Genomic DNA, 144179 nt, shown 5'->3' with positions numbered 1-144179 from the left:
TGCTTATGCTCATCCATTTTAATTCTTTCCTTTCCCATTAAGGGTAGTATTTGGGTTTCTTTTTTGGCATTTCGGGAGGAAAGTCTGCATATCTCCATCAGAGGACAGTTGTATAAAGCTGAGTCTCTTGAGCCCTTATCAACTGTTACATGATTGCATCTAAGGATTTTTTTTCTTTTGAGTCTTTGAGTGGTACACAGCACTTTCAAAGCTGAAATCATGAAAAAAGCATTTGCTTTTATCCCAAGTGTTTGATTCTTAATTGTTACTATTGGGCTTATGCTCCAGAACAATACCAGGATAGAGAATGCATTTGGTTGTGTTTAGTGACAGGTATTCATATTCTCAACCTTTTCAGATGGAAAATCAATACATGCTGGTTGATGTGCTAAAATTATCTTGCTGCTAACAATGTTGCTATTGACTTTGTTTTTCTTTGTTTCATGACAGTCCAGTTTGTTATGTGATGATCAAGTTGTTTGTAGATACATTTCTTCGAGTTATTTTTATTTTATTTTATTTCATTTTATTTTTGCAGTTTTATTTTTTATATACAAGTGTTATTCTGAATATTCATTCTTCACACCTTATTTTTTCTACTTAGTCCCCAACTGAGTATGCTCTGAGTGAAGTTATCTCCCATATGCTGATGACCCAGGTTGGCTCATTTATCCTATTCGGGAAGCAAGAGATTGATTGTGCCCGTGCCATTGCTGTAATTATACTGTCATCACTTAATCAACCTTATTGGATTCCTCAAGCGGTCGCAGTCCCTGAGGCTGGAGCTGGGAGAAAGATTGACTTTTTTGGACAGGAAGAGAAAGAGAGAAAGAGTGTATAAGAAAAGGACTACGCGTGAGAGAGAAAGGAAGAGACCAAATTAAGCATGGAGTCAATTGAGAGGCAAAGAAATGGGGGAATAAGGATGGAGAGACATCAAATAAGTGGACAATGGTGGTAAAGGAGTGCTACAGGCACATGAAGATGTCAACGATTACCACATGGGGACAGCAAAGTGGATCAGAAAGGGCTGTACAGAGTTGATAGGGGATCAGGTGGGAGGATATGGGTGAGGACTCAGAGTGATTGTTTCCTGAAGTCTGTGTCTGCCCCGTCAGAGAAGGGGTAACAAATGGTTTGGGTGTCACCTGGAAAGGCATTTTAATAATTCATTTGTCTATGGGGCTGGGCAGAAAGGGCTGCTTTGAAGAGCAGGACACAGATGGTCATCAGAGTGAAAGAAGCGTGCACACAAAACACACACACACCCACACATGCGCACACACATATTACACCCATGAACCCACACATATGCGCACAAAAAAGGCCTGTACTTGAGACTGGCTCATCACCTGGGTGCACACCATATGCCACGGTGGCTGAAAACCTGCTCTCTATTCCCATGCTGAGAATTACACACAAACACATGTGCTCGTGCACAAACACAACTCATTCCTCTTTTATAACTGTTCCACATTGCCACCACAAAGATCCTTTCTTGCATACTGATGTGCAATTGTGTTTATGTGGGCTTCCAAGATAAGAATTTACCAGCTGATAGAAATGCCTGCCAGTGCCTTCACCTACGCTCTGAGCCACACCAGTGCACACATATCCATAGTCCAATACAGGAAACACAAACAAGCAAGCATATACACACTGTGTATATGTAGACTGAAGATGATGTGATGACTGTACTTTCTGTCAATCCATCATTGTGTCAAACTGCCTGTCATAATGACACCCTTCTCCTTTTTGCGATTTCACATCTGACTACGTCCAAACCAAATACTGAAACAGCCCTTAAAATCTAATGATGCAACACCTACTGTAACAACCATAAAAGCTCTGCATCCCACTATCTTGTTAGAACACATACCTGTGCCCTAGACACTAAAACAGCTGCCCACCTTTCATTCAATTACTGTACTGACTTTAATGGTTATGAGTTCTCCTTTTGTGCTTGGCATGCTTTATTCCTCTCCCCGTGTGGCTTGCAAGTGATTACTTCAAGGCACTAAAAGGTCTCATTGTGAGTTCTGCAGTTTGCAGACATACTGCAGATTCTTTGTTTAATGTGATACCTTAGGGGATTTTCATATTACCATTATAAAGAAAAGAGTACAAAAACATCCCTACAAAGGCTGTCACTGGTTTTTGTGGAACATTTGCAACCAAATTTTGCTGTGGTGCACAGCATTTGTGCCATATGAACAGTATTAAGATAAAAAAAATGTTAAGAGGCAAAGGTGACAGTGATGACTGAAACTCGATGAAATAGGAAAGGATGACAGAAATATTTGCCTGCAGACAAAATGGTGAGTTAGCAGAGATGGGAGAGGAACTTTTAATTACAGTTTGACTGGATGGAAGACCAGTGGCTGGGAATGTAAACGCAGGATGACCCATCCAGTTCAGACAGAGGAACCACGTATCGATGGAACAGACTCCAGACGACAAGCACCATTACCCTGTGAATCGCAGCAGCAAGGAGAGGGCAGAGGAGCAGAGGGGACAGAAGGGTTAGAGCAGAGATGTATGGTGAAGGAGGGGGAAAATGTAGTAAAATTATACCATACAGACAGAGTAAAGCCAAAAATATGACACACATCTTTACTTCGTGGTTACTTTCATACGGTCATTTTTAATTTGCAGTAAGTTAGTGGTGATGCAATTAATCAAGTGAAAAAACAATGTGATAATAATGAGATAATCATTGTAGTAATTCCACATAGTTTCTTTCAAAGGTGTCAAATACTGCTATGTTGTCAAAATGGCTGGCATCTTTTACTGGTGAGGAAGTGGTCTTCAGGGATCAGGGTCATGATTATAGTTTTTAACAAAACCCTTATGGCTGAGGTTCAGTTATGTTCAGAAATAAAAAAAAATAATACTCCAACTTGAGTCAGGATGAAAAACAAACAAACAAACAAACAAACTGACATGATTTAGACATGATTTCCCGTTAAATAGTGGGAAATGTTTGATTTCGGTTAAAGTCAGGGACGTAATTTCCAAAAAAAAATAATCAGACCCAACCAATATAATCCCCCCAATAAAATTATGACTTATCTTGCATAAATAGGCTGTTGATTTTCTGTACTCATTTCAGGTATTACCAGCAAAATAGTTGCATGTTTAATCATCTGGGAACTCACCCAGATTTATTTCTTTATTTAGACACCCCCCCCCCCCCCACCCCAGCCCCCCAATGTTCAGCACAAAGTTACACAGATGGTTAAAATACTTTAACTAAACTAATCACTTTAACCACACAAGCGCGCTGAATGGTAAAGGGTAAAATAAATAATATTTTCTAATAGAATACATAAACCATGTAAGACATAACAAACTAACTTTTTACTTAAATTTTCTCTGTCTGCAGGTAGGGTTTTTCATTTGAACATATTTAAACTGTAAATCATTATTAGTCATTTGCTAACACAATAGCACTGTTGTATTTGTAACTGATTTATTTTGGATTGGTTATTTTTACGTTTTCACCTTCAAAAACACCTAAATACAGAGGTTAGCAACTTATTCCCCAAAATAAGTCTTCTTTGGGGTAGAACTTGTAGCTGCGCTCCACAGGAGCATTTCATGGATTCAGCAAAGAGACTTTTTCTGATGCCTCCTTGGTTGTCCTTGATTCTTCTTTTCTTCTACTCACTTTCTTATGTGACAAGACTTGTCATGAAAAGGCTCCCTGCATCATACCTCTTTCACCTGCACCAAACCTGTGACATGACTTGCACAAGCAGACAGAATCTCCATGGCGACAAAGTAAAATTTTAGGTATGGGGTAGGTGACAAGACAGCAGGGGAGAGAAGTGTCAAAGTCATACAATCAGCAGTGACAAGCAATCACTTGGGAGTATAAAGAAAAGCAGATCCTCAGTATAGAGGAGACAAGGCAGAAGAGTGATAGATAACTTAGGTGACGTAAGAAGGATGGTTTAAAATGCACAGATGACATGATTACAGAGGGATGAGGCGATGAGCCTGATGAGCTGTAATGGGTTATGATACAAAGGCGGGAGACGATGATGTGTCTGAATTTGAGTGAAAACTCAGCTGAATACTTGAAGAACAAAAACAGAAGAAGGCAAGAGGTAGTTAGCAGCAGAAGAGAACAAGGTGAGTGTACAAGATTGATTGGTGATTGCTCTTGGATTTTGTGGCAAAGAGTGTGGCAGCAATAAAGAGTGAGAATGAGAGAGTTGTAACGAAGAGGGAATATAAACTCCCAGATGCCAGGTATTTTTCCAACCGGGAGGTGAGACGACAGGAGTCTAATGAGTTCCCTCATAGCCAGGCGGGTTTCATCTTATGAATCACACATCGCATTCTCACATATATACACACACACAGCTATGAACACTCACACAGCTGTAATGAATTACAGGGTTCTCAGCCTAAAACCTCAGCCCTGTACCTCATCACATGATGCGTGCATACATCATTTTGTGCAGCAGATCGATCTCTCCACGGCCATTTGACATGAATACACAAGAAATTGAAAGGTATGTGACATACTCCATCACCTATTTGAAATCCTTGACATCCTCCAGAGATGGCAAAATGGACATCAATATATTGATGTAGTCTAAGCAAAACCGGGAAGTCCTGCTTTGTCTTTTTAAAGCTGTTTGTGTCACGGTTTGCGGGGCAAGCCGTGTGGAGTTGAAATAGGACCCAAAATGCGGCAGCTCTGGTGCAGATGAGTGTTTATTTGACAACCGAAAATACAAACAGCAACGGTGTGGGTACCATGAAACAGGAAAACCTAAACTGGGTAGAACTAATAACACAAACCAGAAACGAGGATGCAGGGAGGTCCGGGGAAATACATACACTCAGAAAAATAAAGGTGCCAACTGGAATCCAAAGTGGTTCTTTAGACTGATGCCATAGAAGAACCTTTTTTGGTGCCACAAAGAACCTTTCAAACAATGGTTCTTTGAAGAACCATTTCTTTCAGGGGTTCATTGAAGAACCTTTAAAAGGTGCCCCAAAGAACCATCAAGAAATGGTTCTTTGGGGCACCTTTAATGGTTTTTCCAAAGAACCTTTTTAAAAATGGTTCTTTTAAAGAACCATTTTAAAGAACCTTTTTTGAGTGGTTCTTTAAAAAAAACCATTTTAAATCTTTCAAAATAAAATGCATCATAAATTGAATTTGAGTAGGGTAAAATAAATACGAGCACAGCATAGACATATATTAATGGTTTATTGTCATTTTGTAGTTACCAAAAGACAAAAAGGCATTTTAACCCTCAGCACAACATCACTACTAATACATGTCACATATTAGTGTTTTAAACAGTAATAATTAAATATATTGGCTATACTATAAATAAATATATATAAATACTATAGCTACAGATAACACAACAATACATGTATTGTTTAATTAATAAAACATCAGAAAGTGATAAAACACATTAGAAATAGCAATAGCTTCATAACAGACCAATAAATCAACACATTTTCATCAGCAGATGTTTGCATGTTCAGTAAAAACATTTCAACAACAAGTTTATGATTAAAATGATCAATGAACTTCAGCCTTACGCTATGTAATGTACGTTTCATGTTGTACTCATGGTCCTTTGTTAGTCCAGTTTAGGATAATGTCTCTGACGTATGTTTCATATCAAATATATGTCATATCAAAACAAGCCCACACCTGCAGTTGTTTCAGTTTTTCACTGGTGTTTCCTGTCAGCTGGTCAACCTCACTCAGGCGGACATCCATATCAGCCAACCAAACGACAAGTTCCTCCCTTTGTGCTTCAAACCCCTCCCACTCTGAAACAAGGAGCTGAAAGAGAGAGAAAAGAGTCAATTATAAAGAAGAGAGAAAAGTGAAACCCTCCTCAGAAGGTCTGACTCGCATACCTGCAGTTGACCTGTGATGGACTCCAGTTTGGCGTTCACGTCATCCCTCGTCGATGCCAACAGCAGAGTCTGCAGGGTGCCCTGGAAGAGCTGAGTTAATGTTCGACTCCTCCTGGTCAGGCTCTCCAGCTGGATGACCCGAGGTCTCCCCTCTCGCCGCTGCCTCTGAACACACAAACACAAATTGCATCTGAAGCAGGAGGTGCAGATTTTTTTTGCTATTCTTTTCTAAATCCAGGCTAGATCACGTGGAGGTATTTGGAAAACTGTTTTGGCCAGTGGACGACTGTTGTCTTGCAGAAAGTCAAATCAATCAAACATATGCGATACACAATCAATTCACAAGAACACATTGTAAAAAATAAGTCCAGTTCTTGCCTGATTTCAAGTGAAATCTGCATCAAAACAGGGTAAAATGAGTGTTTGCAGCAAATGTGAGCACAAAGCCTCACTTTGTACAAGCCTGCTATTACAGTTCTCCTCTATGCAGACGACTTTCCTGTTTTCAAGGCACAACTTGGATCTGCTGTACGAATCTTATGGATACACACTAAATGAAACAAAAGTGTGCATGACTCCAGATTCTGATCCCTCATCCTAATATGGTCCCAACATAGCAACAGCAATAATGCAAATGTTGAGGCTTCAAAATACAAAGTCCATAAACCAATGGCTGACATGGGTTTTATCATAAGGGTGATAAATATACAGATTTCAGTCTGTCTTAGAGATTTGATGTTCATTTACCTGCAGATGCACTATACGTACCTGCTCCATGGTTTTTCACAACATTTTGCACATCACTATTTAATACAGGAAGTACGTGAAATAAAACAAGTCATCTCTCTTTGTGAGAGGACCATATTAATGAAACCAACCTCAATGACATCATAGGGATCCCTAAAGATGCTCCTGCTGCTTCTCTTCCTCCTCATCCAAAGCTTCCTTCTCCTTGTCCTCAACTTCCATCCAATTGTAATTCAATCTAATTGTGTTTCTGCCCCTCCTCTTCCTCATTTTGTTGGAGCTGTGAACACAGTTAATGTGAATCTGGATTAATTTGTGCAAACAAGAAAAATCTACAGCTTTTTGGTCAGAGTGATGGAGAGTGGTCTTGTGATTTAAGCCGGGTAGAGTAGATTTATGTGTTGATGCTACCTGCTTCAGCTCTGGCTGCTGAGTGATATTTACACCCTGGCTGGATTACAAACTTTAACCATGTGCTGAACTTTGGCCCAGCGTTGATACCTCTTGTTAGTATAACGACCTCTTCTTAGCTTGTATGTATGATGTATGATGGTGGATAAATGAAATATACAAAAAAATTTAACTATATTACAAAAGAACATCTATCTTGGAAACATCAAATGACCGGAGCATAACTTGTCAACTAGTCCGAAACTAAGTTATGCAGGAACAGTCAAAGACACACCTTCTCATGTTTGAAAGGTTCTTTGTGGCACCAAAAAAGGTTCTTCTATGGCATCAGTCTAAAGAACCACTTTCTATATTATTTATTAGTTTCAGGTTGGCCATTCTTGTATTTTGCTCGTTTGTGTTGTTGTGTTTGCACATCTCTGTTGCTTGTGGGGCTCGCACACAAGAATTTCACTCGCATGTGCTGTGCCAGTGTGCCTGCACATGTGATGTGACAATAAAAAGTGATTTGATTTGATATATAATTCGATTAGACAATAAAGAGTCATCTAATCTAATTATTCATTCAAAACACTTATGCATAGCTGTATTTTATACAGCTCATACAGAATTCAAAGTACAGGTTCATGTGAGTATTTAATGTACAGCTCATATCTACAGAATTTCAGGGTTTCTAGAGCAGACACAGAGCTCACGTCATAACAGGCTTCAGGCGCCATTTTAGTGACTTTAACAATATATTAAATTTTAATTTAGGTCTAGCTGACATTAGGTTATGTACGCAGCACGCAATTGAACCACATATTTTAGAAGCCAAAGGTTCAAATTAGCTGGGAGCACCTTCACTTAATTATAACAGTGGTTTTGTTAGGAAAACTGTTTCTGTATACCGGATACTAAATTGCGCTGACCTCAACGGCTAACGTATCTAGCCAATCGCTACTGTTAGCACAACATTAACAGCAAGCTACAAGGACGAGTAACAAAAACAAAACAGTAATAAGGTTTTAATGAAAATGTTTTACCTTTTCTAACAGTCCCAGAATCCAGAGCTTCAAAGTCCAGCAGGTACTGAAGACTGCTATCCGTTTCGCTGTCACCGTCCGTGAGTTTTTTTCCCCGAAAGGTCAAGGCCCGCCGCTCGCACACTCTGTCTGCGCATGCGCATCCCAACGACTGACCCCCTCCGTCCGCTCCCGGAAGGTTATAGTATGACGTGTTCTGACGTCACTCTCTCTCCCTGTCATTTATTTGGCTCGAAACACATATTAACAAATTGCTCAGTGATGAACAACTACTCAGATCATTTACCTAAGCTGTGCTTTGTCAAAACGAAGTGTATGTTCATTACACTGACATTCTGTTCTGCAATTGTTATTTACTTGTATCTTATAATTTGACTTTACATACTGCTGGGTGGTTTGTAAAGTTTACAATAACTAATATTATCATTATGCTATATTTTCAAAAATATATAATAATCTCAAAAGTAATGCCTTGGAGTAGAAAATAGTAATGCTTTATTAAAATTTAAAACTAAAGTACAGTATTTTAATGTGTGTATTGTGTCTACTGTTTGTTAACTCACCATATTCATAATGTGTTTGTGGGGTTAGGGGTGTGTGTGTGTGTGTGTGGGGGGGGGGGGGGGGTTAGGGTCTTTAGGCTTTGGCCCCCACCCCTGCCACCAGTATATTTTTAAGCAAATATTTCTAACTTTTATTTGAATATTCAGTTTCCTACCATCTTCTCTTAAAGGGTAATTGCCAGGTAACCCGCCCTCCCCCTTCGCACATACATGCACACAAAGAAAACACAGTATAATTCACAGCCTCGTTATAGTGAATAAATATTTATGCCATTTACACCATCAAACTTAAATTGCTAAGGATGAAGAACCTTTTGTTCTTTAAAGAACCATTTGTAATAGCTGAAGAACCATCCACAAAATAAAAAGGTTCTTTGACGTATGATGGTTCTTTAAAGAACCATGAAGCCATCTGAAGAACCATTTAAGAACCATAATTTTTCTGAGTGTACGGGAAGACGCAGGGAGACCGAGGGGAAACAACACAGACGAACCAGCAACTACCATGACAGAAGACACAACTTAAATACACTCAGAGAACACAGGGAGATTACACACAGGTGGGGAACACAGGTGACACTGATAAACATAACGAGACAGGGCAGGAGTGAACACAACATGACGCATACTGATGAGAGACTGTCAAAGTAAAACAGGAAGTACACAGAGGTTCAGACAGGAGGAGAGAGAGCACGGGGAGAACACAGACATAACAGGCTGGGGGAAACATGGACTAAACACAAAGAGAGACGAGAGCTCATAAATACACAGAGGGGCACAAAGGGGGTAAGAGTCACAAAGGGAAAACACTTAGGGAACACCACAACAGGACACCTCAGAAAACATGGCCTAAATAAGGAGTGAAAATACAAGGAACCAAGAATACTGGGCCAACATGGCCCAGGACCATGACAGTTTGAGTGTGGAGCTCAGGTTCCTTTTGTCTGTAAATGTTGACATTACTGCAAAAATCTACATCAAGCTCACCTCAGAGGTGCACACACCCTTACCTTACACTGACAATTACCTTATCTTATAACTACAACTACAAGCAGGAAATTCAAAAACATGTACAGTGGGGCAAAAAAGTATTTAGTCAGCCACCGATTGTGCAAGTTCCCCCACCTAAAATGATGACAGAGGTCAGTAATTTGCACCAGAGGTACACTTCAACTGTGAGAGACAGAATGTGAAAAAAAAATCCATGAATCCACATGGTAGGATTTGTAAAGAATTTATTCGTAAATCAGGGTGGAAAATAAGTATTTGGTCAATAACAAAAATACAACTCAATACTTTGTAACATAACCTTTGTTGGCAATAACAGAGGTCAAACGTTTACTATAGGTCTTTACCAGGTTTGCACACACAGTAGCTGGTATTTTGGCCCATTCCTCCATGCAGATCTTCTCGAGAGCAGTGATGTTTTGGGGCTGTCGCCGAGCAACACGGACTTTCAACTCCCGCCACAGATTTTCTATGGGGTTGAGGTCTGGAGACTGGCTAGGCCACTCCAGGACTTTCAAATGCTTCTTACGGAGCCACTCCTTTGTTGCCCGGGCGGTGTGTTTTGGATCATTGTCATGTTGGAAGACCCAGCCTCGTTTCATCTTCAAAGTTCTCACTGATGGAAGGAGGTTTTGGCTCAAAATCTCACGATACATGGCCCCATTCATTCTGTCCTTAACACGGATCAGTCGTCCTGTCCCCTTGGCAGAAAAACAGCCCCATAGCATGATGTTTCCACCCCCATGCTTCACAGTAGGTATGGTGTTCTTGGGATGCAACTCAGTATTCTTCGTCCTCCAAACACGACAAGTTGAGTTTATACCAAAAAGTTCTACTTTGGTTTCATCTGACCACATGACATTCTCCCAATCCTCTGCTGTATCCTCCATGTGCTCTCTGGCAAACTTCAGACGGGCCTGGACATGCACTGGCTTCAGCAGCGGAACACGTCTGGCACTGCGGGATTTGATTCCCTGCCGTTGTAGTGTGTTACTGATGGTGACCTTTGTTACTTTGGTCCCAGCTCTCTGTAGGTCATTCACCAGGTCCCCCCGTGTGGTTCTGGGATCTTTGCTCACCGTTCTCATGATCATTTTGACCCCACGGGATGAGATCTTGCGTGGAGCCCCAGATCGAGGGAGATTATCAGTGGTCTTGTATGTCTTCCATTTTCTGATGATTGCTCCCACAGTTGATTTTTTCACACCAAGCTGCTTGCCTATTGTAGATTCACTCTTCCCAGTCTGGTGCAGGTCTACAATACTTTTCCTGGTGTCCTTCGAAAGCTCTTTGGTCTTGGCCATGGCGGAGTTTGGAGTCTGACTGTTTGAGGCTGTGGACAGGTGTCTTTTATACAGATGATGAGTTCAAACAGGTGCCATTCATACAGGTAACGAGTGGGGGACAGAAAAGCTTCTTACAGAAGACGTTACAGGTCTGTGAGAGCCAGAGATTTTCCTTGTTTGAGGTGACCAAATACTTATTTTCCACCCTAATTTACGAATAAATTCTTTACAAATCCTACCATGTGGATTCATGGATTTTTTTTTTCACATTCTGTCTCTCACAGTTGAAGTGTATCTCTGGTGCAAATTACTGACCTCTGTCATCATTTTAGGTGGGGGAACTTGCACAATCGGTGGCTGACTACATACTTTTTTGCCCCACTGTAAATCAATTAGATCAGCAGTGCCCTTCTACTCATGGATTCTCTCTGTTGTTTATTTATTTTAATTTATTTATTCAGCATTGCCTATCAGTACTGAATAAAATAAACATTACAGGAGTCAATTATCTCCTTTCTCTGTCAGGAAACCAAGAAAATAAGAGTGATTACAAGGGGATAATCTCTCAGTAAAACATGAGCAAGATTTTGTTTGTTACGTTTCCAAATACTGCATTTGCTGGTTTGGGATTAAATGTGTCAGCATTTCAATCCTATTGCTGTCAGCACATCAAGTTTGTACATATCACAAATACCCAAGTTAAGTACAGATACTTGTGTTAAAAAAAACTCCCAGGTAAAAGCTGAAGTACTGATTCAACTTCTTTAGCCCAGTAAAAGTGAAAAAGTAGAGGCTCTACAACTTACTCAAGTAAGAAATTAAAAAGTAGCTCCTTTGAGGACATTTCTACCAGCTATTTTTGTGCAAAGCTAACTGAACCTTGTGCTATGTTAATGTAATAAAATTACTTCTTTACTTTAAATCCATCACATTATGGTAAACTAATCTGTTTATCCTGCACTAAAGGGTATATTAGTATTTTCATTCAACCGCCGACACAAAGTTGTATACCTCAGTTTCAAAACATGAAAAAAACAACTTCATATCATATACAGATGAAATATCTAAAAAATTTTAAATTTCTAAATTTTCTAAAATAATTTAGTTTTCATTCTTTTCTCTTTCTGGGAAATACAGCAGATGGGCCTTTAGCTAGCAGACGCAGTGCGCAACAGGCTGCACAAAAACAGTTTGTGTGTTTGCTGATATTTATTAACTTGATTCAAATGTTACGTTTGAAATTGCATCCCACTTAAAAAACATTACCATGCTCACTCCTCTTCAGTAGGGCTAGCTACATGCTGAAGTACCACGACCACAGTGTTTAAATGGTCTTTTAAATTATGCATAAATATCTCTTTGAATGTGATACCTCATGGCTGACTGGATTACCTTTTAAGTGTTACTGTTTAGGTTCAAATCGGTTTGACATTTAAATGTGCGCAGTGCTAGGAAATAATAACCTTCCTCAGATATCTTAAACCAAAAGCAACGAGTCTGTTCTAAAATGTAAGAGAAAAAAAATGTCAGAAAAATAAATACTTAAAGTACAGATACATGAAAAATCTACTTAAGTGCACTAATGAAGTGTTTGGACTCCATTACTCCCCATCTCTGCAAACACCTCATAGATTATTTTACACTAAAATGAAAGAAATACACATCCCACCAATGCTCTAAGAGCACTGCTGTCAACTTTTAAGTAAACCTGACTGAGCTTCTTTAGAAAACTGACCAGTTTAGCTTAAAGTTATGCGGCACCTCTGCACTACAGCTTGCTGAACAAATGCTAGTGTAATTAAATGGCAGGATGAGCCATTCTTGAAATACCTTTGTGCCCAGTTGGCAGTCATAGAGCACCACAGTCATATAGAGAGAAGCTGAAATGCAATCACAGTCGAGTCATTGAGTAGTCCAAAAAGAATTCCAAGTATGATGGTTTTTGGAAATATAACATACTTCAGACAAAAACGGGAGCAACACACCCAACATTTGACACAAGGATTCCAATTGTCGCAACAAATTGCAGTGCACCCTCTCCTTGGGTTTGGCCTTCAGAACTCAGGATAAGATCTTTCTGAACCTGTGTATACAATCCATTGTAAAGCAGCTCTTCAGCATTTCATCTGTTCTGTTTTGTTTATCTGTTTCTCACATGCAAATACAGTAGCAGCAGATGTTCAACATTCACATCCTTGCTGCTGAGCAGAGAAGTGTATGAAAACGCTCTGTGCCACCAGCGTGGCCTCTGCTGCTCCCAGTTCCACACCTGCAGTGTTGTGTCTTCACAGTCACATACACGTAAACACATATATAACACATACACCTGTGAACATGTCTGCCACATGTCTGAACACAACCTCAAATATCACCCAACAGATGAAAACATTTATTTCAAAAGTAGCTGAAGGTAGGACTCGAGTCACGCACAAACCAACGTGGTACAGAAATAGAGTCTGACAACAAAATCTCTCTAACCTCATCACTAACCCCAATCATCATTTAGGCCCTGTTTGCAGCACTTTAACTGTTACCAAGCATATACACTTCACACAGCTTTGCACACATCAAATTCACTTATGTTGATTACTTCATAGACACTAGACAGCAAAGTAATTAGAAATGAGAAAAACTACAGCAAATGCAAATTATACCAGCATATTTCTTTTTCTTCCTCGGGAGTCTAAACTCAAAACTGCTGCTACTTCTGTTTCTGCCTTCCAGCTGTTTATTTGAGTTGTACTGCCCCACCTCCCTGTCACTGCATCAGCTTGTCCATAGCCTACTAATAAAATAAGGAGAGATGCTCCCTCTGTGATGCTAGCACTAAATCAGTGTGGGCTCTCTCGCCACACTGACAACCCAAGCCTTCTTCCTCTTTACTATGACACTACGAATATTAAATTATGTCACCGCAGGGGCCACAAGCACAGGGAGTGTATGAGAGAGTGAGAGACTGACAGGAAGAAAGGAGTGGGGACTGTGATGCAGAGGAGTTTGTATTAAAATGAAACTATTTCTTTGTTAAGTTAAAAAAATAGACAGTGAGTTGAAGATAACATGATAAAGGGAATAATCTTCAAGAGAGGAGTGAGCAACGGGGATCATCAGCTGTGTGTAGCCAGAGGGGATAGATCAAGCAAAATGGTGTTTATGGGATCAGGTGAACTGGTCTGAGTATATGGGAGGGAGGGACAGATTACCAGATAGGCAGAGCACTCCTGGGCCTGATTATCATAAAGGAGAAAGAAAGCGAAGGGATGAAGATTTTTAATGTGAATAGGGAGTGGACAGGAAGGAAATCACACAAGGGAGCTGTGAGGTAGAAATCAGAGAGTTACTGTTGCTCGGACAGATGACAGACAGCCAACCTTCAGCCAGAGATCATATACACTCACTCCTGCACTTGAATTACTGATATCTGTCTCTTCTGGTGAACATTTATGGGAATGTGTTTATTTCTCTATTCACAAAGGGATTCGCTGACTTTGGGGTGAGTTGTTATTCAAAGGGATAAACTGCAACACTGACATATTTCCATTAGGTTATTTGGAGTAAATACATAAATAAGCATGTAAGCTAGTTTGTTTGACTTGTCCGCCTAAATTCCATGTGCTAAAATGAGAAAGACCACAGTCCAATGCTCTATATTTCTTTTTAATTTACAAAAAAAAAACCTCTGTCATATAAGCATTGATTTTTTTTTTCTGTTTAAATAATTTGATAATTGTGTTGTTTAAAAGAAGAACTTGATAATTTAGTTTTAGTAAAAAATTAACTTTATTCATACACAAGCACTGTGATGACATTACTTGCTGTGCAGACATTTTTAACATTGTGCCACTTCCTGGTGTGGGAAAAAACATGGATGATAATGTTCAACACAATCTGCATGCATCTGTGTTTAGAACATCATACAAGCAAGGTCAAAGTTAATCAATTTTACAATGGATATGCTAAAAGCCATTTATTACTAGGTATTTCATTTAAATACAATACAATACAATACAATTTTATTTATATAGCACATTTAAAAACCCGAAGGCACACCAAAGTGCTTCACAGTAATATGGAGAGTCAACGTAAGTCAATAACAGGGTACAAATCGGGCACAAGCACAGACAGGATAGAGGCACTAACAGACCAGGAGAGTTAGATAAATACAAAATCTGCTATCAAGACAAAAACAGCAGTAAAAATTAATAAAAAATAATAAATTTAATAAAATCTAATAAAAGATTTAAAAGTTTCAAATTTAAAAGATTTAAAAGGGTATTAACTGGTCAGGAAAGCCAAGTCAAGGCATTTAAAAGTGATGTTTTAACAGTTACTTTATAACTATGAATACTGTAAAAAAAAAAAAGCACAACAGAAAAGATTTAATTTATGAGTTAAGACAACATATGCTGATTATTTTTGTATTGTTTATTTGCACAATACATAAGTTTGAGTAAATGGTCAGTCTTACTTCAACTCTGCGTCATCATTGGAGCTAGTTTAATTTGGTGTTTAGTCAGCGTTCCAACACACTGCACAAGAATAGAACCTCATTAAGAAGCTCCTTAATCTCACTAAGCTTTCCCTCTAAAATAATCCTATAAAAATTACAGCCTAGAGACACTCAAACAGCCTACTCTTATTTTGATGCAACCATATAATAGTAAGAAATACAGTTGGTTATCCAATAATTGAAACTTGTGGAATGTCTGCATTCAAATACAGCAACAGATTAGTAGAGGATATACAAATAGCAGCTTATAAATTTCACTTAAAGCCAAGATTAGGAAATATGAAGGAGGAAAACCCAAGACCTAAGCTCTGCTGACAATTAACAACCATATGTAGGCAGCAGCATTTTCTGAAAACACCAATGAATAACTAACTACACATAAATTAAAGTTTCTCAGTTCATGCTAGTTAGTATGCACTTTTAAATCATGCACTTGTCAGTTAGACAAACTCTGTACAGGCCACCAGCAAAATTTCAATCAATTAGCATAGCCAAGATGAGCCTGACAGACAGTTGCACTGCTCAACAAGACCAACAGTTTATATTAGCACAGAATAAAAAGCAGCTATTCTACCTTAAATGAGGTCTTCCTTTTCTAGCCTTCTTCTACATAGAACTGCTTGCTATATTATTAAATTACATTGCAATCCTGGCACATTTCCCTTTCCAGTTTATCATCAGTTTCAACATAGCATTAAAAAAACAAAACAAAACATGAATTATTTGTCACTTGGTTGTGCTGAGGTCTGAATCACAGGGCAGCTCCTGTAATCACAAAGAGAAAACAGTCATCACAAAATGTCAAATGGGAAGTTTATCCAGTCCTGATTCAGTCATGCTGCAGAAAATACAGCAAATATAAGGAGGTATTATTGGCAGTGTTGTAATTAGGACAATATATATCAGTGGTTCATGTTATTTTTTTCAAAGGATGTAAGCTGTACGGAGTAGTGCGCATGTACATTTTTGAACTGTAGCTCATTAAGAATAATTCACACTGTTTGGATATTAACCTGGATATTAAAAAAAAACAAAAAAAAACTCTTAGTAAAAAATAAATAAATGTAAAGAGTCTGTGCTGAACAACTCCTAAGTGGAAAAATGTAAGTATAAATTTTGAATTAACATACCAAATTTCCTCATTTGGTTTTAGCACATACTGTGGATCTGGAAAGATATTGCAATGCCTCAGAATTCTACCCTTCTATATCCTGTAATGACAAAGTGAAGAAAGTTGCTTGAAATTCTTAAATTTTAAAAAGAATAAATAAAAAGCAAAACTTTGTTGAAGCACTATGTATTTTTGTGCAGTTTCTCCCATTAATTGTAAAACATCCAAGCTCCATCAGGTTGGATGGTAAGTAACGCTACACAGCCATTTTTGGTTTAGGTTTAAGTCTGTCTTCATTTATGTCGGAAGTGATAGCAGACCTGTACGTTTTAATTTTTTAAAGAAATCCCTCAATAAGAACATGATATATTATTTAATCTTAAAAATTATTTTTGGAGACTTCCTGCATGCCACTAGAGGAAGGCCATGTACCAGCAGTGGTACGCGTACCACAGTTTGAGAACCACTGAGCTAGAAAATAGAAATTATATTACAGGCAGTTTGTGAGTGAAAAATACTGTGAGAACATTTTCGGTCCTCTCAGTAATTCATCTTTGGTTAATACTTTGTGAAATCCACCATTAATAAGGGATCGTTGAAGTGCATCATTTTTAAATATAGTGTTACTGTCCTTATACGTGTGGAGAGAACTGCTGTTTGAAGATGTTTAACATTTAAGCACAGTAGAGTGATTGCTTTATTCAGGGTAAATTCATCCATGTACACAAATTAGCTCCTGAACACTGGCTTTCCCCGATAGCTGACTGGTCATCTTTGCTAGCTAAGGATGTTAATTACTGAGTAGCTGTATGAGGACCGCAAGACAGTGGTGAGTCATGCAGTACCGGTGACGGGGAGCAGATAGAAAAGAGCCTGGCGAGGCAGAGGTATGCATAGAGAGAAGAGGATTGAAAGTCAGCAGAAACAAGCCAGAATAAGGGCAAGGGGCACGGGCAGTAAAGATGGATGACCTGGTGTCAACCATCCAAAGCACTGGACAGGGCACAAGACAGTTAAAGTAGAGAGTGCAGGGTGAAGTGGGTAGACAGCGTGCTTGGACTTCTACAGAGGAGGGATATTGGATATATTAGATGAAGAATTCTGAATATGGAGCTACCAGTAAGGGGGGAAAAAGGAGGCAGAGAAGATTCATGGACATGGAAGGAGGAACTGCAGAGTGTTGGTGCAACAGCAGAGCATAATGGGAATCGAGTGAAATGGAGGCAGATGATCTGCTGTGGCAAACCTTAAAGGAAACAGCTGAACGAAGAAGGTATTGCATTATGGGGGGAGTGTATTTACAGTTCTAAACATCTGGTTTGGTTTGATTACAGTGTATGTCACTTCCCACTGTGTGGCGACAATGATTAATTTTCAGTTAATTACACTTGTTACTGACAAATTTCTATGAAAATATCTACATTTGATGTTCTTGTCATTTCTACACCAAGGAATCTTGGAAATATTTACGACTTTTCACTCAGTGCGCACAATCTGTGTCATTTCCTTGTTACTGTCTGTGAGATGGCTAGGACAAAAAAAGCAGCACTAAGGGCTAAATCACACAAACTTTCACAGTAATCCAAACAAGAAGTTTTGAGAAGCAGCCTCTTGACTCAGAAGTGAGCAAAAGTGATATGATTTGTAGTTATTTTTCATTTTGGTATATTTGGTTCATTTTTCTTTTCAATTTGAAACTGATACTAATGTATTTCCTTTAAATATCTGTGCTTACCTTTGCTTTCTTAGTAAGGGATGGAGCCATGCTTTTATGTTGGTTATGCAAAATTCTGATTAAACATTTTTCCAGCCTTTTATTGTCATTTATAGTAACCTTCAGTACTGTAGCCTAATTTTCCTGTTCTTAGCTGGTGAGTAGCATCCAGTCTAGTCCTCTACTGCTCTTACTCATCTGCTTCAAGGTTCAGTATGCTGGTCATTCAGAGATTCTCTTCTTTATAACTTGTTTGGAACAAATGGTTATTCGAGTTACTGACTTTCTACCAGTTTAAAGCAAACTAGCTGTTTCCCTCCGACCACTAGTATCAGCAAGGAGAGAACTGCTCACTGGATATTTTCTCTTTTTAGGACCATTCTCTATAAATCCTTGAGATGGTTGTGTGGTAAAATTCCAGCACTTCAGCGGTTTCTGAAGTACTCTGAACAGCTCATATGCCACAAACAAACAGTCAAATAACTGACCTTCCTTCCTCCTTTTACTCAATTTGAACTTCAGAAGCTTGTCTTGATGATGTCTACATACCTAAATGCACTGAGCACATAGACAACCAACTGAACAGATATGACTTTTGAATTGTCTGGAGACTGCACATAGCCAGTATCACAGGTAAAAGATTAAAGGTTTTTATATAATGTCACAGAGCTTCAAAGACATAAAACATTAAACAGAAAACATAAAAATAGATTTTAAACTTATTTCTATGTTTTTTCTGTATTAAAATCATTAAAACGTACACATCCATATTTATACTAAATGCAAGGAAAGTCTGTACATCAGAAATAAATAGCTGTGTGCGTCGTCCATGTATTTATGAGAATAAAAAACATTTTTTTCTGATGTGTTGTCACATACTTTACCAGATGCTGTAGCTTGTAGACTACTTTGTTGGCTTAATTGAAACACCTCAGTATAAAAAACACACACATTTTGACATTTGTTGCTGTTATTGATAGGTAATCTTTACTATATAAATGGCTAAAGGTTTCCTTGTGTGCCAGTGGTAGCTTGAGGTTTCTACATGTGTGAATTTAGATGTTATTTCAACTGTTTGTGTGAGATGAAGACAGCTAGTATCAAAAATATATAATCCACTATGGTAACAGAAGCATCAACTAGCAAAAGCCAGTGAAATCTTTTTATCTCACAGCAGGTCTATAACGGAAAACCTGCCCTTGTGGCTAATCCTGCTTACATGGAGGTCTTTAATTTAAAGCCATGAAGCATTAAAGTAGTTATAGAATTATTTTCACCATTTGAACCCGTGTATCGACAGCAGGGTGTCTTGGCAGACATGATAGGTTTAAATGGCCAACTCAGTAATTTTATCTGTTTTAAGACAAATAAAGTAACCGCTTAACACAAGGACAAACAGCATCAGAGTTTGGCTGTGGATCGGAGAGGAGACAAGCAAGAGACCCTGGCATGTATTTTAATGAGAAGGCATAAACACTAACTAAATGGTTAATTTTATAGATTCCACATGTAGCTTACATGACAGTGCTTTCATTATTATTATTATTATTTTTACAGAAATCTTCTTCCCATAATAAATTTCTATTGTAAGAACAAACAAAACTTTTAATAATTTATTTTGTTGTTAAAGTGTGATGTACAGCTAGGTACTTTTTCTAGCCTGAAGGACAGTGCCTCACCGTCATCTCGGTATCTTTTAAATATAAAATAATTCAGCAAAGTACACAAGACCCACTGCAGCCATTAACCTTGCCCAAGAGGAAGGCCACATTATTATGCCCTGATTGATTTGTACCTACACACAATGTAACTATGACAAACAGGACTACTATGTATGTCTGCCATCACTGTACTGTAATCACCCTATCACCAGCTTCCGCAAAGGTCACAGTACTTAACAAATGTGGTACCTTGACAAAAATGAAAACTGCTATGAAATATATTTTGTTACTGAATGAGGATAAGGAATGAATGTGAGGTAGCCTTTCAGTTATTTCCATAAGAATACTGTACAGAGTTTCAAAAGAAAAGAATCTCATGTATTCTGGGTTATCCAATGTGTTGTAAAAGGGTGGTTTTCTGAATAGTAAGTCTTACTTGTAAGTGATATAGACTTCATTCAATACTGAAGTGATCTACCATATACACATGCAAGTGAAGAATTTTTCCAATGCATGTCCACATGTAACTGTGGCCTTAGCTTCGTTTAAAGCTGCAGTGGGTTAGAGACTACAGTAGTAGAAGCTTCTCTTTCCACAAAAGCATCAGCCCATGCTTGCCTGGTGCTAAAATGAATTCAGTGTTGCATTTTTGCTTCACAGAGGATTCAAAATCCTGTATTCCAGGTAAAAGTCTTGTACCAATCATGGCTTTTTTTCCCTATATGAACACATTTGCTCTCAATTCTACTACTCACCCGAAACTACCTGTGACCTCCTGTTACAGGCTTGATTTTCTAAAACCTGAAAACAGAGCCTAGAATACATGCAGGAATCTAGTTTTTGTCCAATCATCTGCATTCCAAAATGCTGAAAGGGTATTAAGTATTAACTTGTTGCCTACTCACTCTCTATCTCAAGTGTAGTTTTTGGTTTGAATTCATTTTTATGATGGAATTTCATGCAATCTGTTCATACATACCTCATGTTTTTATATTTTTTGTAAAAGGATAAAGTTGACCAGAGTTGTTTTCGTTGTCTGTGTTGGTAATGTTTTTTTGCAAAACACGTTAGTCTAGAATTCTTAAAACATGTTTATTGTATTTTAGAAAGTTTTAAAAGATCTATACAGCATAACAAGTGGGTGGCTGATTAATTGGTCTTGACAATTTGTTTGAATTACATTTTCATAGTTGCTATATCATCATTTGACTTTTTTCGCCTTCACAGCAGTCAAAATAGCTGTAACAATTTACAAAGTCGTCCTGAACTTGTTAGGAAAGCAGTGCATACTTGTAGCAGACCCATTTGTATAACTAGAAGACAACATTGTTAATTTGGAAATTTACCTGAGGAGTTTATTTACTGTTTAACTCCGTGTTGGTCGCTCTCCACAAGCTCCTGTGGGAAATATCAAGTTATTAGCCACTAAATGATTCACTATGAAGAAGTACTATTAAGATTTTTTCAGAGTTCTGTTGCTGACAACTTGAAATTTGGATGCTCTGTCTGGAAGGTTTAATATACAGTGACCATGAGACTGCAAGTAAAGAAAATACTAGCACACAAACACGCTAAAATGGAATAAAACCCAACAGAAATAGGAAACAAAACACAGCAGATGTTAAATAAAATGCAATACAACTAGAAAAAAACTAAATAAAGTGAAGGGTTTTTGAGGACACAACGTGACGAACCAACTGTGATACTTTGACCCATTTCGCCCAACTGGTCGGTGGCTGCAGATCGCGGCTCCTTCCTGAGTCTGGTTTCGCCCAAGGTTTCTTCCTGTTAAAAGGGAGTTTTTCCTTCTCATTGTCGCCAAAGTGCTTGCTCATAGGTGGTTGTCTGATTGTTGGTATTTCTCTGTATTATTGGAAGGTCTTTACCATACAGTATTAAGCGCCTTGAGTTGACTGTTGTTGCGATTTGGTCGTATATAAATAAATTAATTTAATTTAATTTAATTTAATAGAAGTGACAGAAACCAAAATGTGCGAAAGACTTGGCTGAATCAGACCTAAAAAAAGCCAATGGTTCATCAGTATTGTGAGGGAGAAAAAGATTCAACATAATGTGTTGATCACATAATTCATATAATACTGTAGACACATAGTTTGCTTTTAGCTACTTACTGATAGTCTGCCAAAGGTAGCTGTTCCATCACAAAAACCTGTCCTCTTACTTTGGTGATTCGTTTTATCTTTTCTGCTTTTTGCAGTGTTTTTTTTTTCTGTTTCCTTCTTGTTTTATTCACCTCTGATGTTTTGTGTCATTTTGAAGCGTTTTTCTGTTTCCTGGTGTGTTCTTGAGTAGCAGTCTGTTTGACCTCCCGAGACATGTTATTGAGAACTATCAGACTGAAGCAGTATTTTAAAGGGGCCACAATGACAAAATAATGAACTTAACAATCCTTCAGTTTGACCATAATATCAAAGTGAAGTCATGATTCTGTAGGTTATACACTTGCAATGCCTTCTAAATTGATATGTAATGAACTAGCTTACAAGCTCTTTACTGTAATCTTATCCTTTACAAAATATGAGTATGATATTGTCAGTTTAATAATTTCCAGTGTACTTCATAGTATCCGGTCATATTGCCAGCCTTCCCTCAGACACTTTAAATTGCCACAAGCAACTCTGTTGAATTCTCTGCAGTGTTTTATGCAGAAATACAGCAGTAAAACATACAGAATTCACACTTGTTAACCTTGTCTCATTCAGTTTTATTCCATTTGTGATCACTCATCTATAACCTGAAGCAGCCTCTAATATAAAAAGGCCACTGAGATGTTGGGAAATATGATGCACCGTAAAATCCCTTCTAATGGAACATAAACAGTGATGCTGCTGAGATACTTTCCTGGGACAAGCAGCTCTAAAACAATGGCCTCATAAGAAAGTTGATGTTCTGTATATCTGCAATTTTTATATGTGTGTGTGTGCATGTGTGTGTGTGTGTGTGTGTGTGTGTGTGTGTGTGTGTGTGTGTGTGCGTGTGTGTGTGTGTGTGTGTGCATCAAATCTTTTAGGCATCCCAAACATTGTGGAGGGATGTTCAGAAATTTGAACACATACAGTGATACAGAGGGAAATTAAGAGGTATGTCTGTGATTTGAATGCCTCTTTCTCCTCACATTTTCATTTCTAACATTTACATACGTTAATCTTCACATATACATTTCCGATGTGTTTGGTGTCACAACCTTTTCTAGTCTATCGCTGTTCCAGCTTCCGTTGTTGCTAATGTGACTGTGAGTGGTAAGAAGGCAAGAACTGTGAAGTGACTCACACATAAGTATCTTTAACAATTTTCAGCCTAGCGGGTAGGTCTGCCAATATGTCAGTGGGGCTGGCACCCCTGATGGGCACACATCATTGATATGGCCTCTGTCTCACTGGTTTTCCACCAACACTCTAGTGTGTGCATCTTTGAGTCTGTGTGTGCGCGTCCTGTCCATTTTCTACTGAAGGGGGGTCCCAGGGGTCTCCGTCTCTGAGTAAGAAATGACAGAGACGACAGCTGAATCACTGCTCCGTCCTTCTCTCTCTCCATCTCACGTCCCTCATTCCCTCTCTCATCCGTCTATTGACAGGTCTGCAGCCACAGCACCCCACACAAAATGAATCTCAATGATCCAGCACGCATCAGAAACCATTACCTGCACAGCACAAATGTACACTGTGAATATAAATCACCTGCTGTGGGTGTCACTGACCATGTGAAACACAGATACATGCTAAAGTCCGAATGCCAAATATCTCCTCAGTGCACCCTGGTGTGCCACTCCTCTGTCAGTCTCAGAGAAAATAGGAAGATCCATGCACAATGAAGCTCATGAATTATCAGCTGAGCATGAATGTCAACTATCGTGACCACATGTGTATCCATCATTCTCATACGCTGATATGTCAAAAGATCAGGCCTTGCTCAGAGGGCCGTGTCCCTGTGAGTGATATGTGTGCAAAGCTCTTGTCATTTATACATTCAATCAGTTATCCAAATAACATAAAAAATGTGGGATACTCATACATGCTGCAAATTCCCAGAGGTGACTGGCATATCTCTCTGGACTGCTTGCACTGTATATCTATTTGTCACGTTGATAGTAAGCATATAATTTCATCACGTTTCCCCTGCAGTCGCGTTTGATTGGATACATCCAGGTCAATAAATTTCAGTTAAATGTCAGGGCTCAGTGGAGAACAAACACAGCTCACATCATTCATAATTCCATGGATCATGAGTAGATGTTTCTACATTCCAGTGGGCTTTTGTTTTAGATGCTATGCTTTTTGTTTACTAGCTCACACCATTCTCATCACTGTAATGCCCATACGCAGGGGAGCAATATCACATAATGCACAGACTGTGATGGAGTAATAATAAAAAAGCCTGTGTTATGTGCTACCTTTTTACACATTTTGCATGTTTGCACATGCCCATTCAACTAAAATCAGTACAGATATGAATGAATGAATAAATGATTGAATTCTATTTACATATTTTTGTAATTCATCTTTCTTTTTTACCAAGGAAAGTACCAGCTGGCCACATTTAACCTTGAATTCAGCGAGGAATAAACATTACCACATGCCTATTCAGTTCAGAAAGCTGTAAAACTGTGTTTGGTTTAAAATTATTATTATTTTCTCTCAAGAGCAATTACTTCATAATTCTCTAGAAAGAGGCAAAGAAATAAAACAACTGAATAAGGTTTTTCCAGCCGAAGCAAGTATGAAAATATGTTTCCAAATAAATTTCAGATGTAGATGCACTGTTGAACCAGAACAGATTTATAAGTTTATATATGCATAGCATGGTGCATGGTGTGGAAAGGGATGAGGTGGGGGGGGGGAACTGGGACTGCAGAGTTTAGAGTTATAGCATGCAGATATGGATCAGTTTTTGGAATGATACATATTCATAAGGGGGAAGGGATTGGGGTCAGCAAGTTCTTTGGATTGTTTTCGGTGCAGGCATTGACACTTGTGTGCAAACTTCTAAACATGCACACTCACACAAGATACAAAAGGAGCAGCACTCATGCACACAATTCTAAGCATGTGGAACTGGAGTGAGAGGACGCCAAGGTTGTGTTTACAACAGAGTTACATAAATGTCTGTTTGGAGGTTTGCTTAACCTAAAACACATCTCTAAATTTTTCATCATTCTAATCTATAATGGCATCACTCTCATTAATCACAGTGGTGTTAGGCAACAGTCTACAGTGCAAAGCTTATTGCTAATCCCTTCTCACATGAAAATGTACTTTTTCACTTCCCTTCTGTCATTTTTTTTTCTCACACACTCTTGCAACCGTTAGCCCTCTTCCAACCTCCAAGAGCCCATCACCTCCTGTTACGAGCCTGTGTAAATTGAATGCTGTGAATCAGGGCTGGCTGTTACTGCATGTGACTGGAGGGAAGTGGGGAGGAGAAAGGAGAGAAGGGGACTGTATGTCCCTGCAGCTTTATGGGCCGGTGTCTCACCATGATATATCACCGCCGGGCGAGATAATACCATCATGTACAGAACTACCTAGTATGTGTATGTGTGTTTGTTATGTACTTAACTATGTGGTGATCTGCTTGCTGCTCAGCTCCTAATAAGGGGCATCTGCTGCTGTTTTATAGTATGGAACTGAACTGCAGAGGAGGAAAGGAAGAGTAAAAACGCCATGGAAAAAAGCAAAGAGGTACTGCCCTCTATGAAGGCTTTTGTGAAAACAGGAAAAAAACATTAACTTTTAGGACTGTGTGAGGATAGGGAACTGGTAGAATGGGAATATAGCAATGGCAATGTGAGGTAGCGTATGTGACAGAAAATGAGTGTTTGGAGGGTGAGTTAAGAGAGAAAATGAGATATATAGAGAGAGAGAGTTGCAGAGATGTGCACACAACCAGTGAAAGAGAGAGAGAGTGATAGAACGAGCAATGGTGAGCTAGAGAGAGCCCAGATGAGGGAGTTGAGATGATGGGCTGGCAGTTTCCAAGCACCAGGCTGTTTTTCAGGGCTGTCAAGCACATTGTGAGGCATTGTTTGAAATGCCCAGGCTGATGGCTGACATATTCCCCATGAATCTAGCATGCCAGGCCGCTGTCCACTACACTACACTCAGACACACACAAGCCGACGTGCTACATGCTTCTGTTTGTGTGTGTGTGTGTGTTTGTGTGTGTGTGTGTGTGTGTGTGTGTGTGTGCTGGTCAGTGAAGGGTAATTGGCAGACCATGACCCATCAGTGTGGCTTGGTTGAAGAAGGTTAAGAAAAATGGGAGGCATTGGGGGAGGGCAGTTGTAAATTCTGTCCCACATCAATGTATTTCTGTCAGTAGCACTCCGTTCTGGTGGTTAACTATTACCTCTGGATTGTGCGCACACTCTCATGTGCACACACCAATGGCCAGATATGTATGCACTTACCCATACACATACACAGCACGCAAGTGAAGGAGCACTCTACTCAAGCAGAAATCCATAACTCACATGGGTGCAATCAGTGGTCACACACACCGGGTGAGTTAGTGTTTAATCTCCTCACCAGCAAAGATCAGAAGTGCCTCATACAGCGTCACATCCAATCCATAGAAGTGGACATGTGTAGAAGGAAGAAAAAAATCTTTTGTGGTTTCTTTTCTTCCCCTTTGTTTCCTTTTGCTCCCCTTAATCCTTTTCTTCATCCTGACTGTTTCCCACAATCTAGCTCTCTGTTGCATTTCTGTTTCACTTTATTTCTCTTTATTGGCTAATGATGTTTCAGCTCTTTGCTCCACCTCTTTCGTCTCCTTGCCCTTCTCTTCTCTGCTCTTTTCGTTTCCATTTCAATATTTCTCCCTTTACGCTCATCCCTTCCAAACTTCCCCTTCCCTTTGCCATCTGTACATTTGTTCCCCACATCCCTTTCACTTCATTTTCCCGTCCATTCTCCTGAAAGATCCCTCTGCTGTTGCTTTTGTAGCATTTTTCTTTCCTGTCTTCTCCTTTTTCTCTTCTCCCCCTCCTCATTTCACCCACAGCCATAAGGGGACAGCTGTTGGAGACAGACCTGCAGAAATAACTGTGTTACTCTTCTAATCGATAGCGCCAGGCACCAGTGGCTACCGCCCGGTCCTGTCCAGTGTGTGTTTTTGTGTCTGCGAATATATGTCTATGTGCAGCTGTGGCTGTGTGTGCCTCAGTCCTCCGCCAGGAGGCAGAAACAGCAGATAACCAAATACATATGAGCCTCCGCCATCAGCAGAGAAAAATACGATTTAATGCAGGTATATCCCTTCCTCTCACTGTCCATCCACTCTTCTGTCCTCTTTTCTCACTCTGTCATTCCCAGCAGCTCACTGTAATTTCAGGAAATAGAAGATGGGGTGAGACTGAACAACAGAGTTTGTCAAGTGTGATTTTAGCTCACATAACAATGAGCAGACTGAGGAGAGGCATTTGATAATTAAATACTTCATCCTCTGTTTATTTTGGATACTAATATACCTCCACCAACACGTGCACACACATTGTTGGGTGTAGAATTTGTTTTCCTAACAGCAGGCCACTTATTAAGTTGTGTCCCTGAATTTTGAATTCTGTGCTGTCTTAATGGTAAACTTTCCATCATCTGTTCTTTGATATTTAACTGTGTTTGTCATTATAACCTCTGATGGAGGAAAATGTGTGTCTGTGTGCATGCTATGTACCTAATATAATGTGTTGAACATGCAGTGTCCGAAGAGCTGTTGCACTCCAAGAGGATTAAAGTGACAAATACTCATTCTTTATTCTTTCTAAAAACCAGTTAACTCAATGGCAAAGAGTTGATCCATCTGTCATCTGTAACCTCCCCACCAAGCCCCGCGTCTCTTTGCTGTCTTTTTCCCTTTGTCCATTTCTCTTCTCTGGCTAATGAGGATGTTGCCTACCGGGAGCCATGTTTCTCCTCGCAGTTTCTTCCAATGCTGTTGACTGAAAATTTACTATTTTTTCAAAGTGCTGCTTAATGGCAGTTGGCAGTTTATTGGCGGTAAGGGAGAAATTGATTGCTTTACAATGTGGACTTGTGACGATTTCAGTTGTGGAATTCACTTGTTGAGGAAGAAAAAAAGAAGGAACAATGAAGTGAAGAAACTTAAGCCAGTGAAGATTCAAAGACAAAAACGGTGGTAATGACTATATTAAGAGGTTATGTGTGTGTTAAAGTAAACCACTGAGAAGAAGGCAGAATGACAAGGAGTGAGAGTAGATTAAAGAGAAAAGTATTATTGAAACAAGTAGAGACAAAGAAGGCACTTTGGGATAATGGCCTACTGCTGTGACTGGCAAAGAATATTCAGTAATCTGTTGGTTTTATGGGATTAACTGTTCAATACCACTTCAATACCAGGTTCTATTTATAAAGCAGCTTTGGAGGAGAAGGCTATGTGATCATGGCTCACATCAGCGTTTCTAATCATTTTAAAAGACAGGAAAAGGCTTTAAGTGACAAGATTCTGGCTCTTAGGGGGTTCATATCCAGTCCACTGGCCATGTTTCTCAAAGAAAATCTAAAAAAATAAAGAAAAAATTAAAAGGAAAGGAAATTATGTGGCTTCTGTTGAAGACCAATCCATGCAATTATCCTCAAAGCAAGGCTTAGGATTAGAATAAGGCCACAGAATTTAACCTATTTTCATTCAGTTCCCTAACTTTACTTGAGCAAAGCAGCTAAAACTGAAGTGGCATGTAGGGCAAACATTACAAAATACAAACAGAATCATGCAGATGCTTATATCACTCGGATGCTTATAGAAACATTTCAGCTTTAGCAGTTCTTTATGCTATTTCAGGTGGTTTTGTGTGATGAACACCTTAATCTCCATCCCCGCTGATTGTTTTAGTTCTCAAATGAAGCTGGGAATGTTACCAGAAATTCGCAAAGATGAGAATCAGTTACGACGGATAAAGAAAGTGAAAAAGCAAAAAACGCCACATAAACTACCATGTCTCTCTTTCTCACACACACACACACACACACACACACACACACACACACACACACACACACACACACACACAATTTAAAACATTTTAACTACATCACAACTAATTATAAATCCCATTTAAATAAAATTGACTGAATACAGTGTTGAGGTAGAGGTTCCGTATCAGCTGTATTTTTGCAACACGACAATCTCTGAAATATTTGTTTGTGTGTATTCCTAGGTGTGTGCGTGCGTGTGTGTGAGAGAGAGAGTGGGAGTCTTTTTTGTGTGCGTGATTGCTCTTCCCTGCTGTGAGCTGTTGCTATGGTGACAGCATTAAACACGTGCTGTTTGTCTACCTCCAGAATTACATTTCATACAACCCCGATGTCTTGTTTTCCACTTTCTTTGTGAACCTGTGATAGACAAAACAGAGAGCGCAATGAGCGAGTGAGAGAATTAATATATGGATGTTTGTTCGCACACTTTCTGCTGTTTCAGGCAATAATGACAATTATTTTTTGCACCCTAAGTAAAGCAAGGGATCTATCTGCCATGTTAATATTCATTATGATTATTATATTCATACCTTGTTAAAGTTTCATCAGATTAAAAAAGCAACTGCTGACACTTCAGAGAGAAAAGTAGAGAAGAGACGACAAAAAAAATATATGAAATATTCGAAAAAATATAGTTAAAAACCTATAAACTCAGGGACACACCTTCCTTGGATGTTGATGCCACGCATCTGTGTGAAAAAGGAGCAACACGGCTATCTCTGTGTGGAAAGGCTTGACTGCCATCTTCTGGTGGGTTAAAGAAGTAGTTATTAAGAATGCAGCGCATTGCTTTCAGATATTCAAATACAAATGGGATACGTGTTGACCTATTGAAAGGGACATGCGTACTACCATAGACATGAATACACACATATAAAGGCTCTTAATGGAAAAACAACATGCAAATTGTGTGAATTAAAAAATAGGTTTGACCCTATCGAGCTCCTTTCTTCTAAAAACTTTAATAGTTGTATATCTTCTGGAAACACACACACCCTATTATTGCATACAGTCAGCATTCAAAAATCAATTTTTAATTTTGTTTGGTAAAAATTAAGTGCAGTGAGCAATTTAAAATCATTGGTGTGTTGTTCTGGGTATGCATCCTTTCAGATAAACACACTCACACCTAATGCACAAGCACAGAGACACATGCACAAAAGCACCACATGTCTCCAATGTAACTAGTACAGAGTTGTTTATTGATCCTGTCCTATTCAGTATTTATTATTAGCACCTTTTACTGACCTGATCACCTCAATTTCTTTCCATTTCCCATTTCTAATATGTTATAGGCTATTATACCCACATTGCTCCAAGGATGACCAGAAACACTGTTCATTACAGCCAGAATGCTATTAGACTTGCAAATAGCTGCCTCGCCTTACTCTTCGTTTCACTGTGTCTCTTGCTCTCTCTCTTCTCTGAAAGTGCAGTCATTTATAGAGCCCTTCTTAACCCTGCAATTTGCCTTTTTAGCCACACAAAAAAAGCACCACAGGGTGGATAAGATCTCTCTTGAAACAACTCTGCCTCTGAATACTAGAATCATGTTGTGTTTAACACAGCCCATCATAACTTGGGGGCAGGGCAACAGTTGTAAAATTTGTTTTACAAGACGACAAAAAAGTGGGTGGAAATTGGTATGTTTCACAAAAATCAAACAGCACTTGCATTATGACCTAGGACTAAGTTGCTGTCATTGTAACTGACTTTCCACTAAGATGAACCTTAAATCGTTGATCAGAGTCCATCATCTAGCCCCATCCTTATGCACTAAGATTACTTGGATGTGTTATGCATGACCATACTTTTTAGCCTTTAACACTAATTGTTTTCAGTATTGATTGAACAGCTATTTGGATTTTTTTTCTGTATTTATAAATCAATAAAACATTTAGTCTAGACTTAGTAATACATTTTCTTTGCATACATTGTTTTTTTTTTTTTGTTTAATTTATTGTTGATACTTATTTGTTATTTCCTGGTATAAAAGCATCATAAGCATTGTTCCATAAAAGAGCAGAATCCGGTACATTCAAGTAGCATGTTTTAGACCATGACATGAGTTTTAAGGGATCAGAAGATCAGAAGATGGTAAGGTGCAAAGTCTGCAGTAAGTCCTTTGGCTGGTGGTGGTAAATAAAGAGCTGATTCACAAGACAGATCTCTCAGTATATATCTGCTCAGTGTTAGGTCTCCCTGTAAAACCTCACTTACAGTCACCAGTGACTGAAAGAGTAAGAACAAAGATCCGAGACTGAGTGATTCTTCTCTGCAGGCTGCTGGCACAATCTGTGTAAGAAAGCAAGACACTTAGAATTCCAAGAGGACCTGTGAGTTGAGCTGCTCCTCAACACTGAGCCTGTTGAACCTGGCAAGGATGCTGCTCAAGCGTCTCCATAGAGGAGGTTAAGGCCAACAGGAAGGAGACCCAGGGGAAACAGCCAAAGAACACTGAAAGAATTTCATCCCTCGGGTGGTCTTGAGGTGGTGTGCTGAGCAGCTGGATACAGCTGCCTGAAATTACATTTGCCTTGTTTCATCACCCGTATCTAGAAGAATGGGATATGGAAAGATACATGGGTGAAAAAAAGAAAGAAACAAAATGCTGCTAATAACATTAATTTGAGACTGATCACTGGCTTTGTCTGCGCTTTGTTTTACTGTTACTGACAATATGAAAACCCCATGGGTATCATTTTTACTAGAACACATGTAAGATACACCATGCATACAGACATTATTGATCTGATATGTGACCATGTAATGAATCTAGATTATTCTGGTATGCTGCTCCCTGTTAGTCTGAACTGTCAGACTCAGGTCCTCATATAGACTTGTGGTCATGAGAGAAAGTACAGACCATATTCAAAAGGGATCTGGACTTGGACTCAGTGAGCCTGAAATGAACACACCCACCACAAGAAGCTTTTATTTTCAGTATACCTAAAACAGTATGAAATCAAAATTATTATGATAAGTACTAAACCTGCAATTAATACCACTATACTCAACAAACACAGTGATTTAGAAGTTGGGCACTAGTTTTATAAACAGAGGAACTTTTTAACTAGCCCTTAAGCTAACCTTAGCAGCTGCTTGAGCTTAAAAAAGAGTGCCATGCCTTTAGTCATGGATATCCAGAAATGTGATTCGAAAAGGAATGTAAATATTGATCTGTGCCTTCTGGATGAGTAATTGGTATTTGTGAACAAAGGTGTTTGACAAACTTAAGGATGATAAGTGTTAAAGTCGCTAAACATAAGTACTTCAGCTAAATCTAAATAGTTCAATTTTACTAAAATTATTTGTTTTCCTGCTACGTTTTACAGAATGGTTACATGGTGGTTTCATTGGTGGGTTCCATGCATAAGAAGGAAGTATTTTTCTAAACTCTTTACAGTTGTGTGTGTCTGTCTGCGCATGTAGTGGAATCTCTAGAACTCACCCCCCCCCCCCCCCCCCCCCCAAAAAAAAAAAAAATAAATAAATAAATTCTGTGATGGACAGATTGTAAATTCAATCCACAAACATACAAAGAGGAATGTTGTCAAACTCAAATACACACAATATCCCATACGTCCTCGGAATGTCACTCGTGTCATTTCGATGCATTGAGACCAAGTTTTGCAAATACATTTACATGACAGCCTGCATGGAAACAAACATCCAGACACTTTTAGTACATACCAAAGTCATTAAGATTGCTGGGTCTCGGGGCTACAATTAAGACTATTGTGGCTCTTGTAATTATTCTCAAAATGGTACCATCTGATTGGAGCAGACACATTTAATCCTGAGGCCAGATTCTTCTCATAAAGAGGGGCAAGACCCTCACTCGTTTATTATGGCTGAAAGCACCTACTGTATGTATGTTTCTGTGAATGTGTGTTTGTCTGAGTTGACTGCATGATACATCAGAAGGACACCACAACACTCGGTATGTCTCATAATTACCGGAGGATATACATCCTTCCAGAACAAATTATTTCTGAACTAAGTAGCTTCCATCAAAACAGAGGACATCCAACTCCACGTGGAAGTAAAGTGCTACACAAGTCTTCTTTTTGCCCTGCATTTCCACTTTATTCCTCTTGGTGGTAAGGCGTTTCATAATGGCTACAACCAGATAATTAATGTGAATATCAACAAAATTAGCTTGTTGCCCAAAATGAAATATGACTAACGATGAAATTCAACAGAAACATTCAAACCCATGGATTTTTTTTCCCTAAAGGTTCCATCCCCCGCAGCCCATGACTACAGCAAAGTAGCAGTGTAATTTCCTAATAAGCGCATGCTATTAAATAAAATTACAGAGATTTTCAAAGATCTCTCTCTCAACCCCCACCACCAGCACACCCGCTTTCCCAATAAAAGTGCTGCCTGGTCATTTTGACTGCATTACCTGTCTGCTCTCGTATAATAATGTAATTATCTGGTGACCAGCGTGATAATCTTGCTGAATTACATCCTGACCTCTGTCTGTATGGCTTGCTTTCACAGCTCGCCACTCTGTGGGGTAATGGGGAAAGACTGAACACAAATGATCTATGTCTGATGAACCTCTGAGTGCAAGCATGCACATAATGGGCATAAACATGCTCAAGGACATCTAGGACACAAAGTAAAAGCGCATTTATATGCAGTAATATGAAAAGAATTGATGTAGTTGCTAAGATAAAAAGTAATTTGTTAGTGATTATTTTTTCATTACGTAGCAATCAGCTACACGGCTTACTTCCTTTTTGCTCCTCTCCTCAGCTTTGATTCTGTCTTTTAAATTTTAATTATTTCCTTTCAGCTGCAATGTTGTCATCTAAATCCTGATGCTGTTGTTCCTCTGAGATAGAGAGTAATATGTTATTTAAGAAAATAAGACAAAAGAGAAAGCGATATGTCATAAGGGAGTAGTAAAACAGACTAGAAAATGCCTAGATGGGGCATATAGAATATCTCCACTTGACCACAATGAATGCTGCTGATATACTTTCTGTATATCAGCAGCATGGTCAGTTACTGGGTCAGCATCTCTCTTTTATATTTAGTATGTCTTTTGCTGCTTTGATCTTTCTGTTCTTTACTTTTAGACTTGCTGTAATGTATTATGAAGAATGGTGTCAGATAAATTCCAGTCATCGACACATGTACGTGAGATAAATGAGTGTCTGATATTGAGTGATAATTCTCTGAGCGTGGAGGACATATTTAATAATTGACATGCTTGTTGGACTGGTTTTTAAAAGGCTATTTATGCAATGCGGCATGATGTTATGAGCTTTAAATAAGAGATAGAAAGGACAAAAACAATGTAGAGAGAGGATTAGATGCAGCAAAGCACATTAAAGGTTAAGGTTTGGAATATTTCATAATATTTTTATTGCCAGCAGATTCCATGAAAACACCTAACAAAAACAAATTCAGTCTATTTCTGCTGGTGTTTTTGGTGCCTGGTATATTTTATTCTTTGTACCATAGAGCTTATGGTAGCCCAAATACTATTAAAAACGCAGGGTTGAAAAGTGTGACATATTTCAATTTTATCACTTGAGCATCCATATAGGCATGTAGATCATGGGCCATGTGAGTACCATGTGAGAAAAAATATAATAAACCCCATTATAAGAGCCTATTATAGTACCCTAGCAAATATAATGACGAACTATATAAAGATTAAACTCAGATAAGATAAAGCACAACCACAGCAATATATGGTAATGATCTCTCTCTCCCTCTCTCTCTCTCTCTCTCTCTCTCTCTATATATATATATATATATATATATATATATATATATGTGTGTGAGGGGATCGAACAAACAGAAGGCAACATTGCAGACATAGAGGACAGTTACAGGTACCTAGGTAACCTGCAAGTGAATGGGAACTATGAAGAGGCTGCTAGGAAAGCTGCAACCACCAAGTACCTGCAGAGGGTCAGGCAAGTCCTGAGGAGTCAGCTGAACAGTAAGAACAAGATCCGGGCTATCAACACCTACGCCCTGCCCGTGATCAGGCACCCTGCTGGTATAATAAGTTGGCCAAAGGAGGAGATAAAAGTCACTGACATCAAGACAAGAAAGCTCCTTACCATGCATGGAGGGTTTCACCCCAAGTCCAGCACCCTGAAGCTGTACGCTAAGCGGAAGGAAGGGGGCCGGGGACTGGTGAGTGTCAGCACCACAGTCCAGGATGAGACAACGCACCAGGCAAGACCCCAGGTGCAGGCTGTGTAAAGATGCCCCTGAGACAATCCAGCACATAACAGCAGGGTGCAAGATGCTAGCAGGCAGGGCATACATGGAACGCCATAACCAAGTGGCCGGCATAGTGTACAGAAACATCTGTGCCGAGTATAACCTGGAAGTCCCAGGGTCAAAATGGGAGACGCCCTCAAGGGTGGTGGAGAATGACCGAGCTGAGATCTTGTGGGACTTCCAGATACAGACGGACAAAATGGTGGTGGCTAACCAACCGGACATAGTGGTGGTAGACAAACAGAAGAATATATATATACATATATTGTGTACAAAATATGCATTCTAAGACTCCATTTAAATGGTGACACACAGACAAACCTGTCTGTACCAATGGGGTATTGCACAAATAATACTTAATTATGACTTATGTCTTTGACTAAAAGCATAATTAAAATGAATTTTCAATTAAAATTTCAATTCTTTTTTGTGATATATATAACACCAAATCGCAACAGTCATCTCAAGAGGCTTTATATTGTTAGGTAAATAACCTATAATAATATAGCAAAAATGCCAATAATCAGATCACCCCCTGTGAGTAAGGACTTAGTGACAGCAGGAGCTTGCAAAGAAAAGCGTCTGGACTTCTTTAATTTGCTTGAAGACATTTCATCTCCAGAACTGAAGAAGCTTCTCGGATGAGAGGTGAAGAGGGGTGAAGCTCCTTTGACTACGATGACCTGGATGGCTGAGAACCTTCACAGACTGACAGCAGGAAAGAAAAACTTTCTTTTAACAGGAAGAAACTTCCAGCAGAACTCAAGGAGGGGCAGCCATCTGCCGTGACAGGTTAAGGGTGAGGGGAGGAAGACAGTTCAAAAAACACACTGTGGAAGATAGCCAAAGATTAATAATAACTAATGATTAAATGCAGAGTGGCGTGTGAGCACATAGTGAGTGAAAAGGGACAGTGACGACGAAACACTCATTGCATCATGGGAAGCCGCCAGTAGTCTAGCCCCACTAATGCAGCATAACTAAGGGGGAATTCAGAGTCACCTGATTCAGTCCGAACTATATGCTTTATCAAAAATAAAAGTTTTAAGTCTAATCTTAAAAGTAGAGAGGGTGTCTGTCTCCCAAATCCAAACTGGGAGCTGGTTTAGGAATAGCCTGCCTCCCATTTTACTTTCAAATATATCCTTGGAACCCCAAGTAACCCTGCGGTCTGAGAGTGCAGTGCACTAATAGGGTTATATGGTACTATGAGGTCTTAAAAATGTCTCCCCTTAAATATACTTTCTGGTAGCCAATGTGTTAAAAAAAAACTATGTATTTTGCTTAGGCTTCAAAAGGATATTGTTAATTGATGGCTTTAAGTAGTTCTCTGGTTAAATAAGATGTGTAAAAAAAAAAATTTAAATAAAAGTTGCATTACCAACCCAACTAAATTATTTGAATTATAAGCCAAATATTGTGAAATTCTGTGTGTACCCAGAAACCAAAGTTGTAAACATGTGTTTAAGACCCAGATTAGCAGTGCTATTGTCAATAAAAATAAAGACATTTGAAAAATACAACTTTCAAATGTTTATTAAAATGAAGTTTGATGAGACTGAGATCACACACAACATTATTTTTTTTTAAAAAAAAGACATCATTTTACTTGCTGCCCAGCTATGAGGCAGATGGAGCTTGAAACAAACAAAAAATAAATAAATGAATAAAAGAAAAATGGGAAAGATTGATAAATATAAAATGTCAAAGAGGAAAAACAACATTAAAAAAATATCTGGTGGTAAGGCAAAAAAGAAAGCTTATAGCAGTACTAAAGGGAGTCACAATCTCAATGTCTGCCAAAAATCCAAAACAAAACAAAATAAAAACCTTCTCCCATTCTTTACATCCGCAAATTAGTTGTTGTTCTTTTTTTTTTTTTTTTGGATAACAAAACATAATTCAATTTAGGATCATTTAATTTAGATAATAATGACATTTAAGAAGCATGAACAAGCAAAAATATTATTTTAAAAAACGTCTTATTCATTTTATTTATTTAATTTCCCTGATAACCAAGGTGAGTTTAACTGTTAAAACTGTTAAACTAACTCACTGCAGTGTTGTGGCCTGATTAAAATTGGTTCTGTATGGCAAGTATGGTAAAATATATTGTTGAAATGTTGGGTATGTTTGTTAAAAAAGTAGCAAATAATAATAGCCTCATCCCTTAGACAGGCAAACACGGAAAGCCAAAGGATATACTGCTGCTTAGTTTTAGATTCAACACACATAAAGTTTACAATAGAAAAATGTGGAAAAGTATATAAAGTAGCAAAGGCCAATGTCTAAGAAAAAACTGAAAGCAACACATGAAAGAGACGTGCATCAGAACAGATAAGAATGAGAAGTAAGTTAGAAGAAAAATGGACAGAGAAAGGAGGAGAAAATAAGACAGTGGAAGAGGAAGAAAGAGATAAAGAACGCTGAGTGGCGAGTAGCTCCCAGCACCCCCGTTGTCTCGACACACCAAAAGGGAGGGAGAGAAAGAGAGATGGAAGAGAAGAGAGGGGAGATGACAAGACAACTAGACACCAGCATCAAAGCGGGTCAGAGGAAACCAGGCTTGGAAACAATATCAAAGCCCTCAACAAGGGGCACCAGAGGAGAAGACAAGAGCTGGAGTGGCAACAAAGACTGTGTATGTGTGTGTGTGTGTGTGTGTGTGTATGCTTTTACCAAGTGTGCATACACAAGTACGCACAATTGTGTCTCTTTGAGTCTTTGCATGTCATATAAGTGCACATTAAGTTTGAATACGTGCCTGTAAAAAGAATATGAATTGCTGATAGAGCAACACATCACTGCTCTCCTCTCTACAGTCTACAGATGGATGAGCCCTTGGTAGCCCACCTTGTCCGTGCTACAGAATGAGGGGCTACCAACACAGATGGTCAAAAATGAAGATGCTGGGAAACAAAGCAGTTTGTACAAACGGCACTCTGCCAAAATGTCAGTAAATCCAAAACTAAGAGTTCCCACCAACAATATGTTTAGTGAGATATGGGGATGGTAAACGTTTTTGGCACAGTGACCGGGGATTGTTTTACTTTGTTTTTGTTTGGCTGCATAGAATTGAAACACAGCTGAGAACCCATGCTGGGTTTGGATGCATAAAGTGATGGATGATATGCACCTTTTAAAGCTAAGAGGAAAACAAAGATGTTTGGCTTTTGTGGAAGGAGATGAGAGAAGAGCATAGGATTTAAATTTGTCCTACATTAAAGTTATATTATGTGAGATTGCTGAAAGCTTTGGAGGTAAACATCAGAGGTCATGAGTCTTTGATTTAAACGTTTCCTTTATTTATCCAGGTAAAAACCTCATTTCCAATAGAGACCTGGCAACCTATAATTTCTGTACTGAATTTGTTGCTATTAAACTTGCAGTCATAATGAAAAGCATCTTGTATTTCAGAAACTGAAGAAAAGTAGATTTTGTGTCTCTGCTTTCCCTGTTTAATAAATTAAACAGTGCAATTTTATGTCATTTTTGTGGTTTCATCACATTAAAGAGTAGAGTGTGATCATTCCACAAGACTTGGGTTCAACTGGCAAATAACCAAATAGTACTGTAGTTGAAGGGGAAGACTTGTTTGATAAGCCATCCTCCCTGTTTTAATCTCTCAGACAGTTTCCTACCCACACCTGATGGAATTGCTTCACCCCAGCTGCAGATATTTGAACTGACTTAAGGATCAAGCCCTTTGAGACCCAGTGGTTGCACTGAGCAAAACTCTCTCTCTCTCTCTCTTCCTTGTGTTACTTTTGTAATCAAATCCTGGTAGTACAGTGCTCTATAACTGAAAGACAGTTGTCATTGTGTATGTAATTTCTTAATACACATTTCTGTGGTTTATTTTTTAGTGTTTAATTGTAGTTGGCCAGTATAACTTATATATATAGAAACTGATCAGGAAGGCTAGCTCTGTGGTCGGCATGAAGCTGGACACTCTGGTGACAGTGGCAGAGAAAAGGACATTATGAACAATGCTGGGCATCCTCTGCACACGGCCATAAACAATCAGAAGAGTCTGTTCAGTGACAGGTTGCTTCTTCCCAAGACAAGAACTAACAGACTTAAAAACTCCTTTGTCCCACACGCCATCAAACTGTTTAACTCCTCTCTGGAGGGGAGAGGGAGGGGAAACAGGAGGACAATCAGAATCAGAATCAGAATACTTTATTGATCCCTGGGGGAAATTATTTTTTGTTACAGTGCTCCATTTTAAACCAACATTAAGACAAGACAGACAATACGCTAACTAAGAATAGTACAATATATACATATATATACATACATACATACATAAGTCACTTATAAATAAATAGTTGGAAAAGAAACATGTGTAGCTGTAGCAGCAAACAGTGTGTTAAGTGGATGCGTTGTACAGGGAGATGGCCACAGGCAGGAATGATTTCCTGTGTCGTTCAGTGGTGCTTTTCGGTAATCTCAGTCTCTCACTGAACGTGCTCCTGTGACTGACCAACATGTCATGGAGTGGGTGGGAGGTGTTATCCAACATTGTCTTTATCTTGGACAGCATCCGCCTCTCCGACACCACCTTGAGGGAGTCCAGCTCCATCCCCACAACATTGCTGGCCTTATGGATCAGTTTATTAAGTCTGTTGGCATCTGCGACCCTCAGCCTGCTCCCCCAGCATGCAACAGCATAGAGGATCGCACTGGCCACCACAGACTCATAGAAAAAGGAGGGGGGAACAACTAAGCTGTAGTGCCTCTTCACCTCACTGTGCAATACCTTGTGCAATACTTTTTGTAAATAGTCAACAGTGCAATAGACTCAATACTTGAAATGTGCAATTCACTTGTATTTTTATTTTTTATTCCTATTTATTCTATTTATCCCCTTTGTATATTTTATTTATATTTGTCTCTGTATTTATATATGTGTGTGTGTGTGTGTGTGTGTGTGTGTGTGTGTGTGTATATATATATATATATATATATATATATATATATAACAATTCTGTAACTGTAACTTCGGTCGTTGCTGTGCTTTTTGGAAGTCGAATTTCCCAGAGGAACCCACCCGAGGGATTAATAAAGTTCTATCTTATCTTATCTTATCTTATCTTAACTTGCAATTACTTAATTATATGTGTATTAAAACATGAATTAAGTTTTAAAAAGTAAAATGAATTTTCCAACTGGCCACTTAAATTGGGCTTAATGAGTGTGGTGGGATGTCCACTTTGGCATTTCCAACATAGAAAAACACAAAAGCATTTTAGCAATTTAATGAATTAATGGTTGAAAAATATAATAATGGATTAGTATGTTTATCTCTCTCTAATGGGATGGGTTGGGGGTTGACCAGTACACTGGTGTCCTATTCACTGATTTTTACTAAATGAAGGAGGTGGTCATTCCCACTTACTAGAAACTGGAGCAGATGAATCACATACACAATGGATCAAGTGTGCAATGCATAAGAAACAAAAAAGAAATTACTTTACTTGACAATGAATATCTGTCCCTTACTGTTTGTCACATAGCATTTTCTGGTCAGTTTATTTAAGACTGCCAAGCCTCACATACTGCTGTTAGTTTTTGGCAATTCCCACTTTCCATGTGCTCTCATGCCACTTGTGCATTTTCTCATGCAGTGAAAAGCAAATTCATGTCTAAAAACGTTGCCGCATCAAAAGGGACACTGATAGCGCATGACGAGATAAGACAGCACAGGCAGCAAGTACAGTAGCAATACAGTGTAACAGAGAGTTATTCAGAGCAGTGAGGAAAAGGCGAGAAATATCCACCGATCTGTTATATTAGTTTTTTTTTTCCTTTCTTTTCTTTTCCATTCATGCTGCTTGGAGTAATTTCAGTCAGCGTCTCTTCTCACTGTAGCACAGTGTCTCTCTGTTGCTCTCTCTCCTCCTGTGCTATGGGAACACGTAAAGTATGGTACAATAAAACCCCATAATTGTCTCTCTGAAACAATCAGATCTCAATAGGTTTTTGGGTTAAAATGTCTATTTACCATCACTGATGTAAGTACTTAAGTACTCATGTCATCTGGTGGTGGTATGTGAAGTCCTCACACAAATATGTAATCAGCCAATCACATGGCAAGAGCTCAAGGCAATTAGGCATGTAGACATGATGAAGATAACCTGTTGAAATTCAATCCAAGCATCAAGGTGATTTAAGTGACTTAGAACGTAGCATGGTTGATGATGCCAGATGGTGTCAGATGGGCTGGTCTGAATATTTCAGAAATACTTCAGAATGGCCAAATGCCTTTAAGCTGATAGGGAGGCAGCAGACACTCAAGTAGCATCTCTGAATGCTCAGCAGATTGAACCTCGAAGCAGATGAGCAGCAGAAGTCCACATCACGTGGCACTTCTCTCAGCTAACAACAGGAATATGAGGCTACAGTTTACACAGGTTTACCAAAATTGGACAGCAGAAAACTGGAAAACCATCACCTGGTTTGATTTCTTCTGTGACATTTGGATGGTAGGATCACAAGTTGGCATGAATAAAATCGTATCTACAATTCACGCTCAGCAATATTTTCTTGGGACACTTTGGGCCCCTAGTTTAAATTGAGCATTATTTAAACACTGTAGCTATTCATTTATGACAGCATACCCATCCCGTGATTGTTGTTTCCAGCAGGATAACATGGCATTTCACAACACTCAGATCAACAGAAACATATCAACGATTTCACTGTTCTCAAATGACAGACTAGTCCTCAACTTAACTTAATATAGTTTTTTTTTTCTTTTTTGGTCTTTCCCTCTGCCATATACATTTTCCCCTAAATCCACTAGACCTCGACACACAACTCTTCTCCAAATTTAAAACATAAGTAGGAACACATAGCGTGGGTTTAGTTGGTTTTTATGACAGTTAGCTTCAAAAGGATAATTGAGCTTTCTATGTTGTTTATACCTCCATGGAAAATCGGTTCAGTTGTTAACTTCTTTTTTAACATTCTGACTCATTTTAATTGTCAGAAGCACATTTGTATTTGATACAAGTGTGGTCTTTTGGTAGTTTAGATAATGACTGGTTAGTTCCATTAGTAAAATTGTCAAAGCTGGATTAGAGGAGTGGATATTCTGATGTGTGTGGTGAGGACGGACAATGGAAGTGGTAGAAAGAGGTGTACTGGAAATGACAAAAGAGCGGCAGGGAGTTCTTTGAGGGATATGAGACTGTGAGGTGCATGTTGGGAAGGAAAGCAAAGTAGACTATAGGTAAGTGAAGGAGAGGGAACAAATTGAATGGTAGGAAGAAAAAGTGGATGAGATACTGGAAGAGACAGATAGGATAGTGGTAAAGACGGAGCCACTTAAGGATGAGAGTGAAAGAGAGAGAGGGGGACAGACAGTGAAAAAAGGAGAGTAAATTGACTGCCGCATGTCACATGGAAACAGTCCCTAATTGGCCAATCAGCCGACCCCAGATTGAGCCTGCCGTTTTCTCTGACACTGCAAGAGCACCTGTACCTTTGACAGGCATGCATGTGCACACACACACACACACATCTTCAAACATAACACCTGCCACCATTACCACCTCTTCATCTTCTCCCTCTATTTCTGACATGTACTTTTAGGAAATATCTGTGACAGAAAGGACTTGACAAAGAGGGAAACCGAAAAGGAGATGGAGGGACTGTGGGGAGAGAAATGAGAATAACTTTTGTTATTTTCCAAAACTCAGTGAGAGTAAGTCATCAGCTTCACCCTTCAGCTGCACCCATCAGCAATGTAACCTTTGTATTAAATATTCTGGAAATGAATATGGTGGTGTGTTGGTCGCATCACAGCAAGAAGGTTCTGGGTTTGGCTGGCTGAGGCCTTTGAATGTTCTTCCTGTATCTGTGTGGATTTCTTCTGAGTACTCTGTCTTGCACAGTTTAAAAACATGCATGTTAGGTTAATTGGTGATTCTAAATTGGCTGTAGGTGCTAGTCAACGGGTTGCCTGTCTCTAACACGTCAAGTACACTTTCATGAAACAATATAAAACGTCAATTGCTTCATTCTAATTTACTCACAAAATTAAACGTGAATATAAAAATAAATCTACATTATACATATTTACAGGAACATTGCAGACAGAACACTGACGATGAGCATGGCAACCAAGTGCATGTTTACAGAAAATCACGATCCTTTCATTGGGAATTATGTTTGTTTGTTTTTTAGCAATTTGGTGAATATAGGTCCACTTTTCACATTACTTGTTGGCCTACGCTGGATCACTGTTTAATTTTGTTTTTTGTGAACGGTAATTGATTGATTGATTGATTGATTGATTGGTAATTTATTTCAACATGTGAACAATATACAAGTACATTTAGAAAAGAAATTAGAGAAAAAAAAATATACTATACAAATTACATACAAAAAATGATACAGATGTCAGTTTTCACCTGCCAGCAAGTGTCTATTCTGTGCCATTTTATACTACAATTGCATGTTTTATATTTAAAAAGTGAAGCTGATAAATGGTGATAAAGTGTTTGTTTTTTACAAATATCATACATCGCAAAATTACTGGCTTACAGCATGTTACTTGATTCCTAATTCCTGAAAAAATATATACTTTGTGGTAGTGTATTTTAACCTCTGATGAGCATCTAGAAATAATTGCTTATTAACAGAAAACTGATCCACTGCACATCCATTCTTATCTGCATACATTAGCATTTGGTTACATCATTTAAACTGTTGGTGTTTATCTCTTTGCAGGCTAATGCCTTTCATCCATTGCACTTATACACCTACTATTAGTGGTGGAGCTATTCTAGTGATTTAAATTGTGTGCCCAAATGCATGTGACTAATAGGTAATAATACATGTATGCATTGGACATAATGTGACAGGATGCATTGGATTCTAGTTTGTTTGCTTGAGCTGGAAAAATAAGTTGTCATGTATGCAACAGATGTGTTTAATGCACATGTCTGTTGCCACACATCATTTTGACAAAGCTTGGTTTCTCAGGTGTGCTCCTTGTGCCACAAGTACTCTCAGTATCTTTACACCCTCTTTAACAAATAAAAGTTATCTTTCATATTGAGTTTTATTGGTTTGATATTGCTGTATTCTTTAAATGTTTAAACTGTAGTTATATGAATAGAACAAAAACATCGTAATATGGTGATTAAAACATGTTAAAGTATCAAATGACCATAAATAGTTCACTGCAGAGTAGTTACATGTGGTACATTGGCTTTTAATCTATTTGTGGTTATAACAATAACTATGCCACATACAAAGGCGACATTTTAAATATTTTATACCTACTACAGGAATACTTTCTTTCAGTTTTTTGTTTGAGTCTCCAAACAGCTTTTTTTGTATTTCACTGGTAACACCTTAAACGTTTATGTGAGCTATGTTTTCTCACTATTTCATACACAATATCACTATTCATGTTCAAAATATGCATTGAATTTTCTGCAGGTTTAAATAATTCAACAGTCAAAAGCTACCATGTTTGACATGAGCTGTATCTGGTAAAAACAGCAGACTCAGTAGCTGTTATCTTTGTACAACTCAAATCATGTCCAAAATAGCTTCACTTGTTTACTTGTGGAATAAGTGACATCATGCTGTAGCTGTAGTTGAACATGAAGGATCCTCGAATAGGCAAGAGAAAAGCATTGTACTAAGGTTGTTTAAATCTTTGGAACACAGACATGTGCACACAGAGACCACGATTTGATTTCTTCATAAGAATGAAACAGTAAAAGCAGACTGAGGGTAGCGGTATTGTCACGGCTGGCGGAGGGAGCCGTGTGGTGTGGAGGAAAAGGAGGACCCAAGATGCAGCAAACTGATGATACGAGTGATGTTTTATTTACAAAGGTGGCGGTGACAAAAACAGGCAACGAGGTATGAGTACTTTACAAACGGAAACCTAAACTGGGAGAAACTAAATAGCAAACCTGAGACCGTACAAAGGGGGTGCGGGGCAGAGGGACGCAGAGACAGGACACCATGGAATGCAGAAATACACGGATGAGTGCAGTGATACATGGATGAACGCAGACGAGCCGACAACGAACACAGACCGACACCCACTAAATATACACACACAAGGTAATCAGGTAATCACACACAGGAGGGAAGAACAGCTGAACCTAATACACCTGGGGACCGGAGGAGACAAGCTGAACACAATAACAGACACAGACCTTCAGAACAGAACAGGAAATCCAGAACACGAGCCTTCAAAATAAAACAGGAAACAGACTGATGTACAACACAACACGGGGACATGAACAGAGCACCAAGGACAGACACAGGTAGGGCTGACAATACACCAAACTTCAGGTTAACCCTAACTAATACAGATCAGAAAAAACGCAAAACGCTGGGTCAACGACCCAGGACCATGACAGTACCCCCCCTCCAAGGGCTGGCACCAGACAGCCAAAAACAAAAACAAACGACCAACCCAGGGCGGGCGGCGGGGGCCCAGGACGGAGGGACCAACACAGAGCAAAACAAGCTCCAGCGGACCGAGGGAATTGTCCAAAACAAAAACACACATGCTGGAGTACAAGGACAAAAACACAGTTCAGGAGGCCGGCCCAGGGGCTGACAGCTCAGAAGTCCAGGACAGTTCATCTTCTGAGGCCGGCCACGTCGGCGACGCAGATCCATAAGCCGACCGAGCGGAAGGCAGCGGTGGCGGAGTGGAGGCAGTTCAGGGGGCCGCCCGTGCACACGGCAGCGGCGGCAACAGGGAAACCGTTCAGGCAGCCGACCGTGCGGACAGCAACGGCGGCGATAACAGAAGTCTGGAGGCCGACCGTGCGGACGGCAACGGCGGCGATAACAGAAGTCTGGAGGCCGACCGTGCGGACGGCAACGGCGGCGATAACAGAAGTCTGGAGGCCGACCGTGCGGAAGGCAGCGGCGGCGTCTAGGAGGTCGTCCATGTTGACGATGACGCTCCACCAGCGGCCTGGCAGATGACCGCCGATGTCGAGGCGGCAGTTTGGGACCCGAAGGTGGCGTGGCCGTCGCAGCACCAGACGAGACCGAAGCAGAGGCTGGACCAGACGAGGCAGCTGATGAGGATGCTGAAGCAGAGGCCGGACCAGGCGAAGCTGAAGCAGAAGCCGGACCAGGCGATGCTGACGAGGATGCTGGAGCCGGGCCAGGCGATGCTGAAGACACGAAGGCTGGAGCCTTTAATTACGACATGCTAATAACAATCACACTAGTTTATGTGTACATTTGTGAGGAAACTAAAACAACTGTAAAAATGGATGTTATGTAAAGATGAATTGCTTCTGTGGTGTGCTATTCATATTGTGTAGGTAATTATGAAACTACCTGCAACATTTTCTTTCTAAACTGCTGGCAGGGGCAGTGGTTTCCTCTTGCTCTCACCTTGAGAATACATATGATTTTTTTTTTATTAATTTTCACCTCTTTACAATAAACAGCACTACTCCTTGATAGTAGCATAGCTCTTGGGATGCTGTTGGCCAACATATCAATTCACCACTTTGATGCTTGCTGAAATATTTAATTTGCTACTGAATTTTGTCCCATGTAATTAAATTTATAATTTACACATAATACATTCTATGACTTTGGTGAGTCCCTTATAGTACCACCATGAGGTAAACTTTTTGGTCATTAGTAAACAAGTCTTATCCATCCATCCATCCATCCATCCACATGTCTCCAAAGTTAGAGCAGTAAGGCTGAAGTGGTTTGGACATGTGTAGAGAGGGAATAGTGAATTTGTTGGACAGAAGATATTAAAAATGGAGCTGCCAGGCAGGAGGAAGACCATGGGGAAGATTCATGGATGTAATGAAGGGCATGTAGAGGGTTTGTGTGACAGAAGAGCATGTTCCCACATAGCAAAATTGGTATGTCCCAGATCTGGCCCGCACAATGTGCTTACACATAGCCCATATACCTCAAAGAATGACAGCCTTTTGGTGGCTCAGATCTGGTTTGCCAGAGGTGGCCCACACACAGGCCAGCACAAGGCCAGTTGCAGACACACGGGTGGTCCTGTGCTGGCCCATGTGTGAATTACCTCTGGCAAACCAGATCTGGGCCACCAAAGGGCCGTCACTCTTTGCGGTATGTGGGCCATGTTGTGGGCCAGTTGTGTACAGCCACGGGCCAGTTGCAGACACACTGCTGGCCCTGTGCTGGCCCAGAACAGTTTCAGCTCTGGCCCCAGATCTCAGCCTAATGTGTACCTTAATCAAGCCATGAAATAACAACGTGTGCCGGAACATGATAGCCCAAAAGAAACATGACAAAACTCTGTTCAGACAGTGAATGGACTGATTCTTACATAGCACTTTCCTACTCTCCCAGATTACTCAAAGTGCTCTATACAACAAAGTGTAAGTATACACTCACAATTGTTAAACCTGCATTTGAAACGTTGGCTACTATAGCAGTATAGTATTGCAACATGGCATTTGGCTCTTCTAAGTAAAATAGGAAAATAGGAACATAAATAGTGCCATCATTGCCAGACCTGGCCCACAGCTGGTTGACATGCACCCTCCCATGACACCAGTCAGTCAGAAGTGCCAGCTTGATGCCGGATCCGGGCCAGACCTGTTTTCTATGAGCCTTGGCCAGATAAACCAAACCACAATCGGGCCAGATGTGGCATGCCATCATATAAACAGTGCCATTTATGCCAGGCCTGGCCCATATCTGAATGACATACCACTTACCGTGCCAGAAGTCAACCAGCAGTGTCGGCTTAACACCAGATCCGAGCCAGACCTGTCTGCTATGTGGGTAAGAGAGGGTGAGATGGAGGCAGATGATCTATTGTGGTGAAGAAGAAGAAGAAGAAGAAGAAGAAGAAGAAGAAGAAGAAGAAGAAGAAGAAGAAGAAGAAGAAAATGTCATGAAAAAAAATAGCACCACATATCTATTCATTTCTCTCTTCTAACTATTTCAAATAAGTAAGTCGTAGACCTGTCTGCAGCGTTCTCCCTCTTGTTCTCTTACATTAACACACAACCAGCCTGTTGGTGACCAGCTGGTCAGCTCTGTGTTTGCCTAAACAAAAAAATGAACTCTTTCTTTTGGCTGAAAAGAAAATGGTAAATTTCTAAATGAGATCAAATGTCTAGGAGTAGTGCATCAATAGCTTTTTTCATAGAGACCTCTCTGCAAATTTTATAAGCTGCCTGTAAAAGTTCATAATGAGAATGTTGGCTAAAAACTCTAGTAAAGGATCATTTGCTTCCACAATTCAAATGAACACTGAAAAATATCTTCAGTGTCAAAGGGTTCCTTATTTTAACATGTGTAATTAATGGGAGGAGGAAGACAGCAGCCTATGCAGCTTGTGAGAAATTTATATAATTAACATATAAATACATCTAAATGTTGAACTTACTGTTACTTTGTTAATATATTGTTTATTATAAGCCTTGGTGCTATGACCATACCTCCATTTCCCTCCACAGGTTGCAGTTATGGCCGCAAATAGAATCTAATTCTGTAAGAAATACTGAGACTTTTAGTGTTGCTTTTGATGTATGCACATTTTATGGAGATAGGTTATTACATGCATTTTTTACTGTTTTCTGGAACAAAACCTGTAAGTTTTGATGTCACTTGGGGTTTCAATATCCAATATGAGCTCTGTCGAACCCCAGTATAGTTCGCTTACCGTCCTGTTTGGGGTGGATGATCCAGTCATCTGCCTCCTGCTCAGATCACGGCCACACCTGGAGAGTACTGGACGCACTATGAGAGTCATGTTTTTTGACTTCTCCAGTGTCTTCAATACAATTCAACCAGCACCGCTGATGGAGAAGCTGGAATGAGCTGGCATCAACCATCACCAAAATGCATGGACAATAAAGTACCTCACCAGCAGACTACAGTTCATGAGGCTTCAGCACTGTTTCCCTGAGGTAGCGCTATGCAGCATGGGGGTCCCTCAGGGGACAGACTCTTTCCTTTTTAACTTCTACAGTTTTGACTTCAGATACAACACCACAAATTGTCACCTCCGGAGGTCCTCAGATGATACATCCATCGTTGGATCTGAGGGGACCGATCTTGAGTATAGAAAGGTCATCACCGACTTCATCATCTCATATGAAAACCACCTGCGCATCAACACCAGTAAGACGAAAGAGATGGTGATTGACTTCCAGAGGAAAGCACCACCTATAACCTCGATGTTTTGGACATTGAGGTGGTACAAATTAGGTGCCCACCTTAACAATAAACTAGACTGGTCACATAAGCAGCTTCCGGTTCCTTGGTGTACATCTGGCTGAGGATCTTACGTGGTCAGTACACACAAACAAAACAGTGAAGAAGGCGCAGCAGCGCCTCTTCTTTCTCAGGAGACTGAAAAGATTCGGCATGAGCCCCCGCATCCTCAGGACCTTCTATCACTGTGCCATTGAGAGCATCCTCACTGGATGCATCACCACCTGGTATGGCAACAGCACCGCCTACAACTGCAAAGCTCTCCAGCGAGTAGTGCGGTGCTCTGAACGGATAATTGGAGGTGAGCTTCCCTCCCTCCAAGACATCTACAGGAAGCGCTGCCTGAGGAAAGCGGGAAGGATCATCAAGGACTCCAGTCACCCCAGCCATAAACTGTTCAGACTACTTCCATCAGGAAGGAGGTTCTGCAGCATCCGGTCCCGTACCAGCAGACTGAGAGACAGCTTTTTCCATCAGGCCATCAGACTGCTGAACACTTCATAGACACCTCAGCTTCACTACTGGAACTTTAACATTATGCACTCCATACTGTACAGTAACGCCACTGTTTTGCACATGTCTCACTCTGTATATTTTATTTTATATATTTTATTTATTGTTTACTCTATTTAATTTGTAAAATATGTGTGCACACACACACACACGTAGAAAAATATTTAGTATACACATCCAGAAATGCATATACTATTATATATTGTACATATATTTATTAGTTTCAGATGTAGCCATTCTTGTATTTTGCTTGTTTACATTATTGTATTTTGCACAACTCTGTTGCTTGTGAAGCTCGCACACAAGAATTTCACTCACATGTGCTGTACCAATGTACCTGCACATGTGATGTGACAATAAAAGTGATTTGATTTGATTTGATTTGATTTAACACTCGTGCTCTGTTTAAGAAGGCTAAAAGTCAACTTCATCAGCTAGAAAGGCTGAGGTCTTTTGGGATGTGCAGAACACTACTAAGGACTTTTTATGACACTATGATGGCTTCTGCTATCTTAAATTCAAATTCTATTTGTCACACACATAATCATACACAGTACGACATGCAGTGAAATGCTTATTGCTGTGCAATGCCTGACCATTAAACTACACTACAGAAATTGACAAGATTTCTAAAATTTACAAATTAAAATTTAGAAATTTACAGTAAAAATGTCTTGCTTTCAAATAAAAAAAGGTCTAACAGATGTAAACAATAAATTAAGAATTTAACCTAAGAAGTAAAGACTGAACTAAGGGTTAAAGGTAAATTGTAAAGAAAAAATAGAATGTTCAAACAAACAATTTAAAAAAGAAATTATAAGAAGTATGCAGATAAACAGAGTGCATGCGGTGCCGTGATGTATGAGAGTCCAGTCATGTCCTACACCTGGTTCAGGACCTGAATTGCCTGGGCGAAGAAGCTCCTCCTTATTTTCTCTGTTTTGGTCTTAAGGGAGCGTAAGCACTTCCCAGACCTCAACAGTGAGAAGAGTCCATTGTTAGGGTGGAAGAGGTCGATCATGATCTTCCTGGCTTTGGTCTGTTACGACCCCCTCTGCTAGGCGACAGGAGGGGAGTAACATACATAAGCCCCCACACAAAAACTGAGTAAAATAGAAGGTTTTATTACAACTTTAAACAGAAAACTGATAGGGCTGTTCAACAGACCACTGGGAAACCAATTAACACATGTAAAGCAATAACACAAGTAAATGTAAAAGCTAAGGGATAACTAAGGCAAGCTAGCGTCACAAAATTCTAATCAGGCTAAGTTCGAGCATGCATCGAGGATAACACGCAAAGTTCAGCATTATGAACAAGTTCAACAAAGTTCACAGAGGGAGGCACGAAGAGCAAACTGCATGTTTAGTCCTAAGCAGCAGCCACTGAGTGAAGGACCTTGTTGAAAACACGCAGTTCTTTGAATCTTTGGGCTGAAGGAGGGACAATACTCGGTGTATCAATGCTCAATCAACAATCATTTATTTCCATACAATTCAACAGTCAGAGCATTACAACGTCCGGACGGGAGAGATGCTACCAGAGGGTCAGGCACATGTCTCAAAATGGTGACGGGTTGCTCAGCTTTTTATAGTCTCTAGTGGCCCCCAGCTAGTCGTAAAAGCCAAAACATCACATTTTTTCTCTGTTACAGCGCCTAAGTTATGACCTCGGCAGTTGTTTCTCTGCTTTCTGTAAGGTGGGGGTGTGGAATGTGGTCTGTCTATCTCCCCTGTCTTAGACACAGAGTCTCCTGCTTACAACCTTCTCTTCATGATTCAACAATTAAGCATGTCAAGAAAACAGTGTAACACATTCCCAGCAGATCAAGGATACAGAGTGATGCACATTTATCTAATGAACTAATATGTGAATAAGTTCTGTTAACTCAAAAGTATAATGAGAACTAAACTACATACAGATCACACACTCTATTTTAAAGGGTATAATATGATCTACAACAATATCATAATTCAACTATTTTGATTACATCTATAAGGTAACATATAATAACAGAATAATATCACAACCTCCAGCATTTTATTCCCACAGGTGCACACGATCATCCAGTCTTTTCTTCTTGGAGTGTCATGGGATCTCCAATCAGCCAATCGTCCGCATGATCTGGCACACTTCAATCTGCATAAAAGAGGGCTGGCACGGGTCTCCTAGTAACCAATCATCCACAAGGCCTGGCACACTTGGATTTGCATAAAAATAAAAAGGCATTCTCACTCCCAAGGCTCAGTGCCATAACAGGTCATGCACCGCTTAGTGTAGACAGACAGGTCAGGTCAGGAAAATTAGAGTGAATGATGCATTCGGCCGAGCGCGCCACTTTTTGCAGATCTTGTCTGTCCTACTTGGTGCTGTTCCCAAACCAGGTGCCGATGTTTCCCGTCAGGATGCTCTCAATGGTGCAGGAGTAGAAGTTCTTAAGCACCCTCAGTGGCAGACTGAAGTCTCTAAGTCTTCTGAGGTGAGGAAGAAGAGATGCTGGAGGGCTTTCTTGACCAGGGTGTTGATGTGACATGAGTATGACAGGTCTTGAGTGATGTGGACACCCAGGTATCGGAAGCTGTCCACTCTCTGCACTGGTGCACCACTGATGATCACGGGCTTGTAATTCCTCCTGCTTTGTACTGAAGTCCTCCTTAGTCTTTAGGAGGAGGTTGTTCTCCTGGCACCAGTTCTCCAGGTTCCTAATCTCCTCCAGGTATGCCTTCTCGGTGTAGTGTCATCATGCTGTTGTCTGCTGGGAAGGTGGCAGCACGGAGTGGGACAGCAAGCATCTTAATAGACTGGTAAATAGGACCAGCTGTGTCCTACAACAGCTTGCAGTGCTACATCGTGGCTGTAGGTCTACTGCTGAAGTAGGTCCTTCATCTCAACAGCAGTCAGACACAAGTGATAAACATTTTAAAAATACATGTATATATTATGACTTCAGCACTTTATGTATATAAAAAAGGGACTTTATTATTTTAGTATTTTACTGTATATAGCGACCATTTGTACATAGTATAGTATTTTGGCTTTTGTTTGTACAACTTTTTTCTTATTTACTTTATTTTTTCTATTTTCCTATTTCTACGATTCTATATTTTCAGTGTTTCGTTTAATATGTTTGACATTCATTCCTTATATTCATGCTTCACTGTATATAGTCAGACCTTTATTGTAACATTCTTATCATTTCAAAACAATGTACAATATCACAGTAATATAATAATTTCACAAAACACATATTTGCATATTTTTCATAGTTTATATTTTTTCAGGATATTCAGTAGCAATTATAATTCTAAGGACAGAGAGAGACCGAGAACTTCAGTGTTATTTCCCTCATGACCTGTCTCCCCCATATGACCCACTTCCACTATGGGTTACGTCAGATTCCATCCATTCAGTAATTCATCTCTCTTTTTTTTTGTGTGTGTGTGTGTGTGTGTGTGTGTGTGTGTGTGTGTGTGTGTGTGTGTGTGTGTGTGTAAGCACAAAGGAGCATACGTGTTAAAAACATATGTGTTTATACCTTGTATTTTAGTATTATTCGTCAGCCTTTGCAGCAGTCATCTGTTGTGTGTGTGGGTATGTGTGTGTACATATGTGTGTATATGCAACCGAGTGCAGCAGTGAGATTCTGTCTTTAGTGTCTATCACTCTACACTAATCCAATTGTGCACAGAGGGAGAGAGAGAGCAAAGGAGAGAGAGAGAGCAAAGGAGAGAGAGAGAGCAAAGGAGAGAGAGAGAGAGAGAGAGAGAGAGAGAGAGAGAGAGAAGGGAGAGAGCGTCAGTAGAGGAGCACATACAGCTGGCTGCTCTCCAGTTCTAAATGGCAGCCTGGGTGGGGATATCTATTAGAGACTGAGAGTGCAGTAAACACCCCCACCCCCAAAAAACACAGACACACACACACATGCAAAGAAACCCACTAACACGCCCACTCGCTTAAAACAGGCATATAAACCGGCACTCATTTACACAGACATTTATTTCCACAATGATAAGAGCCAGTGTATCGTTGTCTCTCTCTAAAAAAATAACATTCACTAAGTTGAGCCTTCATAAGATAAAGAGGGACAGAAACTGTAGATACATAAACCAATATGCAATTAGAGTGACAAAATGACTCAGCCTTAGCACTTTTTCTCTCTCTACAGCTCTCCGGCAGGCCTTTTTGAATGTGTGGCAGAATCTTGAGGTCTTGAGTGGTGCTGTGAAAATGTATCTCTTTTTGTGAGAAGATAGGTCCCACAGTGCCATCTGCTGGACACATTCTTTATAATGGCTTCTTAACAGACTAGGATTTATTCAGCGCACACAATCTTCATTTTATGCAGATGATTATTACAAAAATATGGTCCTATCCAACAGTTTTCCAAAATGTTTTATTTCAATGAAAATATTACATTTAGCTATTTATATATACAGAAAAAAAAACTTGTGTCAGTTATATATTTGTTTATGAGGTACACCTATAACACCTCATAAAGTGCAGAGGTAAAGTCGAAGTTACTGTAAGTTACTTACAACTTACAACAACTGCAGACAGCTAAGAAGTAATGAAGCATCCCAAACAGTGGTTGCTTTTATGATAGGAGTCAAAGGCCATAAATTTTGAGAATCAACTAATCGAAACAAATACAAGACAAAAAATTCAAATAATTGCATTGTTGTTTTTATGCTTAGCATCTTTTGAGGTTAGTTGCTTCATCGAGGAGCGTTCCCTTCCAGTTTCTATCAAGTTATTTCTAGCAGATGTGAAAAGATGATATTAGGATTTTTTTTTTTAAAGTCAAAATAATAAGAAACAAAAATAAGTATAAAGAAAAGAAATACCTGTAAAAAACCCAAATAATACCTATTTTGCCAGTCAGTGTACTAATAATACAGCAAGTCTCACTTAAGTAACCATAACCTAATTTTTTACTGATGAGAAAAAAAGTCCTTTTCCCTTAAATATTCTTAGTTGAAAAGTTGGCATTGAATCCAAGCATCACAAAGAAAACAGAGGTTCTTGCTCTGATCTGAGTCTCTCAAGACTCACATTTTATTACTTAAGGAATTTCTTATTAAGACATTTGGGTAAGGTGGCCATGTTATATATCACACTTACTAACTTGCAGTCATGTGTTGTAGCCTATACTATGGGAAGTTCAACACATAAAGCATTCCATCATGGCAGTTTTATCACTGTGACTTGTTTACAGTGTTTATATTACAGGCCTGCCAATATCCTGTTTCCCTGACACTAGTGCAGCATATGTGCACAGAGGGTCACTGCGGAGTTTCTGACTTTAGATAAAAACTGATTTCGTGTCAGAAGGCCCAATAACCTCACATTACACAAGCTCTCACCTTCTTAATTTCCTGTTGTAACGGCAATCACTAAATACATTTTAGAGGCAAAATGAGATGTGGTTGTGGTTTCTCAAGATTTTCATGGTAAGCAGGATTGTATTTGTGTCAAAGTGATGTGAAAAAAACAATTAGCAAAAATTGTGATTAGGGAGGAATCAGTCAGTGACAGGATGAGATGAATCAGTGAAGAGCATTAAAAATTCTAATGTCTGTGGGGACTTGGGAGTGGGGGCTGTGATATGAGCTGAGAAGTACTGCTGGGATTTAGTTGTGTGTGTGACTGCTTATGTGTGAAGGGGAATATTTATGGGTGTGTGTGCATGTGAGTCTTCAACAGACAGATGAACAGACAGAAATAGCCGGAAGATGAGAGCGAGATATGGAGGTATATGCATACGAGGGTGGAGGAAGATGGAAGACACTGGGTTTCAGAATGAGAGTGAGCGAAAGGCGAGTAGTACTGACAAAACAATTTAATGGGTGGATTTACTACAACAATAACAAGTGGGAGCTTATATTTCAAGTCAATTTCAAAGTCAGTGTCAGTGCCACTGTTGTTTTTGTGTAAAATTAATTATGTGAGTGGTAATAAATGAGTATGACTGGATCTTTCACCCTGTGTTTTTTTTTCTTTTTTCTTTCATTACACACACCATTACCCTTTGCCAAAGAAATTTCTTGTTGCTGATGATCATTCATCATGTATTGCCAATCTTGGGCTAATTTTGAAATGACATATACAACATAGTGAAATCCTGTTTCTACATCATGAAATAGTCCATTTTAAATGTACCTTTTTATTGTGGTAGTCAGGTACCTATTGCTGCAGAAGGTTGATACCTTATCCATAGTTTTGTGCTAAATATAAGGATACATCCAGTGCCAGTAACCTTGTACAGCATGACTATCTTGCTATCATTACAAGATATAACAGGTTAATTAGAGTTCTTTAGTAGGCTTGTGTTGCCTCAAAGCTACTTATGTTAAATTAACCCAGTTGGCGGCTGACTGAAGTCTTGTAGGATACTTGTCATATAAACATGTGAATGGCATCAAGCCAAAATCTTCAGTGACATTAGTTTAAAACAATTGAGCTGATGGCTGGTAGGATATATGGTGGATAGGCCTGTCATCCAAATACTGTTACAGATACATGAATCTGGATTAGCTTTCAGTAAGCTAACCTAAATTTATTACAAGCATGCTTTAGTTTCCTTTGCGCACACACACACATACAGTGCTTGTTGTAATTGACGCTTGGAGTCTTTTAATGATGAAGACAAATGACTTCATTATTAGGTGTTTTCATGTGTACATGCTTTAGCCATTTTCCTGTTTTCATGTGTGTCTGTGTTCGCGATCTTGTTTTGCAGGTGTGTAGATGTTACTTGTGTCTGCCTTATGGCTGTGTGTGTGTATGTGTATGCAAATTCTAACCTTTACCTTGTTAAAACTCTGTTTCATGAGGTTAATTGCTTCATTTAGCCTAGGTTGTTTGATTTTTTGCGCTTTTAAATTAAACTTATTTTCTCCTGGGTGTGTGTGTGTTTTTAATTTGTGTGTTCTTGCTCATGAGTGTATCAACCAAAGATAAGCTCTCCCAATCATGAGCAGAGGAAGTGAGGGGAGGGCAAAAGCTCACTTCATACTTTCTCCTAATTGTGTTATGCGTCCATATGGCAGAGTTGTACAATCCCATGATTTTAATTTCTCGTCATGTGCAGCTATTATCAGATGCCGTTCATTTGCTAAGCATATTTACCAGAAGCATTATGCTTTCACAGATGAGAGACAGTGAGAAAGAGAACCCCTAATCTGAAAGTAAATTAATGCCTAAATGCATTTAAATCTAAAGAGTTCATCTGGGAATAAATTCACCACTAATGGCATGTTTATGAGTAGAGTCATGCATGTGAATCATGATATAATGGGGCCTGGGGAAGGTCTGCCTAGACAGCATACATGAGATTTTGGCTCTGTGCGCACAGGGTGCTGCAATTCCAATGCTGAGCATTAGGGGGAGGTAAGAGACAGATGGGGCAAATGCAAGTACTCAGTAAGGAATTCAAGAGAAATGAAATGAAAGAATAAATGTAAATGAAAGTAATTATTGAAAACCTCAGGCACCGAGAATAATTTTCAAACACTTTTATGAATCCCTCCACTTTATTTATCGTCCACTGGTCACAATGTTACCATACAAAACTCACTTCCAACATGGAACTGCATTGGGATGTGACTATTTTCAATATGCACACACACATTCAATAACAAAATTAAATACAGTCGTTTAGAAAATAAACAGGGTAGAGGAAAAGAGACACATTGAGTGATATCAAGACATGCAGTGACAAATATAAAAAATAGACATTTTGTTTTCTTTTTCTGTACAAACATACATGGACACATATAAATATATAGAAGTAAAAAAGAGTATTTTTAAAATACAAAGATCAAATTGTACAGTTACATTCCATAATAACAAAACAGGAGACATAGCACAATATTCAAGTGGATTTGCCGTTTTCCACAGACACTGTACAATATTGTACACTGTAAGAGGAGAAATTAGATCACACAACTGTTGCTTTCTCCCTGTGGAGTCTCTTCACGCTGCTGTAAACATTACAAATGAAGAAAGGGTACAGTTTTTGTCGGTGGATTTCCTTTTGAAATCACTCATTCAAGCAACTTTGAGCAATCTGTTCTTTCAGTGCTCACTTTGATGCTTTTAAGTCACCCAGATCACAACTTCAGTGCTGTTTTTTTACCTTTCTCTCAGCACTGAAAGGTAAGGAGAAAATCTGTTAAAAATAAACAAGATGAGCATTACAGTGAATGTGAACTTTTTTTTTCTTCTTTTTTAATGTTGGCACAAGGAACACGCATTTACCATAATGTGGTGAAATATTTCTTCATATCACACAGTGAAACAATGCTATGCCTTCTCTTTTTCTCTAGTTTTGCCTGACATCCTGCAGCAGTTTGTTGATCTCTTGGACCAGCTCGCTTGCATCCATGCCAGCCTCGTGGCGGTTCTCGCTACGCTTGCCACTCTGGTGACCCTGATGGAAAACACCATCAAAGTCATCTTCCTCATAATTCTCTGGAATTTCCTCCATTGCTGGCAGCCACTTTAAGTGTGGAGGCTGGCCACTGGTGGAGGTGGGAGTCGAAGTTGAGGGTGAGGATGAGGAAGAAGTAGAAGAAGAAGGGGAGGAGGAAACATGGTTAGTCCCATTTCCAGACCCACTTCCTGGGTTTAGATAGTGAGTATTGGCTGCCCATGCAGCCACCCCTGGGGGGTAACTGGGACCTTTACCACCTGGCAGCAACCCTCTCCGGTTGTCCTGGGGAACAGCGTTGTTACTGTGGTTACCAACAATGTTGCCACTTCGTCCATTTCCTCTCTCAGTGGTTGATGACGATGAAGTTGGGCTTGTTTCAGTGCATTCGACATAAGAGTCCATATTAGGGGGTAGGAGTCGCTGAAACACAGAGTTCATCTCTGTGAGGAGGGAGCCAGCCCCTCCTCCAGCTGCACACACATCACCTCCTGCTCCAGAGACAACACCTCCAGCTCCTTCCTCTTCATTCCCAGATTCTTTGCCAAAAGTAGAGAAGCTCTTGCGGCGCTCCGAGTCAACGGAGGACTGGTCATCATCGAGCTGAGGCTGCTGGGAGGACTCCTCCCCAGGGATGTACATGTTGTTGCGGTAGTCAGCAGAGGAAGCGGGGGAGGAGAGAGGAGGCATCCAGCACTGGTCAGAGTGTCCCAGGACACGACATTCATCCGTGCACAGTCTCATAGCTAAAGCAGAAAACAAAACAAAAAAAAGGACACTGAGTCAAGAGACGGTTCAACTACAAAAATCTTTAGGACATTCGTCATGCATCAGGCAAAGTAACAACAAAAAGTCTGCAAAACAACTCAAACAAATCATATGTTTAAAAATCCTCAGACAAAACCATTTTTTGTTTGTTTTTTTATGTTTGTCACTTGGTACGGAAAATGTCAACACCCCTGAATAATACAAGCCACAAAGCCTAAGACTGAAGTAAAGAGGGGTGAAAGTGTTATATTTGAAGTGATACACAGTTCAACAGGAGGACAAGGTACTGATTTCTTTAAGGAGCAGGCATGCTGTTGAGTCTGACGAGCCATGCCTTATTCTGTTAGAATGATCCATGTACAATACCTAATTAATATTTCATGGTGCACCACTTCAGTCTTTCATTAAAATCAAAATCACGGCTCTGCTTTGTAGGATTTTTATTTATTTATTTTTCTCTCAGTCTCTTCATATTCCTGTTTAGAGTTCCAGGTAGTGCCAGGTATGAAGACTATGACAGGATTTAAATAAACAAATAGACAAGTGTCAGATCCCACCCAAATGGCATCATAGGCAGCTATTAATGTAATATTTGGCTGCACTTCCAAGTATGTCCACATCTTCCAACTACAAGACTGAGGCAGGGATTTGCTTGTTTGTTCTTTTATCCTATCCAGCATGAAAAAGCACATTTGCCCATCTAAATAGAAAAATCTAAACAAATTAAATCTACTGAAGAGAAACAGTGGTAATCCTCCCTCTCAGCCCATTATCGTCTTCCCCTCCTTTTTCTTTTATATTAGCATAAAAGATAGCAGAAGAGAAAGGGGGGGAGAAGGGTTCCAACACCTCCAAGTCATTTTCAAAGGGAGAACAAAAATAAGATACAGCAGGACTGTCCACATCCACCAATCTCTGTAAAGATTGTAATACATTAACAAAATGAGGGAGCGAAAGAGAGAGAGGCCGAGAGATACTCAGGATCTCACGAAGCAGAAAGCAAAAGAAGGATGGAGTCAGTAAGAGAGAGAATAACATAATTCTAAAAGCAATTACTATGAATTCTCCTCAGTTCAGACATGAAAGTGCACCACTGTCACTCACCAGGGGGAAAAAAAGAGAAAGAAAAGAAAAAGAAGGAGGGGAAAAAAACAGCACTCTGAGACGCATACCGATGAGTGACAGGCGACTCATCTCCGCTCCAGGGAGGATTTTACAGACACGACTCTATCTTAGGGGCAGATAACACACACACACAACCACACACACAGTAACAGCCAGACACACTGTAACCTCTCTCAGTGTGATAACGAGCGTGGAAATGAGGGCTGTGTGGAAGAATGGGGCTGAGTACAATAGGGATTGTGTTGGAAACAGGGTGAATGGAGTGGCTGTAAAGGCAGGTGTACAGACAAATAATGGGCTTAGGCCTGGTGCTGTCCATGGTGCTGAAATTTGTCAGAGAGGCAGTACACTGGGTGCCTAGGTGCGGTCCGCAGGAAGACAGCTTGTTTCAGTTGTAGCTCATTTTCAATTTGAACTGAGAAAGAAATCTCTTATTTCTAAGATCATGAGTGGAAAATGGCCATTTCAACTGACTCAAAGTGAAGCAAGACGCGGAATTAGTCAGAAACCTACAACTGACAACTTCTGCAAAGTACAATAAAACTGAGGTGCAATTATGCTCTGGATGGTGAAGCAATATTTGAGTATGAGTTGCTGCAATAGAAGGTGTTGGGTATGTAAGTCAGCTGACTGGCGCCTAGTCATGCTGTTATGAAGGTGACGCAAAACAGGAAAAGGTGTCATTTTACACAGGGACATAGGCTGAAGAGGTGGGTTGCATCACCAAAATCTCACCTGGGTGGAGTCGATGGTGCATTTCAAGGTGCATCAGGTCAGAAAAGCCCTCCCCCAGCAGCAGTCTGTCCACGGGGGATTCCCGTCCCATGTCACAATCACTGTCCCCCGCCTCGCTGTCCCCACGGCCACTGTCCTTCAGGCTGAACTTGTCCATGTCTTGTAACGCATACCTGTGAGAAGCCATTAAAAAAAAAGACTATGAACACATATAAGTATAGTCTGAAAGTAAGTAGTAGAATTTTACACTTTGGACAAACACAGGTGGCACATTCTGTTTTGCAGGTTAAACAAATCAGTCTGTCCTTAGAGAAGATTAGTGACAAGCAAATTATATCAAACTTAGGGCTGTTTCTGGAATCTGTCAAAACTTGTGACAAGCCTTAACCCATTAATTCTACACGCAGGTAAATTGCATCCATAAATAAATCATAGCAGCCACTAGGGTATCAATAAATATATCATCCAAAGAACATAATCAGATATTATGATGAAAGCAGTGATGGATGCAGACTTTATAACCTGAGCTCCTTTTAGCACAAAGGAATTTTTGTGATATTCAGACATCTAAGGGTTTCACACTTAGAACAGAAGACATTGGTATGACAATTAGAATATGAATAAAAACATTTGGACACCATCAAGTCATGATCTACATGTAACTGATCAACTGACAGGGAAACCTGCACAACGGGTTGTTGACAAATGTCAGACACAATGAAAAACAAGAGGTTTAAAAAGTAAACAAAAGATAATCTTTTTGGGGGGGAAGGGGTGGCTGGGGGGTGGGGGGTAAATTACCTGTAGCTGCGCGAGTATTTGTTGCCACGGAAACTGGGTCTGGGCTGGTACTGGCCCTGATGGAGCATGGACAGAAGCTGTGAGACTTGCTACATCCCAAAAAAAATGACAAAACAAACAAAATAAAACAAACAAAAAGAAACAGAAAGGGGGGGATGAATTACAGATGGAGAATTGAGGAAGGGGAAAAGAGAGACAGACAACACAGAAGACAAAATAATGGATGAGTAAACACAAAATGGATGATGGAGGGGCTGCTAAAAATGGATGAGACAAAATGGATGATGTTAAAACAAAAAGGGGGGGTTGAGGGTGAGTCTAGATGAATATGTAGACATATGACTGGGGGGGTGAGTCATGGTCATGATGGAGGTAATGGTGACAGGGTGTAAACAAGGTAAAGACAAAGACACGTCTATAATCATCAACAGTTTTTAATGAGAATCAGTTTGAACTACAGGGCAGTGTTGATTAAGTCACTGTCATGGAAATGATGAGTTAATTTGCTCAAACAGGGACAGCTGTGTGAGGATGAGAAGGCTGGTGTGTGTGTGTGTGTGTGTGTGTGTGTGTGTGTGTGTGTGTGTGTGTGTGTGTGTGTGTGTGTGTGTGCTTGAGAGAGGGAGAAACACTGAGAAAGAAAATTTGGAAAGGGGCTGTGGGATCACATTTGAAATATCTGAAAGTAATTTGTTTCTCTGTGTGTGTGTGTGTGTGTGTGTGTGTGTGTGTGTGTGTGTGTGTGTGTGTGTGTGTGTGTGTGTGTGTGTGTGCGCGCGCACTTACCTCAACTGGTGGAGTTGTGTGTGCCAGTTCCAGGGCAAAGCTCTCTGGAATATGATTGGACGAAATGGTCACTAGGCTGTTCAGGGATTGGCGACTGTGGTGGTTCTGCCTGCTCCCTATCTGGGCTCGTTCCATGGGAGGTGTGGCTGAAGGGGAGCGGTGGTGGGCTCTGATTGGGAGAGTGCCGTTCACTGTGGGGACCAAGGTTATATCACCTTTGTGTATTTGGCGTGAGGGCTTCTTTGGGTGGTGCTGGTGGGTGGATTCTGCTACCCGGCAGTTATAGGAGTGCCTGGTGTCCTTTTTCTCCCGGTTACAGCGAGAAGCAAACACCACCATGATAAACATGAGTGCGACGCAGATGGCTCCCAAGGAGATGATGATAATCAGAGATACATCAAGTGAAGCCTCTCCTTGGTCTGTTACTGACCCGTGGTTCTCAATGGTCTCATGGAGAGTGATTTTCAGAACGGCCTTAGCACTGAGACTCTCACTTCCTTGATCTCTGACCACAACAGTCAGCTCTGCATGGTCATGGGGGAAGTTATCCAGACTAGCATTGGCATGAATCTCACATGTTCGCGGCTCAATCAAGAAGAATCCTTCTTCGTTGCCACTGACTATAGAGCAAATGAGCTCAGCATTGACTCCTGTATCTCTATCAGTTGCCCTAACCACAGTTATTAAGTGTCCAGCCTCTGTAAACTTTGAAGCAGGCACATCTGCAGTGAAGTTCCACAGCTGAGGGACCACAATGACTGGAGGGTTGTCATTTTCATCCAGAATGTTCAGAATAACTGTGGCATTGCTGAGCAGTGCTGGTTTTCCTGCATCCTTTGCTTGCACAATAAAGGCTATACGGCTAACATCCTCTCGATCAAATGTGCGCAGTGCATAGATAGCGCCATTAGAGGGGTCAATGGTGACATAGGTGGAGATAGAACTGCCGTGAACAGAGTTCTCCAAGATGGAGTAGCTCACCTGCCCATTAGAATCCAGGTCAGGGTCAGTGGCCAAGATGGACGTCAGATATGCTCCAGGGGCATTGTTCTCTGATTTAAAGATCTCATATTGCCCCTTCTCAAAACGTGGTGGGTTGTCATTTTCATCAGTTACATGCACAGTGAAATGTTTGACAGTAGAAAGACTTGGAGTCCCTCGATCCTCTGCCACCACAGTCAGGCTGAACTCTGACCTCTTCTCTCTGTCTAGAGTCACATTGGTCAAAATCATGTAGTTGTTCTCATATGTTTTCTGCAATTTGAAGTAGCCTTGACCATGAAGCTTGCACTCCACCTCCCCATTCAGTCCAGAGTCCAAGTCCTCTACCCTGACCAAAGCAACAAATGTGTCCAAAGGCGAAGCTTCAGATACATAAGCTGCATCTCCATTCCCCTGGGAAGACATGAGAGTGATGCTGATGTCAGGTTTGTTGTCGTTGATGTCTACCACTTTGACCAGGATCTTGCAGTGAGCGGGCATGGAGTTTGGACCCATGTCCTGTGCTTGCACATCGATATCATAAGAATTAGCAGTCTCGTGATCTACGCGCCTGATGAGAGTCAGGTGACCGCTGTCGGGGTTAATTTTGAATGTCTCCATTATTTTCGGAGAAACATGACTGCTAAATGAGTAGACTATTTTGGCGTTTGTGCCCTCATCCGCGTCCGTTGCGTTTAAGTCAATGAGCAGAGTGCCAACAGGTGAATTTTCTGGCAGATTGATGACATATGACGACTTTTCAAAAACCGGACTGTTATCGTTTGAGTCAGTAACACTGATTTTAAGGAGGGTCGAACCCGTTCTCGGGGGAACGCCCCTGTCAGAGGCCGTGTATTGAAGTTCGTAACCAGAGCGCTCCTCCCGATCGAGCTCCCTTAGCACCACCAGCTCAGCATATTTAACCCCATCAGTCCTAGACTGAATGTCAAGCTTAAAGAAGTTGTTTGGTTCTAAGGCATACGAGTACAGTGAATTCTCCCCGACATCGGGGTCTGTGGCGCTGTCCAGGGGAATGCGCGCTCCCACGGCCGCGCTCTCGGAAATCTCAATTGGGATCACGGCGCGAGCGAACTGAGGTGCGTTGTCGTTAATGTCCAACACCTCCACCTCGATGAGAAACAGCTGGAGGTGCTCAGTGGGGAGTGTTAGCACGTCGAACTGAATGGAACAATTCAGATTCTTTTCGCAGAGTTTCTCGCGATCAATTTTGGTCTTGATGCTGATTTCTCCGTCCTGCTCGCGCACATTGAAGAAAGACGAGCTTCCTCGTTGCATAGCTCTAAAGCGGAGCGGCACCGAGCTTGGAAGTTTAGCCAGGACATCCGCGACGTCTTCTTTCAAGCGGGCAATGACAGTGCCAACCTTCTGCTCCTCATAAATCTGATATTTCAGTGTCTTGCCAGTGATGTGCTGCGTCGCCAGTGCCAACACCGCCAGAACTTTCCACATTCTTCGTAGAAAGAGCCCCTTCATTTTGGTCTCCTTTGTATTTTGCTGAACTCCGAAATAAGTCCAAAGGAATTACTGCAAAATGCAGTGGAGATCTGTTCCAGTTTCAACTTATTAAATGATGAGCTCGCTGATTCAGTAGCATTGCTTTCTCCACTGGGCAAGGGGAAAAACACCCGATTGTTAAATGTAAGCTTGCTTAAGTTGCTCTAATTTCCATAAAACCATCCGAATGTGTTTCTGTCTGTACTCCGTTGTCATACAGATCTGTTGCGCGCATCCAGTGTGCGGGGGAACCAGCGGAGTTCCACTGAAATCTGTGCGCCTTTCTCTCTCTCCTCCCTGCCTCTGGTCTGTGCGCCTTGCGCTCTCTTTCGCTCCCTCTCTCTATTTGAGGTGCCTCTGCACACAGAGTTGCCCAAAATAACCGCCTCAAACGAACTAGTTGTAGATCAGCCACGACCCTTTTTTCACATCCCAGGAAAGACAAACGATCCTTAAATCAAAAGCTGGCTGGTAGCCACTCAAACTCCGAAAAGAGAGGAAAGGGGAGGCGCAAGAGGGAGGAAAGGGATAAAGTGTGTGTGTGTGTGTGTGTGTGTGTGTGTGTGTGTGTGTGTGTGTGGGGAGGGGGGGGGGGGGTAAAAACCCCGCCCTGTGGGGGTTCACTTTCACCACTTTTCAGAGTAACGACTACGCATCTACAATGGACAGAGTAGAAAATAAACTAAAAAATACCATACTGAAATTGCTTCCCCCGTTGCTATAAAACCCCGGGAAGGTTTACGAGTTTCTCGCTTCGGGTCTGTTCTCTCCAGACAGCGCGGAGACACAAAGAGTCTAAATTATCATTAAACAAGAAAGATATACAGTCACATTCATCTTTAGCTTTGTAAGTCCCTATACTTGAATCACTGATAGACACACCTAGTCGAGCTATAACCAGCTGTCACCACACACACTCCTGCTAAATGATTGACGCACCGGGTGTCTCGGCGTTAGTGCATATGCGTGCCACCAGCTTGTACTGTACCAAGTCTTTTTCTGCTCTTTCAAGTGGCAGCTGACTACCCCCTTCTCCATGCTCATACACTTTGTAGGAGATGTGTTCAGCGCAATATATTTTTTCACATGTGCCTCATCTGTAACTGTCTATGGGTGAGGGTATAAGCCGGGTAAGCTGTGTGGCGAATCGCGTTGAAAGGAAGCCGGACTCTAATGAATGCCTTAAAAGAGTTGGTCACGCCGAGGAACAGCTCTGTCCCCGTGCACAAATCTGTTTAACATCAAACTCCCCGCAGGATGGGTTTCTGATAAGCATCCACAATTCTATAGTTTGGGCGTGTATTTTTCTGTTCACTAGAAAAAGGGGAAAAAAATCTAATTGGCGCAAATGTGCAAACAGGCCAGAGAATCAAACATAAACAGAGAAATGAATAAAAGCACGAACAGAAAGGGAGAGAGAGATCTAAGGTTTACAATGTGCACAACTGGGATGTGCATTCTGGAGACCATCTGGCGCGGTTTGTTTGGCACCGGGACCCAGCGATTACAGCCGACCAAACAAGACTCCAGCGGAGCCACGAACCCCACACAACTGTGAGGAAATGAGTTGTCATGGGGGATTGTAGAGTACCAAGCAGCTTTTCCAGAGCTGTACTCGCGTGTTCGCTCGCGTGCTTGTGCGTGTTTCTTGTGTGTGCGTCAAAAAAGACAGAGAAAAAGCGCTCATCAGAGCTTCAGTCACCAAAACTCCTCATACATATTGAAATGAAATATTATAGAACACACCGAAGATGAGACACTAATGACCATCTGGAGCAGAAAGAACACAACCTTCACCTAAAAGAAACTAAGCTCAGAACGGCCTCGTTCACCTCCACTTATCACATTCTTTGGAAATTTCTCAGTCAACACTTTCAAAACCACTGAAAGCGTTGACCCGAAGTTAACCTTAAGAAATAAATAGATACAGTATCTCAAAAACAAATCAATAAAGTACTAACAGTTGCTAAACCCACTGCTGCAATAGAAATTAGATATACACACCATCACTGAGCATAATGATGTTATCCATATGAACTAGGTTATTCAGGCTAGTCTTTAAAGCAACGCATCTGCACCGCTTCTACAACTTTTTACGAATTACCCCGAAAACTATGGTTTATTAAAAAATTCTAAAAGTGCATAGACACCAACCAGAAGCTCCTCTTTTGAACCCACAGCCTTAAATTGGCGGAAAACCTTTATTCCCGCTCCCTGTCTATTCATCGCCTGAGCCATGTCTGCAAAATGTTTGCATTCACCCGTCTTTTGCACATCTTTAACCATAATGCACTGAGTATTTAAACAGGTTTGATACGGACACCCAACATTTCCATAGCTCCAAATGCTCACAATGCAGTAATGCAATTACTCCCGGCGTCCCGGAGAAGCTAATCACATTTGGAGTTTATGGGAGAAGGAAGCAAAAGAAAGAGAAAGTGGCGGAGGGGGTGCGGGTGCGTGGGGTCTTAAACACTGCGCAGAATAAAAACAATTAATATATAGAGGGGGTATAATCTAAGTAAAAAGCAGATGGAGGCTTAATACATTTAGCTACGCTGCATAACCCGAAGAGCCGAGCAAACATGATCTTTAGTGCTTAAGGACACCCATTGAGCTGCAAATATTCATTCTTTACAGCAGGTGCAAAGATGCCATGTCTCTTGGATTTTGGTTTTGTTTAACTTCTTCTGCTCCCGTCCCCAAAGATAATTTTATTGATCCATGGGTTGTTCTAAAGCCCAGTTCGGTCTCCACAAATGCATGCGATCAGCACAAACAAACAAATAGCTCCAGTGCCCGTGTGCAGCTCTCTTCATTATGCTTGCCTAACAATTGCCTCCGTGTGTTCGGGCCTTGTAGTCATAAAGTAATAGTGTGAATTAAACGTCTGCCGCCAACATTAATGACAATCCACTGCCATATCCCCCTCCCTCGAAGTCAACAGGCGCAGCAGGTGGAGCGGCCTTAGAAATCTGCCTCTAGACCCCGGTCGCTTCAGATTGGAGTCAAGAGGAATGCATGTGGTTGTGTGTGCGCGCGGTGCGAGCAGTGATTGTGGTGGTTTGGTTGTAAAGGCACGCGAGCATCTGTCGCCTCGTCTGCCCGTTCTTTGTCACATTATTCAGTTAGCAGCGATTTGGTGGATTCCATTCCGGAGGGGAGGAGTAGGACCACAGAAAGGTTGGGAATTTGTTTTCACTGCGGAGGGAGGGAGAAGTTGATACCTCCCCCTGCACACATACACACACTCACATAAACACACACATACATACACAACCACCCCCATAAGGGCAATGATTGTTATTCATCCGAGTCCCCCCCCCACTCCTTTGCTTTCATTAGGGTTCCACAGAGTTTTATTACTTTATGACCACCACTGGTGCGTGTATGTGTGTCTATGTGTGTGCCTAAGTACTGAGTAGACAAGAAAGAGTGCTCTGCCTTGTTCCTGCTCACAGTGCATGTGGTGATCACAGTCTGAGCCTAGCATATTGGAAGCGATGTCAACAGTTGGGCGACAAATTTATAGCCCAGGCAGAACTATGAGGCAAAGAAAGAATGAGGCTGGTCACCTTTAAAGTGGACGCATTACTGCACTGCTCTGCCAGTCCCTCGGCCCTGCATCCAATGAAAAGAACAGGCTGTTATTACTTTTTTACAGACTTTACTGACTTATGCGGTAGGAAAGGTGTATAAATTATTCATACCTTTCCTCTGCAAAACCAGTACAAAGTGTCATTTTAACTCTGGGATGGTTATACTATATGGATGACCAATGCATTTGCTATTCTATTCTGTTCCATTCTACTCTTGGTGCCCGTAGTGACTGTAAGTTTGTGAACCCTTAGTGCTTTGGGTGTTGGCAGTTATTCCCCCTGTAGACCTGCTTTTTTATGTATTGTCAAGTCAAATAACCAAATTATTTTCCATTCTCTTGCAGTTGTGGGATGGTGACTATTTCATTTGTTTGCTTGACATGAAGGAGCAGTTTGGGTGTCTAATCATCCAGTCATCCTTTCCTTGGCCTCATTCTCTCTCCCTGATTCATACCTAGCTGACTTTCTACTACACGCACACGCACACACACACACACACACACACACACACACACACACACACACACACACACACACACACACACACACACAGAGACATGCATCCATGGGCAGACACTCTCACACACTTTATCTGACTGAATGGCACTGACAGCGAGGTGCTTTGGCCAACCAAGTCATGGCACAAAGAAACACAAAGGCTTCACAAGCAATCAGCACCACAGCACTCAGGATTTGAAATACATTCTCTATCTGTATTCATATTGTATAAGTAAGATTCACCCTTACGTGAAATGTGAAACATTACTGAATTTCTTTGTCAAAACAGAAGGAATTTAAACTGCCACTTAAGCAGTTCCTTATTATTGCTTTTATTTGGACAAAATTTCAGTTGTACATTAAATGATAATTCTGGTTTATTACAACTTAAACAATAGGACAGTGCTTTCTAGTGGTTATTATAACATTCTCACATAGACAGAGTAATGCTGAGATCTACAAATAAGGTTTGTATTGACGCCACAAAGTCAGATGAAGGAAAACAATACTGATATTACACTAAAAATCCCAAAAGCTGTGTGTTTCTGCACACCTGAGGAAACAACAGTAGCTCAAAGCTAAATTACACCAAACTGCAAATGTTGTCTGAGAGCTTTGTTGTCTTTGATCACTTGACAGATTGTGTTCCTTGCTGAATTCTGCTTATTGTCTCAATGTTTTGAACATGCTTCCTCATCTCAAATAGCATATTAATTTGGTTGGTAAATTTTTCTTCTATAGAGTTATCACAGATGTGCATGTTAAATTTCAAAGTTAAAGCAACAGTTTGACATTTCTGGAGTGTTAACTTCTGGTAAGCCACAAACTGTTCTTACATTTCTTTAATCCTAAATTTTGTAGGAAATAAGCAAACAAGATAAAACCTATTTATACTGAGGAACAATAGACCAGTTGTTTCCTTCTGCTTCCAGCCTTCTTTTTTTTAGCATGAAATGGAAAACTTACTATTCATTTAATATTGATTGAAAGTCATTAAGCTTCAAAACCTATTAAAGAAACTATCTAATATCAGCTAACCCACATTTCAATCGGATACTTAGACACATTTTCTTGACTCTTAAATGGTTTCTCCTTAGTGATAAGAATTAATACATGCTAAATTTATAAAATTATAATGCAATTCATTGAGGCAATATCAATTGAAAATTTATATTAATTAGGAGAGCACTTTAGAGCCCTAAGTTCCATATCCCTTCTCTAATTCTTTGCTGAAGTCACCTTGAATTAATGGAGAAAACAGAGTTAGGAGCTTTTAGTCTAAAGACACATTCACTGATTGTTGTGTGCGTGTGTTCATGCACGTCTCAGCCTGCAAGTGTGTACCTTCTTGTGTCGATAGCTGTGAGCATGTGTTTGGGTGTATGGGTGATTGACATGTTGTTGATTTGTTGGGGACTGCCTTTTCCCCGATACGATGGCTGTGTACAGCTGATGACTGACAGCTAATTTGTGGTCCAGAGATTAGTGTTTTAGAAAAGGAACTCTCTCGGAGATGTGCTTCATCCAAACGGAATTGGTCCCATTTGGTGCGATTTTGTTGACAGAGCATGTGCGTCAGGCTAGTAATGAGGACAGGCCAAGCTTTTTTTGACTTGAAGGCAACCGTCATCCTTGATGTATTCATTTTGAAAAGACAGTGACAAGCTGCTTTTAGAACATGTCAGTAAACATGTGTGAACAGTATCAGAACATTTGCATTAGTCATACTTGAGATGGAATGCAAATCTTTCATTGATGCACAGACAAAGTTGCTGTGTGGTTTTGATTAAGAAGTTGTAATGAGGTCGAGGTCATCTGTGTGTTCCCGCAAACCAAAAAAACCCCAAACCAAATCAAAGAATGTTTGGGGATTTCTCATCATGTTTGAATTAGGAAATGTTAGCTTCTAAGCTACAGTGCGTTAAAGCAGTAGAACAAATAGCGACATTAGCTGCAGAGCACAGAGACTAACTCAAACCAGAGATCTCTGGAGCACACACAAAGACACGCATGATTACACACAACATAACTAGCTCCAGAGACTTGCTGGCATACACCAGACTGACGGGTGTGGGTTCATGCAGGAGGAAACCAGGCTCAGTAAAAGTGCAGCAGCACAGTGTGGTTTATGTGACACAAAGCTTCTCTTGTTTCTCCTGCGCATAAATCCTAACAACCTGGATTGAATAGAAGAACATGAGTTGTAATAACACAGACCTATACTTAGGTTGCTCTGTTTCAACCCCGACATCCATAAACCTGTCTATGTGTGTGCGCAAGTCCTCATGAGCGTGTGCTTGTGTACCTCTGCATGCATGAGCCGATTTTCTAGCAGGGTTAGGCCCTCTCTGGAGTGCTACATGTTTAAGTGTCCCCTGGTGACCCACTTCCTGGGGTTGGACCAGATTTATGGTTCTTGAGGTTCTGAGAGCTGACAGCTGTGGAATGGGAGAATGAATGGGGGGGCATGATAAAGTGGAGTGGAAAGAGTTTGAGGAGCAGGGGAAAGAAGTAGGAAAGCGATGATGAAGCTATGGGAGCGTGGAAAGGTAGATGCACAAGTTGAAATGTGCTGGGGCTTGATAAAAGCCTGGATGAAATGACTAAGACACAGGGAGAAGCAAAGAAGGGTCAAGGAGTATATAAGTGTGGAAAGTTTCTGCTCAAAGAGATGATGGAGTTAAAAGGTAGAAGGGGAGAGAGGAGGTTAGAGGGGACCGTGGAAGTAGGCGTGTGTGTGTGTGTGGTGAGACAAAGAAAGAATTCAAAGCATCAGGAGAAATAAAATAAAGACACGTGGGAGGGAGAGGTGTAGGAGTGCACTAAAGACAAAAAAAAGAAACGAAGACTTCTCCAGTGTACCCTCTGGTCCCTCAGATGTTCATGATTAAAACCTCTTTCCTCTCTCATTTGCACACTCCACTTCTCACCTTCGCTTAATGAAAACACAACTCTGGATTGATTTGTGACAACCTTGACAGAGCCAGGATGCTTTGCTCAATTTGTGTGTGTGTGTGTGTGTGTGTGTGTGCGTGTGTGTGTGTGTGTGTGTGTGTGTGTGTGTGTGCATGCGTGCGTGTTTAGGTAGGACTTTGGTGTGTGCAAGTATCTATTAGTTATACACCAGGCTAGCTGCACCTGAGCTCTTGTTGATTTGGTTTGGAGAAAAAAAAGACCTTGGAAAAGGTTATACAAAGTTGGATGATAAAGTGGATTTAGACAGTCATTTCTTCTGGATGCAGCATTGTTACAAACATGAACAAATTGACCACATATTTCACAAGCTGTTGGACTCTATTGGAGAATGTTTAACATGGTGTTTCAAGTTTTTGCAAGGGATTTGGGTCACAATCCAAACAGTGAATAGCACATGTTCAATCAGCTCAGCAGGCAGTGATTCGCAGAGGGAGAGGGAAGGGAAGAAACACTCATAACGGATGGCTGGAAAAGCAGACAAAAATGGAAAGTGGACAAAATATGACAAAACTGATCGATGATGGACACAATATTGCAGCCGATTTTACACAATTAAACTCTCTATTTTCTTAACGGTTAAAGACAACTGCTTAGTTTTAATGCCTTACTTGATGTGTATATGCATTACACTTTGACTACTGTCATTCACTTTTGCAGTGATATGGAAGACTCTGCTGAGGGATTATCCCTCATTTACAAACGTCTCTTTTAGCTCATCCCTGCTTATTAACCTGGACATCAAGTATTTTCAGTCTATTTGATGTCATAATAGTTTTTATAAAAAGAAGGAAAATAGAGGATCTGAAATAAGTGTCAAAAATGTGTCATTTTGTATGCAAAATGATTAGGGGTGTACTTAGTGAACTGTCAAGTGAGCATTAATTTATTCACAAACTTTTAAAAAAAAAATGCTTAAGAAAAATGTAATTCGAGTCATTAAAATTCATTTGTATTGTGCTTAAAAAAATCTGCACAGTACATGAATAGTAATGAAGTGTTCATCACCATCGCTAATCATTAAACAAGTCTTGTCAAGTCTGCATCACTCCTAGGCTGTTATTATTGGCTCCTCTCAGCTAACAAGCAATTAATTCACATCAGAGATTTTCCTGTGCCAAATAAACAGCAAATGGTAAGGAGGCTCTCTGATGGTTTTAGTTACGACAAACTCCGACTCAAGAAGAGGGAGAAAAAAAACGTGTTGCTGAAGTGCAAACCATCACTCCCAGGGGTCTCATCAAAGGTACGAAAGGAGGGAGAGATCTCCAAGAGTGCAGGCTCAAAACAAACACATGCTGATACAAAGTAAGATTACACACAATCAGTCTTACTGAATGAATCCCCCCCCAAAAAGGAAACATATACAAGCACATTTTGTTGATTAGCATGGTCTCTAAATTTTCTTTTTTTCCCCATACGAGCCAAACAAGCATCCATCATAATTAGCCAAATTAATTCCCACATGCGCCACATCATCATCAGCACCAGCTTTTGTTCACACTTGATTACTTTTATATATAGCAATACATATCCAGCATTTAACATCTTTCTCCCACACATTCCTCTTCATTGAGCACACTAAGTAGCCTCGCAGGGATGATGGCTTTTCATCTGTAATAAAAAACAAGACAGGACACAGTGTGCTAGTTCTGTAATCAATAACCATTATCACAACTTCTCACCTGCTTCTAGCCTTGTGCAAGGCCTCTTCTGTTTTTGATGATGCATTCAAAAAGATACGTCATTATGAGTCATATGAGTGAAAATCTGAAATAGAAATACAACACTGGTAAAAACCATTAAAATGTTGTGAAATACTATATGGCTAGGATGTGCACAGACATTTGGACAGGCAGTAGTTCAATATAAAATACATCTTCTCCACCATATAACATATATATTGTTCTAATGCTTGCTGATAATGTTGTTATACACATATCCATAGCAAACTAAAAGAAAAACTGCTGTGCTTGTTCCCTGCATGTAGTGTGTTATGTAGTGGGGGTCATTGCATCCTTTCTGAGAGAAGATCAGTGCCTTACACTTTACCAAGACACTTTATATTGTTTTTTCTTCTTTTCTCTCTCTCAATTAAATAGAAATGTAAATTAAATTGGATGGTTTGCTCATTAATTCAAAGCTACTTTACTAAAGATCTTGAGAAACACATGAAGGTAAAGGATCTATATTAGTAATTTACCACTAAACTAAATGCTGCTTTGAAAGCAGTACTGAGAATATCTGCCTTCCTCTACTGACACAGGAAGTTCTTTCTGTTTCTTCCCCTTTTCTACATTCTTTATGTGCGGTTTCAATATGGACATAAAAACCTAAACAGAAACATAAAATATTTAGAAAAACAGCAAAGGAAGCTTCTGTATTTGGCCAAAGTAAAAAAAAGAAGTTCCAGTGAAAGCAGGCTCAATGAATAAAAAATAGTCTCAAATGAAAACATCAGAGCTGTGTGGGGCAAAGAGGACACTATTACAGAGGAAGAGATGAAAACCAGACATTTTTTTCTATCCTGTTGTCCACATTGTCTTTCTTTCACTATTTGACATTTGAATCTTCTTTTAATTATGCTTTCTTTTTGTGACCGCTTGAGCTGTTTAATGTCTTTCTTTGTGTATTCGTTACTCAAATACACAACCAAATAAAAATTTCTGAAATGACTATAATAATCTATCGTTGTTAGTTTGGTCCTGAGGGACTCTTTCACTAATGAAGATGAGGGAGAAGTGACTCGGGCCACTTTCACCTTCATACAGGTTATGGCCCAGGCTGTTCTGAGACCTCTATTGCAAATATCACAGGCAGAATATACAGAGATGTTTTAAGATTGTAAAAAGGTTGGGACTGACTTTTGAGAGAGTTGCTCCTTACTAAGTGAAGTGGAAAGTGTCACATACTGACGAGTAATGCAGGAGATGCTATTTGTTTTCCTATTTTCCCAATACTCAGCGCTGACAATACAGTTACAGACAGAATAGGCACAATTCCTGAGGTATTTCAGAGTGTACTGTGCCTTAGTTACCATTTGTCTTGTTGATGTTGTATCTGTGAGCTCTGCTGTCTTCCCTACAATTTTCCTGTCTCTATCCTCCATCTCTATCTCATCCCCTTGTTCTGTCACTCCTCCCTCTACTTCTTTTTCCTTTTGTCTCATTTTCGACCTATCATTTTGGTCTTTCCCATCAATGGTTTTCTCTTAGTCTCCCTCACTCTCCAGCTGCCAATTCTCTAGTCTGCTGCGCTTGCTGGAAAGGTGAGCGCATGTTTCACCAGTCTACTGTGTGTCTGGCACTTTCCAATTAGCTTGTATACCTGCTTCTGGCTGTGTAGCAGATAAGATAGAGCCGATACCACCAAGCTACTGTTATCTCTGTTTTCTCCCTGTCACACACAAACAGTCATGTACCTGCGCACATACGCGTACGTGCAGCTACATGAGCAGACGCGTAGAAAATACCAGGGTACCAGCTCCAGTACTACAGATGCATTGGACAGATAGCTATAGTAAGTTAACAAGGGGTGGACAAGTGTTATAATGAATGCATCGGGGACTGTCACATGTCAACATGGAGTAGCTGAAGTTAGCATGGTATGAGTGTTTTCTGGCTACCGTTTCACGTTTGTGTGTGTTTGCATTCACAAATAGCTTACCCCATTTATTCCGTGGTGTATGAGAATTATGATGATTGTGTGTGCGTATGTGTGTGTGTGTGTTTGGATGCTTGCTGGTGGCATGGTGGTGGTCTGTGTCATGACCCCATGACCTGTCCAGACTGTTGAATAATAAAAGGCTATTCAGACACTCCGAGGGTGACAACATGAAAGGCTCAGCCACAGAGAAACAGCGAGGAAGGGAGGGGAAGGAAGGGGGGTTAGGGCAGACATGGCTGTCTTTGTGGGAGGTAAGGGACTCTCATTATTTCTCTCAGCCTTCTCTCTCACTCTCCCACTATATGTGTCCAAGCTTCCTTTACTTTTCTTGTGTTCCCGTCCTTTAAGTTCATCCCCCTCTCTCTCTGTCACTCCAGCCACATCTCTCTTTTTGAGTCAATGTGCTTGCTGTCAACTCAAGCTTAATTTTCTCCCTGGTCCATGTTTATTTCTACCACTCATCTCTCCCTCTTTTTTTTCTTTTTCTTTTTATATCATATAGCCATCCTCCTCTACCTCCTTTTTGTTATTTATTCATAACAACCTCTCATGTCTTATTTCTTTATTCCTTGACACTTCTCCTTCATGACCCTTCTTTTTCGCTCCCTACAATTATGTCCATCTCTCTCCTCCCTCTGTCTCATTAGTGATGCTGTCTACTAAGGAAGTGATTAGCCTGCTTCGGCTCTAATTAAAACACAGAAAGGGAACTAAATGAGACCTGTGATTTGTGGGCTTGTGTGTGCTCATGCACATATATGTGTGCACACTTGTCCTTACACTGTGTGTGCGCGCGCGCACAAGTCACAGTCACTGTGATAGAATACTTAACACCCACCAACTCTGTTTCAGTATATAAAGTGATAACCATTATTCAGAGCTTCTGATAGATGTTGCACAACTTTGAAAATAAATATGCATTTCTTTGAAGGAGCTGATTGTTTAAATTGAGTAAGAGGGGAAAGGACTCAGCGAAGGAAAGCTGAAACAGAATATGTGAACACTTTTGTTGTAAAAGTCTGTTATGTAATATATCTGTTTCCTTCTCCTTTTAGCTTTCATTCTTTTCACCTGAGTATATTCACGTTAAGTAACATGTGTGGGAGTTGAATGACTTAATTAATTAATCGCAGACTGTAAAAGATTCACATAAATGTTTTGAGTCAAGTGCTATTATGTGTGGGAAGAAATGTGTTTAAGAAATGGAAAGAAAAGTCCCTGCAGTCTGTTTCTACAGGGATGGAGCTGATCTGAAGTCTGCCATTCCTCTTGAATAATCCGATTTCCTTCTTCTTTTCACCCCCCAAGTGTCACTGATGCTGGAAAAAAAAATCCTCACACTATGTCTGTATACTTTTTCAAATCCTTTGCTTGCGTCACCACCAGTTAATCAAACAAGCTGCTATGAAAGTATATTTTATATAACCCCTATAAAATTACACTTCCACTGCTTCTACCAAAGCCCATTTTGTTACCACAGTTTTATCTGAATTTCTGACTTTCCTTATCATTCATTTATTCCATAATTGTATGTTGTGTGTGTGTACTTCTGAGCATGAAAAACTTACTTTCCAACTGCTGTAAGGGTGAGGATGTGGTAATTGGTGAAGGGCTTTATTTGCACCAACTTCTGACTTGCCATCGTACTTCCCCCATTATCATGATCAGAGAAGGGTTGTCACAAGAATTTCAAACTCAGTACTGATACTCCATACTCAACACCATGTTCAATAATGTGGAGTGGAAAAGAGGGAAGAAAACATTAAAACAGATTTTTAATAAAGATTTGAAAAGTACAAACATTAACATCAATTATGTTTTTTTTTTAAGTTGTCTGAGTGGCTTATACCTTTGCAAAACAAGTGGGTGTTGCATCAGGAAAGACATCCAGCAAAAAAAAGTGCCAAACCAAAACATGTGGAGCTACCTTCTGTGGAAACCTCTTGTTAATAAGGAACAGCTGAAAGTAGCTTTGCTTAAAAATATATTATTTTAGAACTGTAATGTATAGATATGATAACTATTTTAATATTCTCTTAGGTTGTCCAAATAAAAATAAACACAAAAAACCCCAAAGTTGTCTGAGAGACTGTTGTGCTTTTGGTGACTTGCCATCATATTTAATTGCTGATCAAACAGAGTTGGTAAGGTTGGCTGCCACTGTTTTTGACTAGTTGCTGGTGGATTTTTTTCCTCAGCTTCAGCCTGGGACTTGAGGAAAACGTAACGCAGTATACAAATAATTGTGTTATTTTGTTAAATTCACAAGTTTGCTGTTTAGCTTCAACATGACCTTTGCCATTTTATTATTAGCTACGACCACTAGTCATTTTCTTATTGATAACTTAAAAGAAGGGTAGTGTGGCTATCAGATGCTGTTAACAGTCAAGGGGTTAAAGTTAACATGCTTATGATAACCATGTAATACTCCAGTGTTGTTGAACCGGGAGTTTTACTGACCTCTCGAAGTTCCTCATAAAGTCTTGCTCAGTGTTGTGAACATCAGCTACTCTTCACCTGTTCAGCTGCTAGTAAGGGGAGGGGCTGTGTGCTTGTCTGTCTGCAGGTGTTGTGTGAAGTTATGTGTCAGCTGGAGGAGTTGAAGACAGCGCTGTTGGTATGTTGACTATCATCACAAAAACTTTCACTTTTAATGAGCATCTGTACTATCACGTTTTTCAAACGTGAGATTTTTAAATGCCTAAAAATGGAAAGGACAATTAATAAGATAGTGAAAGATGACGTTAGACAGGCTACTTCATTTAACTGTCCAAATCTCATTAGATGTACCTTATACACAAGTAACAGAATATTATATAAGTTATATTATTAACAAACTATTTCAAGAGGCATTTTCAAAAGGTGATGCTGCTGACCTTGTAAAATAAACAGCACATAAAAATGCCCACACCATAGTGTCATTGTTGTATTTATGTACCTTTCAGAATATTTTCAGGGACCTCTTGAACTTTGTGTCTCCTCAGCTTTCGTCAATGTCTATCAGTTTACTATTACCCTGAGTTTCAGCTGATACATCTGTTGAGGCTTATTTCCAGTGGATCTGTGTCTTTGTGGTAACAAAATATCAAAGGCAATGTTGGACTGTGTCAGCGTTTAGACCTTTTCTCACCTTCGAGCAGAAACGCCAAGAGCCAGAGAGAGACGAAGAGCTCACGATCTGACGTCTGATCATATCAGGCCTGACTGAAATAGGGCATGAGGCTCACCCTGCTGTGGACACACAAATGTGTGAGGACACACACGTATACACACTTTCTTTTCCTGTAGGTGGTTTTGGAAGAAGGTCTGCTTCTGAGCAACAAACACAAGCACTGAGTGTTTTAGGAAAAAAAAAAGAAAAAAACCCCAATAGCAGTTGCTGCAAGAATTTTTAAACCACGGTTTTCTTTTCTGATGATTCAGGCAGCAATTTAACACTATGTAGCCAATTAAAATAAATGAATATAAACAATGTATAAAGATAAGGTATGCATGTTTATTTATTGCATTTTTTATCCAGTTTAAAAGAAAAGTCATCTTATATTTCATGTCTCAGATAATACAAAACACTCTTACGATATCATGACTTAATTATTTTTTTTCATTTATCCAGTTTCACTTTAAGTTGCTTTAAGAATTTAAGATACTTTCTAAAAAAAAGACTAAAACTGGTAGGTGTCCCTAACAATCTGAAAACTTATTTGGCACCATTTCTGCATTTAAGAGTGTTTCTCCAGATAACACACACATCTGTGGGAAAACTAACTTTCCCCAAAAACTAATTTTCCTTAAAAAGTTCTAAGACAAGTTGTTTCCACAGTACAGTCTAATTTAATCCAAACTGCCGTAGAGAGTTGAGCTTTATCAGCAGTTTTCTGAGTTGCCATTATTCCCATTACTAGTTTAACGGCCGTTAATGTGGTGATGGAAAGATTTAAAAACATGCTTGAGTTGGCAAATACTTATTACAACCATCAATCTTGACATTGAGTCAACAGATTTCTTTATTTTAATTTAATTTTTTTCAGAAAATGTGGACTCTGTAAGGAAGCTTATCAGAAAGCATTCCTGGTAAGGAAAGTGAGAGGCTTTAAAGTGAGTTAAAATCTTTTGGAAAAGGTTTGCATTACTGTGACTGATTGTCCTCTTGTCTTTCGGCATATCTCAAATACAGAGACAAGAAAGAAAGTTGTTTCTCAATCTTATTTTTGGATTTAGTTCTGATTGTTTATTGTTTGGTTTACTTTGAAATTACTCACCTTGTCATATTGTCAATTCTATCATCCCTTTGTTCTATTTCTTTCCAATTTTCTGCCAGACCTCTGTTCAATTAGCTCATTATTTCCAATGTAAATATATAAATAAACTAGTTACTAACATCTGTAATGCTATCTGAAATGTAAATCTTGAATCTTTGAATTTTACTCTTTCTTTGAATTAGAATAGAATAGAATTCAACTTTATTGTCATTGCACATGTCACAGGTACAAGGCAACGAAATGCAGTTTGCATCCATCCAGAAGTGCTTTAGCCATGATATAGATATATTACAATATATATTAGCAATAATATAGATATGTGAGTATATTACAGAAATGGGTCTATTATGGTTTGTTATAATGTACACGGTATGAAGTATGTTATGAATATGCTATAAGTATGTACAGGCTGTAGTGAGTACAAGCTATGTACAGGCTATGAACAGGATATAAATATGAAAAACTATACAGAATATGAAATAAAAAAAATCTATACAGAAATATGAGATATACAGCTATACAGAAATGTGAACTATGCAGGTTATAAACAGTTGTAGAATTAAAAATGATTGTATTGTAGAGAATCATTATTTACACAGAATTATACAGTAGTGCAGTTAAGATAAGTATGGGTGTTTGGATCACCTTTTTATGTCATGGTGAAACGATTACACTGACCACACCGCCACCACTTCCAACCCCCATACCCAACCCTTCCACTCCAGCCCTTTTCCCCTGCCTTTAGAATGAATGTACAGAAGACATCGAACTAGTAAAATGACAATGAATAATATTATTTTGTCAAATGCCCCCCATGAACTCACTGTTATGCGTTGTGAACATCAGTTGTAGTGTGTTTTCGTTGTTTTAAAAAACCTTTATTTTATGTCTTACTTTTAAGCACGAATCAAATGTACACAATAAAAGCAAAAATCTATCTAGTTTTGGAGTGTTCATTTAATATTTTTTATTGCCCAATGTGAGTTTTATATGGGAATGCTAAGTCTATGGATTATTCTCTTAAGTAAATGGAACCAGTACCCTGGGCTGACCTCAATCCCCTCATGATCTCACGGTAACCACTTTAAGGTCCTATAGGAACAAGTCTGACAGATTGCAACATTGGTCTTATTTGTGGTCCATTATAGTTATTGGTCATAACAACATTTTACTTACCAAAGTAATAGCTTAGATCTGGGACCATGGCAACACAAAAACAGTTTGATGGAGTATTTGAAACAAAACAATCGGACAATCATGAAGTGTTTTAGCTAGATTATCTTTTATTGGGAAATGAAATTGAAAATCAGCGTAAAACTATAGCTGCCAGACTACTCATATTTATTTCTCTAAAGGGTTATTTCAAGCATTTTTGTGCATCTATATTATTCACATATCTCAGTAAATAATTTAATTGACACAATGCTATTATTATTCCTAGAAGTGAAGCTGTACACCTTAGAAAACGTCTGACATTAAAAGAATCTGCAAAATGTCAGTACTTTAAGAAAAGTTGGTGATTTCAAGCCATTGTTAAAGAAAACTGTAGGATTAAGGACTTAAAAATGACATGTTGAGGATGACGATGATGACATTGTGATGACACAAAATGATGGCAGTGCTATAGTTGACATTGCTAAAACAAATCCACTCCGGTGATGAAGACAGATCTGCATTGCTCAACACTCCATCAAGTGTGCCCTCATTGTGCTCCAGTCAGGGCCTGCTGTCATTACTCTTCATTGAGCCAATGAGTTTGACGGTGGAAGAAAAGGTGGAAAATCCCCTCCCTCTTCTATCCACAGCCCAAAAAACAGAAATCAATTTCATCTATTGGACCCTGTCTCATGACTGGCTGCTTAGCCTTCTATTGATGCAGCTCACACACATACACACACAAACAAAACCTCTCTGACACCTCTTTAGCTCTCTTTTGTTGGCCGTTCATTGCCCATGCCATATGGCAAGTGAGAAGGCTCCAGAGTGTGTGCAAGCATCAAATGTGTGTGTGAATGTGTAGACTGTGGGGTCAGAGGGGGGTTACAGGAGGCTGACCCACTGACAAAGACTCTCCACTCCATCAGTGATCTCTATGAATACATGGGGACAAGCCAGGCTGAATGGGAGAGCAGAAGCCGTGGAGAAGTCTTCTCCGAAGGGAGGGGGTGGTGTTTGGATCATGGGGGCATTAGCAAGATGGATGTAAGGGGGATTATTAGAGAGTGAGAAAATGAAAGAGACAGGGGGTAGATGGCAAAAAAAATAAAGGGGGTGGGGGTGGGTGCTGTGATTAAAATGAGAGCTGAGTAGAAAGCACATAAGAAATAGGCAAAAATGTGTGCTTACAAAGGACTATTTGAAGAGTGCATGTGTTTATGTGCGTTTGTGGCTTTGAGTTACCCACTGTGTTCTGTGTGTTTACTGGGGATAAGAGGTGATCTCTGTGCCACGGGGATCTACAATAGGCCAGCAGGTCCCTCTCTGTGTGATGACAAGGCTCTCAGTGTCCTAGGCAAGTACTGATGTATGCCTGTGTGTACGAGTGTGTGTATCCCAGCAGGCTGTTCTCTATAGGAACACCAGTCTATGGGAGCTCGGAGATTCTCATTAACCACATCTGACAGCCAAAGCAGGGAGCACACAGTGAGGTAGCAGGTCAGGAAGTGTTACGAACTATCTTCTTATTGCTTCTGAAGTTTTCGTGTGAATGTGTATTTTTGTCTGTCTGTGTCTGCTGAAGTTGGTTTAAAAAAAGGTTTTTACATCCTTGCTGGCTTTCCATAAAATTGTACAAGTATACTTTTAATGATAACAACATTCCACACAGTTCTGATCCAACAATTTCCCCCACTCTAATTCTATGCAGATAAGTGCTGATAGGCAAGTGTCTACAAAAGCACTGCTTATAAAGTTCCTCTTATTTAAATGAGAGCAACGAACTAAAACTCCTTTCACCGATAAGTGCCTCCGACTTCAATAATAGCATATATACATGTAAGTGCCTCTGACTTTAATGACAGCAACTGCCTAAAGAATTGCGAGACAGCAAGGAGTACAAAGGGGAAAAATATAGGCCAAGCCAAAGCGATGGAGGCATTAGGGATTGCTGCCAGTTTTGCTCCCACTAACCCCATACAGCCGTCACCACGGTTGCTTCATAATGGTCACACTATTACACAGAATTGCATAAGGTAGATAAGACTAGAGGCACACACCACACCAAGCGAACTATCTTCTGATTATGTGTGTATATCTAAATTGGCAGTAGTGTGGTGAGTGTGTATGAAAGTGGTACAAGATGAGCCGAGAGTGGAGAGCAGAGAGAATGGGAAAGAGGTGTGATTGTGCTTTGTCATCCCTGTGTGTAGGTGTGTGTGTGTGTGTGTGTGCTGTGGCTAGCAGCCCTTGCCATTTAGAATGGATGGTTTAGATTCTGGCGTCATAACAGAGCACTATGGGAAACAAAGACCCCTTTCACATTCACAGCCTCTGCTCCTTTTTGCTTCCTCTTTCTCACTCAGCTCAGTTTCCTCTCTCCGTCTCACTTTAAGCCCCCGTTATTTTTCTACAACGCTGGATTCTGCCTAGAAAATTACAGTAGCTCTCACTACTTTCTCTCGTTTCTGTCTGCTCAGCAGCTGTGACTATCATTTCCCCTTCTCTGCCCTGCATTACCTTTCCATATCTCTGACTGACTATCATCTATTTTCTGTCCTATTGCCTTCTAATTCTTATCTTCACTGCATTTCTATGGCTCCAAATAAGTCTGAGTCCCAGCTCTATGCTGCCGCCACCACCACCCAACCTGTTCCCTCCTTCACATCTGTTTCCATGGACCTAGTCCATGAGGTTGAATGCCAACACCCTCCTCCCCATTATTAGTAGAACACAACTCTCCAGCTACCCACCTCCCTGACTTCTGTTGCCTTTTGTCCTGCAGACTTGTCTGAGCCATTGCCTCTTTTAGAGTGGTCGAAACCCGACATGACAAAATAGACAGCAGGACAGTTGGTTGGTTTATTGTCTAGCTCGGTGTGTTTGTGTTGTTGGTGTGGATATTTGGTATTTTTGTATGAGCATATGTGCGTGTCTAAAGTGGCCGTTTGTATTTACAGCAAGGGAGCAATGATGCCTTCTGCTGTGTAGCAGAGCAGAAAAACCTCTTCCAGTTTTCATTTTTACATGCAACAAACATGTTACTATTTTTCCCTCTCATGATGACACATTGTTGCTTGTATTACTGAGCAAAGACAGCATATGTCTGGTTTGATCCTGTGGGTAAAGAAGCTTATTAGGGGTAAAACAGTCAAAATTAGGTCAAGACTTGATTGATCTTTGTAAATATAAGAGCTACAATTTGATTTCCTGCACCTTTTTACATAGTGTTTTTCTGTAAAACGCACATACGCAAGCGCACAGACAGACACACAGACACATACACACACACACACGCGTGCGCGCACACACTAATCAACTCTTTAACCTAACCCCAATTAGTGCAAAAGCTATTTTTTATTACTTCTTCTGCAATTGTACTGGAATCAAATGAGGTACACCAATTATACAAGAGAAACCCAATTAACTAATGTTAAGTTTACAATTTGTCGCAAAACGTAGCCTACAGTATGACACAAGCTGCACACAATAAAGCACACTGCAGCCCAAAAGTAGTCTAATTGTGCATTTTATTTTCATGGATAAACTGGTGTGTATAAGCCTAACAAACAAAGGCAAAATATATGTACTACTTTAAGTAGGATCAATTATGTCATCTGCTGCTGTTTCATTTAACTGTGTAACATGATCATTGTTCAAGTAGATCTAAATTCTCTATATCATATAGTTGCATTACCTTTGATGATTTACATAGCAAAAAAATGCTTTTACTTATAAAAGATCATTGGTTGGGCATATGTGGGCTGTGCAATGCTCATAATACAACAGTAGATATATATAGTAGTAGTATATAATCAGTTACACGCTATCAGTGATATAGGTGAGATTAAAAGGTTGGCTGCTGACAAAGCTCTAGGGTTGCTTTGTACTTTACTGTAAAAGCAGATGAATTGTAGAACAATGACTCCTTTATAATGCAATGTAATGTAGAAGTACCTCAACATAGCAGGGGTCTCAAACTTGCGGCATATGGCCGTTCGCAGCCCACGTCACCCCTATTTGTAGTCTGTATATTGACGTGAAGAAATACAACACAATTTGGCCGTTGAAGTTACTCTTTTTGTTAGGGAGGATTTGTTTGCTGTTGAGTGCAATGTTAAAATAAGTTCAAAAAATAATTTCATACAAAGGCAATATGAGCAGAAAGTACAAACATGTTGAGGGATTGGCTGTGTTAGTTCAGTGAGAGACTTACTTGTACAGAAAATTATTTTCACTAGCAGACAAACACTAAGGTGTACACTTGTGTCTGCATTTTTTTTTTAAATACGAACAAATTAATAGCAGAAGTGCTGCCACGTGTCTGACCAGAAAAAGAGTACCGATTTGTTTATTTGGTAGTTCAGTGAAAGGCTTCAGTTAGTTAAGAGTGAGAGAAAAAAACATTTGAGTTCACATTTGCAGTTTTGTCTTGTTAGACAATATCTAAAATAAAATAACCCCAAACAAAACACTACATTTTCCGAAATATTTGTTGGTGTTTTCTTGATTATTTCTTGTGTGCTTGTTTTTTGTACTATTTGAACACTAAAGTGGTCCTCCAATGAGATGACAGTGGACAGTGGCCCACAGCTCATTTAAGTTTGAGAGTCCTGGTACAGAGGCTATAGGCTAGCTTTGCTCTGTCTAACATTCAAACATAGTCTACTGTATAGCTGCTAATAATTCTGAAGCAGATAACTGTGTATATAATTTATTTATTTTTTATCACTACGTCCCTGAGTCAGGAGTGGGAAATTTGTGCACCTACTGCCTTAGCTGGCTGTGGTAGTGGTTTCTCAGAATCGAACCCTGATTCCCCGTTAGCCGTGGTCACCATAGTACCACTGAAAGCTGATAGGGCAGACATTTGAATGAGACAGCGTCACCTAGAAGGGGCAGTAGGATGGCACAGCGATCAGCACTGTTGCCTCACCCATGTCTGCAAGGGTTCTCCCTGGGAACACCGGCTTCCTCCCACAGGAATAAATGTGATAATTGGGGTTAGGTTAATTGTTGATTCTAAAATGCCCATAGATGTGACTGTGAGTGTGAATGATTGTCTGTCTCTCTGTGTTAGCGCTGTGTCAGTTTGGTGATCGGTCCAGGGTGCGCCCTGCCTCTTACCACGTGCCTATGGTAGCTGGCTGGGATAGCCTGAAAAGGGTGGGCAGACATCATAAGGACCATATGGATAAAAAAAAAAAAGGGATGTCACTCAAATTCATACCCAAGTGAAGGCAGACGAGTGAATACTTTTGGCAATATAATATATATATACTTATAGAAAGTAAGCTAATAGGAGTATCTGTCACGGTCGGGCGGATCACACACAGTAATTCGGCGTGCCCGTGTGGCGTGCTGGCTAGACCCAAGCGCGGCGAAGGCTAGCGGTGGGTTTGGAGCAGACACGCAGTTATTCTAGTAATGACCAGTGCACGAAGCGTGGCTTCGGAACTGTCGTTACAGACAGAGAGCGAGCGGAGCCGGGAAGAGAAAAAGGATTGAAAGGGATTGTCACTCACGGTTGCTAAATCAGGCGGAGACTGACGTCGGCAGAGTTTCGGAGCTCCTGACATGAAGAGACTGATGTCTGAGCAGCGAACAGGTGGGTGGCGTCTCTCTTTTAACCCCGGCCCCGTGATCAGCTGATCACAGCCGATCACCGGCTGGCAGTATCTTTCACTTTGGAGAATATTAGGTTGGCCCTAACTAGTTGTAGTAACAAACTCAATTCAGCGTAACCCTTTCCATCATTTAATGCCAATTTTACTACAACAGACTTCAGATTTTCTAGTAAAGGTCTATTCTTGGAAGATCACACATCCATGTGTCTTTTTCTCTCAGTTAAATAAATGTATAAATAGAAATAAGACTACACCTGACATTACATAGTACATCACCATAGCATTGTATTTACACATTTTCAAGCTTATGATGGAGATAATTACTACTGCGTAGTTACCTTTTTTTTTAGTTTTAATTTACTTGGTGGCCAAGTGAGCATCCAGTCTCTAAACAAATACAGAAATGCTACAGAAGCAGTATAATTAAGGAGAGAGTCGCACATGGAATTGGCAGGTAAACATGAAACGCCAATGGGGAAGCAACCAGGCAAGGTAATTAGACATTTTAAGGCAACTAAGACAGCCTGACAGAGTCTTTGAGGCAAATGTAGCACTAACAGTAAACAGTGTGCTTGATGAGCCATTGAGGTGCAGCTGGGCTTGAATCGGGGCATTGATTAGCAGGTGTGCAGACCAAACATGCTGAAAGTATCTACTGGGCAATTCCATCATAACTAGACCAAGAAAATATGCATATGATACAAGGGAGAGTGAGATAAAAGCATTATTTACATGGCAATAGTCTGACCTGTGTTCTAGGATAACTGAACACTGCCATGAGTAAAAACAAATAAATACAAAAAAGAAAAACAAACAAACAGACAAATATTACACACCAAGCCTGATGTATTTTTCTGTTTCAAAGTATTTTCAAGTATATCCAATTTTTGCTTGTTTTCCCCCCTGCTTATTTTGGGACTAGAATTTATCAGCTACAGTGAAAACAATTAATCATCCCATTTTTGAGAGTGTCATCCAGCTACTCAGCATGCAGACCCATTACAATCGAGATAATCCTTGGGATTTGGTCAGTAAATGAGTGAGACAGAGCCTGTATTTATTCTAGGCAAATGCACCACACTAAGCACAGACATGGGTAGTAAATTCTTAAATCCCATGAGGTCCCCGCTTAGTTCTAGTCAGTGCCAACAGGGCATACAGAGAAGAAGCTGAGGGGAAAGAGAAAAGCAGCTGTTACCACAACAACTTGTTTTACGGAAAACAAGATACATTTAAAATAAAGTAAAGTCGTCTGTGGGTAAAATGAATGAAAAACAATATATAAATAATGCCTGAATGGTTTAAGCCACATGTTGCTTCAAACACTAAGATTTGTAAAAAAGGAAACTTTTTTCTTGATTGACAGGTACAACCAAATTTTCACAATGTACCGTGTATTAAACACTGCCTACTACTTTTGACAAAATTGCTCTGTTGTGTTGTTTATGGAAAATGTGTCCATAACACAGCCATGCTGTAATTTCTTTACAAAGAGACAATTTGACATGATCATATTTTCATGGTGAAAGTGTCCTTCAGATTGCAGGAAATTATACCCAACACAGTAATCCTAGTATTCACCTGCCTTTCTCATGTACATATCTCATGTGCTTGTACAAGCATGTTGTTTTTGTCAGCCGGTGATCGGCTGTGATCAGCTGATCACGGGGCCGGGGTTAAAAGAGAGACGCCACCCACCTGTTCGCCGCTCAGACATCAGTATCTTCTTGTCAGGAGCTCCGAAACTCTGCCGACGTCAGTCTCCGCCTGATTCAGCAACTGTGAGTGACAATCCCTTTCAATCCTTTTTCTCTTCCCGGCTCCGCTCGCTCTCTGTCTGTAACGACAGTTCCGAAGCCATGCTTCGTGCACTGGTCATTACTAGAATAACTGCGTGTCTGCTCCAAACCCACCGCTAGCCTTCGCCGCGCTTGGGTCTAGCCAGCACGCCACACGGGCACGCCGAATTACTGTGTGTGATCCGCCCGGCCGTGACAGGATGTCTGAGCCGCATATAGACCCAGCGGAATTCGAACGGCTGAAAGCCGAAGTGTTATATCTTCGCGGTGTGGTGGATCGGATGAGCACAAAGATGGAGTCTCTCACCGAAACTGTCCTCCAGCTTTCCTCTTCCGTCACCTCGCTGCAACGTCAGCCAGCGCCGGTGAGCGCTGAACCCCGGATCGGACTACCAGATAAGTGGAACGGAGTAGACGGCCGGCCTGATGGGTTGCTCGCCACCTTAGACATGATGTTTGAATGTCAACCCACTAAATACGCCACTGCCCGTGCAAAAGTGGCGATGCTCACCTCTCTCTTGTCTGGCCAGGCTCAGGAATGGGCCGCGGCTCTCTACAACAATAAATCTGCAGCGTGTAATGACTATGCTCTGTTTGTGGAGGAGTTAAAAAAGACTTTCGTTCCCCCCAGCAGTGAAGTGGAAGTGGAGTCACAGCTGCTTCATCTACGCCAGGGCAGCCGACCAGTCTGTTACTTCGCCTCCCAATTCCGCACCCTGGCTGCTAAGCTTCAATGGGGAGATGCTTCTCTGCGCTCCATCTTTCTAGAGGGACTGGCTGATTACATCAGAGACGAGATGGCCGGCCGTGAGGCCCCAAAGACCTTGGATGAGGCCGTGGACCTTGCCCTGAAGATCGACCAACGTGTGATGTCGCGGCCTCGCCATGCCCCTCGGGCCTTAAAACCCTTCCAGCCTCAGCGGACCACGTCGTCGCGACCTCCTCCCCCCTCTGATGGAGCCACGGCTAGCCCAAGCAGCACATCCAGCGAGGAGCCCATGCAGCTGGGTGGACTCCCCAAGGAGGAGAAAGAGAAACGCTGGCGTGAGGGCCTCTGCGCCTACTGTGGATCAGCTCGCCACCGTCGTCCCCAGTGCCCGCTACGGCCGGGAAACGACGACGCCAGGTAGACTGCGGGGGTGTCCCACCTGGCCCTTCCCACTCCTCCGATCCCTCCCGTTTTCTGTTACCGGTCACATTTCACCTGAAACACCAACAGCTCTCATCCGAAGCCCTCCTGGACACCGGAGCTGCCGAGAACTTCATCGACCAAAAACTAGCCTCTCGGCTTCGCATCCCATTGACCTCCGTCGACCAATTTCTCCCGGTGACCTCAGTAGACGGGCGACCACTCCAACCCTACCCGGTCCAGTTCCAGACCCAGCCAGTCCGCATGTCTGTCGGGGATCATCAGGAGGAGATCCGGTTTCTAGTAGTCTCGGCCTCTTCCTCTCCTCTCATCCTCGGATACCCCTGGTTCCGTCGACATGACCCCCACGTCTCCTGGTCTTCCTGCCAGATCCTGGACTGGGGTCCCCGGTGTTCACGCCGCTGCCTTCTCCTCCGGACTGGACAGGACTCAAAGTCAGAAGAGGCGTCACCCCCGGAGCCCATCGATCTGGATAGGATCCCTCCGGCTTACCATGACCTGTCCGAGGTTTTCAGTAAGAGGCGAGCCTCCGCTCTCCCTCCTCATCGCTCCTACGACATGGCCATCGAGCTCCTCCCGGGAGCAGTCCCTCCTCGTGGTCGCCTGTTCTCGCTGTCAACCGCAGAGAACAAAGCCATGGAGGAGTACGTCGCTGAGGCTCTCCAACAGGGCTTCATTCGCCCTTCTACCTCCCCTGCAGCTGCGGGGTTCTTCTTTGTAAAGAAGAAAGACGGCGGGCTTCGCCCCTGTATAGACTACCGAGGCTTGAATAAAATCACTGTTAAGAACCGCCATCCTCTTCCTCTGCTATCCACCGCGCTCGATTCCCTCTCCCAGGCCTGCATCTTCACCAAACTAGACCTACGCAGCGCTTACAATTTGGTGCGGATTAGAGAAGGGGACGAATGGAAGACGGCCTTCATCACCCCTAACGGGCACTGGGAGTACCTGGTGATGCCCTTCGGCCTCTGCAATAGCCCTGCTGTCTTCCAACACCTGATCAACGATGTCTTGCGGGACATGCTGGGCCGGTGGGTGTTTGCCTATCTGGATGACATCCTGATCTACTCCCGCACCGAAGTGGACCATATTCGCCATGTGCGGGCCGTGCTAAGCAGGCTGCTCGAGTACCAGCTGTTCTGCAAACTGGAAAAGTGTGCCTTCCATCAACGGTCCACTACCTTCCTGGGCTTCACCATCTCCTCCAATGGCCTGACCATGGACCCGCAAAAGCTCCAAGCCGTGACCCAGTGGCCTCAGCCTTTCAGCCTTAAGCAGCTGCAGAGCTTCCTGGGCTTTGCCAATTTTTATCGGCGCTTTATCCGCAATTTCAGTACCATTGTCGCGCCACTGACATCCCTCACTAAACCAGCCAACCTGCCCAGGCCCTTCTGCCTCCCCCCTGGTGCGAAACTGGCATTCCGAGACCTTATCCGTCGGTTTGCTACAGCTCCCGTCCTGCTCCACCCTGATCCTGCCGGAGATTTTGTGGTGGAGGTGGATGCCTCCGATGTTGGTGCTGGCGCCGTCCTCTCTCAACATGGCCCGGATGGAAAACTTCACCCGTGCTGCTATTTTTCAAGGAAATTCTCTGACACGCAGCGACGGTATGGTGTCGGCGACCGGGAACTCCTGGCCATCAAGTGGGCCTTGGAAGAATGGCGGCATTGGCTCCTGGGAGCGAAAGAACCATTTCTGATCTGGACTGATCACCAGAACCTGATCCATATTCGTTCTGCCAAGCAGCTCAACCCAAGGCAGGCCCGTTGGGCCTTATTCTTCGAACCGTACAACTTCCACCTCGCCTACCGCCCTGGCTCCAAGAACACCAAGGCAGACGCCCTCTCCAGGCAGTTCACCCCGGACGACTTCACGTCAGACCCTGGACCTATCCTACCGTCTCATTGTTTCGCTGCCCCCCTTCGGTGGCCCTTGGAGGACTCTATCCGGGATGCCCTGACCGCCGAACCGCCTCCGCCGGAGACCCCAGCTGGGCGGCTCTATGTGCCATCCCGGTGCCGTCAGGAGGCCTTGCTCTGGGCTCACTCCTCCCCGCTCTCTGGTCACCCAGGGCCCGACAGAACCCTCCAGCTCCTCCGTCGTGCCTTCTGGTGGCCCTCCATGACTCGGGACGTCCGTGACTTCGTTTCCGCCTGTGACACCTGTGCTCGGGCCAAGTCCTCCACCCAGCCGCCCGCTGGCGACCTTCACCCTCTCCCGGTGCCGAGACGTCCCTGGTCCCATGTCGGCCTTGACTTTGTTACCGGCCTTCCATCTGTGGACGGTCTTGACACCATCCTCACCTTTGTGGACCGGTTTTCTAAGGCGGTGCACCTGGTCGCCCTGGCCGGCCTCCCCTCCGCCAAACGGACGGCCGAGCTCCTTCTGGACCATGTCGTCCGGCTTCACGGATTCCCCAAGGACATAGTCTCCGATCGGGGGCCACAGTTCACCGCCAGGTTCTGGAAGGCCTTCTGCCGCCTGATTGGAGCGTCTCCCAGCCTCTCGTCCGGCTATCACCCTCAGACCAATGGGCAGGTTGAACGGACCAATCAACAGTTGGGGCGCTTCTTACGGTGCTTCGTCTCCGCCCAACCGTCGCTATGGCCTCGTTACCTGGTGTGGGCTGAGCTGTCTCATAACCTTCACATCTCTTCCGCCACCGGTCTCTCGCCCTTTGAGGTCTGTCATGGATTTCAACCTCCTATCTTCAGCCATCAGGAAGCGGAGGTCGACGTGCCGGCTGCTGAACGGATGGTCCGCCGCTGTCGCCAGGCCTGGATCAAGGCGCGGGCTGCCATTTCCCGGGCCAACGCTCTGTACACCCGGCAGCATCGTCGCCGCCACCGCCCGGGTCACCCCTTCCGGCCGGGGGACCGCGTCTGGCTCTCCACAAAGCACCTACGGCTGCGCGGTGAGTCCAAGAAGCTCGCTCCCCGGTTCGTCGGCCCGTACGAAGTCACTGCCCGGCTCAACCCCGTGGCTTACCGTCTCCGGCTTCCGCCCGCCATGAAGGTCCATCCGGTTTTCCACGTCTCGCAGCTTAAGCGGCACGTCGCTTCCCCACTGGCGCCCCCCTCCCAGGCCCCGCCCCCGCCCAGGATCGTCGATGGGGGTCCTGTCTACGCTGTCCGTCGGATCTTGGACTCCCGGGGCCAGGGGGTCCAGTATTTGGTGGACTGGGCTGGCTACGGCCCTGATGAGCGCTCCTGGGTGCCGTCCCGCTTCATCTTGGATCCTTCCCTCATCTCGGATTTCCGTCGCCGCCGTCCTGGCCCGTCGGGTGCCGGTCCTCGGGGGGGGGGGGGTCCTGTCAGCCGGTGATCGGCTGTGATCAGCTGATCACGGGGCCGGGGTTAAAAGAGAGACGCCACCCACCTGTTCGCCGCTCAGACATCAGTATCTTCTTGTCAGGAGCTCCAAAACTCTGCCGACGTCAGTCTCCGCTTGATTCAGCAACTGTGAGTGACAATCCCTTTCAATCCTTTTTCTCTTCCCGGCTCCGCTCGCTCTCTGTCTGTAACGACAGTTCCGAAGCCACGCTTCGTGCACTGGTCATTACTAGAATAACTGCGTGTCTGCTCCAAACCCACCGCTAGCCTTCGCCGCGCTTGGGTCTAGCCAGCACGCCACACGGGCACGCCGAATTACTGTGTGTGATCCGCCCGGCCGTGACAGTTTTTACATCTGTGTCCTTTTGCTGCTTGTCAATGTGTCATGTTTTACTCTTCTCTCCTAATTTTCTGACAAGCCCTGTTGTTTTCAGTGGCTTAACAAAGAAATATGATGTGATGATCCCTCTGTGGGAAATGTGCAGTAACAAAGACAGAGGGCCACTTTGAACCCTGAGGTAGAAAAACAGACCCATCTCACTGAGTGTGATGAATACACTCATGTAGTGTATATTCACACATACACAGTCTTACACATACTGTAAAAAATAAATTGGCCAAAACATTATTTGATTTTTTTTCCCCCAGTCACTGCAAATCATTTCTGCTCTTTATTTCTCTCTCGCTCTATCTCAGTCTGCCCTTCAACTTTATTTTACTTGTTCTTACTCTTTCGATTTCCCTTTCCTCTGCTCTGCTTTATATCGTGCATTAAAATTCCACCCCACTCGTCACTCCTCCCACCCACATCTACCCCCTCTATTTTCTGAAAGCAGGAATGATACACTGGGTTTAAGCTAAATTCCTTGTCTGTCTCACTAATTGCCTGCTAAATGCATGATGGAGAAAATCATTTTCAGCCAGCGTCGGAGTGAAAGAGCCTTTCAGCATTGTTCTGGTTGTCAAGGCAACGCAATTAAAAAACCACCAAGAACAAATGTGCACTCAGGATAGCGAGGTTTAACGCAGACATCTCTGCCGCTCCTTCATTCTTGCCTTGTTTTAGTTTCTGCTCCTTTTGAATTTCTGATTTGATTCTTGTTTCACTGCCATTCTCAATTTTAACAGCTTTGTTTCAGAAATGAAATTTCTACAAATTTAAAAGAAGTGACACATTCCTGTATTTAAAAAAAAGGTTTGAATGGACAAAATAAAAAGCTGACAAAATGGTATTTACTAGGAAAGTGCGTGTGTAACTCAGATGCACTGACAAAACAATAACACTCACCCTCGAAAGGTATTGACCTGAAAATGACTGAAAGTTTCAGCTTTTAATTGTTTGATTTTCTGTCAGTACTCCATGCACATCCTAGGTATGTACAGTGAGGCACATTGTGTGAAAAAGTTTGTCCCAAATCTTCCTTTTTACACTTTCTTTCTTTTTTCTCACTCCTTTTTTTAAAAATTAATTCCTGGTAGGTCGAAAACCATGGTAGTAATTTATGAGTTCAGCCTGGGGTCGTAATAAACCTCTGAGACTGAAAAGGGGAAGAGAAGAGAGGAAAGAAGAAAGAGGAGAAAAAGAGATACGAGAACAGCAGAAATGAGGAGAAGAGGGGAAAAAATGAGGCAAAATGCTCATTTAACTCATTCTCATTATAACAGCAGTCCTTTCCCCTCTCTCTTTCACTGAACCCTCATCAAGATGATGTATGTGCGGGCGTGGAACCCATTTCACCTACCACCTGTGTATTACTTACTTGTCTGGCAGATGTCAGCCAAAGCAATGATGATATCATTATTCACAAAAAAAAATCACATATTTGTGGAGCAGAGACATGCCATGGAATAGGGAAGAAGATAAAGAAAAAAATGTTCAGAGTGATTCTGTCACCAGTTCCAGATGTTCTTGCTCTACTTTCCTTTTCTCTACAGAGAAAACACACTCTGATCCAGACAATTGGAGAAATATGCAAGTGCCAAAACATAGCTTTGGCTTGTTTTGTGACAGTATGTCTTGTGTTAGACTGTCAGAATTGGGTCAGATTACCATTGAAAATCTACTCAAAGACTTCTCATTGAAGGTTTGAAACAATGTGACACAATAGGGTGTGCAATTTAGTCAATGCAGCAAAATAAAAGTCCAACAAAACAAATTGGGATGGATTAATGTAGAGTTTGCCATTCCTCTCTCGCCCCTGCATGCAGTCTTTATCCTTCAAACTCGGGTCCTCTACCACAGCTCTGGGAGCTTGAGGGTCCTGTGCAGTATCTTTGCGCTCTTCTGGACAGAGATCTTGCATGTTGTTCCTGGGATCTGCTGTTGCCACTTGCCTAGCTTGTGGGTCACTGCACCGAGTGCTCCGACTACCACTCCAACTCCACATCTTCTCAAGTTCTTCTCTGAGCCCTTGGTACTTATCCAGGTTCTCGTGTTTCTTCTTCGTGATGTCATTCAGTGTCATTTGGACTTACCTGACCGTCTGCAGGTACTTAGTATTTGCAGCTTTCCTAACGGTCTCTTTGTGGTTCCCATTTGCCCGTGGGATTCCCAGGTACTTGTAGTTGTCCTCACTGTCTGCAATGTCGCCTTCTGGTAGTTCAATCCCCTCAGTCCTGACTAGCTTCCCTCTCTTTGTTACCATCTGACTACACTTCTCCAGTCCGAGTGACATTCCAATGTCTTTGTGTAGATCCTGGTGGTGTGGATCAGTGAATCCATATCTCGTTTAATGTCGGCATGCAGCTTGATGACATCCATGTAGAGGAGGTGGCTAACAATTGCTCTATTCCGTAGTCGGTATCAGTAGCCAGACTTGTTAATGATCTGGCTGAAGGGTTCAGGCCTATCCCTAACAGCAGTGGGAACAGAACATCTCCTAGGTAAATCTTGCACTTGATTGTGACTTGTGCAGTTTGCTTGAAATTGGCCTCTGGTGTTGTTCGCCACATCCCCATTGAATTCCTGATGAAGGCTTTTAGGTCCTATTGAGCTGGTTGGTGTAGATCAACTGATTGGGTCCAGTGATGGTCACAGTAGGAACGTCCGTAATGCTTCATACACATCTTTTGGTAAACCTTAAGAGTGTGTCCTGGTTAATCACTACCTGACGCATACCTTATTAATCTAGACGACATCCGAGCTGGTATAACATAAGTTATATATCTCTCACACATATTTCGAGGTTGGCTTGGGCACCCTTACTGGATACGCACACCTTGGCCGGAAGTAAGAGTGAGTAGCGTTTGTTTTTTTTTTGTTTGTTTGTTTTTTTTATATATGTGTGTGTCTTTTCTAAATCAAAGCTGTAGAGGTTGGGATTTTTTAAATACAGCTCTGTAGCTATGAAGCTATGAGGTCCTAGCTCATTCTCTGGGTATATAGTATTTGTGTGTGTGCGCGTGTGTGTGTGAGGCAGTAGCGGTTTTTGATACGGGCGACAAGGGCGGTTGCCCGGCGCGGTATCGTGGTGGGGGCGGCATCACGGGCATCGGCAAAAAAAAAAAAAGAAGAAGAAAGTCAGAATTCTGGCTTTTTCTCAGATTTTTTTTCCAGTGGCCCTAATCCTCTTCCGTAGCTGCCAGACATCAGCCAGCGCATATTAGGAATGGCATAGGCACCGATCGGTTTTCTATCACCCATTTCCTGGGAGTAAGGGCACCCTCCGTTTGCGAGGTGCGCCTGCTGCTTGCGGCACAGGGAGGACAGGGCGGGGTGGTGGGGGATTCTGTGGCTGGCTCGCAAAATAAAACGAAATAAAAACAAACCAACAAACACAAAAACCAGACATCATGATGCAGACTTATATAACTGATGTTTTTTTCTAAATTCTATACGTGAAAAGTGAGCGCGAGAGCCCTCGGTGCGCCTGCTCGCTGCTGAAGTCAAAGTAAACTTTATTGTCATCTCCGCTACATACAGTCCAGTATATAGAGAGACGACGAGGCTCCAGTTACAGCAGTCCAAGTAAACAAACAATAAATATAAGAAGAGTAAGAAAATAAATATACACTTTAGAACTAGGGGTAAAGGGATCAATAACAATTTAAAATTTATATTTTACAGTTTGATGATTTAAAGTCTCACACACAACCCGTCGAAAGGGGAGGGGAGCGGCTGCTTCCAAATAGAGCACTTTTCCTTCATAATGATGTAAATCCAAGTCCATTATGTATTCATGATTTGAATCCTGGGTTGTGCAAATCCCGGAAATAAACCCTAGACAAAGTGAATCTGTGAACTTGTGGCGATCCTCGAGTTGGGGGATGGGTGTTCATACTAGAGTGCAAAATTAAAACCAATGGAAGAAGGACAAGAAAAGTTCAAAGCTATCAGGTGCTCAGAGGGAGTGTTCGCCCAGGGCCGCCACTGAGTGAGCGTGTCTCCCTTCTTATCCCAAGCTGCAGAGTTGTGATGGATTGAATGAGGTGTCTCTCCAGCTGGAGATCGTAATGAAGATTTACCCCCAGTGTGTTAGTGATGGGATTTCCGGCTCTTTTTAGAGATCCGGCTCTTTCGGTTCGGCTCACTAAAAAGAGCCGGCTCTTTCGGCTCCGAACCGGCTCTTCAGGTTGTTTTGTTGCTTTAATTTATTTATTATTAACAATAATATAAAATTATGCACAAAAGGAATTACTAACGTAAAAACAAGTGGTTTTATTTATATATGTTTATATATAAATATATGCGGTGGCCCCTAGAGACAAAACACGTACAAACTCCAAAACACATTTCTAGCATGAACTGAACTTCCAAAGCAGAGCTACTAGATCACTTAAATTACACAATTGAAAGCATGTGTGTATTGTTTGTATATTTATACACAGGCACTCATATATATATATTCAAATAATTTAAAAAAAAGTTCATTTACCTGTTATTACCACACACCAAATCCGGTCGTTGGTACTTGCTGGCTTGTGTAGCCACAAGATAACAAAGGCTCAACACTGCGCCCAGCATCCTGGAGCACTTCTGTTGTCTTTTGTACGTGTTTTGAGTTTTTATGTGCTTCTGAGTTTTTATATGCTTCTGAGTTTTTACGTGCTTCGGAGTTTGTACGTGTTTTTACGTGTTTTTGGAGTTTGTACGTGTTTTGGAGTTTGTACATGCTTCAGAGTTCGTACGTGATTTGAAGTTTGTATGTGCTTTGTCTCTAGGGGCCACCGTAAATATACTTTTATTTATTCACTCCACATAAAATGTAATAAATAAATCATATAATCAGTGGCGGCTCCTGAAAAAAATCTCAGGGGGGGCAATTTTTATGATATCGACTAAAATGACCCATTTAACCCTTTAAGACCTACCATAGAACCAAGTTCGCCAGAGCTTATATTATATTTTTACATGCTGTGGAGCCATTTTTGGGAGCATTTCAAGTTGCTATACATCAATACAACCATTATAGCCCAAACTTTAATAATATGTCTGCATTAGGTGCATAGTAATTACATAAATTGCAAAAAAGTGCAATAAACTACAAAAAAATTGAAAATCGTTTTTGTTTTTTTAACATATATTTCTAGTTAGAGAAATTTAAGAGGCTTATCCCTCAAAACTGTAAATACAAAAAAGTTACACAAACTAGTTTCCCACCACAGGAAATTTATTTTGAGTGTCTTCATAGTTTTATTTTTGAAATACACCAATTTTTATATACTGCAGGAAAAACAAAAATAAATATTATAGTGCAAATTTGCAAAATAACAGCATATGCATCAAAATAAACTATTTCCAGCAGTGCAATATGAGTCTTAAGCATCCCAGAAACGACACAGAAAGTCATAAAGTCAAACATAACTTTTTAAAACACATAACAAGTAAAACACAAGCTCATAAGGCCTCGATCGTGAAAAACTACATTTCCGCAAAATGACGTCACTTCCGGTTTCGGGCAGGTCATGCGGTCATGTGATAGTTCGCGCTGATGGACGTAGGAAGTGTTACAAACAGCTGATGGATCGGCGAAGCGTGTTTCTGAATATCATGTTTTTGTTGCTGCAAGTGATTTTTATGCAGTTTTTGCAAAGCTATATGTGGAAGGAAACTGTGACCGAGGACAAGCTGATGGCATAAGATGTAAGTACAACTCCTCCAGTTTCATATGCAAAAAAATTATTGCGCTAGCTTACTTGGTTGCAGAGCTACCGGGATTTAAAAATAGTTACGCAAAACAGAGCGTGCCCGCTCCGATCGGCTGTAAAGGGTTAATGAGTACATCAAACAACACAATTTTAATTTAAATTTAAAATGAACAACCATATTCTGGCCATTTGTATAGATTTGTAAAAATGAACATGAACAGATTTTTTTTTTTTTGAATGAATGAATGAAAAATAACTATTGAAAACAACAACTGTAAACTGATTGGGGGGGTGGGCTAAATGCGTCCCGCATTGCTAGCTCAAAAGCACCACAAAACTTAATACAATCGATGATTTTAGATAAAATATGACGGTTTTTATCTACCTCTTCGTTGTGCCTTCTTAAAGCAATCCGATGTCCATCATCTAGCTGCGCCGCTATGCTAGTTTTCCCTAGCACAGCTAGCTTTACACTGTTGTCCATATGAACTCGTGAGCTTTCATGTTTCTTGATTCGTTCGGAGAGGTGCTTTAAGTCGGTTTGTCCAGATTGTGTCCACGTCAAATCACACTTGTCACTTTTGAACAGTATGCACGGGAAACAAAAAAGTGCATTAGCTGTTCCACAGCCTGTCAGCCACGACTTGCGCTGGAACCAACTCCGACAAAAAGTCCTGTTGTATGCTTTTGACTTCTCCTTCGTTGCCTGGGTTAGTTGAATTTCGGGCTTGTCAGGTCCCAACTCTTTAACTTGCAGTTTTTCTGCCATTGTCCTTCTGGCAAAAGGGTAGGTTAGAAGCGATCTAACCGAATTTGGGGGAGGCTGTGCCTCAACCGTTAACAATACCGCTGCCATCGTCTCTCTCTGACCTTATAGCTCACTTAGGCTACTGACTGAGGTAAAATTCTAGAACAGCAAATCTTCGCGCGTTTTCTGCAGGGGCGCAATTTTAAGCGCCCCCAAACCATTTAATTCAGCGACGCTGATAGGTCAAATATTTATTATTTTCCCCTGGCAACCATTTAATGATAGGCTATTTCGCTGCATATCAAGGGCGCTTTGACGAGCGCCCCAGAAGAAGAAAAACACCGTTTGTTGGTTGAACTTTAATGAGTCAGCTGGTGAAAATGTTAAAATACGCCTGGCTGTATATGGGCACACACATAGTAAAACTATCATTGATGAATTTTTTAAAAATATATATTTTTACTCCTCCACATTTGGGGGGGCGGAGCCCGAGCGCCCCCTATGGGCCAGCCGCCACTGCATATAATACAAAAATCAACTATTCACATTTCAAGTTTTAACTATTTAAATTTTCAGCTTTTTCCTTTCACAAATTTAAAGTGAAAAGAACACAAAACACTGCAAACCACAACACAATTAAATATAAATTATAATATGAAAACTAAAAGAACATGCATATTCTCTGTCATATGGACCTGCATGAATAAACTTTCTCAATCCTTTATCATCTGCAACCGAAAATAGTTGTGGATGATTACTATACCTTTCTAATGTTGTTGTCCCTGCCTCTCTTTCTCTCTCTCTGGCTCTGTTCCTGTGCTACTGAGTGTAACTACCGCCCCTCCCCCCTCTGCCCAGCGTAAAGCACAAGGCTCGCGTGCAGAGTGAAGCGGAAAAAAAGTGCGAGAGAGAGGCTGAGAGAAAGAAAAAAAAAAAACCCACGTGACGGCTCGCGTCGTTCACGTCAAAGAGCCGGCTCTAAGAGCCATTTCGTTCGCGAACGACCCATCACTACAGTGTGTGTGTGTGTGTGTGTGTGTATGGTGTGTGCTTGCAAGAGAGGAGGGCGACAGGACTAGATTATCCTTTACTAAATTGTGCTCCAGTATGAAGGGCTGAGTCTCCTGCAGGGAACACTGAAACAGACACACACATATGTGAAAACACAGTCTGACCACTGCCTTGGAGATGATAAATGTGGGTCTCAGCGTAGCTCTCAGCTCCAGGGAGTCAACTTGGAGACACAGAGACCCAGTTTTTACTTTTTTAACCGGGGGAAAGTGGAAGCTGGGGCTACAATGGAGCAGTAAGCAGAGACAAAGATGGGTGATGTGCGCAGATGGTGGCCAGACCCCCAGGGATCAGGCTGATGTTGTTGTGGGTTTCTCTGTGGGCCAATGGGAAGTGTCCTGACCTGCCGCTGTGGATCCTGTGAAGTGTTGCCACACCTAATGACAGGTGGTTTATCATCCTTGTGATAAACTTAGACAAAGCCTATATTGTGTGTAGATTTACTGATTTAATTCTCCTGATAGATATACAGACCTAATATGTCAGTAGTAGTGAAACATATGCTATGTGTTTCTTGAAACACTTTTCAATCCACCTGTTTCTATGTGCAGTTTTGATAGTGAGAATAATTTAGAAAAATCTTAATAACAATAAAAAAAGGTCAAAACATACAAAACAAAAAGTGGAAAAAAGCTGATTTACTGAATAAAACCTTACTGAATAAATGTATACGCTAAAGGTTCTGCTGAACACATTATATATGTCTAGACCAACTTGGTATTATGAAATAGCATTTAATTAATGATGTTTTTTTTTGTTGTTGTTGTTGTTGCTTTTATGTATATTTATATTCAGAGCTGCTGTGACATAGTTGAATCCTTATCACTACAGACTTTTCTTCTCTAATTTTAATGAAACCCAAGTGGACAATTGGGAGCTTTGTGAAATACCTTCTGATAATAATAAACTTGCTATAAAATTTCCTTGTATCTCTTATTTGCAAATTTTATTGACATTAACTTAAATTGCAACATATATGAATGATAGTGTCTATCAAAGGGTACCTTTGCATGCTGCAAAGATGCAATTGTGGAGTTTATATTACGTCTATGTCTACAGTTCAGCGAGTTCATTTGTCTCTGTTAGTTTTCCTCACACCCCTATTTTTCTTCTTGTTCTTCTGCTTTTGTAAATTAGTATCATAAAGTCTCAGGATGAGTGTGAACTTTAGTGTTACACAGACGTACCAGCAAGTGAAAATATGGCTCTTCTTCTTCATTTGCATTGCAGTCACAGATTTAAAATTCCCTTTGTAGTGGGAAAACAGTGCTTTTAGATAGCACTCAAATCCACCATTATCAAGTCAGTTAACAAGTGTTAACACTGTCCATTCTTCCAAAATAGTGCAAGAGACTTGAAATTTTTGTAACAAACAGGAATGGACCTGTTTTTTCCAGTTTATGGAGGCCCCGACACCTTGCTAAAACTATTATGATCCCTGATGAGGAACTAGCATGCAGAAAGGTCTTTAATGGTGTTATAAACAAGACATACAATAAATAAAATACCTGTTTCTGTGAGAAACTAAAATGTGCTCTTTTGTATGAGATTTCAACCCTTTCCCTACATAGATGGTTGAATGCACGTTACTAGGTGCCTCAATTTTCCCTTTTGATCTTAAAAAAAGGCTATTTAATAACCCACGCTGTTTGAAAGATTTAAATGCTAAAGTTCAGTATGCAAGTACTAAAGATATGAAAAAGAAATATTTCTGCCTTACAATTTCCACTTTCCCATTTGGAGGTTCAAGCCATATGTATTTATTTATTTTTTTCGTTTATTGCAACATGTTCTTGCTGTCTTTATTTGAGTGTGCCATTTCTTCTTTGGAGCATTTTTCCTGAAACTTCAAGAATAATTAACATTGATTCCAAATGTGCAGTTCCTGTAGCTTAAAGCTCTCAGCTATGTTATCTGACAGCTTTGGACTGATTTGACAGCCAATGTACAATGCAACAGGTGAGAATCAATTCACGGGGCTTGGCGTATATTGATCCATACACTCTGGTAGGAGAGAAAAAAGGAGATGTATACACTTTCCACATTGAAGTACATATCCAATTTAAAAAAAGAAAGACTACCATGACAAAAACCAGTCCCTGCAACTTTAAATTCTGCGGAGCAGTAACTCAGGCTTCTATCCGGTTGAAGTCTGACATCATTAGCTGTTTCCTGGTCCAAACTCTGCTTCAGTTCCCAAAGTCAAATAAACACTGCCACATCACTGAGAGTTACAAACTATCTCAATTCTTTCATCTTTAATAAAATGATCAGTGTGGCTGCTCTACCAGGTGTAACAATTAAGTTTAACATCCAGGCATCCACAAAAAAAGAATTTATGAACTTTAACGGAGTTCAAAGTTAGCAAGGAGTTAGCGTGCTAGTTTCCATCTAAAGATGATATATAGCATGTTCTGACTGAGGGGTTTCTGAAATTTTTAAATGTACAGCTATCACTGTATCTCTGCTATCGCTTCCGATATGAATGAAGACAGAAAACTAAACAGTAGTGATGTTTGTTGGGTTACTGAAGTTGGGCTACCTGGTGCTATGGTTAGCATAATATTAATACATTAGCACAGTGAAGCTGGAGGATGAACACTAGCTTTTTTCCACTCGATAAACGTTAACGTGAGGGTTCCCGATGGGTAGGGACAAATGCAGTTCCATGGCAGGATGCTGTAAACGGACCAAACTTCAGTCAGGAGAAAAAGTTAGAGATAATCCATCCACAATAGTAGGTTAGTTATTAATATCCTGCTGCTGTAGGGTATTAAAAACTGAGCTTTAAAACATGCTACCGATGAATAGTAGTGATAAAAACTGGGAGAGACCCAATTACTGATTTTTTTTAGGAACTTGTTCAGATTAAATAGAACAAGATACAGAGCATTAAAACATGTTAAAAACACAACAGCCTTAATAAGTAATAAGTAGTTTGGACCTGGAAGCGGGGTTCATAAGTCATCAACCAGATTGGCCGATTTGCATGACTAATCTCTCCTTTTAATCATTTAAGCCAATAGAGTCACTACTTTCACAGCCAATCCCACCACTCACAAATTGTGTGAAAAATACATGGGGCAGATGCATGACACTCGCCATTGTCCAAAGAAATCTCTGTAACTGGGCAGAAAATTGTGATTTTTTTTTTTTTTTTAACCAAATTGTAGCAGTGTAAATTTGTTTTGGATGCAAGACAGCGCAGGCAAGACATAAGTCATGGATCTGTTTTTCAAATGTGAGTCGTAATTTAGGCCTTATTTTGCTGCTGGTTCGGTGTTGTTACTTCTCCAGTTACGTGTAGTCGGGTGAATGGGGTATTCTTGGTGTTTAGGTCATTTTGCGGTATTTGTTTACATGCTTATTTATTTGTTTGTTGGTTTAGCTGTGTATACCACACATGTCTATATTTACATAACAGACCTGTAAATTAAACAAGATGTTAGCACAGTGAAGCTGGAGATTGAACAAGATGTTCGCGGCCAATGAAACAAGATCTTCCACTTCCTGCACTGAAAAAAAGGCCATGTTGGATTTATTTAATTCAATAGTGGACATTGGTTGCACACAACTGTTTTGCTTTGGCAGAAACTTAAGCAACTGAGTTAAATCAACACAACTTTTTCATATTCAATAAACCTGTGCATTTTGTGTTGATAAAACACAATTGAAACATGTTTAGATGAAGTAAGGTGAGCTCTTGGAATATTTTAATTCTTCACAATTTTGTCATTTTATTTCAACACTATTCAATAACTTTTACCCCAATATTACTTGGTCACTTAAATACTACATGTTGTCTTCATATTACATAATGTTCAACAAAGTCTAGAGTCTGGTTAACATAAAAATTGAATGGATCTACAACAATGCTGTGAGGCAACAGCACTAACCGCCATGCCACCAAGCTATCAATCCAGCCTTAACAAAGTAGGGAAGCTATGATTTCTGTACGTTTTTGTCCTTGACAGGTTAAACCACAATAAATAGCGACAGCATACACGTGGTGTGTGTGTAGTTGTCTGCCTCTTATAACTCCAGTGATTTTCCTGCAGTTTGAAATCACGTGCTATCTTGTGAATTTCATGAGTCCAGCAACTAACCACTCTTACTAGATTGTATCAGGTCATCTCAACAAGAACAAATTAAGTTGTTGAATTTCATACAGATCCTACATGATTTAATTACGTTCAAGATAGAAACATGACATTTTTGTGTTCAAATTACAAGTTAGGCTTTTATAAATGTAACAACCACCCAATTTACTTTTTTCGGTGTACCGAAAAAAGTAGAGGCGGCTGTTCGTCTTGACTGAGATGGATGCCTTCCTCAAACCACGATCTAAAGCGCATGAAACTGAAATCCTGTGCGGTGTCGCGAGATTTAACATTGATATATTATTGACTTACTTCACTCGAACATGATATGAACAATTTAATAAACCCTCTCTGCATATCATGTAGTTTCTACACTATACAGTTACACTTAACTTTAAAGCATTAGGCAATTGTGTTAAATACACGCAAGATGCTTACATAATACATCCAAGAGATGGCCAATCCCTTTTTTCAGTGTGACCCCGGTACCGGGGGTGTTCGGGTTTAACCCTTTAAAGCCGGTCAGAGCAGGCACGCTCCGTTTTGCATAACTATTTTTAAATCCCTGTAGAACCGGAACCGCGTAAGCTAGCGCAATCATTTTTTTCGCATATGAAACCAGAGGAGTTGTACTTACATTTTATTATGCCATCAGCTTATCCTAGGTCACGGTTTCCTTCCACATAAAGCTTTGCAAAAATTGCATAAAAATATTCCAGAAACACGCTTTGCCAATCCGATCAGCTGTTCGTAACACTTCCCACATTGAAAAAGACGTCAACACGAACGATCGCCCGAAACCGGAAGTGACGTCATTTTCGCGAAAAATGTAGTTTTTTACTTGTAGGCCTTAAAAGCCTATACTGGTGTTTTTATAAGTCATGTTTGACTCTATACTTTTCTGAATAGTTTCTTGGATGCTTAGAACTCGAATTGCACTGCTGGAAATAGTTTATTTTGATGCACATGCTGTTTTCTTTGCAAATTTGCATCATAGGATTGTTTTTCGTTTTTCCTGCAGTATATAAAAATTGCTGTATCTCAAAAATAAAACTATGAAGACACTTAAAATAAATTTCCTGTTGTTGTAAACTATTTTTTGCAACTTTTTTGTATTTAAAGTTTTGAGGGATAAGCCTCTTAAATTTCTCCAAGTAGAAATATATGTAAAAAAACAAAAACGATTTTCAATTTTTTTTGTAGTTTATTGCACTTTTTTGTAATTAATGTAGTTACTATGGACTTAATGCATATGTCACCCTTTTTAACTGAGTAGTCCAAAATCAGTCAAATCCACAGTAATCTGTCATACAAAGTCAAGGAAAAAAACAATATTTCAGAATCTACTCTTGTTGGGTTCAGTTAGGATCGTAAGGAGACTGGCAGTGGTAACTCAACTTAAAGAAGGAATATCCCTCCACTCAGAATGAGACACTGACAACAACTTAAAGGGAGAAAAGTGATTTGAGTGTATTCAACATATAAATGCTCCAAAACATAGACATGAACAAAACATTTAGACCATTTCAAACATGTAAATCTCAACAATGTACAATATATCACTTAAAGTGTCCATAAATGTATTAGGTAGGCTGTCCATTTCAGTTCAGTGCACTTAGTATTCAGTGTTCTTAGTAAGTGTTAATTATCTTTAGTCACAGTTTTGCTTTTTGATGCATCAGTTTTTTGTGTTAAGTGGAATCAGATCTGACCCAAAAAAGGAAAAAAGTAACAACATAAAGCGTCCTGAGATCTCAGAAAAAAACGTTAATCCAAAAAAAAAATTGCAATCGTTGTATCCTACCACCCTCCAAGGAAACAGGTGGCCTTCAGATTGAGAACGTCCTTTCTAGGCACCTCCAGTGGCATCCAGTCCTTAGATGGCACCGCCCGGTCCTTGCAGCTAGGGCTGGGCGATATATCGAGTTTTTTAAAAATATCTATATATTTTCATACGAGATATAAGATGTGACAATATCATTTATATCGATATAGTCTATGTTACGTTATAATTATACTTGTGGAGCCGCAGGTTTGCCTCTCTTTCGTCCACTTTTGTCTCTACGCAACGTTACTCGGCCTCGCCTCTCCTTCACTGAACACAACTCCCCCTCCCCCATTCACCTGCAGGCAATGACAAGATGAAAGCGGAAAATCTCCGTTAGCGAGTTACCGCGGATCGTCCCATGCGTGGGGCTGGACGGCGTCAACGTGTTAGCGAGCTAACCACGCTAACGAGCTAACCGCGCTAACGACATGCAGCCCGGAGGAGCTGCACGACCTAAAATCCTTTCATTTTCTCAAAAATCGACAGTGCGCCTTATGTATGAATTCTGGTTGTGCTTACTGACCGCGAACCGATTTTATGTGGTACACAGCGCTCAGCAATCTGTCAAAAAATGTTTTAATATGACTTTGCTAAGCTATGGAGCTGCACCGCTTGATGGATTGTCGGAGGATTACGGCTACCGAGGAGGAGCCTCGCGGAGTGATACGTACTATGTGTGTATAAGGACCACAAATGGCACCTGTTCAGAGACGTGGTGCAGCTGTGAAATCTGTCTCTTTGTTATTATGCTCAGCGTCTATTCGTTTACATTTTGACTGCACAATTGTGAGCTTTTTGTTATGCACAAAAACAACATTGTTTTCTTTTATTTATGGACCATGATTATTTAATAAATGCTGATAATTTATTTTTGAGTAATTTCTTCATGTACATCTACGCTGTATGTAAATAAAAGTGCCCGTGTGACATCTGGGACACAGTGTGACTAAGAACTCTCTTTTTGTTCTTAACTTATGGCTTTAAAAAAAATATATCGAGATATATATCTTATATCGCCATCCAGCTAAAAAATATCGAGATATGAATTTTGGGTCATATCGCCCAGCCCTACTTGCAGCAGATTTCTACCACGTAAAAAAAACCAGCCTGCACACAACGTGCAGTGCAATCACTCACTTGTAAAATAAAACGTGTTTCTCTAGTGTTATCCTTTTTTTTTCCCCACACATCTATACAGTTCTTATTGGCCAATAACAATTTATCAACAACAAAAATACATTTCACTGCAAATCATGAAGCATGAAAAGTGTCTCCGTGGTGTGTTAGCTAAAACTTCACATGTAAGCGGATTAGCCCAGGGAGCACATGTGGGTACTGTCACTACCCGATCCGTACCGGAAACCCGATCGGTACCCCGCATGCGCAAATCTTACGTCACTTCCTCTCTTTGCCAACATTGCGACATTCAATATATTTGAATGATACGGTTAGCGCCCAGTTAGCTCCTAGCATTTCTCAACAGCTCTGCCTCCTTTTCGACTGCCCGGGACATTTTCAAATTCAAATTCAAATTTTATTTATTTAAACAATGGATAATCCGTATACAAAGAAATTCATGCTTTTCTCCTCAACAGAGAGTGTCCCCCGATTGAGCAACAGCACCGTAAAATAAGAAGAATGGCGCCTAATTACAGAGTTAATAATGCAGACTTTGTAATATCTCACGTGTAGATTCATCAGCCAGATGAAGTGTTTACTGACAATTGACAGTGATAGCGCACATCATCATCACTATTCCAACAATCCTCTCCTCACAGACAAGCATAAACACACTCGACTATCGCTAAATCAAATTTAACACACGTTTGTAATGACGCTAATTCAGTTTATAATAGGGTTTATTCGCTCGGTCAGCAGGTGGCGGTATCCTCGTACACTGGGGAGTACACTGCCATTAAACGAACAGAAGAAGAAGAAAACAGTAAGGATCGGGGAGTCCTGATCCGTAACTATCTTTTTATTTTTCGTTTCTGTCTACATTGTACTGAAATGCTTCATTATTGCAAACATTTTAAGATATACTTGTTATTCTTAACAGATACTCTGACCCATAACTATCGTAAAATGCTACGACCGGAAGTAGAAACCTTTCGCGCATGCGGGGTACCGATCGGGTTTCCGGTACGGATCGGGTAGTGACAGGTACGCTAGCATACTCTCCACAGGCTAACACAGCTAAGCAATCGTTAGCAGGTTCTAAGACAAATATCACATTCCCGACAAGCATTGTATCCTGACTGGTTTTATGCTCAGAAACTAGACTATGAATCACAACTGAAACTGCAACTGTGAGACTCACCAGGATATTCTTCAAAGAAACATTAATTCCGTAGCGCAACATGTTACAGGACTGAATCTCCACACAGCTTTGCGCATCTAGCTCCGTGCAGGCGGATGCAGTGAAAGAAAGTCACCACGCACGCGCTATGGTGCATTCACGGTACATGGGAAAACTCAGCATTTAACAAAACAGTAACACTTCAAATTAGAATAAAAACAGAATACAATTGGCAATAAAATAACCATGGGTTACACATACATATTATTAAAATATGGGCTATAACAGTTGTATTGATGTATAGCAACTTGAAATGCTCCCAAAAATGGCACTACAACATGTAAAAATATAATATAAGCTCTGGCAGACTTGGTTCTATTGTAGGTCTTAAAGGGTCAAGAGGTAAAATCTGTCTCTATTCAATACATCTTTTGTCCTGTCTTTCTGTCCTCACCCCTAACCAGTGTTGGGCCAAGAAATGGTCTCCTGCCAATAAGTGATTTCTGGTATTTGCCAAAAAAATGATTGTGGGAATTTATGTTGTTATAAATGACTTGTAGACCTAAAATCTGTCAAAAATAGGTCACTCTTATCTCCCATGAAGAATATCAAGCAATTTAGAGCGAGAAAGACCATTCCTATCTCAAAGTAGCTGCTGCAATCAGTTTTGGGCAGAATAACTTTTATATATCCTTTATTTATCCTTAAAAAGTATCCATTAAAAAGTATCACTGACATTAAAAAATATATCTTTCAAGATACAACTAACACAGAAGGCAGCAGAAATTGTAACAAAAAGGACTGGATTGATGACAGTGTGGGTACAATATAGGGTATACTTCAAAAACAGGTCATTTCTATATTTTATGTATAACCCCTTCTTAATTCCTGTTCACTACAGTCTATTTAGTAATATAAGTAAAGATATTAGATGTAAAAAACAGAAAAACTTCGGAAAGCACTTTTTGGCACAACAACGGTCATGCCAGATGGCCGCCCCACCCTGGTTGTGCTGGAAGTTTCTGCCTATTAAAAATTAGTTTTTCCTTGCCCCTGTTGCCAATCGCTTCCTCATATGGAGTCGTCTGATTGTTGAGTCTTTACCTCACAGTGTAAAGCACCTTGAGGTGACTGTTGTTGTGATTTGGTACTATGTAATAACATTGAATTGAACTGAATTGAATAAAAGCTTTACTATATTCTGTAGGCACCATATACTAACAGACAACGTGCCTTTTCACAACATGCAAGGTAGTTCTATAGAGTTCAGTAAAATTCCTCAGCCGCAGCCATATGTTCTGCTGTTATTGTGACTGTTGCTACAGAGGAAGAATATAAAAAAGACCGATGGGAGAACTGTGCCTTGTTATGCAGTTAATATTTTGAACAAATACATGAACTTGTTTTTCTGACTCTAACTAGGTATTTTTGGCCCCTAAATCTAAGCAAATATCACAAATAAACAAATGGTTCCTCTTAGTTCCTCTTTTTGTTAAATGGATTATTAACCCAATCCTAGCATTATCATCTGTTGAACTGTTATATAGAATCATCATTCTTGCAATGCAGGATTCTTATAATTTAAGTCGTTTTATATTTACACAAAGAGACAGAATCAGATTTTGTGAAAACAAACATCTATGTAGAATGTTCCTTTCCTCGGCTTAGCCTCCCACCTATGTTTCTTACCTCTGAACTTTAGTTATGTGATTAAATAAAAGGTCCCTCGTTGCCCCTGAAAATTTTATGCTTAAAGCAGTTTTTTTGCCACATCCCACAGTGTTCCCATATTGACTCAATTAATATGATATTCTAATAGTGGGAATGCACTTACAATCAACACATTGCCTAAGACAAAATATCTCACAGCTCATATATTCCTAAGTCTCACAGTGCCATGTTACATTGCTGCCAGCCTTGTAATTCTTATATGAATATTACATCTGCATTTCCTTTCCCTCTCAGTTTGTGTTATTGTGTCAAATACAGGGCTAGATTTGTATCTTCATAGCAACTGCAAAGGATTCCACTGCCTGCAGTCAGGTTCTGGGGCCTGCCTGTGTAAGATTGAAGCTTTCTTTTCTGCTTGGTGAGCAGAGAGATGTGAGGGGGGAAAGTGATGGGGGTGGGGGGTAGCAGGGAGAGGACAAGGGGGGGGGGGGGGGGAAATGGGCGGGAGGTAAGGGTGCTTCAAAAGAGAGACCCCCGGCATTGTGCCTAAGGTTTCCATCTGTCTGCAAGAGGGATGCAACATACACAAAAACACTGACTGATGTGTGCACACGAGTGCTCGTAAACAACATTATTTGTGCATGAAAGCAGTAGACACACACACACACACACACACACACACACGTTTTTGTAAGTGAGGGGTAATGATGACAGAGAGGACTGACACCTAGACAGTCACACCCTCAGAAGCTTGATAGGAGAATCTCTGAGCAGGGCTTTATGCATTCCAGTTTTGGTGTATTTAAAGCCTGCCTCAACACTGTCCTAAATCCAGGGGGGCAAATGCTGATGATCACAAGGATGTATAAATGGCTACAGGTCTGTTTAGCTGTGGTTTCACAGTACAATAAATCCATCATCACTGTAGAAGACCCAATCGGTGCTCATTGTGTGTGTCTTTAATACTGTCTGTCTTTCAGAGCTATATTTATAAAATGATAGTTTTAGAGTTGCAGAGAGCCTTAGCCAGTGAGTTTCAGTTTTGTAAATGTTTCATCATATAAGCTTCCCTTACCCAACCCCACTAAAAAACATCTATGAATTTCTGTAGATAAAGAAGCGTCTTATCCGAGTAGAAGCCCTTATAACTCACATTCAGACCCAATTTATTGTCTGGTAATGACAATAAGAGCACAGAAGCCAGGAAGGCAACAGGGTGCAGGTCCCAAATGGCGAAGCCTTGCCAGAGATAATAACAGCAGCAGAAGTAATATATTCATGCATGCATAGAGTGTCACCCCCAGCCAAAAGCACATTGGCAGAACTCTTCAGCTGAATCACCACTCACTGCAACAGTCTCCCTGAGAGCCAGTCAGCCAGAGCAGAAAGGGGTGGGGGGTTAAATACCCTGTTAAACATCAATCACTTTTTCATATTGGTAAGATAAACACCCATTTTGTGACTCTCAATTTAACAAGAATGCAGAAGTTATTCAGGACACATCGAAAGCTTTTACATTATGATCTAAAAAAGCAGATGTGTTGGCCTGATTAGGAAAGCTTTCGTTCAACTAAAATATAAAGTGTAAACATAATGTGTCTACACTTTTTAAGAAGGTTAATATTTAAAGGAATAAACATTTAGGCTCACACATATTCAGACTCTTTTTTTCTGTTGTCAATCACATATATATTAAATATATGCTTAGGAAAGAAAATCCTCTTCACAAAATGTATTAAAGTTAAGAACATCATCAATTAAGTTTTATGTAAGCAATCAAAAGACCCTCTGATGAATGTAAACAGAGGGTTTACAATGAGGGGCAAACCACGGGTTGAACCCCACAAAACTGGAACTTTGCTGGAAAATCTAAAAAAGCACGGCCAGTTATGTAAAAAGGTTTTGGACAGACAAAACCAAGATTCACCTGTACCGAAATGATAAGAAGACACTGAAAGGAACAACTCATGAAGCATACCACATCATTTGTCACAGTGGAGAAAAAGTGCCACATGGAACTGGCAACCATACTTCTTATACTCAATAAGTATAAGAAGTACTTATTGATGATGTGACTGTTAATAGAAGTAATTGGATGAATTCTTAAGTGTACTGGGCTATATTTCAAACAAATGGAAATGTGAAACCTATCGGATGGCAGTTCACAGCATTTCAATTGAATCTTGATTCTTTGTCATATAATTAGCTGTAGTTGTGTGTGAGATGTTTGAAACAATTAACTTAATGCACTTGGAGGAAAACATCTTTGACTTTTCAAGATATTCTATTCATATCTTTGATCATCAGACAAGGACAGTATTTTTTAATATGAACACTTTATATTTAATATTTCAGATGTTTTGAGTTAGAAAAGTACTGAATTTATAATATATTTTAAATACTTTTGAACTTAAACTTAATGATATGGATGAAACCTCATTCCTATGATATATGTATGCATGCTTCCTCATTGGTGACTTTTCACTGAAGCTGAAGCTTTTCCATATTCAAAAAGTAAATGTTGTTTATCTGTATTGACAGCGATAGAGGTGACTAATCTAGCATGGATGTCTCCACATAATTTGCTTTCTTTGAAATTCACAATACTTTGCCTAGGTACAGTAGTCTACCAGTTTGATCTCATTCCCAGGCTGTCAAATACTGTTGTTTGTCAAAGCCACCCGCTTCTCACAATTATGCACAAATGTCCTTTTGCTTCAGTGCTGCAATGCAAAAGTGAGAGTGGTCTTACCTTTAACTTGAAATTCTGGAGATTTGCAACAAACCACTTGACATCACATTTAAGGAAATAAATAATTATTGTAGACTTGACGTTTAGAATGCTTTAGATGTTATAGGAGCTCCATCATTTTCCTACAAGCTCATGATGCAGGCAACAAGACCAGTTTGCTCATGGAAAGATCCTTTGCCAAATACCTAACAGTGCACTAGTGGTAGTTTTGTATCAATGACTGAAGTCATTTATTTCATGTCACTATAAATAGGGACAAAAACTATTGTCTGAACGAAGAACAATCCAGGTTAGTTACAAAAACTATGGCAGTAGAGGCAAATGTATTGCTCAGATTGTTGCGTTAAATGAAGTAGAAATCATGTGAAACTGCAAATATCTGTTTCAGCTTTTAAAGAAGAAAAGCATTCAATGACTGGAGAAAATTACTTTAATTACCATTCACACTGACATAAAGTTAATATTTCTTTTCATTAGGTACTGATAATGCTTCATTGTATATTTCCCCCGAACAGATTTAGCTTCTTTAATTACAAACACATAGTGAAACTTGTACCTTAAAAAACTACTGCATTCCTCTTTGGCCTTCTTAGAAAACTATGGGGAATCTGCAGTTAGAGTTTTAACAGGGACTAAAAGAGGAAAGTGCATCCCACCTGCCCTCGCGTCTACCTCCCGTACACACCAGCATTGATTTTAAGCTTTTCTTGCTTGTCTATACAGCAGTCAGTGTCCTTGCTCCACAATACATATTAGACCTGCTTAAAAGCGATAAGCCATCCCGACCTCTCGGGTTATCTAGCATTGGTCTTCTGGCTGTACCTAAGGCCTTTTGAAAATCTTGTGGACCTACCTCATATTTCTTATGCTCCTGATAGAAAAGCCTTGAGAAGTTAACTTATTTTAAAGGATAAATGTTTGGTTTTTTTTCCCACCAGTGAAGATGAATATTAGGAAGAAGATAAAGAAAGGGCCATTTGGAAATTGATTTCAGAAATGATATCTGTAGAAAAAAACTGTTGAATTAACTGTAGGAAAAAATCTGTAGAAGAAGTGTAACTTGAATCCTACTCATTGATCTGTGATAATAGCACATGCTTCTAACACAGCGTCCTTTGTTCCCATCTTCAACTGAGCCATGCAACTGAAGTGTGTGCATGTGTGTGGATTAGCTCCATGTGTACACTCTTGGAGCCTTAGAACCTTACAACATGCCCTATTTGATCTGTGCTTGTAGAGATACAGTATGTGCATATGTGTGTATATGGATGGTGAAATTCCCATTCCAAAAGAACTCCAAAGGCGGTCACGCTTTCGGAGGCTTGCATCAGTGTTGCGTTGCAACATCAAGCCCTCTGTGCTTTCCCTGGGAAAACAATAGCTTATCTACTCCCCCTCTTGTCCGCACCTGACAACATCAGCATTCAAGGCCTCTTTAGCACCCAGACAGCGAAGAGCTACTTAGCAGCACAAGCCCATAGGATTAACTGCTGATCTACTCATTCACTTTAAGCACTGCAAACAGCAGACTTGATGATAGCAGGGGTTTAAAAGTTGGAGGTGAGGCACTTATCACCAGATGAGCCACTTGATATCTCATCTTTCACTTTGTAAACTTTCACTGCAGTGAAGGTGATAAAACCGGGACACAATGGCTGCTGGATGGCTCTAGTGGCCTCTCCGTAGGAAGGAAAGATATCCTCAGAGTGTACGGACACCACAGAATGGCATGCAAATTAATTCAAGCATCTTTTGTCTTTTGGAGGCCCTAAAGGCACAATGTCTGGTTGCCGTATCGGGTGGTGCTGTGAGGGCATTGAGGTGCACTGGAGCATTTTATTCACCAGAATAGGAGGAGGAGGACCTTATTTTGATTTATTTTGGCTTTAATGAGAGGAAATTATTCAGAGGTGTATGAACTTATAAACACCATTGGAGGCTATTGAATTTTATTGCACAGTTTACTATTATTGTTTAAGATTCATTGGGCTTTAGGCGTGAGCAGTAGCCTCGATTTACGGCCAAAGTATTGACTAGAGTGAGAGTTCTTTGTTATGAGAATTCAGATGATTCTTATTTGAATGGTTGCTTTTCAAAACCCTGATAACATAGAGAGATAAAACCGCAACTTATTTGTGGGGTGGTCAAGCAAAAGACTTTCCATGGTCTTTATTAAACAAACTGACCTTTTTCAACAGCATTGTGCAAGTTGCATTTTGAAAGATGAATTCCTGTTTATTTTGGCTTGGGGTATATCTCATTAATGTGGCTATTGCAACTCTAAGTGTCATGCTAACTTTGCACTCTTCACCCCCACTGTGGATTTTTGTGGAAACAAGGAGTTGCATAATGGCTGCACAGTATTCTTCAGAGTTAAGCAGCTTGAGCCTTGTGTGTGTGCGTTTTTTTAGACTATTGTGTGTTTACCTCTGATTGAGAATAAGAGACACATTTAAAATGATTTTTGTAAAATTAATATTTTTGGTAGCCCCATTGTAACAATGACAATCCAATGAAAAGCCTGAAGTGTCACCATTGAGCAGTAAACATTTGACGTTTTACACTCAAGTGTTACTGGTCTTCTACTCTGGTTAACTGGAGTGAGGTTTGTTGTGGGATTCTGGACAATTCTTATATGGGTAACAAAGAAAGATAAAACTTGCAAATTGATTTGTGGGATGGTCAAGAGAAAGACAACTTTGCTTCAATGGTTTTTATTAAATAAACTACATTTTATTCTTTCAATGCAGCACTGGGTAAAAAAAAACATCTCAGAAGCTCAGCCTTCACTCAGAGAAACTTAAATCTAAACACCTCTCTTTCATTTCATGTCACAAAAGTATTTATTTTCTGTTCTTTCTTGTTGGCATGTGAGAAAAAAAAGAGATTTTTTTTTTGAAGGAGATCTTTTCAAATAAAACTCTATCAAATCATCCAGCTGGTTTCAACTGCTCTGTGGAATTCAGTGTTACTGGAAAACAATGACTATCTGCAACATATTCAGTGTTACAGTGTTCATGTCTCTGTGATGCATTCCATGCAGGAAGTCTCATGACCCTTCTACTATAACACACTCTCGCTCTCTCAGCCACCCTCTTAACTATTCTCACAGACTCACAAAAGCACCAAATCATCGTCAACACCACCTCTCCACAATATGTCCTGGGGAGAAATAAACACATAGTTTAGAGTTTTTTCATCTGCCAAAAAGATGCATGGCTGCTGTTTTTAGAAACTGGCCATTTTCTCAAAGCATAACTAGGGAAAAGAAAAGAAAGAATAATAACTGCAGAAGACAATCACTTCCTACCCAGAAGTGGGAAGAAAAACTCCACTCATTTTTCTTGTATTATTGAATCATTTCTTGCCCCCGAGAAGTAACTATGATACAGAGAGGAGGGAAAAGAATTAACCAGTGTTGTGGAAGCATTTTAGATTACCAAATGTTAATTCCGAGAGCTTAGTCTCAAACTTTCTGTCTGCCCGAGTGTATTTTTTGAACAAATTAGGTTCAATATTTCATGTGACATGAATACATTTAGATTTCATCTAAAGATACTGTAGATTTACAGCATGTGTCATGTAGACGATTAATCTGAAATATTTAAAAAAGTGCTCCCAGTGAAGGTAGTGCTAATTAGCACCAACACTACCCATACAGCTCTCTCTACGAGTTCAGAAACCTGTCTAGTATTCTTTTTGCTGAGTGGTTCATTGCATTAATCGAACCACTCCTGCAGCGCTGTGTTTGTGGATAAGGAACACTTCCCTCAGTGGAACAAATTAGCTCTATTAGCCGTATGATAAAAGGGAGAATCTCCATTTCCCCATGTGAAGTCAAGCAGCTAAATACAGCTCCTCGTGATGCTTGACGGGGTTGGGAAGATTCTCTTGACCACTGTGCTAGGACTGATTTATTTCGCAACAGTTAATGCTTTCGTAAAATGCATTTATTTGTTTATTTACTGTTCAGCAGTGTGGGATTTTGCATCTATTTAAAGATCTGCAGGAAGTAGCATACCCTACAGTTCACCCTCATGCTGAGGTCTCATGGGACTTAGAGTTCATGGGAACCAGAAAGGAGTTTTCTGACTCCAGTGACTTTTTGTATGTCTTCACATCCGCCACTGCACTCACTCTCAAAACTAATCATCCCCCATTCCCCATCTTCCCAAACTATAACCACTTCCCTCCATTTTCTGTTTTTATCCTTATCCACAATCTTGCTTCTGCCTCCTCACTTCCTTCACCCTGTTCCAGCTCTCTTTATGAACTTCTCAGCTACACTGCACAGACTTAACAACCTTTGCGATGCTCTTTCTAGCCCGTTGTCTTTTCATTCTCTTGCTTCCATTCTCCTGAATCAGCTTAATTGCTGTGCTCCTCTCCATCTGCATGTTTGACGCTTTATCTCCCGTTTGTATCATGTTCTCAAACGATCGGCTATTATCATTCTCCACCTGAATCATCTACACCACATTCATATACATTTAAAATGGCACTCATGCATGCGCACACACACACACACACACACACACACACACACACACACACACACACACACAAACCTAACTCAGCACATGTGAGACCCCTTGGTCCCTGAAAACCTTTGACCCTCTTTTCCTGTTCATCTGGGCCCTATTAAAATAAGCACTGATTAGAAAGCTAACAGGAGCCAAGATTACCCTGTAATGAAGGAGTTCTGCTTCTCATTGCTTCTCTCGTCTTTTGTCTCAGCTCTGTTCTCTCTCACTGAATCAAATGAAATAACTAGGACAATCAAGATGGCTGATTGGAGTGAAGGATATTGGAAATGTGTCTGTGGTTTCACAAATTGCTGACCTAATACACGGGAGTGGATCCGCACTTGTTTTGTAGGTCAGTACTGCAGCAAAAGTCGATAAGAGTGCGTGTGCCTCTAAATTAGCTATGCATTACATTAAGCTTGACCTTAAAACAAAGTGAGTGTACTTTCTGTGCTGTTTGAGCTTGAAGAGCACTGATTGGATTTTTTTTTCTGCAAATTGATATAATCAGTTGAAAATTGCTGTCAGGGTGCTGTTGCGGTGAGAAGATTGCTACTTGGATTTTATGTTATTGTTGTACCATTCCCTGCACCTTTCTCACAGAGCATTCTGCCAACACAGCTGCTACCCAGTTGTTCACTGCTGTTCTAACTGGCAAGAATGTCTTCATTCATGTATAACCCCTACCAGTCAGGAGAGCCTCACTGTGTAACTATATGTGTGTTTGGGTTGTGTATGTGACTCCAAGTGTCTTGTTCTTAACTTCCATGAGCATGCATGCACATAAAGCACAGATGCCCTGTTCTTGTTCTGTTTCCCATGTAAGCATGTCTTTGCTATCCATGCTATAACACTGGACCTTACCCAAACACAAAGCTCTGTGCAGAAAAACCCGACAGCTGCACTCAATTACATTAACTACCATGGGCTGAAAACACACACTCGCTCCAGCCACTGGCTCCAGCCATAATCAACGACTTATTTAATAAGCCCAAAAAATGCAGCTCTCTTCTTTCTCTGTTGTACTCAACCATCCAGCTACCCTCACTGTATATACACAGTAATCTTTAATGCTCACATATATGCTTTATTTTTCCTAAGCACATTTGTTTCTGGTTCAGCTTCCTGCTGGGGTCAAAGCTCAACTCTTCGGAGGTAACTGAGTGTTGTTGTAGGACATGGGGGAAGGGTTCCTGGGAAATCTCAAGCATTCTCATGAATAGCTCCACAGAGGAAGTGTCACAAATTTCTCACACAGATATTCAGGGGAGTTAACATCTAATCTGCTGGGAGATGAGAAACCAAGAGTTTGCAGAGAGGGAGGTCTGGCGAGCTTATTCATCACAGCTTTGCGAATGAATCGAAGCACTGATATCTGATGTTTTAACAAGTATCCCCTCTAAGGTATACATAGGAAATTTCAGCCAGGATAATCTTGAGGCATTAACTTGCTAAAGGGGAATGTTAAATTAAAAAAAAGATTTGGTTGTGTATCTTAACCATAGCTACCATGACTACCCTGAAATTGTTGTTGTAAATTCATTACTCAGGACAATAATGCATTTTGTTATTCTTAGGTTGTTTTATTGTTTTAATGGGTCAAAGTACCTAACATAGATAAGATTAAATTACACTTTACACATACAAAGTTGCTTGAATGCTAAGTCTTGAAGACTGCCTCCTCTATTTTGTCTTTTATTTGGGGCTCTCATCTTCAGGCTTTTATTGATGGCAACACATCTTTAATCAAGAATTAAAAATAATAGTAATTTTTAAAAAGATTTTAGTATTTCTAATTATGTTTTAGTTTCTGAAAAGGAGAAACTACATATAAAATTGTGTATAATTCCTAATGCAGTATTTTTGTTAAATCCTTTGAATTAAAGCTGAAAATCTGCACCTCAGTCACACCTTGATCATCTGATTGATTTTTTTGTATCTGCTCCGATTGTGGTGGGTTCACCACTCCTAGGAGTGGGTGGTGGGTCACGTCTCCCATGTGTGAAGCTGAGCCAGGTTCAGTTTTTTCCAATTGCAGTTTCTCATGTGGTATCTTGGGAAAATCAATTGTCCACCGTGATATAGTTTCTGGCGTCCCTCTGGCATGCACCTGCTGCATACTTGTTTCCAGCATGTTCAACTGAGAGGAAAGCCAGAGGCAGACCTAAGAAGACGAGATACAACATATCTCAGCTCACTTGGGGATGCCTAGGTCTCCTCCCAGAATAGCTGAAGGAGGTGGCTTGGGAGGGTGAGATCTGAGCATATTTGCTTGAGACAGCTGCCCCAGCAACACAGACATGACATAAATGCGGATAATGGGACGGCGAATGGGTGGTTGGATGGATTATTTTCTCAGATTCTTCCTAAAAGTCAAACAATAAATGAAAATGAAAATGAATTCCAGTCCATGAGCTTTTAACATGTATTATATTTGTTTGTATTCACTCTGTGTTTAGGCCTCTTCTTTTATGATTCCTTATGCACTCCAAGCTGTATCCACTATCCTCCGAGATGGAAATCATGTGTGCTGAACAAGAACTGCACAGATGAACTAGGTTCATGCATGTAGGTAGAGCTATGAAAAACCAGGAAACAGCAGAAGGCAACGGCCATCAATTCATTATCTCATAATTATTCTAAACCTGGTGTGCGAAAAAATATAAAAATGCAAACATGAAACTCTATATGTGATCTTAACATAATAATATCTAAAATATTAATTGGCCAGTAGCTGGTCATGTTCGATGTTTATAGTTTATAGCTCTTAGAACACTTTTTTTTCATGTACGGGTCTCAAGTGAAGTTATCCTCAGCTGTTTTTGCCAATATTAGCAGGTAAGATGGCTGGTAGAAAGGGGCCACCCTCACAGTGCATAGCTCATTATTGTTTGCAAGACTAATGTTCTGGCATTTTGCTGTCATGAATAGTTCACGGTACATTGATCAGGTAATGAAAGACAAGACTCAGGAGTGTTATCCTCAATATAAGTCCCTTGGTACGATCACATGAGGACTTTGCAGCACATTTTTGTATATAAAATGAAAATATTATCAAATTGGCTCAACGTTCTGAAGCAAAAATAAGATCTAAAAAGTTATCTTTTATTATATGTAAAGACGAAGTTCTGTAGTTGCTATAAGTGAACAGGAAAGAAAAGTAAATGCTTTCAACACAAAGAATGTGAAACATTATTTAATACTTCATATAAAATCATAAATAGCAAAAGTGATATAATGATGAATTCAGTCTAGTACAAGGAAGTATAGTTAAGTTATCATTTCATTCCAAAAATCCTTTCATTCTAGTAAGAACAAATCGATGTCAAAGAGCATAATTATCTTGTCTTATCAGACAAATAACGTGGCTTGCTACGGTGTAATTATACTGTCAAATAAGTTTGTGCTCAGTTGTTGTGAGAGAAATGTTAGTATTTTATTTTTTATAATTTAGCACTAATAGGAGGGTATCTGTGTCGGTGCCATGTGCGCATTCAGCTTGTAGATACACCTTGCCAACAAATCTTGCAAGTGTTAGATCATAACTTTCCGAACTGTCATCCAAATCACTTCTGGCTGAAAAAATCAGGAACAACAACAATCTGGCAACTGCCATATCAGGACCCAAATCAAAGCCTCGATTCACAAAAAAATTCACAAGCTAATCAGTGACGCTGCTGTGGGTCTAGATTTCATATGAAGTACAAGATTATGCATAGGTGGCAATCAGTCTACATTGCTTGTTTACAGTTTATTAGTTAAAATTAAGCTTTTCTCAAAACATTTTTAATACTGTACAGGAATATCTATCAGATGATAACAAAGACATTGGCCTAATCCCAGACTGTTCCCCACACTCTCCCATCCCTGACGAGCATAACTCCATGTGGAGACATGCTGAAGGGTTTTTTAATTAAGAGGTAGCACAAATACACACATTTAAGCATTAGAATGCTCTGACTTTTTTCTAACTGAAATAGAAACTGCAGGTGACTATATTAACACCTTGTACTTCACTTTTGTTGCTTTAGTTATGGATACACCTTGCCAACAACCTTGTTGCTTTGGAAATCGTTATTGTTGTCAGTTCTTGAATTGAATCTCTCTTGATCTCTTGATCAATGGTGTTTCTAAAAAGCACTCGGAAATGGCATTTTATTCAAAAAAAATACTGTTTTATTTTCTTTAAGACAGAGTTTATTAAATCCTTTAAGAAATCATCATTCACATTTTGGACTATACGTATATTCTGTAGCCTTGACTTGCCTTAAATTAAAAGTGAGGGAATTAAAACTTAAGTTTGACTTAAGATCTGCCACTCCTCTCACTTACCCACATGGGAGCCAATTACTAATCACCATTCCCTTTAACAATCCAATTAGCTGCACTTGTAGTGTGCTGCTTCCAGCTCTGGATTATGGATGCCAAAATTCACCAACCACTATCATACCAGCAGCAGCATTAAGACTCTATCTAGACTCATTATGTTCAAAGTGATGATAGTCATTTTGCTGTCAGTGAAACCAACTCGAATCTGCAACATCTTTAAACTAATAATGTTTTTGTTCTTTTGTTTTTTACTTCTAGCTTTAAAGCAGTCTCTACGGTTTGAATGATGTTTTGCTGCGTCCCTTATAAATCTATAATAGGTAATTTACACATTTCTCCTTCACAATCCAACTTAGATCATTCATATACTTTGTATATTTATGTTATACTCCTTGACTTTAATTAAGCAGCTGCATGGTATGGTCACTAATGTTACGTTCATTGATAATTTATCATCAGATGACTACTACTGTGAATAAGTACTAAAAAGTTAAACTGTATTAAAAATAACTTTATGATCACATTGTGTATCATCATAATGTTCTAGCTAGGGATGTGCTAATACAATATTTGGATCGACTATTAATCTGATACTAACCCAAAAAACTTGCACATGACATCATGCGCACCTCATTCAAGAACTGTCCGCCATATTCACTATAATTCAGGATTATTACATGTCCAAAATAGCTAACAAGTGAATGTCACGTGGTAAGTGGTCATGTGTCTGCAAAACCTCTTTATCAGATGGCAATGACAGTGAGCCAGTTTATAGTCCAATCCATGCGACAGCAGCACCTAGTGCCAAAGCTAAGATAGCATGGAGGAAGTTAACAGCAAAAGGATAGCAGCTTGGGGATATTTTTACGCTACTATACTACATGTTTGCAAAAAGTTTTACTTACTGCAGACTGCGGTCAAAGCGAACTTTCTCTCGTTCTGCTCTAGTTCACTTCCTAGCTTTTTTTACTTTTATGCTTATCATAGTTAGTCAGAGACCTTATCTTATGAAGCTTTATCATACTAATGGTAACATATTGTGCGATTGTCAGTCAGAGTAAATATTACGTTTAATTTCAACTGTCTCTTATTAGTAGCACACCTGTTGTGTGTGTGTGTGTGTGTGTGTGTGTGTGTGTGTGTGTGTGTGTGTGTGTGTGTGTGTGTGTGTGTGTGTATACCGGTTTTTCCTATCTTGGTGGGGACCAAAATCTGAAATTTACTATACTTGTGGGGACCAACAGCTGTCATGGGGACCAAAATCCAGGTCCCCACGAGTTTGAAGACATTTTTCAGACTCAAAATGTGGTTAGGGTAAGGGTTAGGGTTAGGCGTTCATTTTTGATGGTTAGGGTAAGCGGCTAGGGAAAGCATGTCGATGAGATGTCCCCACTAGGATAGCAACACCCATCGTGTGTGTGTGTGTGTGAGTGGGGTTGGGAGGCAGGTTCCATACATGACAACTATTTGCTGCCTAGTGACTCTCACTTAATAAGACCAGTGCAAATAAATTACATGAATAAACCAATTCATTGTATTTTTTCTTGGCCTATTTTCACTTATTATTTATCTAATAAATGCCAAAAAAAATCAGCAAATGTGCTCTGATTAATTTCACAAATTTAGGAAAGCTGGGCTTAAGCTTAGCTTGTTGTTTTGTCATATATAAAATAATGTTTTTTTTCCTCACAGTGAGAGATACAGTTTTTGAACTTAACATTCGTATTATTTCTTGTTATCGGCACTTACCCACATCCAAGGCATCAGATCAGAACTGGAAAAAGCTTGACTGAGGAATTCCTAGTCATAACATTGCTTTACTCTACATGATAGTATTCAATATTTTCCCTTTCCTGTGGAGTTATACGAACAAAAATGTAATGACACCAAGGAAAGCTACCCTTTGATTGACTGTAATCATGGATTACTCTGAATTGTTGAAAACATTTGGAATTATGTAAGTACACAAGTCAACAAAATATATAACAATGTTGTCCATAACATCTTATAACAGCAGCAATAATAATAAGTGAAAAAAAAATGTTTTCTATTGTTACCTTCCCTCTCTGCTATACATAAAGTTAATTTCCCTGAACATCACTTCAAAGCATTTATTACTGCAGGTTCCTTGGAGAGCATGTCAGTGTATTCAAGTTAAACAGCCACATGCTTATTATGAAAGCAAATCCCAGTGTTTGCTTAAAAAGACAGAGGGAAGAGAGAGACATTGTTAACGATGTGGAAGACGATAAATAAGTGCTGGCTATGGCTCCTTGTCTGACACTTTAACTGGAGACATCAATTATTTATCCAAGTAAAGAGGGTCAGGGTGTGTGTGTGAATGAGAAGAGAAGAGTGTGTTAATGAAAGCGAGAATGTATGGTGCTCAACTGTACTTTTGAGCATAATAAGAATATGTGTGCTTGTCCAGTGTCCATGAATGTCCTCTAACCTAGCTGTATGACAAATCTATGAAGGAGTTCACCCTCATTCAAATCTAGATATCCATGTGCTTTAAAAAGTTTCACTGCCCCTTTTTCCAGGACGTCTCAGGGAATTCTTTAATGTAAAGGGAAATGGAAATACGCTCTGACTGCTCAAGATAAGACTTTTAATTTGCTACTGTAAATTGAAGCTATTTGTCTTCAAACCCCAACTTCTGTTTCAGCCTGCCCATATCTCAGACAGAAATATATCGTTCAAATTAAGTCAAATGTAGAAGCATGTGGTGGCATTTTTTTTTTTATGTCTTTTGCTGCTTCACAAGGCATGAAAGTGAATTTGGCTGAGGTCAGTACAGTCACAGAGCAAGGTTAAAGAATCTAATAAAAATATTTTCTTTTCCATTGCATGTTTTGATTTTTGTTTTTGTTTGGACATCATCATGTTGGTCCCTGAAAAGAAGCAGAAAAACAGTTCATCGTTCTGCACTCGTCTTCACCATGTCTGATTTTCTCCTCTCCTTCTCTGCATTTCCGTACAGCTCACTCTCATCCATCAGCTTTGTCACCTCTTTCCGTTTCACTAATTTCATCTCATTACATTTCTTTCTCCCTTTTTTGTTCTCCCATTATCCCTCCCACACATTCCCACAACTGCAGTGCAACCTCTAAGTGCCGGTCACAGTCACACAAACCACAAACTGTTGATTCCTGGAATATTTTTGTCCAGAGGCCAGACCATTACTGACCAGTGACCATACATAGCATACTATAATTCAGAGTTTATTTCTATTTTATAAGCTCATGCAGTTGGATGATAGTTGTGCTCATTGCATCTCAAATGGTGGGAAAGTACCTAAGATTAAATCTGATGGCTAAGATACACAGTCATAATGCACAGAGTTCTTATTGAGCAAAAATTGGTGGTCTATAGTATCCGGGCATCTTAATGGTCTCCATATGTGCCTTGGCTACCACACGCAGTCAAAGCAGCACACAGACTCATGTTTGAGGAATCAGTGAAGTCTAGAATCTCCTCACAAAGAATCAAAAATAAACTCAACTTCAACATGGCCTCTTTATATCCTGCCATAGTTCTCATGTTTGTTTCCTTTACATAAAGAACAAGTGCCCTGCTTCGCAGAAGAATGAGGGAAAATTGTTTAAACAAGGGCAAATTTATGGCGCCATGCAGGCTGCTGTGCCATTTCATCGAGGGGAGTGGTCAGAATGTAATACCGGTCGGTGTATGAATGTCCCATTGATCAGGGCGTTGCTGCTCATTTCTCACTTGGAGAAGACAGAGCGACAGAGTGTAGCAAGGCAGTGAGTATGAATAGCCAAATAAATGTCAAACTGAGGGAGTGTTAATCGTTTATGAGTGTGTGTGTGTGTGTGTGTGTGTGTGTGTGTGTGTGTGTGTGTGTGTGTGTGTGTGTGTGTGTGTGTGTGTGTTGTAGCCAAGTACATGCCAGCGTTTAGGATGTTAATTGATTTTCACGAAGTTTTATTATGCATTGGTAGTCAAAGTCAGCAAGTGGTATAAATTTTTGTTTAGTTTACTTATTTCTTAACATGTATCCATAATTTAACTGTTCAGTAATAGAAGCTGTTCACTCAGCTCAGTGGAGGCTCAGTGGAAGACAACATGTAGTGTAGACCAAGGATGCTGTGAGTTGACAGTGCTAACCACTTCACTACGCTGTCTACGCCGGCTCTCTCTTACCCTTTACCCGCCCCTGTTGCTTGTCTCGTGTTTCTATGGTGTATTGATAGTCATGTGCTTTTGTGCTGAGGTGTTTTTTCTTTTATCAAACTGTTCTCCCACTAGGAGCTCAGTCTGAGTGGAGTTTTTTTTCTCCTCCTCTTACCTCATGTAGTGTATTTTCGTTGTTTTTTTCCTATCAGCCTACCTTCTGACATGTCTGGCCAATGTGATGTTTGTGTAAAGTTGGTCAGAAGGTTCCTTTGTGAGTGCGCATGCGCCATTAGCGTGCTGCCTGCTGTAACCCCTAATTTCCCTCGGGATGAATAAAGTATTCTGATTCTGATTCTGATTCTGATACTACAGTTCTGCCATTATGAACAGAATAGTTGTGACAGATTAATGTTGTTGGTGCCCTTCCTGTCAGTGCCCTGTCAAAGATCTTGCCCTTAGGTGCCACAGTTGACAGGAAGGTGCCCTTTCCCCTGTTGTCTATGAATGCAATAAGTCCCTAAAATCTGAAAAACAAAAAACAATTAGTTTGTTGCTGCCTTTTAAAATGGCCTGAATGAAAGTTTGAAAAATATACCTACTTTCTGGCAAAATACCGTGAAAGATTTATATGATTTTGGTGAGTTGTTCATGTTTATTGCCAAAACAGAGGCTGCATACCTCTGTCGAAGCACAAAAATCCTTTAGCACCAAGAGCCAATAGATATGGGCAGACTGAGACAAAATGTTACATTACTTGGTGTTTCTAAATGCTTGGCTGTGTCTGTGTGTTAGCCCTATGACAGACTGGTAACCAGGGTGTAGCCTGCCTCTCATTCTATGACACCTGGCATAGGCTCCAGCATCCACTGGATCCAGTTGGAATAATTAAGGATTTCTAACTTAGTCCTAGCCCTACCTGAGGTAAAATTTTCATACAAGTCTATCAATACATTTTTCAACAATCCTGCAAACAGTTTGACAATTTGAGACAATCAAATAAACAATCACATGGATATTTATATTATTTAATGGATATCAGTGAGTTCATCAGGCTATTAAAACTTTGAAGTTTCCAGAGATTCTGGGGTCCTTAAGCAGGTCATATTAGTATCAACATAAGTAGTGCATTGGTTAAGTATATGTACTAATGCAGAGGGTGTTTCTTTAAAAAAAAATCTGGCCTTGGTATTTGGCACGCAGCAGGCCATCGTGTTGCCCATTCAAATATATACAGCAATGTGTAAAACATGAACAGATTAATTCTGCTGTCTTCTTTGTGATTGCCGAGATGGTATTTACTGATTGTTTCCAAAATCTCATATTTGGATCATTAAGTGTTAAGCCCTTATCATTAACACTTATCATTTCATCTATTACCTGAATGTCCCACAATATAATTTGCTGTATTAGAAATTTGCTGGTCTATGGAAAAATTTAAATTTTGGTCAGGTTTTCGTAACAGCATACTGTTTTGTTTTGGGGGTTTTTTCATGAAGAAAGTAAGAGAGTTCAGAATGTAACTCTGCATGCCTCCATTATAATGTAAAAAGGTAGCAGGTTTTTGGTGTCCCAATACACTGTGCTGTATTCATATTTTTCTTTCACTCAGAGTTGGGAATATGATTTTATTTCTCCTAAACTTGCGTGACGTCTGTCAAACATGCTGATAAATAAGTGACTGTTAAGGTAGCCTTTGTAAAAGCCTGCTTTTTAGCTGATGAAATTGCTAGACAAGCACTGCATTTGCAGAATAACACTTCTGTAACCGTACTGAATTCTCCTCAGTTATGCAAGAAAAAAGTGTAATGACAAAAAAAAAAATGATTGGGAGAAAATGCTGAACAAAGCTGAAACGTCTCAAGAAAAGGAGGAGAGCTTGGGAATAGATGAAAGGAATATTTTTTTTCAGAAGCTTTATAACACACCAGATGATGAACCTTGAATGCACTCTCCAGAGTTGACATCAGCTCTCCACCCATTGTCTGGTCCAACAGAGCTCAGTCCTACCTCTCACACAAAGCCCATCTCCACCCTTCACTGACAAGCCATTCAGTGGGGAAAACGCAACGTTGATGGGCTCTGACTAGAAGCATTTTGTAGTCTGTCCGCTGTTCAATGGGCCCTCGCTCTCCCAGACTCATGGCAAGACTTTGTAATGGAAATGTGTGATGGGCAAAACAGCACAAAAACACTGTTCCCTGCCCTCATGTGTCGCAATGATTTTATGGTCTGAGTGAAGACAAGAGATTGAGTGTGTGTGTTAGGGGATAGCCGTGTCACTGTGTGTGTGAGATATTTTATGACTGGGGCTGCACCATGGGCCCATGGGTCAGAGTTCCATTTGACTGAGCAGCCCACGAATTGTTCCTGCTGCAGGCTGGTTAGCTGAGCCCTGGCCATAGGGAGCTAAGACCATTCAGCACTGTGTGTGCCTGGTTTGGATGTGTGTGTGTGTGTGTGTGTGTGTGTGCGCATTTCAGATCCAAGTGTGTAAAAATGAAGCACATTTAAGCAGTCCACAGATAGGGCAATTGGGAGTTACTGCCATTGATTTGAATGGGAGTAGTTGCATTTGTGCCTCCCTTTAGAAGCTTAAAGGATTAATAAAGCAGCAAAGACTAGTCCAGTGTCATTTCTTATATGCCTCTGAGATGAACATGGAGGAGGGAGGGCGGAAAACAGAGTGAGATGGATGATGGAGAAAGGAAATTGTTATGAGAAAGTCTGTGGAATGGGCAAAAGATGAGGAGCAGAGCATGCATAGAGGAAGAGCTTTAGAGAATCTGGATATAATTAAGAGATGAAAGTTGTTGTTTTTTGTTTTTTTTTTTCAAATTGACATAGCTTCCATTAACAACGTCACTTCTGCTTAAGTTGAAATATTTATTTTTCTGACCTGAGAATCTTGGCATTAAATGAAATTAATATTACACGTGCAGGTATTAGTTGATACAATCTCTCTTGAAAGCGAACAAGAATGAATAGCTACCCAAATGAAGAATCTTGCAATGAAACCCTTTAGATTAACTCCATGTGGCAAATGTAATTCACTATAATTTCCCTCATGCAAGCACATGCCCCTGAGGCCAATACAGTACAAGCAATAGAAAACATTAAGGAAAATGCAGTTGGGGTATGTGACGGGAGAAAAAAAGGAAAGAATGAGAGACATTTTAAAAAAAAGACAGTAGCTGAGAGAGAACAGATGAGGAATATCACTGTGAAATGCACTACTCCAAGACTATGCTCCATAAAAGAAAATGCATACAGCATCATTCTTCTGCTATACAGGAAACAGAAAATGAAAAGGGCAAATCTGAGTTCGTGCACCTTGGTAAGACTAGCCACTGGCGACAGTCTATCTCCAAGTCAGTGCTGCTGAAAAGGGCATGGTGAAAATACTCCAGCTCTCAGCATAAAAGGAGCTGACACACATTCCGATCCATTGGTTTTAGTAAGTGTGCAGGCAAATGTCTTGTGAAAAGGATTTGCTTAAAATTTAGAAATTTTGAGAGATGAAGATGCTGAGGAGCACTGTGATATCTTGCAATAAGTATAAAGAAGTGTAGTATTTTTTTTTATTAACTCAGACAGATTAGTCAGCCACCTCACATATCTGGCTGTTCTTTATTCATTTCAGGTGACATGCTCTTTAGAATAGTATGATTTAACCACCGCTAATCCTATTCACTTCTTATTTGCCTAATTCCAGACCCCTATATTTAGTTTTATGTCAAAACACCCACGTGATGAATGATGAATAAGATTGTCTGCTAACAAAAGCCTTAATAGTTAGGCAATGACGCACATAAAGAACTTCTGAAATTCTTGAGAGAAATATAGTTAAAATTTAATTGGAAAGCAACTTTAAGTCTTTATGTTTATTTAATGTACTTTGTTAGAACCAACTATTCAAAAGTTCATTTAACTCGGAATTTTAATGAAGCCTGGCCACTTAATGTCTGGGGATTTTTCTTATTCTCCCATAAAATGGTACATTTTTTCCATTAAAAATTGTTCATTGTTACTGAAATGTATTTGGTTCTCAGTGCTTCACTAGCCTCATAATCAGACTGAATTGCCATTTCATTTTATGTCATGCATTTAGCCTAATGCTGTGGTGATGTTATTTGTCTTCTTGAAAGAGAGCGGTATAGATTGGTTTCTGAGAAACACAATTGTTGAGATGAACATATACTGCAGAAGAACAAAAAAAGCTAAGAGGACTGGGAGCCTTTCTTTGTTTCATAGTCTATACCTAAGTTTCAAAGAAGTGGAAGGTGAAGGTCTGTACTCAAACAGGTTTCAGTCATAATGCTCACCCTGGTAGTGCATGTTTATGGCTGTTAAAGAAACTGTGCAGACATTTTTCAGGGTGTGATTAATGCTGATGTGATCAGCCTGACAAGCGCTGGACTTGCTGACAGCTGATAGAGGTGCAGAGTGATGGTTTTGGATGGAAAATGCATCATTTTATTACACATTTCATTTTTCAGAGAAAAAAAAAATCAAAGAGGTGCACATAGCCTATTTCTTGTTATCTAACATATGCCTCTGTGCCTTTGTAACACATCTGGCATATATCATTGCATCTGTTGGTGGTGTATCTCGTGAACATTTGACACTCTTTTTACACTCTGTCTTAATCCAAGAAAGGTATTTTAATGGTTATCCTGATTTATATAACAACTGAATCAGGGCAAACCTCAGCATATATGATAAGAGATGTCGGGTCAGGAGAGTTCTGTGTCCATGCCTGCCTCCGGCACTCCTAGTGCTTGTCCCAAGCTCAGATAAATGAGGACCATTGTGTCAGAATGACCACCCAGCATAAGATTTTATATGCTTATTTTAGTTTGAACAAAGAATGTTAAAGATGGTGTGGCAAGGCAGGAGGAAAAGAAAAAAAGACCACAAAAAAGGTTTATGAATGTAGTGGAGGGGGGTCGTTGTGACAGAGTTTTATTTTTGCTTGTTTAGCTTTCACACTCATTTGGTGTTTGATTAGGTTTAAGCACTAAAAGTTATTGGTTAGGTTTGGTGAAGAGATAATGGTATGAGTTACACCTCTACACAACACTAACCCTGCACAATGATAAATGCTATCAAGTGCAGTAACATGCAGAATAGAATGGGTAACCAGGTTTCATGTGATAAGCTGGAGAGAGACAGTTTAAGTATCACCATATCCAATTCCACCTACAAAGATGTGATTGATTAGTCATTTAATCTGGGATCTGACAAGTGCAATACATCCACTTTGAATTGTAGCATTATTCAAAAAGTGGCAGTGTGACATAACCTAATCTTGTTCAGGTTTTTTTTTCTTCTCACAGTAGAAAATAATTTCTTTTGAATCTCAGACATAAGAAAGGTACATGGAAGAACAATAGCTTCATCTTTTAACAGACCATTGCTGATATCTATCATGTGTAATCTTTCCCAGTCTAGAAAACTTCATGTATTTTTTGTTTATTTTATGCCCCCTTTAGACCAGAATACATTTGTGTCTTTAAATTATATTGCCTCTACTACAAACAGTTTGAAGTCATCACATCCTACATTGATAAGTAAGAAAAAATATATATATATTTAAAAGATCTCAGCATAGCAGCATGGTACAAAACAAAGCACCACCATTATAAATATTAAAGCTTCACTCTTCATATATAATATCGCTTATTTTCCCCAGAAGAGCCATTTTGTGAGCAGTACAAGGCTGCACTCCCACTGAACCATATTTAGGAGTATTGAGAAACATAATACCTTGGATGAATGGGTTTAATACATTATTGATGGCTGGTTGGTTTGTTGGTTTTTATGTGTCAGTCCTTGGAGAGTTTAAGCATAACACTGTTTCAAAGAGACCACTGGCCTGCTTTTCATCTCCTGTTGCTTTAGCCCAAATACAGCTGTGCTACAGTAGCCTGATTTGGGTAAACATGCACAAGTGTACAAGCTCACACACAGGCACACTCATGCAAGTGTTAAGGTGTCAAGCTAGTTTTATTCTTCATGCTCTCTGGGGCATATGCATACTCAGTAGCTGTGGTAAAGTCACTTAATATGGGTAACCGCACATATAAACACTTTCAACCACTGTGAGATGTTAGTATGTTTTCTGATCCTCAGTATTCTCTGGGGCACACTGTTTGTTTGGTTACCTCAAGGTTTTGCCACGCTCTGTATTCACCAATATTCATGAAGGGCTACTTTCCCTGTGCAAAAATGGTATGGCCAGGAGCTCGACAGGGCTTTAAACAGTACAATCACCAACGCACACAAAAAGAAAAAAGGGTATTGTTTAAATAGATTGCCTGCATATAAAGTACACATACACACTATTTATACCCAACAGCAATTTTTCATCAAACAAACTTAAAAAAACGTGTTTATTTCTAAAATGTGTGTGTGTGTGTGTGTGTGTGTGTGTGTGTGTGTGTGTGTGTGTGTGTGTGTGTGTGTGTGTGTGTGTGTGTGTATCTTCTAAAGGCATGTTTGAAAAGACACTCTTTACAGTGGTAACACATTAATCTTAATTTCTCCTTTCAGCAGTGAAATTAAAGAGCCCTAACATTGTTTATGACACTTAAAACAATGTTTAAAGTTGCTTGGCCTATGAAAAGAAATCTCCAGAAGTCCAGATTAAATCAGCAGAGCTCCTGTTTTTCAACTGGGGCTTCCAGCTTCCCAACAGGGATGTTGTTTGTCTCGATAATGAGACTGACTGCAAGTTTTAGTTGTCTGAAAAGTCTGTTAAAATGTTTTGATCATTGTTAAATTTCTTATTTGTGTTGCCTACAGCTCGAACCAAAAGGAGGCCAATGCTTAATGTTTCCTCACATGAATTCCCATGTACTGACAAAGAGAACTGCAGATGGTGTATGGCTATGCCGCTGCTGTCGCTGCAGTGATTATTATCCTGATTAGCATAAACTTAAAAGCAGATCACATGCATCTTGATTACAAATCATCAGTGAACATGTTTAAATCAGTAATATAAACAATAGCTTGATACACAGTGTGTAATCTAATACTGAGGGGTTTTTAATTCCTTTACAATTGAGCATTACTGAAATGAGCAGTAAACCCTAATAAGTACTAAAGAAAAAAACAACTCTAATTGCAGTGCAGTACTCTTTATGATGCTCTGTAGGTTTTTGACAGTATTCATAATTCAGAGAAAAAATGCAGCACTGAAGGTTGATGCAGTTAGAAGGTTCACACTGTATCTGTGTTTTACTGTTGCTGTTTGGATCAGACATTGCTGTGAGGCCTGTCAATATAGTAAACACTTAATATCTATATCACTCTAAGCATTTGCTTTCCACTTTCCACTTTTTTAGAGCATGTACAAAATGCAGGAGATCCAACTTTTTCAACAGCAGGAGTAAACATAGCAGCTTGTGCAGGACCCTTGAACTATTGCAGTTGAGGTTTGAGTGAAGGTATGTCAATCTCTTGCACCAAGTAAGGAGCATGGTCTGCTAATGCCTGCTGAAGAGGGAGGGACATATAGTTCAATTTGTAACCCAGGAATGTACAAAATGCATATCTAATATATAGAAAATGACTTGCAATTTTATGTAGCTGAACTTTCGTCTAAAAGGGCCATTTGTTACTTTGCTCCTATACATACATACATACATACATAGATGGATAGATAGTCAGTTTTAAATGGAAACACAGGTAATGTTTTGTTTGCTGTGAAATGAACTGTGACCACTGTGGATTTAATCTTTTCATACATTAAAAAGAAATATATGTATGCAAACACTGAGCCACAAAGAGAAGATGTGCTTTTAAAATAACAAAACAGGACAGGAAATGTTTCTGCAAGCCTGTCCAGGTGTGACTACTGCAGCCTAACACTGAGACTAAATGTGTTTTGTGGAAATTGATGATTTCCTTGTATCAGTGCTGACAAAGCAACAAGGTGGGTGCAAAGATGCTAGGATAGTCACAAGCTTTATTTACAGGGAATCTTAGCTTGTAAGAGTTCTGCACAATGAACAGCTGTGGTGAAATCAGCAGAGGCAAAAACTGGAGCTTTTATCTGCAAAAAATAAAGCTGGGCTGTCTCATCATACTCCCTAAAGACTTCACTCTGGTTGGCTGGTTGTCTTGACTGGCATACATTTGTAAATTTTAGAGTGCTTAGCTGCAGAGGAGAGCTGTAACCCATTAGAATGTTTATCTTTACCTAACATGGGATTTATGGTTTAACTCTGAGACAAAAATGCATGTACGTTAATTCAAACATGCTAAACAAGTTTAAGTTCTTGTGAGCACTAATGAAAGGTCTTAGAGAAATAATGCTAGTTATCCAGGAAATAACTGACTAACTAATAACTATTCAAGGCGTTTTCCCTTAGCTGTTTTTGTAGAAATATGTACTTGCTCATAATATTGCTGAAAAAGACTTCAAGGATAATGCGGTGCTCAATTTTAATGTCTGACTTTAACATTTAAATTTTAAAAATAAATATTAATCTTTAAAATGTTTTTATTACATTAACAAGAACTAAGGCCTTAATACAAGGTTCACCATTACTTAATGGCATTGGTCGCGTGCTCTAAATACAGTCTACAGAACAGAAAGAAGTTTCTGTCATCTTCTGCCATAGTCTATTCTAAAGCCAATCATTCTTCTCCACTCTTATATATGTTATACTGTAAGGCAGATCCACACCCTCACATAGATAAATTAAATATTGCCGGGACCATGGTGTGTGACAATGAAGTAGATTAGTAAATCTATTTGGCAGGTTTCCTTAAGAGAGAACAGCGTAGGATGATAAAGTGATGAAGAGTTTTCCCACTGGAAAATGTGACAGATACGCTCCACTGGTAGATTAGCCTATTCCCTGAAGAGCTGAGTGGATTCACAGACTTTATTGCCCAAGGAGAGAGAGTTAGGTAATGTTCAGGAGAGATGATAATCCTTCCTCCTTAAATCACATGAAAATCGTTAGTGTTGGTGCTATAATTAAGTTCATGCATTAATTGCCTATAGCAGCTAAACAAGTCCCTTAAACCTGGCAAGGAAATTTAGAAAAGAATAATTGCTCACTGTAGTTTAATTTAGGTTTGTATTGTTAAACTCCAACTTGAAGAATATGTTTCTTATTTACAAATTCCCCAGCGTATTTAAATAAAAACCAACCATGAATATACACAATGAATAGGTTGAGCCAAGGCTCTTGGTTAACATCTGGAGATCAGGGAAAGTTTATGGATTCCAGTTTGGTTTATTGGATTATTGTTGATGAAGATTTAATAATTTCAAGGTCATTTTTAATACAGAAAAAACATCGGAGGAGTTTGGAGGCTCATGACCAAGGTTAGACTATTGTAACAAGCCACTTCTGCCAGTCGCAAACTTATTAAACTCTGTCTAACTGAAGTGCTCCTGTTTAAGAAGCACAAATGGTAATCTATCACATGGATCAGGCGACTCCCACTTATATATAGATATCATATTGCATAATGGTATTAGAACTATGAATCTGTCCCATGCCACTCTCCCTTAATTTATAGATGCTTTGGGAGTAGGAACTGATTTCACATTCATATGATTTTTTTATTGAGATTATGTATCGGAATTTCAGGAGCAGGACCACGCCTCCAAACACGCTCCTTCCGGCTGTCATCTATATAGGTTCCAAGCTGATCATTCTCGTTTACGTGCCCCACCCTCTCTCTCCTTGTTCTCCATTCTTCAAATTCTTCACTTCTATTTAGTACATGGGGATCTGCCAGGCCGCGGAGCCGTCGCCAGTCCCCTTCAAGGCCTTCCCCAAACCGCAGCCCAATTCATGTCAAAGCATTCACTTTTATCTACTAAAATGCTGTCAAACCTAAAATGAGGACGTGGGCCTAGCTAGTGAAAAGTCAACAAAACAACAACAATGCAGAAAAAAAATTCATTACATAAACTTTAGACATTGGTTTGCATTTCACTGACTGAAATAAGTATTTGATTCCCAAGCAAAACATGGAGAAATCCTTGTTGGAAAGCACAGTGGTAAAATAATTACTGATATCTGGACTCATGACCATAACCCCCGTACCTTATTTAAAATTTTTAACTCTGTGGTTAACCCTTCCCCGGACATGCCTTTAATTCATTCTCAGGGTCTTTGTGAGCGATTTCAAACTCACTTTTTAAAAAAGGTCTCATCTCTTAAGTCCTCCCTTCCCCCTGCTTTATATCCTCTCCCCATTCCTGAGTGCATTTCAACTTTCCACCAGTTTGAGCCTGTGTCACTTTTGACTCTTAAGCGGCTAGTTGCTCAAATGAATAACACCAATACTGTGCTTGACATTCTTCCATCTCGTTTAGCTAAGGACTGTTTTGATGTAATCGGACCTAGTATCCTATTTCTTATGAACTTTTCCTTGCTCTCAGGCTGTGTTCCTTTGTCCTTTAAGCATGCTGTAGTCCACCCGATTCTTAAAAAAAGAAATTCTGACTGTTATGACCTTTCAAACTATAGACCGATCTCTAAGCTTTCGTTCTTGTCCAAGATCCTGGAGAGACTAGTTCTCTCCCAACTCCAGGCGTACTTGGACACGAACAATATTGCTGAGAAATTTCAATCTGCCTTTAAGCCATTGCATAGCACTGAAACAGCGTTGGTTAGAGTTCTTAATGATATTCTTGTAATCACTGATACTGGACGCTCTATGGTCCTAGTTTTACTGGACCTCTCTTCGGCCTTTGATATGGTAGACCATAACATTTTATTACTAAGACTTGAGCACACTGTGGGTATTAGAGGCACTGCCCTCGACTGGTTTAAATCATACCTCGCTGATAGATCCTTATCAGTTCACTTAGGCACCTTCTCCTCCGCTCCGGTCTGTTGTGGTGTGCCTCAAGGATCAGTTTTAGGCCCTATTCTCTTCTCATTGTATTTGCTCCCTCTAGGCACAATCTTTGAAAAATACAATATCGCCTTCCACTGTTATGCCGATGACATACAGATCTATTTTGAACTTACTGACGACCTTGCTGTGTCCCTGCACTACTTTCAAGAATGCATGCGGGAGGTCAAAGAATGGTTCCTGAGTAATTCCCTCGTTTTAAATGATAAGAAGACTGAGATTGTGGTGTTCAACAGTAAAATCCCTCGTGCCCAACTCTGTGCTGCCCTGGGTTCCTTTGCTAGTTTTTCTTGTGACTATGTCAGTAACTTGGGTGTACTGCTGGATAGCTCGCTCAAACTCGATAAGCAAGTGTCTGCTGTAGTGAGATCTAGCTTCCACCAACTGCGCCTTATCTCTAAGGCTAGGCATTATATTCCGCATGAGGACCTGGAGAAGCTTATTCACGCTTTTGTGACCTCCAGGTTGGATTATTGTAACTCCTTGTACTATGGTCTTCCCTCTTCTCTTCTTCTTAAACTGCAAACAGTCCAAAATGCAGCAGCCCGCCTTTTGACTGGTACCAGGAAATTTTGCCATATTACCCCTGTCCTAGCTAGCCTGCATTGGCTGCCCATAAAGTACCGTATTCAATTTAAAATATTACTCCTTACTTTCAAAACTATTAATAAATTAGCGCCAAGTTATCTTAGTGAACTTCTCAAACCACATACTCCTGCTAGAACACTCAGATCTGCCACTCAACTACTTCTGACCCAACCCAGATCTCGACTGAAGTCCCGGGGTGACCGTGCGTTTGCTCTGGCTGCCCCGGTACTGTGGAACACCATTCCTCTCGACCTCCGCGCATCTGACTCCATTGCACTGTTCAAATCACGATTAAAAACCCACTTATTCAATCTTGCCTTTCCCTCTAGTTAATATTTCTTTTATGATTTTATATCATGCACTTCTATGCTCATTTAAATTCTTGTTTGCTCTGAACCTGTTGCTTTCCTATATATTAGTGACAGTTATCTGTTTGCATATTTAGTACTTGCTTTGGTCCTATTTCTATTATCCTCCTCCTATACTCTATTTTACTTGTTAAGCACCTTGGCATACCCTTGGTTTTTAAGTGTGCTTTATAAATAAAGTTTATTATTATATTATTATCATTAGGCAACTCCATGAGCTTAATGTGGGTCTTCTTTAGCAACCCCTGAGTTGACTTGGCAATATGTTTGGGAAAACCCATCCATGACCCATGTTCAGTGTGATTATGGTTTCATCTGATCACAACACATTTATTTATTTATTTATTTATTTATTTATTATTATTATTATTATTATTATTATTAGTAGTAGTAGTAGTAGTAGTAGTAGTATTTCATAATACTAATAATAATAACTTATTAATGTGAAAAATTACATCCACCACATAATGATGTACACAAAAAAGAGATATGGGGACACAGAGAGATAGTGAGAGAAAACAAACTTGTAAGTAATTTGTAAGTATTAAGCTGTGGAAATACAGAATTAATATTTCTTGTCACCATAATGAAACTGCTGGGGTGAGTAATGGATACACCATTTCCTGCCTGGGTACACAATATCTTGTCTTTAGTCACAATTTATTTTGAGCCTAAATTAGCCTGTAAAGCTTTCGTTATGAAGAAGAGGGCCTATAAATTACTGATAGGATAAACAAACCTTATGTACTTTACATGTGATTTGTATTGTTGTAAAGTTCAATTCATCTCAACAATGCCTTTTTGTAACAGCTATCTCTCTCAAGACTCCCTCTATTATAAGCTACAATACCCTGCAACATTTTTTCTGTCATAGTACAGCAGTACTAGTCACTATGCTTGAATCAGCTTCAGGTATCATCTGACCGTTCAGTGCTATACAAACTGCATAGCAATTTTGCATTGGAGGATCCAAGAGTGCAAGTTTGAACATAAAATGATAGAATGCCAGCGATGTTTCTTGACCAGTTGTGGTTTAATGTAAAAGTAAAAGTGTTTTAAAATCCATTTGAAAGATGCTAGAAGTCAGTGTTGCTCTGCTGTAATCGGCACTCTTTCTTATTACTTTTAATAATCAATTATTAATCTGAATAAGATACTGTCTTATCAAAAGAGAATTGATGTAATCCAGGCTATGAGAGGTGATTATGTGGACGCAGTTTTTAGAATAATGAAAAATTACCTTTACATTTGGGTGTTCTGTGAAGAAGTTATTTCGTCAATTTAATTCATGTAAGGCATGAAGATCAAGTCAAAATAATTCATGAATGTGTTTGATTTAAAGAGAAGATAAATATCACAGTAACACAGACACACACACACACACACACTCCCAAACACCTACACAAACACACACATTTGGGTTTGAATCCTTTGGCTGGGCATACATCCACGAGGGTCCCCAGGCTAGATAAATGCTAGTCAAGCCCACCTCAAAACATGAATAAGAGAGACACAACTGAAGTCACACCAACTCGGACATCACCCAGCTTAAAAGGGTCCATGTCAGATGTTGGGGAACCAGGACATGGACAAGAACTGAAAACATGGAACTGATGGAATGCTAGCAGGCCATCTGTCCCATTGCAAGAGGTTATATGCAATGCATGTGGGAACTATGAATGAGCAGATGACTAATATCCACGCTGACTAAGAAGCACCTGGTAGTTCAGTGCCATAGCATCAACAAAAGAAAGCTATTATTGAAGCTGAAGATGGAGAGACTACAGCACCATATGAACAATAGCAAGCAGTATAACTGAACTAGATGATGCCCACCCACGTGCAATAACAGGTGTATCTACTGAGCTGAGGATAAAGATTGTGGCCAGACTCAAGGTAACCACACAACCAAGAGCACGACTACCCCAGCTCAATGACAGTCCTATGAGTGGAGACAACTGAGGAAGTAATGTAGTTCTGTTTACCAACCTCACTACCAGTATTACTGAAAACAATGAGCTCATGCATGTCACTGCCACAGAAATCCTAGAAACACTAAAGCATAAGATCAAGATGCATGATGCATTTGCATTGTCTTATGTCCATGGCGTTCACTCACCAATTATTACTTGGAGCTGAACACATAATGTCATTGCTGACTCCTTGTTTTGTCCCTCCCTCTAGACATTCAAAGCCTTGTCCCCACATGCAGAGACAAACCTGATGCCAGTCTTTAAACACTATCTTCTACATTGTGCCTCTGCAGCCTGTGTCATGAAATCGGCACATTTATGACCTGCACACCTACACAGGACATACATTGCAAGTTTGGGAGAGCTTAGATCCCAACACAAAGTCACTTGTGCACTTCAATACATGCATAAAGAAAAGGACTTGTATAAAAGTTTAAAACATGGGCCTGTAGCTTGAGCTAAACAACAGCATTACAAAAATGGTTTTGACAGTTTTATTGATTTATTTAAAAATGAAAAAGACAGCTGCAATACCTCCTGGATAGCAGTTCTTTCCTCACAGGTAACTAAAGCATCAGAGAATTTTAAAGCTGGCCACAGTTTCAGCCTAGAATAGCAAATAATCAAAATAAGATATGTTGAAAGATTAAGAGATCTCTTTGACTGGATTAATAATTTAAACGCCAAACGAGTTACAAATATGTGAAGTGGCATTAGGAATACAAATCTTTATATGTAGTGGAAATAATTACCCATGATGCTATATATTTATTTTCTTTTTGTTCTCTTGCTCCCCTTGTGTAGTCTTATTGGTGTTACCTTGAGTGACTTGAGTTAGTGCCAAATTTGATATGTGTAGATCATCTGTCTTTTTAAAAAATGTTCTCACATACTAGAAGTGCTTATTCTACATTCAAACACAAGCTTAACTGGAAGTGACTCACGATTCCTTAATCATAGCAGGCAGGAAAAAGTCTTGATCACTGATAGACTCAGCAGTGGGAGGACGGGTGTAATAACAAAGTGTGAGAAGATAATTACCAAATAGTAAGTGTTTCTCTTAATGATATGTAAAATCATTAAAGAAAGGTCAACCTTGCAAGAAATGAAGACAATAGAATAAAGAAGATTTTTAGTTCTTCGCTGTAACTTAAAAAGGAATTAGATTTCCAATCTCAAGGAATTGTTTTTGTCTTTAAATCATTTTGAAAATCTCATGTCACAAAGTGTACTTTTTAAAGCATGCTCCAAATTCTTGTCTTTTTGTGCAAATTGTGACTCCAATGTTTGTTAAATCCCCCGAAATAATGAACTTTTGCATCATACCCGGTGTGTGTTCTCCCACACTTTGCCTGTTGAACAGCTATGAGTCATGCAATTTAAAGCTGAAAGTAAGAAAGGTCTAGTCATTACCGTGTTCAGGGGTAAAGGGCACCATTAATACTGTATATAGCATGCAGTTTGCAAGGCAATGGTGGTAGAGCTTGAAAGCTTAACTGTGTACTTCATATTGATTTTCAGTTTATCATTTGCACACATTATTGGTTATTTTATCTACTGTGTATCTACTACCTATTATTTTCTATGTCTATTAGAAGAATCTTTTAAAACTTTAAGTAAATACATATTAAATAGTTTGTGATGAGTTTACTGTAAAATATAGCTTTAGTAGTTAGCAATTTAGCACTGAGAGTGGAAACGAAGGGAAACATTTCACCTGGAACTAAAAAGAATATGATTTTCCTAAAAATCTTTCTGTATGTCAGATTTGTAAAACTTCTGTAAAATCTCACCACACGTTTACTTCTTCATGTCGGACCTTATGTACACTAACTCAATTTCCTTGGCATTTGATCCCCATTTTTCCCAAACCAATTATGAAATACCCATCCTTGTACCCAAATCTACACTGATGCATAACTGTGCCAACATACTCATACGGAGCCAAACACATGTGACCATAGGCTGTTTCAAATATTCCTGCAGTGTTGCACATCTGAACAATACATTACAAGAACTTGACATCAGCATTAATCCTGTCTATGGCACCGATTGGCCCTTTTGTGGTGCTCAAAGGATAGAACATTTTTCAACCAAGAAACTGATGTTTAATATCACATTGCCAGACTAATCAGTCAAGTCAGTGTGATTCAAAAGGGACAGGACACAGAGAATCAACCTGTAACCAGGTTTTTATTAGTAAGTGTTTTGGTGATAGCTGTTAATACATCCAAATGTAGAAAGCACAAATAAACAATTTTTCTGACATTTTATTTTCCAAAACACTCTTGATATAGAGGCTCACATTAGTACAACACATCAGGTAGTAGTACTGCCCCATTCTCTCAAGTATACTAGTGATGATTGAGAACCTTGTAATGATGACACACTTTTAATTAACTAGGAGATCTTTTATTATAATTATTCTAAAAGATTTTGCTGTGACATTGTAAAATGTAATTGCTCAGTATAGTCTTTTTTAATGTAATTCCCTTCAGCATCCCATCAAATTTAAAAAGAAATATTATTTTTACAAATCACTTTGTGTAGCGTTTCATTCACTAATCTGTTTGTCAACATGACATGCTATGACTTCTTTCCCTCAAAACAAAACATATTATCGTATACTAATTTAATAATAATAAATTTTTGATCTATATAATAAAAGCTTTGTACCCAGTTGGGCAAACTGTTTACATCTGTTTTCATCAATTAAACTGAGATACCCAGCTATACAAATAAGATGCTAGTGCTTCTTTCCCCATGTATATCATTGTAAAAAAATGTGTTAGCATTGTCTTTCCATTAAGAGTCTGTCTGTCCAGCTACCTGGATTAATGATGGGCAAATTGATCTACTTTTTTGCATTTTATTTTGTTTCCACTCGTGAATCAATCATGCAGTCCCCCCAGCCATATGTGTTAGCAAAAACATCTCTAGCCCAGTAACAAATAAGACGCATAAATAAATCATAAATGGTTCAGATGTTACAGTCATGATGCAACTGTTGTGTCTGTCTTCTCTCATCTTCTTGTCATCTTAACACACACACGTTCTCCCAAGCCCGCACCCCCCTCTCACACTCACACACAGAATGCTACAGTACTTATTATGTACAAGACATTTCAGTGGGAGTATAGTGTCAAGTGCTTACAAGCGCACTGCACTGATTTCTCTTTCACACCATGATAAGTTCATTTCATCATTGATGCTTTTCATTTTACTGATTGCTACAAATAAATACAGGAAGGCTAAATTAAATGATTAGTGAAAGACATGAGGGGGGGGGGGGGGGGGGTGTTAGAGTGGGAAAAAAGTACAAAGCAAAGTAGCTAAAGACCTTTCTCAGACACACACATACTCAAACACAGAGAATCCCAGGAGAACTGAGATGGCCTTGAACTATATAGTCTGTTTATAGCATTGCTTCCTTTCACACGGGGCTCATCCCTGTACATTGCAATTGTTGCAGTCAACTATGGCGTTGTTGCATATAAACAGCGCTAGGGTTGTAAAACAGAGTCAATTAAAAGCTCAAGCATAAAGGTTTGATTTTATTTGACATATGTTGTATACATCCCAACTATACTATGTGGGACATAAATTACAGCATTGTGTTGTAAACTTATTTGTATTGAGACACTACACTGACCTTCATTGTATC

At 40.2% G+C, this 144179-nt stretch overlaps 2 protein-coding genes and 1 long non-coding RNA gene across 6 annotated transcripts; all 3 read right to left on the bottom strand.

The window, feature by feature from the left end:
- Positions 1-5215: 5215 nt before the first annotated feature.
- LOC309708539 (uncharacterized protein) lies at positions 5216-8270 on the bottom strand. Of its 3 annotated transcripts, XM_082536662.1 has the most exons (5): positions 8085-8270; positions 7060-7178; positions 6780-6928; positions 5902-6066; positions 5216-5824 (listed from the first exon to the last, which is right to left on the bottom strand). In XM_082536662.1, exons 3-5 carry the CDS (start codon positions 6834-6836, stop codon positions 5657-5659), a joined length of 390 nt encoding a protein of 129 aa, XP_082392788.1. In that variant the 5' UTR covers positions 6837-6928; positions 7060-7178; positions 8085-8270; the 3' UTR covers positions 5216-5656. The 3 variants fall into 3 exon arrangements, with proteins under 3 accessions (XP_082392788.1, XP_082392786.1, XP_082392787.1); XM_082536660.1 differs by lacking the exon at positions 7060-7178; XM_082536661.1 differs by lacking the exon at positions 8085-8270 and having other exon boundaries at positions 7060-7352.
- A 49194-nt stretch (positions 8271-57464) lies between these two features.
- Positions 57465-65606, bottom strand: pcdh18a (protocadherin 18a). Of its 2 annotated transcripts, none has more exons than XM_082536237.1 (4): positions 62592-65606; positions 61806-61894; positions 61005-61177; positions 57465-59122 (listed from the first exon to the last, which is right to left on the bottom strand). In XM_082536237.1, the coding sequence occupies exons 1-4, from the start codon at positions 65064-65066 to the stop codon at positions 58269-58271; spliced, it is 3591 nt and encodes a 1196-aa protein (XP_082392363.1). In that variant the 5' UTR covers positions 65067-65606; the 3' UTR covers positions 57465-58268. The 2 variants fall into 2 exon arrangements, with proteins under 2 accessions (XP_082392363.1, XP_082392364.1); XM_082536238.1 differs by having other exon boundaries at positions 61806-61861.
- Positions 65607-78140: 12534 nt separating this feature from the next.
- Positions 78141-109551, bottom strand: LOC309707842. The gene is made up of 3 exons (XR_014277088.1): positions 109300-109551; positions 78954-79054; positions 78141-78413 (listed from the first exon to the last, which is right to left on the bottom strand). It is a non-coding gene; the product is annotated as an uncharacterized lncRNA (long non-coding RNA).
- Positions 109552-144179: the final 34628 nt, after the last annotated feature.

This window comes from Aulonocara stuartgranti, assembly GCF_965226115.1.
Source record: "Aulonocara stuartgranti genome assembly, chromosome: 6".
NCBI classification, from domain to species: domain Eukaryota; kingdom Metazoa; phylum Chordata; class Actinopteri; order Cichliformes; family Cichlidae; genus Aulonocara; species Aulonocara stuartgranti.
The sequence above is the reverse complement of the archived record's forward strand: the minus strand, read 5'-3'. Positions and strand labels throughout refer to the sequence as shown.

What these genes read in the sequence shown, in the direction of transcription:
- LOC309708539 (XM_082536662.1), bottom strand. Translation starts at nt 6,836, where the DNA reads ATGAGGAGGAAGAGAAGCAGCAGGAGCATCTTTAGGGATCCCTATGAT. An exon ending in ATCCCTATGATGTCATTGAG is followed by an intron (nt 6,067 to 6,779) that starts GTTGGTTTCATT and finishes TTGTGTGTTCAG; the next exon opens with AGGCAGCGGCGAGAGGGGAG. An exon ending in CCATCACAGGTCAACTGCAG is followed by an intron (nt 5,825 to 5,901) that starts GTATGCGAGTCA and finishes TCTCTCTTTCAG; the next exon opens with CTCCTTGTTTCAGAGTGGGA.
- pcdh18a (XM_082536237.1), bottom strand. Translation starts at nt 65,066, where the DNA reads ATGAAGGGGCTCTTTCTACGAAGAATGTGGAAAGTTCTGGCGGTGTTG. An exon ending in AAATACTCGCGCAGCTACAG is followed by an intron (nt 61,178 to 61,805) that starts GTAATTTACCCC and finishes GGCTTCTCACAG; the next exon opens with GTATGCGTTACAAGACATGG. An exon ending in GCACCATCGACTCCACCCAG is followed by an intron (nt 59,123 to 61,004) that starts GTGAGATTTTGG and finishes TTTCTGCTTTAG; the next exon opens with CTATGAGACTGTGCACGGAT.